The 130,298-nt window shown below is 41.0% G+C and overlaps 1 protein-coding gene and 2 long non-coding RNA genes across 3 annotated transcripts; 1 reads left to right on the top strand and 2 right to left on the bottom strand.

The window, feature by feature from the left end:
* The first annotated feature begins 8,963 nt into the window (after window positions 1-8,963).
* LOC138436837 (uncharacterized) lies at window positions 8,964-123,989 on the top strand. The gene is made up of 4 exons (XR_011255639.1): window positions 8,964-9,194; window positions 106,088-106,188; window positions 106,596-106,892; window positions 122,435-123,989. It is a non-coding gene; the product is annotated as an uncharacterized lncRNA (long non-coding RNA).
* TMEM17 (transmembrane protein 17) lies at window positions 47,929-56,199 on the bottom strand. The gene is made up of 4 exons (XM_069583071.1): window positions 55,899-56,199; window positions 50,761-50,864; window positions 50,516-50,629; window positions 47,929-49,290 (listed from the first exon to the last, which is right to left on the bottom strand). The coding sequence occupies exons 1-4, from the start codon at window positions 56,176-56,178 to the stop codon at window positions 49,012-49,014; spliced, it is 777 nt and encodes a 258-aa protein (XP_069439172.1). The 5' UTR covers window positions 56,179-56,199; the 3' UTR covers window positions 47,929-49,011.
* LOC138436838 (uncharacterized) lies at window positions 75,812-126,512 on the bottom strand. The gene is made up of 4 exons (XR_011255640.1): window positions 126,286-126,512; window positions 122,423-122,508; window positions 80,986-81,091; window positions 75,812-76,385 (listed from the first exon to the last, which is right to left on the bottom strand). It is a non-coding gene; the product is annotated as an uncharacterized lncRNA (long non-coding RNA).
* Between the last annotated feature and the right edge of the window lie 3,786 nt (window positions 126,513-130,298).

Genomic DNA, 130,298 nt, shown 5'->3' with positions numbered 1-130,298 from the left:
CCCTATGGCCCAGCTCCCTGCCCTCAGCTCTGGCCCTACATGTGTGCACATCTTCATAAACACCCACATCACACTCAACACTCTGAGACCTCAGGGCTCTTAGGCTCCTCCATCATGTGTTCCCTGCATCAGAAAGTGAACAAAGATGAATGTGCCCTGAAATCAGCATTGAAAGACTGAAGTTGCAGCCCTGTGCAGCCTTGAGCCCATCACCGCCCTTCTCTAGCCTATGGAGGATATCGCTCAGTGTTTATCACTTTGCCTTCTTATTCTGGCTTAGATCACCCCACCCATGACCTGGGAAGACACGACAGACAAAACCAGCGCCTGTTCAATGTGTCGTGGGGACCCCGATTTTTTGTTTTTGCTGCATTGGGTCTTTGTTTCGATGCACAAGCTCCCTAGTTGTGGTGTGCAGGCTCAATGTGGGTGTAGTTGCCTTTCGGCACGTGGGATCTTAGTTTCCCTACCAGTGATTGAAGCGACACCACCTGGATTGAAAGGCAGATTCTTAACCACTGGACCACCAGGAAGTCCCAGGGATCCCTGGTTTTGCCCACAGTTTTCTTCCCTGCAGTTAGCACACTGCTGCTGCTGCTAAGTCGCTTCAGTCATGTCTGACTCTCTGCGACCCCATAGATGGCAGCCCACCAGGCTCCCCTGTCCCTGCTGCCACATAAAGGTACTCAGTGAGTATTTGTTGAATTACAGATAAAGGTAAATGTAGAGGCATAGAGATGCTAGAAATCAGGGGGAGCCCTTGAGCTGAAAAGGGCTTCCCTGGTGGCACAGATGGTAAAGAACCTGCGATCCCTGGATGGGGAAGATCCCCTGGAGAAGGGAAAGGTAACCCACTCCAGTATTCTTGCCTGGAGAATTCCATGGATAGTGGAGCCTGGCAGGCAACAGTCCATGGGATCACTAAGAATCGGAAATGGCTGAGTGACCAACACTTGAGCTGAAAATGCCCCTCCAACTTCAGCTCCAGAAAGGCAGTAGGAAGTACCTATGTGAAAAAGGGGTGATGTCACCTAAGAAGTTCCTTCATTTCAGAAAGGTCCCCACTGCCTTGTGGAGCTGGTTAGTCATTGACAAAGGACAAAGGATTGGACAGGGAAGGAACCTTCTGAGGAGTTAGCCAGGAGTGTGGGCTGTAAAGGGGCTTCCCTGGTGGCTCAGAGGGTAAAGCGTCTGCCTGCAATGCAGGAGACCTGGGTTTGATCCCTGGGTCAGGAAGATCCCCTGGAGAAGGAAATGGCAACCCACTCCAGTACTCTTGCTTGGAGAATCCCATGGATGGAGGAGCCTCGTGGGCTATAGTCCATGGAGTCGCAAAGAGTTGGACACAACTGAGCGACTTCAAGAGAGCAAGAACACAGTTTAGGATCACACTGGGAGATGTTAGGGGTGGGAGCGGTGCTGCAGTTGGTGCTCTGAGCTGAGGGGATGGGGAAAGCAGGCCAAACATCTCTGGGGCCTCGGGAAGCTGAGCATCCTGTGTAGAAGCCGAAGCCTGTTTGCTCCTTCTTGGTCCCAGATGCTGAAAGGCAACAGAGAAAACAAGGATCCTAGGAAGCAGTCCAGGAACGTTCAGTGTCTGCTGGGAAGTCAACCCAAATGCCACAGGAATGTGACTTGTTGTGTTCTGAGAGTGGGGAGGCCCGACAGCATGTGGCCACATGAGGAGACTGTGAAAGAGGCTTGAGTTCAGGTTTGCTGTGTGGGTGAGAGGGAGTGTTCCTGCTAGGAGCTTCCTGATACACTTGGAGGGGCAGTTCACTCTCTCCCTGAGTTGTAGCTGAGCTCCCTCCCTGGAGGCCTTGGGGAGCTGCCCATTTGAGGGATCACTGAAGAGGGGATCCCATTTGAGGGGGCACAGACTGAACTGACTAGAGGACCTGAGTGAAGGCCTGACCGGGACCACCTGCTCTAAGTGCAGCTCCATCATTTCTGTCTGAGACAAAGGGCTCCTGAAGCATGAAGTTAAAGCACATGGGACCAGAGCGTGACTTGCTATATGGGGTGGAAGGTGTGGGTGGCTCAGCCACTCAGTTGCACGTGGGGACCACTCAGTGTCTAGCCCAGTGTTCTCAATCCTGGCTGCCCAGCAGAATCACCTGGTGACCCCTTTCTGAAAACCTCAGTGCCAGGGTCCCAGCCCCTTTTGTTGCTATTGTTCAGTTGTCAAGTCGTGTCTGACTCTCTGCGACCCCATGGACTGTAGCACACTAGACTTCCCTGTCTATCACCATCTCCAGAATTTCTTCAAGTTCATATCCATTGAATTGGTGATGCCATCCAACTATCTCATCCTTTGTTTCTCTCTTCTCCTTCTGCCCTCAGTCTTTCCCAGGATGAGGGTCTTTACCAATGAGTCGGCTCTTCACATCAGGTGGACAAAGTATTGGAGCTTCAGCTTCAGTATCACTCCTTCCAATGAATATTCAGGGTTGATTTCCTTTAGGATCGACTGATTTGATCTTCTTGCTGTCCAAGGGACTCTCAAGAGTCTTCTCCAGCACCACAGTTGGAAAGAATCAATTCTTCAGCACCCTCTCAGCCCCCATGTTCTTAGTTGCTCAGTCGTGTCTGACTCTTTGCAACCTGGCTGCAGCCAGCCAGGCTTCTCTGCCCATAATGATTCTCCAGGCAAGAATACTGGAGTGGTTTGCCCTAACTTCCTCCTCCAGGGGGTCTTCCCAACCCAGAGATCGAACCTAGGTCTCCCGAATTTGCAGGCGGATTCTTTGCAGTCTGAACCACCAGGGAAGGCCTCTCTAGACATTTCAATTTAATAGGTTCCAGGTGAGACCAAGGCACAGCTAGTTTTAGGGTATTAGTAGTTTTAGTTTTTTAACTTTTTATTCTGGAAAACAAAGTGAACAGAACAATGTTTCCTCTCCTCTTTGACACCTGCCCCCACCAACCCCGACCCATTTGCCCATCGCCCTGCTTAAACAATTTCCAATTCTTGGAGCCCCGTCTGAGGGCAGCAGTTCCTCCACCAACTCCCCCAGAACCTGCCCCCGGGTGACTTGGAAGCAGCAGGGCATCCCCAGGTGGTTCCCATGTGCAGACTGGGTTGGGGCCTGCAGATCTGGTCTAGTCTCTTCATACAGATATGCAAACTGTGGCCCAGAGAGGAGAAAGGCCTTGCAAAAATCCCACAAAATGTCCCTTCCTACTTTAACATTCTATAAACTTGTGAACTTGGAAGCACCATAGAGACTTTCAGAGAATCTTTGTCAAAGCACGTCTGAGACGCCTCACCCTGGTACCAAGCCCAGGCCTCCCAAGGGAGAGTGGGCCTCTGCCCCAGGTGCCAACAGAAGGTTTCTTTTCTTCTGGTTCCTGGCAGAGCTCCATCCGGCTTTGTTCTTCTTAGCCTCATAGCACTATGGCCCACTGGTGGCCCTTTGTGAATGCTCTCAAGCTCTCGGGTCCTTTGGTTGAAATTCAGTGTTTCTGTTTTGGGGACTGCAGGACCAGGTGGGGCTATGATGATGCAGGGCTGGGAGAGCTGGGAGTTGGTGGCCCGAGGGGCTCCTCCAAGCTCCAGAGGCACGGAGGCACGTGTTCACAGAGGTTCCTGCTCTCTGAGGGCTGGGTGGCAGACCCTGATGTGGGTGTCTGCGGTTGGCCTCTCACACACCACGTCTGTCTGCGTTTCTAATCAGAGTACACATCCTCTCTGTGAAACGGCCGTTATTGACTCAGGACCTCTTTAGGAGGAACTGAATCCTGATCAGGTGGGTCTGACTCCCCAAGGCCGGGGATCCCTAGTGGTTATAGCAGCCCCAGAGTTGAGGGGAGCTTCCAGGCTTGGAGTGGCTTTGGTCAATGTGTAGAGGCTGGAGTTGTTTCCTCTCCTGCTTTTCAGATTTCCTTCTGTGTCATCCCTCCAGCTGGGGTGGGCCCTGATCCTGGTGTTCTTCCATGCCATCCTTCAGAGGCAGCCAACACCACCTCCTTCCTGCTCTACTAGAGAGGCTGTTGTGGGGGCCAGGGCTATGTGTGGGTCAGGGAGGTGGGCGGCATGTCAGCACACTGCTTCACGGGTCCACACCCAAGAATTAAAGGATCAGGGACCCCACATCTTCACTTGACATTTAGCCTGAAGTCCCAGGGACACTCATATATTCATTACCTTAAAGCAGTAGCTTCCAGGAGAGTTAAAACTGGGGCCCTGACTCAAGCTCTTCCTGTGTTTGTCACCTACTGGTGAAATCTCCAGATTGCTGGATAGAACTGCTATGCATTTGAGTGTTGAGAAAGTGGGGTTGTCAGAGTAGAAACTGGGTCTCCATCACAGACACACCTCTGAAAAAAGGGAGGGGGGCAGAGTAAGATCCTTCACTGTCTAGCTAAAAGGCAGAGCAGGTACATGGGAGATCCCCAAAGATGCTTAGATTTCTGTATGCCGACAGGTCTGACCTCAAGGATATATATTCACTATCTCTGTTGGGGAGTTCAGGGGAGATTTGCTAGAGGTGGGGAGGAGAGCAACAGAGCTAAGTGGTGGTCTTGGAACAGGGAACGTAACTTATGAACACCACACCCCATCTCTGAATATGCACCGTGGAGTTGGCTCAGATCTAAGTCATGTCAAGCTCAGCCACCTCTTTTACCTTCTGTCAGGTCATCCTCAAAGGGCCAAGCTGAATACCACCTTTATTTTCCCAGAAAGGTACACATGCCCTTGTTATTTCAGGCACACATATAATTTTTATTTTGTGAAAATTTATATGCTATAGAGGCAACTCTTAGTATAATATATAAGAATGTATATACTTTCCGAAAATAGCTAGTTGCATAGTCCAGCCTCAGGTTACACCTGGTGGAGGTGATTGGGCGCAGCTCTTCCTTCTAAATGGGCCCAGGGTGGTACTGATGAAGTAAGCAAGGCTGGGAATTCACCGGGCCCTGTCACGTGTGATACAGGGGATATGCAAATTTTGCTAAGACTTTTATCTTCATTTTCAAACTTCATGGACTAATTCAGCTTCTTGCTATGATCGTTTTCAGTCAATTCTTGTTTTTTAAATTGAAGCTAGTTGATTTACAATGTTGTGTTAATTTCTGCTGTACAGCAAAGTGATTCAGTTACACATATATATACATTTAAAATATTCTCCATTGTGGTTTATCATAGGATATTGAATATAGTTCTTTGTGCTGTACAGTAGAACCTTGTTGTTTATCCATTCTTTGTGGATATGTATAATAGCTTACATCTGCAAACCTCAATATTTCACTCGACCCCTTCCCCCAGCCCCCTCCCCCTTGGCAACCTCAAGTCTGGTCTCTCTGTCTGTGAGTCTTCTGTTTCATAAATAGGTTTATTTGTGTCATGTATTAGAGTCCACAGATAAGTGATATCATATGGTATTTGACTTTCTCTTTCTGACTTCACTTAGTATAATAATCTTTAGTTATGTTCATGTTGCTGCAAATGGCATTATTTCATTTTTTTATGGCTGAGTAGTATTTCATTGTATGCACTAACCACATCTTCTTTACCCAGTCATCTGTGGACGGACATTTAGGCTGTTCCCGTGTCTTGACTATTGTGAATAGTGCTGCTGTTAACACTGGGGTGCATGTATCTTTTTGAATTGGAGTTTTGTCTGGATATATGCCTAGGAGTGGGATTGCTAGACCATATAGTAATTCTCTTTTTAGTTTTCCATAGTGGCTGTGCCAACTTATATTCCCACCAGTTGTAAGGGCATTCTCTTTCCTCCACATCCTGTCCAGCATTTGTTATTTATAATTTTTAATGATGGCTATTCTGACTGGGGTGAGGTGGAAACTTGTAATTTTGATTTGTACTTCTCTAACAATTATTGGGCTCCAAAATCACTGCAGATGGTGACTGCAGCCATGAAACTAAAAGATGCTTGCTTCTTGGAAGGAAAGTTATGACCAACCTAGACAGCATATTTAAAAGCAGAGACATTACTTTGCCAACAAAGTCCGTCTAGTCAAGGCTATGGTTTTTCCAGTGGTCATGTATGGATGTGAAAGTTGGACCATAAAGAAAGCTGAGTGCTAAAGAATTGATGCTTTTGCACTGCGGTGTTGGAGAAGACTCTTGAGAGTTCCTTGGACTGCAAGGAGATCCAAACAGTCCTTCCTAAAGGAGATCAGTCCTGAGTGTTCACTGGAAGGACTGATGTTGAAGCTGAAACTCCAATACTTTGGCCACCCGATGCAAAGAGCTGACTCATTTCAAAAGACCCTGATGCTGGGAAAGATTGAAGGCAGGAGGAGAAGGGGACAACAGAGGATGAGATGGTTGGATGGTTGGACTCAATGGACATGAGTTTGGGTAAACTCTGGGAGTTGGTGATGGACAGGGAGGCCTGGCGTGCTGTGGTCCATGGGGTCGCAAAGAGTCGGCCGTGACTGAGTGACTGAACTGAACTGAACAGTTATCAATGTTGAGCATCTTTTCATTCATATAAATTGCCAATAGGCCATTTTCTTGTCTGGAAAAATGTTTATTCTTCTGTCCATTTTTAAATTGGATTTGATTTTTTTGTTGTTGAGTTGTATGAGCTGTTTGGAAATTAAGCCCTTGTTGGTCATATTGTTTGCAAATATTTTCTCCCATTCTACAGATTGTCTTTTCATTTTATTTATGGTTTCCTTAGTTAATTCTTTTTATCTCACCCTGTTTTGTTTGTTTTCTAAATGAAAAGTCCAGAGATTTACCTGTTGGTCCAGTGGTTAAAACTACACTTCCACTGCAGGGGACGTGGGTCCTCGGTGGGGAAACTAAGATCCCACATACCTCACAGCATGCCCTCCCCACCACCCCAAGTCCAGAGATTGGTTTGCCCTGAAAAATGGAAACATTCAATGATGTTACCAAATTAGGATTTCTTCTCACTTTCAGAGTTCATTCTAAGAAATTTTATTTCAAGAAAACAGAAATGAAAATAATGGTAAGAGTTTCTCATTTTGCTTGTTACCTGTTGCCAGTGATGGCAGGCAAGTAGCATTTGGAAACTATCCGGCCGTTCTGCTGCATGTAAGCCAGTGAGGTCAGGGCAACAGAAGGAGGCGGCACATTCCTGGCTCCTGAGTAGGAAAGAGTATAAGGAGGCCCAGGTGGCTTTTCCGTTGGCTGGAGCTCTGTGGTCTATGGGAGAGGCTATGGCTGGTGCCCCAGAAGCAGGCTGTCTCTTGTCCTCACTGCCTGGCCGGCCTGGGTCCTACTAGCTGGCTGCCAGTTTGTCTCAGGTTGTCCAGTCTCTCTCCCTTCCCCTGCCTTTGAGGAAGCCCTTCCCTGCCCCAGCATCTCCACCTCTGTATCTTGATGTCCTCCTGGCCTTGAACACTCTTTCAGAGTTTGTCTTCTCTTTTCCCTGGCTTCCAAAGTAAGGTCACCTCTGAGGCCAGCAAGCTGCCTTCCTCCAGGTCTTCAAGCTCTAGGAAGATGGCCCTACAGTTCTCCTATTTTCCATTGGCATAAGCAGGCCTCACTAGTCATCATCCCACCGCACTGACCACCTGTGCCTGTGGGGTAAGGGGGCACCTTTGCTCTCTCTATTCTGAGCACTTCCCTCCCTGTTCCTCCACCCCTGGGGACTTCATTCCAAGGCCCCGAGGCTTCTCTCCCAACTCACTGGATACTGAAGCCAGCTCTGGAGAGAGAATTAAGTGGACATTTAAATTGATACAAAGAAAACAAGCAAATATTCAGTAAGGTTCTGACTTGATCTAAATGTTCCCATGCAAAGTCCTCACTTCCTGCTTCCCAAATTCCCCTGCCTGCTACTGCAGCCCTTAGAGAACAAACACCCGCAGGTGGAGCGGCCTGTGGCATTGACAGGTGCCTAGGAGAATGGAGGGCCTTTCAGACAAGGGACAGGCTGAGTCTGGCCACGGGGGCAGGAAAGGGGTACACATGGCGAGAAGAGGCCCATCTGCCTTGCTGTTTGTGACAGTTTCTGGACAGCAAAGTATTTAGTGTCTGGACTCTTCTCCAAGGGCTACTGACTGCAGTAAGGCTGTGGTGTTTCAGCCCATCTGGCAGAGGACTCTTGGCCCTATGAATATGCCTTTATCTTTACTGGAGCAGAGCAAAAACTCAAACACAGAGAGGCGGGCTCTGGCTGGAAGGAGGGGACTGGTCTGCAGCCCCAGGAGCAGCAGTGTTAAAGTAGGACTTGGCGGGGTTTCATCCTCTGCAGTGGGTAGCTGAGAGTGTGGGTGGGAATACTGATGTTTTGTTCAGAGAAGCAGGAGGAATTTATAGTTCTTTATGGAAAATAGGATAGGTTAGCTCACTTATTACTCAGCCAGTCTTTTCAAGAATAACACAGGCTTAATGCTAATCTAAAAGCATTTTCCAACAAAGGCCGTAAAATGCCAGAAGGACCCTAGAGACACCACAAACAGCTCCCTTTTCAGTAAAATAAGGGTGGCCATGGAGAAACCGCTGCAGAGCCGGGGCACTTTCCCTCCTGCCTGGAATTATGGCCCCTTCATCTTCTGTGTCTGTTTTATTACTGCAGACTTTAGGCTCAGCATTATTTCAGTGCACTGCTGAGGAAGTCAAACCGAGGGAGAGAGGATGTCTGTTTATTGGCTCTCGCTGGCATCTCCCCTGTCTGTCTCCCAGTAATGCTATTTGGGCTTACTCCAAGCTTCAGGGAGTGGACAGAGGCCAGGGCTCTAAGTCCTGTGAGTTATCACTCTATGATCCCAACTCACCAAATCCAAGGCAGTGTATTTGCAGATCTGCCTGTACCAGAGGTCCAAGGTCAAAGCGGGGTGGTCGGGGGGGTGGGGTGGTCGGGGGGGTGGGGTGGGGGTCCCTCCAGTGTTACTTCTGCTGTTATGGACATCAGGCAGTGAGAGCTGGACAATTGCTTTTGGTTCTCCCAAGTGCTGTTGTGTCACGCCACCAGTGCCTAGAACTATTTTAGGCATAGTTGGGAGATAAAGAAAATGCACACAACAGAATTGTTGTGCTTCCTTCAAGAAGCACACAGAGGTTTGAGAGATCAAGACAAACACCTTTGAAACAATCACAAATAGACTATATCAGGGTGGGAGTGAAAGACTGCCTTTTTGGAACCTGGCCCTGACTGGCCTCTCAGGGAGGCAAAGTGCAGCACTGAAGGAGACCCAGGAGTGGCCACAGAGGAAAGTTCCTAGAGAGACCAGAACTGCCTCAAATGGTAAGAACCAAACCCAGAGATGGGAAAAGTTCCGGGCACAGGACTGATACAGACCAGGTGGCCTCTCTCCCTTCTATTAAAAGAATGCTAAATAATACTAGCCAGCATTCCCTTTGTCTCAGACACTGTTCTAGTGTCTTTAACAAAAGTAGGTTACTTGATCCAATAATGCAGTGAGATCAGTACTGCTATTATCCCTATTTTATGGATGGGAAAACTAAGGTATGAGGAGGATCTAGCACACAACCAGAACCTGGGTAGCTGACTGTAGAGTTAGGTGCTTGATCATGTTCTCTGATGCTCCCTGTGGTGCTGAGTTGAGGATCTGGCCAAGATTTGGGAGCTGAGAACAAAATAGAACTGAAGCAGAGGTGCAGACAGCCTGTTCTGGAGGGACATCCAACACAGACTGACACCCAGGCCTCATGGCAGCAGAGCCAACATGACACTTTCCCTCTCTCCCTCACCCTCCAACTTTTTCTGACAATTCCTCATGGTGAGCAGGTGGGCAGACCATAGCCACCCAGGTTTTCACACAGTCCCAGGAATACCAGACTGAGATGGGTGGGCAGAGACCATATCAGCAAAGAATATGTTGGCAGAATGAATTACCTGATGACTTCTTGGAGGGATTACACGGGCTGGGCTGGGCAGTGTGATATGGACTCTGCTTTCTTTGGAAACTTGCAGAAGAGAGAGAGGCAGGTAGGACTTCCTGGAGGAGCCTAGGCTTGAGCTGACCATTGCAGAAGGAGAACAAGTAAGTGGGCAGGGTAGGGGCTGCCCAGACAGGTGCTGGGCAGGACCTTGGTCAGTCTCCGGGTTTGTGCAGGGAACCATCTGAGGATGGGAGGGGGCCAATGTGAGGGAGTGGGGAGGCCCTCATTGTCACGGCCTGCCTGTCGGGCTTTGATGGTCCTCCAAGAGTCCAAGCAGAGAGCTGCAATCTCCACAAATCCTCCTTCACTCTCTCCATGTAAAACTGAAGCAGAGGAGGAGAAAGAGAGAGAAACTTTTTATTCTCACTCTGTAAGAGACGAAACTTCTAAAATAGTTACTTTTTGCAATCCAGCTCCTTTGATAGGAATTGTGTGCATAGGGATATTTAAATGAACTCTATATCTGTGGTGAGAATAGCTCCATTTCTCTTCGATGTTTGCAGCCATGGTGTTCTGTGTCCACAGGCTTGCAAATACTCTCCCAAAGCTCAGCCTTCAGCCTGCTTACCCACCCACTCTAAAGCTGCTTCTCTCTCTAGAACAAGTAATGCTATGTCTTTCTCGAAGCCAGGAAAGCACGGTAACATTCCTACACAAAATATCACCAGCTAGGGACCTTAGTTGAATTAAACAGGAGGCAGCAAATTTGGGAACTGGATAATGAGCACCTACAGCATGGCAGATATGGAGAAATACAACCATGAATAATTCCATCCCTTTCTTCAAGAGGCTTAGGGCTCGGGGAACCCACATGGTAAAAGACAGCCCATGGCACCCTCAGAGCTAGTGGAGGGGGCACTGACTTTTCCAGTTTTAACACCGAGTCCTAGATCTCAGGAACACTTCCCCAAACCCACGCCCCAATTCCTGTCAAGTAGGGACTGTTGTTCACCCCAGTAGGAGGCTGTGACTGTTGGAACTGACTTACTCCTCATCTCATTCCTTGCCTCCATCCTCACCTCTACAAACAGCCTTTTGAAATAAGCTCGCATTGCTCTTAAAATAATAATAGTTGGTAATGAAAACAGCAACAGTAATTTATTCTTTACCAGTAGTTCTTAAAGGGGATCAGAATATGCCCCCTCCAAATATGCCATTTTGGAATATGGATAATTTTAAGTTGAAGGCAATTGAGAAGCAAAAATTGCAGGAAGAGTTCTCTGCCCTCCCCTTATCCACCTAAAAGCAAGGCATAAATTTCTCTTTTGAAGACATACCCATTCCCACACCAGCAAGAGGAGAGCGACTCTTATCACCAAGAGTCAGCACCAAGATGAGTCTGCATAAGCAAACCTTACTAAAATTATCCTTATCTTCCACTGGTTTTCCACATATATTTCATTGTCACTTGCCCATAATTTATTGTCCCTTGGAGCCAAAGCCCTCTCTCCTTTGCTAAGGGCATATCTTTTTTGTGAATTCTGTGCATGTAAAATATTAATAAGTTTGTATGCCTTTTCTCCTGTTGATCTGTATTTGTCATTAAATCTGAAGTCCCTCAGTACTGAATCTAAGAGGGTGAAGGAAAATTTTCCTACCCCTGACATTCTCCACTTTGGCTACTGATTAGAATCCCTTGAGCAGCTTTTAAATCACGTCAGCATGCAGGACCCTCCCCAGAGTAATAGGTCAGGCTCTCCCCAGGTGCTGTACAGCTGGGGTGAGAAACACTGCCCAGGGTTCAGGATGCCAGGGGGAAGCAGTGCACAGGGGTTTATTTAAATAAAGCAAATAAGCCAAAGCCTGGTTTATTTCCTGGAGTGGTTTCAGCTTCAGACCCAGATCAGAAATCACTCATGGATGATGGGGACAGACTCCAAAGGTAATAATGCAGATCCACAGGGACTTTACAGTTTCTGTCATGGGCCACTTTGTTGGGAAGTAGATAGAATGCGGGGCTTCTCGGGTGGTGCTAGTGGTAAAGAACCTGCCTGCCAATGCAGGGGATGTAGAGACGTGGTTTGATCCCCGGATCAGGAAGATCCCCTGGAGGAGGGCATGGCAACCCTCTCCAGTATTCTTGCCTGGAGAATCCCATGGACAGAGGAGCCTGGCAGGCGACAGTCCATAGGGTCACAGAGTCAGACGCGACTGAGTGACTTAGCATGCACAGACAGAATGCAGGAGAAGCACGCCCACATGGTGAGGCTCACTGTGTCTTTTTGGAGGGACAGCTAAGCGCATGAGGTCCTCTCTGTTGGGCCAGGGAACCCAAGATAGTCCTCCCCCTGACCCACAGCCTCCTGCTTTGCTTCAGGAAGTTGTTCCGAGGCTGTTTTCCAGGCTGCCACTCCCTGGCGTTCTGGTTTTTCCATTTGTCACCTCTGTGAGAGAAATTAACAGTTTTGCCAGACCCCGTATAAACAGGAAGGCAAGCTGTTAACAAGAGCCGCCTGCCCCCACTGCCAAGCCCAGCACTCACGTTTCCTTCCTCAGAGCCTGTCAATTGTGGGGAGGAGAAAGGCGAAGAATGGACCCTCTCCGGGCACTGTGTGGGTTCTCTTGTGGCCACTTGAATGCCAGTGTAGGGGCTTGCTGACAGCTGGGTCTGCAGCTGGCTGGTTTTGTCTGCTTTTTGAGGGACAGCCAGGGACAGCCACTGATTAAACTGGGAACAAAGCGAGGCTGCAGGCGTGGCTGCTCACACCAGTGCTGCTGAACAGCAGAGAACAATTAATTGCCGTGTTGTGGAATGTATGGATGGGGGCAGGGAGGCGGTGGGAAATGTAAGAATGTGCAGGAAAATGTCAAGCCGTGCTCTTGTTCATTAGAAGCCGAGAGAGGGCCAGCTCTCCACGTGTTCTCAGGACCCACCACAGCGTGGGGGCCCTGGTTCCTCACCTTCCCAACTAGGGTGGTCTGACACACTGGTGTGTCCAAATGGGGATGCTCTGCCAAGCAAGATGGGGAGCTCCTTGGCCCTTGGGATGGCAGTTTTAGCTATTGTGTCTATGGTACAAAATGCCCCTTTCCCTGTATGCCATGACAGTAAAACGGTCATCTCCCTGCAGGTTTGCTGTAGGGACTATGCAAGCCAGGCTCTGTGTTTGTGCCCTAGAAGCTTGCAGTCTAACTTTTATCCCAGAACCAAAGGAGGAGGACATTGGGAAGAAGCCAGAGTCCCCCATTCTGCCACCACCACTGAAGAAGATTGCTGCTGGCTCTTCAGGGAAGCTGAAATCAGGAGGCCATTGCTAACTACATTCATGCAATAAAGGAATGGAAAAGAAGAACAGTAAGAATGGTATCTAAAGGGGTCTGAAGTAGCTGGAAGATGGTTTGGGACACAGACACAGGGAATTTAGAAAGTGCTGGCTCCTCTTTGATGCATCTTTATAGATACTGAAGGTTCAGATTCCTTTGTATGACACCATTATTGTTTGCCGGACTTCCTGCCAAGACTGAGCCTCAAGGGGCGCTGGGATTTATTGAGGTTACACAGGAATATTATGTTTCCTATTCTGGGTCCACCCTCTAGAAGGCTGAGCCCAACCTAAAAGTATGTGTGCGGGTAGTTGATATGGAAGGTGACTTCAGGGAGCAGAAGCAAGGCATGGGGAAAAGGGGGAGGGAGGGGAAAGAAAGCCAATATAGACATCTTCCCTGGTGGCTCAGATGGTAAAGAATCTGCCTGCAATGCAGGAGACCTGGGTTCAATCCTGGGGTTGGGAAGATTCCCTGGAGAAGGCAATGGCTACCCACTCCAGTTATTCCATGGGCAGTAAAGCCTGGCTGGCTATACTCCATGGGGTTGCAGAGTTGGACACAACTGAGCGACTAACACTACACCACCACACATCAAGGTCATAGCTCTGTAAATGGAGCTTAATCCCACCCGGGCTCGGCTCCCAGGCTGGTCTGCCTGATGATCAGCTGGAGACATATATCAGCTTCTGTTGCCCATTGAGGGTTCTGTGGGAGGCATTAACTCTGCTGCATGTCAGGGCTGTGCATGTGTAAATTCAAGGGGGCTCCCACTAGTGTCTACAGCATCACAGACATTTTCAAGTGGAGGATGCAAGAGACACAGGCCTGCTCTTGAGACAAGCTGCTATCAGGGTGAGGCTAGCTGGCATAGGTTGAGGTTGGAATCAGAGATGAGACCAAGGATTGGGGTCAGGAAGCCAGATGGAGCTGACCTACCATCACAGAGGATGCCCCTGACGTGACCCATGAAAGGACTGAGAGACAAGGCAGGAAGGATATGTGATCTCAGGCCAGGCTGTAGCTGAGGGAAGCTCAGGGCCTTTCTATATCCCTTAATGTGCCTTCTCCCACCTTGAGGGGGCCCCTGACTGACAGCCCCGCCTGTCACCAGAGCAACACAAGGCACTCATGTCATGGCAGCTCCTGAAACTCCCACTCATCACTGCCTCTCTCAGAGCACCCTTGTACTACTGCCTGGACCCTATACCCTTGCCCCTAGAGCCCCACCAGCTGCCATTAAACCTCTTGCTCCTTACTAGAAGTGTCTCTAATTACTGTTACAAGGCAAAAAGATGATTCATATGGTTGTAACTTGGGTCCACAATAAACTAGTGATAAATTTCAGGTGGGCACATCTAAGCAAGAGAAACTTGAAGACAGAACTGGGAGGGAGGGTCAAGAAGTCAGTGAGCCTCCCTGTCCTGAGAGAAGTCTTGATGGAGCTCCAAAGTGAAATCACTTTTTCCTAAATCCACTTTGGGGGTTCATGTGACGGGATGGGAATACTTCCTTTCTTAGCCAGCATTGCCTGTTACAATTTCCCTACAGAGCAGAGAATGGAGCAGTATGTACTGCTTTGCTGTTTCCTGAATAGACAGGGGAGGGATGAGGAAGTCCAGAGAACACTGTCCTGGGCAGCTGCCACTGGGGACCCAGCCAAGCTTCCAAGTGCAGAAAGGAACATGGGCATGAAATTCCCATGGGGTGTGTGTGTGTGTGTGTGTGTGTGTGTGTGTGTGTGATAGATACTCTTGTTCACCGGCTCTAGGCTTATGTGTAATTGGACATAAAAGAATCCCTGCTCAATTTAAGTAACTGAACTTATCCCTTTGGCCCAAACATTTAATTGCCTCTTGTATGGGCTTTGCTACAATGTTGGGCAAGTACAAGCCAATGCAGGATCAATAATTAAGGGTACTGGTCCCATTTATTTCATTTACTGTGCATCTGGGTTGGGGGGTGGTTAGAATGTGGTGAGTGCCATGGTGTTTTGTGGTTTTTTTCCCTAGCTTTCTTTGTTTTTAAAAAATTATTATTTTGCAGCTTACACCTTGTCAGCTCTAGTTTTATTCCAGTTTTTGCTTCTCTTGAAACAATTTCCAAAGAGTCTTCTTTCCTTAAAGCTGAAAAGGGAGGTTGGGGTGAGTTTAGAAAAAATAAGTTCTGGTCAAGATCCAATGAGAGAGGTAAAATGACCTAAGAGATGTGTGTGTCTGTGTTAGAGAGAGAGAGAGAGAGAGAGAGAGAGAGAGAGAGAGAGAGAGAGAGAGAGAGAGAGAGAGAGAGAGAGAGAGAGAGAGAGAGAGAGAGAGAGAGAGAGAGAGAGAGAGAGAGACAGAACCACAAAGAGATTTGACCTTATACAGTTACAGGAGCTGAAAGACAGGGAGGCCTGGCATGCTGCAGTCCATGGGGTCACAAAGAGTTGGACATGACTTAGCTACTTAGCTACTGAATTATGGGAGCTGGTTAAAGAGTCGCTATAAGGCTATTTTCTTTCATGCCTAATGCTTGGGTTTGAACTCTTCAGAGAATGTATTTGGGAAGGGAAGATAGGTATAAAGTAGAGAACAAGAACAAGCAGGAACCCACAAGAATGAGGTGAAGCCCAAGGAGGATTGAAACCCATGTCAGTCCTCACTGCCTCTGACTTGATGACATGAGTGTCCTGTGGGAGAAGATGGTGCCCTCAGAACTAATTAGCCCACAGAACTAATCACACACCTGAAGTCAGAGAAGCTGAAGAAGGTTCTAGGGGAAGGTGGAACTGTTGTAGGCTTGACTGCTACCCCCACACCAACAGAGTGAGCCAGCAGATTAAGTCACAGTGTATGTGAGCTACAACATGGCTGCTGCCTCAAAATGGCTGCTGCCTCAAAATGGCTGCTGCCTCAAAATGGCTGCTGCCTCAACATGGCTGCTGCCTCAACATGGCTGCTGCCTCAACATGGCTGCTGCCTCAACATGGCTGCTGCCTCCTTTCTACCTCTAAGGGACTCTCTCTTACAGTTCAGTCTAACCAGAAACACACAGGAAAGGGAATTCTGGAAGATATAACTCAGCCTGGCCAAGTTGTCAGTTTACAAAGACACTGAGTGTTCTAAACAAAATAATAGTAAATTATTGTTTGGCAAAAATATTAGCTACTATCTTTTGAGCAATATGCCAAATGCATAAGTTACTTCATTTAATCTCATGATAGTCTTATGAGAAAAGTATTCTATCCCCACTTTACAGATGAGGAAACCAAGTCTGAGAAGTTGCAGTGAGCACATTGTTATGGACCATACAGTACACAAGACTCTTCTTTCCTGTGAGGAGTTCATCCTGTGCAGTTTGGGTTTGGGTTTACAGTCTACCCTTGGGCAAAGGGAAGAACATGTGACCCAGACCTGACCAATCAGAGCACCCCATCCTCTTGGTCAGTGACTAACCCATAAATGGACATTGACCCAGAATGGGCCAATCAGAACCTTTCCTGGGAATTTTCTATCAGGGAAAATATGATCTTCGTGTCTTGGGGGCTTGTCAGGTTAAGTGTGGGGCTTGGTTTCTTGTACTAATATTACTCACCATATAGAACAAACTTATCTGAGCATGGAGAGAAAGATATCATATGGGTTCCTAGATTCAACCATGTCTAAAGTTTGCTGTATTCTCAAATCACCCAGCCTGCCTGAGTCTATACATTCCTTATTTACATCATATAGTTTGGGTTGGGGTTTTGTCAGTTGTCACCAGAAGAGACTAGTAAACAAAACTGGTGAAAAAAGAGTATTGTAAGTGAAAGATCCCACAATGTAGATTTCTTATACAAGGGGAACAAACATGTGGGTTTCTTGGGTATATAAACCAATACATTTTCAATTATTTAAAAAAATAAAATGTTGCTTGTAATGAAGAGAGTATGTCTAATACAAAGGTTAAAAGACTGGCCCAGGGTTGCCCAGCCAGTAAGAGAAAATGGCTAGAACTTGAATCCAGGGTTGTCTGGTTCCAAAGCCTAGGCCCTTAACTTTGGTCCACACTATGCTGCTGCTGCTGCTGCTTCTGCTGCGTCGCTTCAGTTGTGTCTGACTCTGTGTGACCCCTTAGATGGCAGCCCACCAAGCTTCCCCGTCCCTGGGATTCTCCAGGCAAGAACACTGGAGTGGGTTGCCACTTCCTTCTCCAATGCATGAAAGTGAAAAGCGAAAGTGAAGTCGCTCAGTCGTGTCCGACTCTTCACGGACCACATGGACTGCAGCCCATCGGGCTCCTCCATCCATGGGATTTTCCAGGCAAGAGTACTGGAGTGGAGTGCCATTGCCTTCTCTGGCCCACACTATAGCCACACTCATTTAGTTAGTGCCTCTGAGGTCAGTCACCATAGGCTCTGTCTCTAGCATGTCAAAGAAGATTCAATGGTTTGCTTAAAGGAACACCTGATGTGAGCTTTCCTAATTTGCTTTGGAGACAAAGGGGTGAAGAAGAAGTAGCCAGGTTGTACCACATAGAATTTTAGTTCCCTGCCAGGGATGGAACCTGCAGCTCCTGCAGTGGAAGCATGGAGTCCTAACCACTGGACTGCCAGGGAGGTCCCTAAAAGTAACCAGATTTGAGATCAAGATCTAAGGCTGTGATTTGGGATTCATGCAGCCAACCTCCACTGTGCCTGTCACTTGAGTATTCTATGTCCTGAACTCAAACTGACCAAATCGGTGATTGAGGCAAAGTTCATGCTAGTCAGTTCAGATGTCATATTGCTACTCTATTTTTAAATCTTTCCCAGGATGCAAATTTGACAGTGTTCCTTCCTATTCTCATCCAGTGTCCAGTCACCTCACAATGAGAAGTTCTTTATGACTAACTTGCAAACTTCCTGTTGGAGCTCTTCAAACAAGTGGAAAACATCTGGTCTTTGCTCAGCAGTTAACATAGTTTTAAAGCCCAAATTAACTCCTTACCTTCTTCTTTTCAAAGTTTAAGAAACTTAGTTTAGTCTTAATGCCTCTTTCAAAGGTTCTATTTTCCAATGATATTGGTGCTACATGTCCAGACTATTTCTAGGGCTCCTCTATCTCTAGGGAAGCAGCATCCTATGGGAATGTTCTAGATCTGTGTTGTTCAGTACAGTATCCACTGGCCATGTGTGCCTATTGAGTACTTGAAATATGACTGGGCTGACTGATGAATTTGAATTTGTATTTAATTTTAATTTATTTAAATTTAAATAGCCACATGCAGCTAACTCCTCCCATTGTATATAACACATACATATTTTGATCTTGTTTCTGACCTCCCAAGTATTATCTTTGTCCTTTAAAGACCTGCTGACTTTTGTTTAGTTAGTGGTTCACTAGGACCCTCTACTCTGTGTGACATTTTTAGTTTCCAGCTTCTATTTGAGTACTTTGATATTTCTTTCATGTCACCAAGTCTGTATTTATCTCTACTGGAATTCTATTTCTACCCCTGTTTCTCATATTGTTTAGAATAGTTTGGCTTTGACCGAAAAGGGTGGTCATACTGTAAGGTCAGCTGGTGGATAATTACATAAGAATTCCTCAGATAGAGCAATAAGAGAAGAGCAGTCATGACTTTCCCGAGTCATGATTTCTTTGGTGGGGCTGTCTATTGCTGCAAAAAAGAGGGAAAATTTAATATTGATTTCACGCTTTCCTGCTTCTTCCCCTGAAAACCTTGCCTGATCTTTTTGCTTTCTACATGTGTGATTTTACCCCAGTGTTTGGAAATACTATGTCAAATTGATCTCGCTGATTCTCAGAGCGGAGAGATTACAAAACTTCAAGAAAAATATTCATGACATGCAAGTGGCTCTAAGGGTCTGAGAGTGAGTGTATTGGCCACCACCACTTTCTTCTCTTCATTGTCCTTTTAGTTTTTCACTGACCTGTGCTTTTGACCTCGCATTATTCAAGGAAGAGTGGTACAAGGGGTTTTTTAAATGTAGGATATGTGTTCTAAGATCCAAGAGATTGGGGAGGGTATCTTTAATTCGGTTAATCCATTGTGTCCTTTTAACAGTTCCTATGCACAGTTCTATTTTGCAGTTAGCACAGAGCTAAAGCCTGCTGAAAGTTGACTTTAGGAGATGGCAACAGAAGATGACTAGCTATTGACTCTTGTTTTCTGGCACTGCTGAGTTATATTTGTCTGCATGCTCAGCATCTGCCCGAATCAAATGACGATTCTCCTGAGCAGCCGCAAGAGCCCCAGGCCCTCAACTCCCTGCATGGAGTCAGTGCTACTACTCTCTGCCACTTCAAGCAGACTTGCACAGAATTAGCCTTACACAGTTAATGTTTAATTTTAAAAGCTGCATTTTTTGTGTGTGTATTTCCAATTTGGTGAGCAGACCAGATGCTCTGCCAAATTTACCCTCAGCTAATTGCGTAGTTCAGTGTCCTGAAATGTGCCCTTGTTTGCTTAAAACCTGCTGATTTGCAAAAGAAACGGTTCCAGGAATGTGGGTCAGAGTGGACACTCCTGTGGAAGCTAAACTGATCAAGAAAGAGCCTCAGAGTCCTGGCTGGGGTGCTGGGTGTGTGTAAATCTGGTAGGAATAGAGAACTCTCCAGGGCAGGATTGTCATTTTAATGATAAAGCTGCTGGGGTGGGGTCGGGGGAGGGCTGGAGATATGGACAAAAATCAGTTTGGCTCCAATCCATCCTTGGAACCCCCTCAAGCTTTTCATTTCGAGCAGGCTTTGGGGCAAGATTGGAATAAAATATTAATGCACAGCTGGAGGAAAATAATTTTCAAATCTGACATTTGCTGTGCCTCTGTCCCTGGAGGCCCTCTGATGAGATGTATGTGAATCAGGAGTGATCATCTAATAAGAATAGAGTGAAGATGAAGTTGCTCAGTTACTCTGCCCTGTTCCTCAACCTGGAACCTGATGGCAGAGGTGTCCCTAGGGACTTGGCTCAAAGCAGATCACAGTGTTCTGACCCCTGCTGCCTGGGAAGTGAGCTGAGAGCAGTCCAGAGGGGATTAAAAAGCAGAGTGGGGAACTGAAAGAGAGACCAAAGTGGAGGCAGCTCCAGCGGAGGGACAACAGACAAGGGGACGATCCCCTGCCCATCTTGGTGGTAGCAGGGGGGTGGGGGAAGGGTGTTCCCACCTATCAGTGGGGCAGGATATCAACCTCATCATTTTTAGCACATGCTCCTACTCAGGGTGTCCTGGGGGCAGCTCCCCTCCGGGCTTTTCACTCCCTTGTTGAGTGTGTGTTCCTGCCAGTCTTGTTGCTGTCTTTCTCTTAAGAGTTGTTTGGGGGGCTAAAAGGCAGGCTAAAAGGGAACAGTTCCACTGGATTTCATTCAACTCTTGTAATCCTTCAAGAATTTATTTCAGTCCGTGGATGTTCAATTGTTTTAATAATTGCATTAGTTTCCTATGGCTACATATCAGATTACCACAAATTCAGTTGCTTGAAACAGCACAAATGGATCTCACTGGGCTGACACTGAGGTATAAGCAGGGCTGTGTTCCTTTCTGGAACAATCCTAGGAGACAGTCTGTTTCCTTACCTTTTGCGTCTTCTAGAGGCTGCCTGCATTGCTTGATTTATGCCTCCTTCCAACTTCAAAGCCAATAATGGCCGGGTGAGTCTTTCTCATATTCCTTCCCTTTGACACTCTTCTGCTTTCCTCTTCTGCATTTAAGAACCCCGTGATCACACTGGACCCACCAGAATAAACCAGGATCATTTCCCTCTGTCAAAACCAACTGCCTAGCAACCTGAATTCCATCTGCAAACTTACCTCCCACCACCTTTGCCATGTAAGCTAATATGTTCGTGTGTCCTAGGGGTTAGGATGTGGATGTCTTTGGGGGACCATTGTTCTGCTCATTTTAATCATAAACCCTTGCCTTTCTCCAAGCCCTTTTATAGACCTTATTTGTGTCTAAAATGCTTCTGAGATAGGGGAGTGGGTGGGATTAATGTTTTTTAATAATAAGAAAGCTGAAGTAAAAGTAAAAAAAGTAAGCAAATAAAACTTGCACAGATCTCACCCTGAGTTTACTTTTTGTTTAAAAAAGAATTACTTATTTATTTGTATTTTTGGCTGTGCTGGATCTTCCTTTCTGCGTGGGCTTTTCTCTAGTTGTGACCAGGTGGCTATCCTCTAGATGCAGTGCGTGGGCTTCTAGTTGCGATGGCTTCTCTTGTTGCAGAGCACAGACTAGGGCATGTGGACTTCAGTAGTTGCAGCTCCCATGCTCTGGAGCACAGGCTCAATAACTGTGGCACTTGGGGCATGTGGGATCTTTCCAGATCAGGGATTAAAACTATGTCTCCTGCATTGGCACAGTGATTCTTTACCACTGAGCCACCAGGGACCCCCTGAGTTTACTTTGAAAGAGAAAATTGTTAAGATACAGGTCATGATGTTCAATTCATTTCCAGGCTATAACTCTAGGTATAACTCTAGGTAATAATCTCAGAAAGAAGAATGTAGGGCAAGTGTGGCCTTGTAGGACCAATGGTCAGAGCTGGATCCAAGTTTTGTGTTCACATGAACTTGAGCTTGCTCTGTCATTTCCTCTTCCTGAGTCTGTGAGTCCTTGTTTTTGCCTTTCCAAGTAGCTTTGAAAGTGACCAAGATGATAGCTTAAACACAGATCCTTACTGTAGGAAGTTATGACCCAAATGCAAAGCTGTTTATATTTATTAAGATGAATGCCATTAAAAGATGCTGCATGGAGAATAAAAGCCATGGCCTTGGTACTGACCTTGTTGAATTTTCCATGAAGAAGGAATAGACTATCTGTAACAAGCAATCAAGATATGAACAAAATTTTTTTTTTAATAACAAATGAGCTTTTTCATAAAATAGTTAGAATTATATTTACGGCAATCCTAAAAAAAACAAACTGTTTCCAAATATGAAACGGAGTACGTCAAGGCTGTATATTGTCACCCTGCTTATTTAACTTATATGCAGAGTATATCATGAGAAACGCTGGGCTGGGAGAAGCACAGCTGGAATCAAGAATGCTGGGAGAAATATCAATAACCTCAGATGTGCAGATGACACCACCCTTATGGCACAAAGTGAAGAAGAACTAAAGAGCCTCTTGATGAAAGTGAAAGAGGAGAGTGAAAAAGTTGGCCTATAGCTCAACATTCAGAAAACTAAGATCATGGCATCTGGTCCCATCAGTTCATGGGAAATAGATGGGGAAACAGCAGAAACAGTGTCAGACTTTATTTTTGGGGGCTCCAAAATCACTGCAGATGGTGATTGCAGCCATGAAATTAAAAGTCACTTACTCCTTGGAAGGAAAGTTATAACCAACCTAGATAGCATATTCAAAAGCAGAGACATTACTTTGCCAACAAAGGTCTGTCTAGTCAAGGCTATGGTATTTCCAGTGGTCATGTATGCATGTGAGAGTTGGACTATGAAGAAAGCTGAGTGCTGAAGAATTGATGGTTTTGAACTGTGGTGTTGGAGAAGACTCAAGAGTCCCTTGGAGTGCAAGGAGATCCAACCAGTCCATCCTAAAGGAGATCAGTCCTGGGTGTTCATTGTAAGGACTGATGCTAAAGCTGAAACTCCAATACTCTGGCCACCTCATGTGAAGAGTTGACTCATTGGAAAAGACCCTGATGCTGGGAGGGATTGGGGGCAGGAGGAGAAGGGAACGATAGAGGATGAGATGGCTGGATGGCAGCACTGACTCAATGGACATGAGTTTGAGTAAACTCTGGGAGTTGGTGATGGACAGGGAGGCCTGGTGTGGTGCGATTCATGGGGTCGCAAAGAGTCGGACACGACTGAGCGACTGAACTGAACTGAAAAGCAACTAGCGAGGAGCAACTCTGCCTGCCTTTCCGTGATTGCCACTCAGATACACAGGACTCAATTATGCAGTTCTCCTAAAAGCTACATTTCCTTTGCAATTTGACTGGGAATCCTGAATCTAGGGAAATCAATGAAGAAAGAAACAGGAAGTCCCTAACCTATTAACAGGTTGGATTTAAAAGGCTAATACTGAGCCCCTTCTTGCTGACACTCTTTCTCTGTTTTATTCTGTTCCTTTTGGAGAGTGGAATTAAAGACTTCCCTAATCTTAGCACAGTGTCTTTGCTCAGGGGCCTGATTTAAAAGTAATACACACACACACACACACACACACACACACACAAACCCTCTTGGGGTATTTGGTTATCTTTTCATCAATAATAAAGGAGCTTATTACTATTAAGGCAGGACTTAAACTTGAAAACAACATGCCTTCCTCAAATGGACACCTTTACCAGGTGATTGAGTTTGGCAGTGTATACTGCATGGACACCCTGAGGCTTGGAAAGGCTAACTGTATTATGAGCAACCTGCATCTCAGAAAGCAATTATAGTAAAACACTCCTAGGGCAGGTTTGCCCAAAGGCTAAGTTGTGACTGATTCTTCCTCTTCTAGCTCTGGAGCTTGGCTATCTCAAAAATAGTTAAATTGAAAAGGGAAGGAATGTTTTCATTGGAGAGTCCTGACACAGTTTCCAGCATATTTTCCATTTGCTTGACTTTACTCTTGGCCCTGAATGAAGTAGAAGGTGGAAGTTTCTCTACTGGAATCATGAAAACCTGGCATGTGTGCTCATATCTGCTCTTGATATTGCTCATGCTGTTAACTACAGCTGCGTTTGCTCTAAGTGAATTGCTTTTGTCTTCGGTGAGGATCACATTGCCTTGTGATTGCCCTGTGATTGGAGTGGGCATTTTCATGAGAGGCTTGGTTGTTCTTGTATTTTTGTTGTGTCTTTTTCAGTTTTCAATCCATGTGCTGATGTGGGCTTGTTTGCAAAGGGAAGAGGTATTTGGCTATTCCATTTCACACAGTAAAGGTAGCAGCTTACTGGGGGCTGTTTTTATAACCTAGAAGACTGAAGTTTTTGAAAGAAATTTGGCAAGCCATAGGTGTTATTAAGATTTTATGTGATACGGAGCCGCACAATAACACCCTGCACATGGGCCTCTCTTTTAACTCTATTTTAAGTTTTAAAAGCAAAACAAAACAAAACCTCCCATCAAAATGTTATTAGGTAAGTTTGGACATTTAAGCTCGACAGTGTTTACATCTATGAAATCCAGAATCATTCCATTTTGTTTCTGTAGGACCATAAATCGGAGAAGGCAATGGCACCCCGCTCCAGTACTCTTGCCTGGAAAATCCCATGGATGGAGGAGTCTGGTAGGCTGCAGTCCAAGGGGTCGCTGAGGGTCAGACATGACTGAGCCGCTTCACTTTCACTTTTCACTTTCATGCATTGGAGAAGGAAATAGCAACCCACTCCAGTGTTCTTGCCTGGAGAATCCCAGGGACAGGGGAACCTGGTGGGCTGCTATCTATGGGGTCACACAGAGTTGGACACGACTGAAGTGACTTAGCAGCAGCAGCAGCAGGATCAAAAATGGATTTCAGAAAATATTTAACTCTGATATAAAAAAAAAACACAAAACCTTACATAAATGCTGAGATATAAATACTGAGAAAGATCAGGCAACTTTTCATTAAAGTTTAGAAACACTCCGAGTTATAGATTAATAGGATGCAGGAAGTTATGCATTTGTGGAAAGGTTTTTATATTTTAAAATTTTAATACCAGGCCCTTTACCAAGAGAAACAGAAAAGCATGGTATATTAACTGGCATGGAACCCCTAAGGGTTTAAATTGCCTCTCAGAATCCTTCTCTGACTACCTCATATGACTGTGCACTATTCTCTTTTGTCAGCTTCTGTGTGAACTCTCAGTTTGTACTTCATTAATTTGTATCTGCAGAAATTTTGTATTATAAAATGTGGCCTTGGGTTTTGTTCTAGGAGAAGGAAACATGAGTGCATGCATGCCAAGTTGCTTTAAAGCACTACTGTTTCCTGCCTCCAACAGTGGGTTGATGCTCGGAAAGCCTTGGCTATTTGAAGTGGGACAGAATGCCAGCCAGTGGGGCCTAGAGTTCTTCCCAGCACACCTTTATTACTCTCTGACACCCCAAGTTTTGAGAGGTGTACTGGACTGTAGGTCTCTTGAACAGTATTTTAACTCATCTTATTATAGAATCCCATGTGCCCAGCAAACAATAGCACCTCCATTCATCTGTAGAACTGAACTGTGAGGTTAAGCTTTGGAATTGGACATACCTCAGTTTGAATCCCATTTGTGCCAGTTTTGGGCTATGTGATCTTGATAACTTACTAGAGCTCTGTTACTCAGGTTTTCTCATTTGTAAAATGGAAAATGACATTATTATAATGATTATAGATGTCCCTGAGTTACAGTGGTTTTACTTACAACTTTTGGACTTTGGTGCAAAAGTCATGCATTCAGTAGAAACCATACTTCAGATTTTGAATTTGGACCCGTTCTTGGTCTGGCAGTATGTTGCATGATGCTCTCACATGCTGCTGGGCAGGGCAGCTGTGGATCCCCGTCAGCCACACGACCATGAGGGGAAACAACTGATACACCAAAACCACCCTGGACCCACACAACCATTCTGCTTTTCACTTTCAGTACAGAATCTAATACATTTTCATGAGATAGTCAATCCTCTATTATAAAAGAGGCTTTGTGTTGGGTGATTTTGCCCAACTGTAGGCTAATGGAAGTGTTCTGAGCATGTTTAAGATAGGCGAGGCTAAGCTATGATGTTTGGTGGGCTAGTTGTATGAAATGCATTTTCAATGTATGATATTTTCAACTTATCATGGATTTATTGGGACATAACCATATTGTAAGCTGATGATGTTAATGTAATGTATTATATTAATATAATCTAATAATAATACAATTATTAGAATTCCTTGGAAGAGTAAATAAGATAGTGCATGAAAAAATTTAGCTTTTCACAAGGAACTGCCTCAGAAAACAACAGTCCTTTTAATTAGTTTGTTAAAAGCCTTCCTCATTTAAAAAATTAATCAAATGTATATCTCTTTAACTGTCAGTCAACTTGGGTGAACTTGAAGTGACCAAGGTCAATGCTATGAGTTAGTGTAATTCCAACCAAAAGCAAAAGACTCAGATTTTTAGTTTGCTAAAACTTACTCAGCCTTTCCATAGGTAAACATATTCTATTTTTAAAAAAGCAATGAAAATAGCTTGTGTATGCTATGCTCCGAGCCCGTATCTCCGAACCGACCGAGAGAGCAAGTCCACCACAGTATTGCAAACGCAAGAAGGGAGTTTGTTTATTCCTAGTGCGCTAGGGCCCAAGTCTCATCCCACACAAGGGAATCTGACAAGAGCCCCGAACAAAGGAGTATGGCGGCTTATACACAGGCAGTTCTTTGGCTCAGTTACAGGAGTAGCTGGTGTTACATGATTGGCCAGGCAGGATGAGTGCATATCCTGTCTCTTTCTGGTAAACATGACTCAGGTCCTAGAGCCTGTCGTTTGGTCTCTAACATTCCCCCCTGTCCTTAGATCATATAGAGGAATCTTTCTCTCGGTCTTGAGACACAGTTTGATATTGTTGTCGAAGCACAAATAGCTGTACTGTATTTATGCGTTTTTTTTTTTTACAAAGGCTACAAGTCTATTGATAATACATGGGCCAAAGGTAAGCATTAGTAAAAGTATTAGCAGGGGTCCCAGCAAGGTGGAGATTAGGGTGGTCAACCAAGGGGATTGTTGAAACCAAGACTCAAACCATCTTTGTTGAGCCTCACGTTCTCGTTTACATTGGGCTAGTCCCTCTCTTATTTTGGCCATAGATTTTTAAACTATTTTTGTGTGATCAGCATAAAAACAACACTCTTTTTTTAGGGCAGCACAGAGTCCCCCCTGTATCTCCCCACAGATCTTTTAGTTATGCCTGGGCGCACCTGGACATGCCCAGAATGCATGATTTCGGAGCTTGCCCCTCTTTCAGGGTATATTTACCACCGGCTTAAGGTCAAAGTATAAGTCTGGCCACCAAGTATTTGGTGGATGTATTGCAGTGGTGGAGTTAAGCATCTCACGTGTTAGTCTATTTTGCAGTTTTTAGGTGATTTTGATGGGTTGATGCGGGTTTACACTGGCAACTCCGGAGCAGAGTAACTGGGTCATCCACAAGACGGCCGAGCCGAGTTGTCCTGGTCCTGTTGGCGCCTTCGAAGCTTTAGCCTCAGGGGGTTGGACGGGTGCAGAGATGCTTTCCATTCTTTCTTAGTGTCTTCTTGCTCTGCTGAAGCAGCTGGGCGTACGTGGTTGCAATGCACCCAAGGCCCGATACCGTCGACCTGGCCTTACCTCGGTGAAATCTATTTCCCAGTGTTGCCCTGGTCCTTCTCCCCGATACCTCAGTCCTGCATGTTGTCCTTTTCCTGGCCTCATCTGTTGACACGCCTTACAAGCATGCACTATGTTCTTTACAGTTGTCTGGTGCTGGGGAAATCGCAGGCGCGCAGTTTGAAAGAGCATCAGAGTCTTTTTTTTTCCCAGATGAGTAGACAAGTGCAAATGCTCACATAGTTGCCGTCCCAACTGAGCAGGGAGTATCAAGTAGCCGTCTGAGTCTCGGTACCATCCATCTTCATCTTTTTGAAGGTTGGTGTGTTTTTGGATCCAAGCAAGGTCTGTGGATGAATACTCAGGGGTTGGAGGCAGAGTTCCCATACCTGGAGGTGGAAGTCCGATCGCCAACACAGGGGTGATGAAATCTTCATCAGCTACTTTTTGAGCTGCCAGGTCTGCGAAATGATTCCCTCGTGCTGTGGGGCTGTCACCCTTCTGATGTCCAGGTACGTGTACTATTGACACAGCCCGAGGCATCTGTACAGCCTCTAAAAGTCTACGGATTTCAGGCAGGTTTTTAATTTCTTTTCCTTCAGCTGTCAAAAACCCCCGTTCCCGATATATCGGGCCCTGGATGTGTACCGTGCCAAAAGCATAGTGACTGTCAGTGAAAATAGTTATTTTTTTTCTTTTGGCTCTCTCTAATGCTTGAATCAGGGCAATTAACTCTGCCTTTTGTGCTGAGGTATCCGGGGGAAGGGCCTCTGCCCATATCGTCTGTCCAGAGTCATCTACTACTGCGGCTCCCGCCCGTCTCTGTCCATCTTTTATATAACTGCTGCCATCTGTGAACCATTTTAGCTCACTGTTATCCAGTGGAGTATCGGTTAAGTCTTTTCGCATTGCTGTTACCCTGGCCAGTATCTCATCACAATCATGGAGGGGGCTATTTTCCTCCAAATTGGGCAAAAGAGTGGCCAGATTTAGAATGCAGGGCATTTGGAAATGAATCCGTGGGGTGTCAAGTAGCAAGGCCTGGTAGTGCATCAAGCGGGCATTAGAAATCCATTTACCTGGGGGTTGCTTTAAAACTCTCTCTATGGCATGAGGAGTGTAGACCAAGAGTCTCTGTCCATAAGTCAGTTTATCAGCATCGTGGACTAAGAGCGCGGTGGCTGCGATGATACGGAGGCAAGGTGGCCATCCGGCTGCCACTGGGTCCAGTCTCTTGGAAAGGTAAGCTACAAGTCGCTTCCATGGTCCCCATCTCTGTGTTAGTACCCCTTCTTTTATCCCCCGCTTTTCATCTACAGATAATTGGAAAGGCTTAGATGGATCAGGGAGGGCAAGGGCAGGAGCTTCTAGCAAGGCTCGCCTGAGCTCTTGGAAGGCCTCTTTTATTGGCTCAGTCCATTCCCAGTCCTTGTTTTCTTTGGTCCCTTCATATAGGGGCCTGGCCTTTTTTGCAAACCCCAAGATCCATAACCGGCAATATCCCACAGTTCCCAGAAATTCTCTCACTTGTCTAGGGTTAGCCAGCTCAGGGATCTGGAGGATGGTTTCTTTTATAGCCTGTGTTAGCCACCTCTGGCCCTGTTTTATCTTATAACCGAGGTATGTAACCTCTTGCTTGGCAATCTGGGCCTTTTTGCCACTGGCCCTGTAACCTAACGTCCCCAAGGTTTGGAGAAGGTCACCTGTTGCCTCTTGGCACTCTTTCTCTGTAGCCGCTGCCAGCATAAGGTCATCAACATATTGTAATAAAACAATGGTAGGGTGTTCAACCTGATGCTCACAGAGGTCTTCGTCCAAGGCCTCATTAAATAATGTGGGCGAGTTTTTGAAACCCTGTGGTAAGTGAGTCCATGTCAGCTGCACAGGGGTCTGACTACCGTCTTCCTGCCATTCGAAGGCAAAGATCTCTTGGCTTGCGGGGGCAAGAGGCAAACTGAAAAAGGCATCTTTTAAATCTAAAACAGTGTACCAAATGTAGTTTGGAGGCAAGTTGCTTAGCAATGTATAAGGGTTAGGAACCATAGGATGAATATCATTCACCCGTTTGTTGACTTCTCGTAGATCTTGAACCGGTCTAAAATCAGTTCCCCCAGGCTTTTTCACAGGCAACAGGGGAGTGTTCCATGGGGACTGGCACCTTTTTAGGACCCCAGCATCTATGAGGCATTGTATATGAGGAGTAATTTCTTGTCGAGCCTCTTGACTCATGGGACACTGCCGTACCCTCACCGGGGAAGCACTGGCTTTCAGTTCCACAGTGATAGGGGGCCTCTGTTTGGCCAGTCCCATTCCTGCTGTTTCAGCCCAGGCCTGAGGGTATCTTTGAACCCATGGTTGTACTTCAGGGCTTATTGTCGCTGGGGCCTCTGGCAAGTAGAGTCTGTATTCATCTTTTAATGCCAGACACAGGACCTGAAGAGGATGCCCGGTCCCATCTAAAACCGACACTTGTCTGTGGTCGAAATGAATTTGGGCGTTTACTTTAGACAGTAAATCTCTTCTCAACAAGGGTGCTGGACACTCAGGTATCACCAGAAAAGAATGGGTTACCTGGTGGGCCCCCAAGTTTACATGCCGTTTTGTAGTCCATCCATATTGTTTAGTCCCAGTTGCTCCCTGCACCCAGCTACTTTTCTTAGACATGGGTCCATCTTTTTGGTTTAAGACTGAGTATTGGGCTCCCGTGTCCACCATGAAGCCAACCAGTTTTCCCTCCACATTTATAGTTACCCAGGACTCGGGGAGGGGCTTCGAGCCCTGACCCCCCTAGTCACTATCTTCACCTGCGTAGAGGATATGACTGTCTGGAGAGGGAGTCTCGTTCTTCGGGTTCTTGGGCCCCTCTTTAGATTTTTCTTGGGGCATTTATCTTTTTAATGTCCAAACTCTTTACAAAACGCACATTGGTTTTTCTCAAGCTTACGCCTTGTCGTTTTTTTTTTTCAGTTTTTGAGTCCAATTCTTTTCCTTTCTGGTTCAACTCCAGCAAAAAATATCTGGGCCAGCTCTTTTTGATTTTTACGGTTTTCTTCAGCTCTAAATTCTCTTTCTTCTCTTCTAATGCAGTCCTCTCTCTCTTCTGGGGTCTCTCTATGATTAAAAACTCTCTCGGCTGCCCTCACTAGATCTTGCAAGGATTGTTCATTTAACCTCTCTATCTTTTGTAACTTTTTTCTAATATCGGGGGCTGCTTGATTTACAAATGCTAACATAACTGCCGCTCGTGACTCATCTGCCTGTGGGTCCATAGGGGTATACTGTCGAAAAGCTTCCATTATCCTTTCCAGGAAGGCTGCTGGGCTCTCATTTGGCTCTTGTCTCACTGAATTTATTTGGGCCAAATTAGTTGGCTTTTTGGCAGCTGCTGTAAGGCCAGCCATGAGAGTCTGATGGTACACTCAGAGACGCTCCTTACCTTCAGTGCGTTCGAAGTCCCAGTTGGGTCGCACCAAGGGGAATCCCTCCTCAATGAGGTTAGGCTGTATTGTGGGCCTCCCATCCACCCCTGGCACATTTTACTGGGCTTCTGACAGGATCCATTCACGCTCCTCTGTAGTAAAAAGTACCTGTAACAGTTGCTGACAATCATCCCAAGTGGGATTGTGAGTAAACAGGATAGACTCTAAAAGATCAATAAGACCCTGAGGTTTTTCAGAGAAGGAGGGAGTCTGGGTTTTTCAATTGTACAAATCACTAGTGGAGAAGGGCCAATACTGACATGTCCGTTCTCCACCCTCTCTGGCTGGCCCCGCCTAGACCGGAAACACATGAATGGTGGAGGAGGGAACCTCCGGGTCTTCTTCCGCTACCCCGGCCATTTTTTTCTTTTTTTTTGCCTTTCCCCGAGTTTCCTAGGTGGGGCCCCTTTTTCTGGGAGGAGCTGAAGGCTTGGTTTTCTTTCTGGCTTCTCCCGATGAAACCTGTGGAACCTGTAGAAGCAAGGGCGGGGAAGAGGGAAGGGAAGTGAGGGGCTGAAAAACAAAAGGTTTTAGCCAGGCCAGGGGGTTTTCCACCAGGTCCTGTCAGATCAAAATGTATGGAGTTTGGTCTGGCTGGGTGTCCCGAAGGGTAGGGGGCGAGCACCTTCTCTCTGACCGCTCGAATAGTAGGCAGGCTGAAGGTGCCTTCTTGTGGCCAGCTGACATCAAAAGCAGGCCACTCGGCAGAACAAAAGGTTACTAACTTGCTTTTCTTCACCAGCAATGATAGATTCTGTGCTCTAGACTTGAAATCAGAGAAGTGGTTAATCATAAGAGATAAAGGAGTAGAAGTTGTTTGTTCCATGATCACAGAAAAGTACACTGGGAGCCAACAGAGCTCACAAAGAGCAACGCAGACACCACGAATAGACAAACAGATAACAAACGCAAGGTGGCCACTGACAATGCACTCAATCTTACCTGCAGGATGTTCACAGAGCCAGCTGCCTCCCCAGCACGAAACTGGGCCCCGGCCTTAAGCTGGACTTAATCCAGTAACCAGAGCCAGCTGCCTCCCCAGCACGAAACTAGGCCCCAGCCTTATGCTGACTTAATCCAGTAACTAGAGGCAGCTGCCTCCCCAGCACGAAACCAGGCCCCGGCCTTATGCTGGACTTAATCCAGTAACCAGAGCCAGCTGCCTCCCCAGCACGAAACCAGGCCCCAGCCTTACGCTGACTTGCCTCTGCACTTTATAGCCAGATGCCTCCCCAGTACGATACCGGGCCCCGGACTTAATCTGGGCTTCTGCAACGTTAGCACCGGTGCTCAGAGCTCTTATCTCCTAACGAGGTTACTCCCTTCTACCAGGAGAGTTGTCCTCCCTGGAGGGACGGAGATCCCGGACGAGCCCCCAGATGTTATGCTCCGAGCCTGTATCTCCGAATCAACCGAGAGAGCAAGTCCACCACAGTATTGCAAATGCAAGAAGGGAGTTTGTTTATTCCTAGCACGCTAGGGCCCAAGTCTCATCCCACACAAGGGAATCTGACAAGAGCCCCGAACAAAGGAGTATGGCAGCTTAAATACAGGCAGTTCTTTGTCTCAGTTAAAGGAGTAGCTGGCGTTACTCCTCCTGGCCTGATTGGCCAGGCAGGATGAGCGCATATCCTGTCTCTTTCTGGCAAACATGACTCAGGTCCTAGAGCCCGTCGTTTGGTCTCTAACAGTGTACCCCATTTTTACTGTTTTTCTTGACCTCTAGAGGTTTGGGGTCCAAAGAGGAGAAATAGCATCACTGTTCTTCCTTTGGCTTCCAGATTGGACAGGTCTAAATCAACCCCTAAATACATTTTTGGAACATATATTTGGGGACAAGTGAAAAACCGTGGTCATTAGGGCCAAACAGACTTAAGTTTAAATCTTGTTGCTATTTACTTGTGTGACTCTGGAGAAGTTCTTTAACCTCTCCCAAATCCCAGTTTTCAGTTCAGTTCAGTTGCTCAGTCGTGTCCGACTCTTTGCGACCCCATGAATCGCAGCACGCCAGGCCTCCCTGTCCATCATCAATTCCCGGAGTTCACTCAGACTCACGTCCATCGAGTCAGTGATGCCATCCAGCCATCTTATCCTCTGTTGTCCCCTTCTTCTCCTGCCTCCAATCCCTCCCAGCATCAGAGTCTTTTCCAATGAGTCAACTCTTCGCATGAGGTGGCCAAAGTACTGGAGTTTCAGCTTTAGCATCAGTCCTTCCAAAGAACACCCAGGACTGATTTTCTTTAGGATGGACTGGTTGGATCTCCTTGCAGTCCAAGGGACTCTCAAGAGTCTTCTCCAACACCACAGTTCAAAAGCATCAATTCTTCGGTGCTCAGCCTTCTTCACAGTCCAACTCTCACACCCATACATGACCACTGGAAAAACCATAGCCTTGACTAGACGGACCTTAGTCGGCAAAGTAATTTCTCTGCTTTTGAATATACTATCTAGGTTGGTCATAACTTTTCTTCCAAGGAGTAGGCATCTTTTAATTTCATGGCTGCAGTCACCATCTGCAGTGATTCCCCAAAAAAAGAAGTCTGACACTGTTTCCACAGTGTCTATTTCCCATGAAGTGATGGGACCAGATGCCATGGTCTTCGTTTTCTGAATGTTGAGCTTTAAGCCAACTTTTTCACTTTCCTCTTTCACTTTCATCAGGAGGCTTTTTAGCTCCTCTTCACTTTCTGCCATAAGGGTGGTGTCATCTCCATGTCTGAGGTTATTGATATTTCTCCCAGCAATCTTGATTCCAGCTTGTGTTTCTTCCAGTCCAGCGTTTCTCATGATGTACTCTGCATAGAAGTTAAATAAGCAGGGTGATAATATACAGCCTTGACGTCCTCCTTTTCCTATTTGGAACCAGTCTATTGTTCCGTGTCCAGTTCTAACTGTTGCTTACTGACCTGCATACAGATTTCTCAAGAGGCAGGTTAGGTGGTCTGGTATTCCCATCTCTTTCAGAATTTTCCACAGTTTCTTGTGATCCGCACAGTCAAAGGCTTTGGCATAGTCAATAAAGCAGAAATTGATGTTTTTCTGGAACTCTCTTGCTTTTTCCATGATCCAGCAGATGTTGGCAATTTGATCTCTGGATCCTCTGCCTTTTCTAAAACCAGCTTGAACGTCAGGGAGTTCACGGTTCACATATTGCTGAAGCCTGACTTGGAGAATTTTGAGCATTACTTTTCTAGCATGTGAGATGAGTGCAATTGTGCGGTAGTTTGAGCATTCTTTGGCATTGCCTTTCTTTGGAATTGGAATGAAAACTGACCTTTTCCAGTCCTGTGGCCACTGCTGAGTTTTCCAAATTTGCTGGCATATTGAGTGCAGCCCTTTCACAGCATCATCTTTCAGGATTTGAAACAGCTCAACTGGATTTCATCACCTCCACTAGCTTTGTTCGTAGTGATGCTTTCTAAGGCCCCCTTGACTTCACATTCCAAGATGTCTGGCTCTAGATTAGTGATCACATTATCATGATTATCTGGGAGGTGAAGATCTTTTTTGTACAGTTCTTCTGTGTATTCTTGCCACCTCTTCTTAATGTCTTCTGCTTCTGTTAGGTCCATACCATTTCTGTCCTTTATTGAGCCCATCTTTGCATGAAATGTTCCCTTGGTATCTCTAATTTTCTTGAAAAGATCTCTAGTCTTTCCCATTCTGTTGTTTTCCTCTATTTCTTTGCATTGATCGCTGAAGAAGGCTTTCTTACCTCTTCTTGCTATTCTCTGGAACTCTGCCTTCAGATGCTTATATCTTTCCTTTTCTCCTTGGCTTTTTACTTCTCTTCTTTTCACAGCTATTTGTAAGGCCTCTCCAGACAGCTTTTTTTCTTTTTTGCATTTCTTTTCCATGGGGATGGTCTTGATCCTTGTCTCCTGTACAATGTCACGAACCTCATTCCATAGTTCATCAGGCACTCTATCTATTAGATCTAAGCCCTTAAATCTATTTCTCACTTCCACTGTATAATCATAAGGGATTTGATTTAGGTCATACCTGAATGGTCTAGCGGTTTTCCCTATTTTCTTCAATTTGAGTCTGAATTTGGTAATAAGGAGTTCATGATCTGAGCCACAGTTAGCTCCTGGTCTTGTTTTTGTTGACTGTATAGAGCTTCTCCATTTTTGGCTGCAAAGAATATAATCAATCTGATTTCGGTGTTGACCATCTGGTGATGTCCATGTGTAGAATCTTCTCTTGTGTTGTGGAAGAGGGTGTTTGCTATGACCAGTGCATTTTCTTGGCAAAACTCTATTAGTCTTTGCCCTGCTTCATTCTACATTCCAAGGGCAAATTTGCCTGTTACTCCAGGTGTTTCTTGACTTCCTACTTTTGCATTCCAGTCCCCTATAATGAAAAGGACATCTTTTTTGGGTGTTAGTTGTAAAAGGTCTTGTAGGTCTTCATAAAACTGTTCAACTTCAGTTTCTTCAGCATTACTGGTTGGGGCATAGACTTGGATAACTGTGATATTGAATGGTTTGCCTTGGAGATGAACAGAGATCATTCTGTCGTTTTTGAGACTGCATCCAAGTACTGCATTTTGGACTCTTTTGTTGACCATGATGGCTACTCCATTTTTTCTGAGGGATTCCTGCCCATAGTGGTAGATACAATGGTCATATGAGTTAAATTCACCCATTCCAGTCCATTTTAGTTCGCTGATTCCTAGGATGTGGACATTCACTCTTGCCATCTCCTGTTTGACCACTTCCAATTTGCCTTGATTCATGGACCTGACATTCCAGGTTCCTATGCAATATTGCTCTTTACAGCATCGGACCTTGCTTCTATCACCAGTCACATCCACAACTGGGTATTGCTTTTGCTTTTGCTCCATCCCTTCATTCTTTCTGGAGTTATTTCTCCACTGATCTCCAGTAGCATATTGGGCACCTAATGACCTGGGCAGTTCCTCTTTTGGTATCCTATCATTTTGCCTTTTCCTACTGTTCATGGGGTTCTCAAGGCAAGAATACTGAAGTGGCTTGCCATTCCCTTCTCCAGTGGACCGCATTCTGTCAGATCTCTCCACCATGACCCACCCGTCTTGAGTTGCCCCGCAGGCGTGGCTTGGTTTCATTGAGTTAGACAAGGCTGTGGTCCTAGTGTGATTAGATTGACTAGTTTTCTGTGAGTATGGTTTCAGTGTGTCTGCCCTCTGATGCCCTCTTGCAACACCTAACATCTTACTTGGGTTTCTCTTGCCTTGGGCATGGGGTATCTCTTCACAGCTGCTCCAGCAAAGCACAGCCGCTGCTCCTTACCTTGGACGAGGGGTATCTCCTTACGGCCACAGTTCCTGACCTTCAGTTAAAATCCCAGTTTTAATTTCTGTAAAATGGAAATAATTCCTGCCTTATAGAATTGTCATGTAAATCTAATGAGATAAGGATAAAGCCCTAGTACAGCATCTGATACATGACTGACTTTCAGTTAAATAGTGGTGGCTGTTACTTGTTTTGGGAGTCTTGTCAAATTTAAAATTTTACTCTTAATGTAAGAGTGGTTATTGGCACAGGTGCTATTGGATATAAAAATTAATAATGACATATTCCTTGCCCTGAAGAAATTTGCAATCACCAGGATAATACATAAACAGTGATTGAACTGAAAATTGTATAATAATCAAAAGCAATGTACAAAAACAATAAAGGAATCAGTAGAATTTGGTAAAGTTAAAAAAAGAGTGGTTATTGGTTTTAAATTTAGGATTATTTTTTTGTGGCGAAAAGATTTTGATATGAATAAATGTGGTATTCTACTGTTAGGGAGCTTATCTATTAGAGAAATTACTGTGTATTAAGAACAGAAGCCCTGAGCTCTAACATGGCTTGTTTATTTATTCATGTGGGCTTACCAGTTGACACTAGTGGTAAAGAACCCACCTGCCAATGCAGGAGACATAAGAGACTCAGATTTGATCCCTGGGCCAGGAATATCCCCTGGAGGAGGGCTTGGCAACCTATTCCAGTATTCTTGCCTGGAGAATCCCATGGACAGAGGAGCCTGGCAGGCTACGGTCCATAGGGTCGCAAAGAGTCAGACACGACTGATGCAACTTAGCATGCATGCACATTTTAGACAGCATTCTTAAATGCTTGCTATGTGTCGAGCATGGTTTTAGGTACTTGGTATACACTGAAAGCCCAACATTCAGAAAACTAAGATCATGGCATCTGATCCCATCACTTCATGGCAAATAGATGGGGAAACAGTAGAAACAGTGTCAGACTTTATTTTTCTGGGCTCCAGAATCACTGCAGATGGTGATTGCAGCCATGAAATTAAGATGCTTACTCCTTGGAAGGAAAGTTATGACCAACCTAGATAGTATATTCAAAAGCAGAGACATTACTTTGCCAACAAAGGTCCATCTAGTCAAGGCTATGGTTTTTCCAGTGGTCATGTATGGATGTGAGAGTTGGACTGTGAAGAAGGCTGAGCACCAAAGAATTGATGCTTTTGAACTGTGGTGTTGGAGAAGACTCTTGAGAGTCCCTTGGACTGCAAGGAGATCCAACCAGTCCATCCTAAAGAAAATCAGTCCTGGGTGTTCTTTGGAAGGACTGATGCTAAAGCTGAAACTCCAGTACTTTGGCCACCTCATGCGAAGAGTTGACTCATTGGAAAAGACTCTGATGCTGGGAGGGGTTGGGGGCAGGAGGAGAAGGGGACGACAGAGGATGAGATGGCTGGATGGCATCACTGACTCGATGGACATGAGTCTGAGTGAACTCCGAGAGTTGATGATGGACAGGGAGGCCTGGAGTGCTGCGATTCATGGGATTGCAAAGTGTTGGACATGACTGAGCAACTGAACTGAACTGAATACATTGAATAAGACCTGGTCCCTGTGCTCAGGATGCTCACTGATTATAGGGGAGACAGACACTCAAACTTGCCTTCTACCTCACAAAGACTTCTGCCCTGCCCTTTTCTGATTGTCTTTCAGGATTTCATTTAGTAGAAGCCCCAGGGTTCATTCCTTTTGCCACTGTAAACAATCCCTGATAACCTTCTTACTGTTGTCTTTCCACTGCATTTGCTCAGTTGCTTCCTATACTCCTAACTCTGGATCAACTTAACCAACTACCTTCTATCCAAGAGTACCCAAATAGCTCTAGGTAATGACTCAATTGCATTGATTGAAATAGCTGCACACATCTATGGTTTCTACACCCAGCTGAGCTCTCAATACCACTTAATTCTTTGCCCTGCCCTGGTCACTCCTTCTAGCATTTCCTACATTCCATGATCTGGTCTCATGTACCTCTTCAGCCTGATCAGTCTGCTTTCTTCCTCTCAGCTCACCCTTTGAACATTACACATACTGAATGGGATTCCCTACACACAACATGAAATGAAATTTCTGCCTTCCCTGACTTTGTTGGTGGCATCCCCCAGTCCTGGAGAGAGGGAGCCCTGATCCGCATGGATTTAAGTAGTCAGTTCCTTGGCAGACACATCTCTGCAGTGAGATGAGTGCCTCAAGTTATAGCTGGATGACATGAACATCCATTTCTTTGATCTCACAGATAACAAGCAAATTTAATGATTATAATTTGGCTTTTAAAATAGATTTCTTATAGAAAAAATATACTGGAAGTTGTATTTTGCATTATACACGAATGAATTTGTACCCTGGTTTGTACATCAGTCTTTTATGAGTTTAGTTACTGTAGTCACTCCTTTTGAGCCTGTTTAGTTTGGGATATACTAACAAAATTGAGTTTCTGGATGGAAAAGTCAAGGATCAAACTGCTAACCCCACACAGACCACACCAAAATAATTAGCTGTCTGTCTGTGATAATGTATCTATCTTACCTCTCTGTATCAACAGTGACTTCTAAAGACCTTTTCGACTCCAAGATCATACTCCCTCAAGAGAAAGGCAAAACAACAAGAACAAAAAACCTTGGATGTGACCTATTCTAGTGGAAATGTCCCCAGTGGATATACCCTAGCTTGTTAAAAACATCCTTGTAACAGTATCTGATTTCCTTCTTTTAAAGCAAACTCTGCAGTTGTAACTTGATCTCCCAAGTGGACCTGGCCCTTCAGGGAGTGTAAGCATTATGCCTATTTTTGGTGTGCGGGGGACTCAGAGTAGATATAGCTCCTATTATACATTATCAGTAAGTCTCTTATTAGTTTAGATCCATGAAGTTGCTCAGTCGTGTCCGACTCTTTGTGACCCCATGGACTGTAGCCCACCAGGCTCCTCCATCCATGGGATTTTTTAGGCAAGAATACTGGAGTGGGTTGCCATTTCCTTCTCCACGGTATCTTCCCGACCCGGGGATTGAACCCGGGTCTCCCGCATTGCGGGCAGACGTTTTACCGTCTGAGCCGCCAGGGAATCCCTGAATTAGATTAGACGGAGGTAATCAAAACCTCTGCCTGATCAAGTCTGAGGGTCAAGTTTCTGGGTCCATAAAGCAAAAGAGAGTTTAAAGACCAAGAAGGGTTTAAATTGCCCAGGAAATTCAGAATATAAAATCATAATAAGGATATTTACCATATATAAATGCTCATAGGGCTTCCCAAGTGGCACTAGTGGTAAATGCAGGAGATACAAGAGATATGGGTTCCATCCTTGGGTCAGGAAGATCCCCTGGAGGCAGGCACAGCAACCCACTCCAGTATTCTTGCTTGGAGAATCCCATGGACAGAGGAACCTGGCAGGCTATGGTTCACAGGGTCGAACAAAGTTGAACATAACTGAAGCAGTTCAGCACCCATGAATGCTTATTCTATTTATCTCACTTAATTCTTGCAAAAGCCCTGTGAGCACTCATTTTAAAGATGAATAAACTAAGTATTGAAAAAAAGTGAAAATGAAAGTGTTAGTTGCTTAGTCATGTCCGACTCTTTGTGATCCCATGGACTATTGCCTGCCAGGCTCCTCTGTCCATGGAATTCTCCAGGCAAAAGTACTGGAGTGGGTAACCATTGCCTTCTCCAGGGAATCTTCCCTACCCAGGGATCAAACCCAGGTCACTTGCATTGCAGGCAAATTCTTTACCATCTGAGCCACCTGTTAAGTTTAATACCTCAACCAAGCTGATAAATGGAGCAAAGACTTGTGCATAGATCTATCTGCCTCCAAAGCCTGTGCTTTTAACCACAGTGTAACACTGACTCCCCTTAATAAGTCCATTCATTTGTTTATTCACTGTCATGAGGAGGAAATTTTCTTTCAGGCTGGGTCTAAGAATTAAATTGACATGAGACATGTTTAACAGGAGAAATTCAAACAAAAGTTTAATAACACATGTATGTGGGAGAGACCCAGGAGAACTGTGTGACTTGCCAAAATAGCTGGAACCCTCACCTTGAATACCATTTTCAGCTAAAGACAAAAGAAGATGTTGCCAGTTAGCGGTTTGGGACTTCATTAGGGGAGGAAGGCAATTAACATGAAGATGGAAAAGCAAATGTTTGGTAAATGTTTGCTGGGCTATGCAGAGAAAATGGGACATAGAGTGGACTCTGGTCTCTGAGAGTTTCCCTCACCACACCCAGCCCATATTCATTGCAGGTAAGTATCTCTGGTGATGCTTACCTGTTCCACTGATATCTGTTCCACTCTGGGAACAGGCCCTCCTAAATTCTTTTTAGGCATTTGGGGGAAGGTCAAAGTTTCTTCCTGAGGCTTTGGGGCCTTGATTGTTTTCAGTTTGAAATTATCTACATGCCAGAGACGTTTTGGGGTGGCAAATTTTGCTCCCCAGTATCACTATATATTTATCAAACACTTACAAAATTTAAGCACTGGAAATACAAGGATGACTAGGACACTTACCATGAAGACTTTACAATTAAGTACTGTTGTTATTGTTTATTGGCTAAGTTGTATCCGATTCTTTGCGACCCTGTGGATGGTAGCCTACCAGGGTCCTCTGTCCATGGGATTTCCCAGCCAAGAATACCAGAGTGGGTTGCCATTCCCTTTTCCAGGGGATCTTCCCAACCTAGGGATCAAACCTAGGTCTGCTGCATTGCAGCCATTTTCTTTACCTTCTGAGCCACTAGTGCATGCTAAGTCACTTCAGTCATGTCCAACTCTGAGACCCCATGGACTGTAGCCCAGCAGGCTTCTCTGTCCATGGGATTCTCCAGGCAAGAATACTGGAGTGGGTTGCCATCCCCTTCTCCAGGGGATCTTCCTGACCCAGGGATCAAAACTGTATCTCCTGGAGCTCCTGCATTGCAGGCAGATTCTTTACTGCTGAGCCAGTGGAGAACCCCCAATTAAGTACTGTGGCTGCTGCTAAGTCACTTCAGTCATGTGTGACTCATAGCAACCCCATGGACTGCAGCCTACCAGGCTCCTCCATCCATGGGATTCTCCAGGCAAGAGTACTGGAATGGGGTGCCATTGCCTTCTCCAAATTAAGTACTAGTAGAGGTCTAATATGGGCTTCCCTGATAGCTCAGTTGGTAAAGAATCCACTTGCAATGCAGGAGACCCCGGTTTGATTCCTGGGTCAGGAAGATCTGCTGGAGAAGGGATAGGCTACCCACTCCAGTATTCTTGGGCTTCCCTTGTGGCTCAGCTGGTAAAGAATCCACCTGCAATGCAGGAGACCTGGGTTCGATTCCTGGGTTGGGATGCCCTGGAGAAGGGGAAGACTACTCACTCTAGTATTCTGGCCTAGAGAATTTCATGAACTGTATAGTTCATGGAGTCGCAAGAGTCGGACATGACTGAGTGGCTTTCACTTCACTTCAGAGGTCTAATATATAAAAATACATGTAATTAATCATTTTAGATGCAGTCATAAAATATGAGGAGCAGTGAGACAAAGAAGAGAACCCAAGTGTTTCCTGGAAATGGGTAGGGGAAAAGGGGACATTCCATGGAGGACATGATGGTTGAGCCAGGCATTGTAAGATAAGCAGACTTTCAGCATGTGGATAAATTTACTTCAGGCTGAGAGAAGAATGGAGGGAAAAGTCTGGAGGCAAAATCAAGAATGGTGTCCTGGAGGAGCTGCAGGTGTAGCATTGGAGGGGTGGCAAGATGAGCCAAATGGTGGGAAAGAGGCTAAGGTTCATGGGTGTTCTGCTGCAGGAAGTAGAGAGTCTAGTGGAATTTTAAGGGGAGTAGTAGTGTGATTAGATTTAGTTTTAGATTTCTTAATACATGTAACTGCAGGCAAGTTTACAATAAATGAGACATTTATTACTGCGACATGGGAAAGAACAGTGAGATTGTCCCTTTCCGTCATCTGGTCATTCAGTTCAGTCGCTCAGTCATGTCTGACTCTTTGCAACCCCTGGACCACAGTACACCAGGCCTCCCTGTACATCACCAACTCCTGGAGTCTAGTCATTATACTCCTGTTGACTACCTATTTTCCTTTGAAAAATAGCACATAATGAACTCCTTAATTATTAGTGAGATGATTTGAGAGGCTTATGTTGGAGGATGTGTGTCTCTGTGGGCGTGTGTAGAAAATGTATTTGTACCAGCATTTCAACCATTATGAGATTCCTTTGAAATGTGATTGTTATCATCTACCAAATTACCTCTATCAGCTTTCTATCATTTTCAAATTTGGTAGCAATGTCTTCTATTTCTGTTTCAATATAGATAACACCATTCATTGCCTACAGTATACAGTTCAAACTCTTTATTGAAAGACTGAGAACATTCCGATGCCAGTCTTTCCAGCTCATCTCAGGCCCTTCTCTACATACTTTATATTTTAGTCACATCAAACTACTTTTAGTTTTGTTCAGGCCTCATAATTTCAAATGTCTATACCTTTACTCATGCTGTTCCATCTGTCTGAAAGGCTATCTTGCCCCCTAGTCAGGATTCCTCACTTATCTTCATATTTTATGTAGTTCTATTACAAACATTATCATAAGCCATGATGATCACCTAAAATTTGTCTCCTCCGCTAGACCATGGCTGGAAGGGCAGGGACTCAATCCAATTTATCTTTTTGTCCTGGAGTATCAAGACATAGTGGATGGCATATTGTTGGAGCTAAGTAAATTAAGTTTACTTTGCAGAACAAAATCATAGCATACTACAAATAAAAAGCATGAACATATCCGTTGCTGTTCTGCTTCGTAAATTACCAATAAACAGTGAACTGTTCTCCTGCCTTCCTTAGCTGTGGCTTATTGGCAATCAGGAGCTCTAGTTTTCAGAAGAGCAAAAAATTTGACTTTCAATAGCTTTCATGCTTTCCAGAAAAGCTACTGAAGCAAAGTCCAAAACTTCCACTCTCTTTAGTGATCATTTTACTACTTCTAGGTACTAATGAGTTAGGCACTTATAAAACAGTTATTAAGTGTGCATATGAAACATTTTTTGAATTTGAATATCAGACATTTTTCTCTTTTGAGCTATAACATTGAGCAGGATCTTCAATGTGTTTTTGATTAGAATATAAATAACTCAAGATCAGGAACTAAAAGCCTTTTGAGATGAATCGATTATACCACTTTCCTATCAGCCAAATATAGTGCTATTAGAGTTCTGAAAAATTAAAAGAGAAAGCCATTCTTGGTTATTATTGTTTTTAAAATCTACATTTTTAATGTACCCAAGTGCTAAACACAGGCCTGAGGAACAATGAAGGACAAATAAATAGCAGTGATATATACACTGTGATTGTAAAGACCTCTTTGGGTTAGGAAACCCTTTCCAAGGGTGTGGCTGTGGAGCTTGTTTAGATGACAAGCTAAATTTCCAAGTGTCTTTAATTTTTCATAGAATATACATTGTATCTATCTTCTGGCCTGTGTCTTGTTTTTTGAGTTCTGTTCTTTCTTGACTTTTGTTAAAATGATTACACGCCTGATCCCTAGTCTCATTTGCAGAAAGATGGGCATCTGTGTAAGCACCAGGATAAATCTAAACATTGTGGTCAAACCTGAATTTACACAGATTTTTCTAGGGCCTGAATATTTTTAAATGCTTAACACTGTGGTAGGGTGAAGGGTGGGGGGAATACAGAGGGTGGGGGATTGTTAGAATGATTCTTAGAATAAGTTTTAGAATGATGAACTATTTAGTTTTTGTTATTGACTAAAAACCCTCAGATTAACAGTATTCAAACTAGAATAAAACGTATACCCATAACAAATTAGTATTAATTGCACTTAAAAAATACATCATTAAAGCTTGCTGACAAACCTTTTCTAGGACCAAAAAGCTAATGTTTCACATCATAACAAATTTACAGGATAAACCATTCTACTAGCCTCATTGTTTTCTGCCTCTATGCCTATTTTGTTATGCAAAAGCTTTATGTCAATTTACTTTTTGAGCCGTTTAAGACCAAACCAAATTATTCCTTCAGCACATTTTAAACAATCCCTTAAAGACCCTCTTTTTCTTGGCTATGTTTCCAATCTTGGCTTATCACTGTAATATTTCATGCTCCATGCTTCTGAAAAAATTCAATATTCAAGAACAAAGTAATCCAGAGCTTTACTTCATTTCAGTCTTTTTATGTCCTAGGGCTGTCCCAACTCAATGACCCAGTTTGTATTGTGCCACATCTGTCTGTTGCTGACTGCAACCAGCTCGCCTAAGCCGTTGCCTGCCCCTTACCAGTTTTCCCTTAATTCAAAACTCTTTTTTTTTCTAATTCTTTGCACTTCTCCTTTCACAGCTTTTAGTTTTTTTTCCTCCACAGGAGACTCTGTTCCTGTGATAGCTACTCAGAAACACAAAGATGAATAGGTCTCTAAGGTCTCTAAGTCTGTTCCTATCAAAATTTTCGTTGTAATATCTTTTGAATTACAGAGAGTGGATAATATAATTCAGCAGTATGCATCAAGAATCCTCAAAATGTTCATACCCTATGATCCAGCAGTTTCACTTCTGAGACTCTAGCTTACTAATTAAAGAACAGAGTCATCTAAGATATGGGAAAAGATGTATACATGAGATGTTTGTTACAATGTTGTCTTGTTGGGAAGTTCTTTTGGATGGCCTAATAATTAAACTGATGCAGATTAATAGAAAAACCCAATTTAATTCATATAAACAGAGATCTATAGAAATGGTATCTCCGAAGTGACCAAAGCAGGCTGTTTACATATCATTTTTAGACAAAGAAACAATTTGTGAAGATTTAACAAAGGGGCTTGTGCTTGGGGTAGCAGGCTAATGAAGAGGTAACAAAGTTTGTCTACAGAGTTTTCTCAGCCTTGAATTTCCTAACTCTGGTAATAAGGATGCTTTCTATCCTCTTGGTATAAGGAGGATACTTTCACATGGAGATTATTTCCTTCTTTTAAGGGGAAAGAGGGGGTCAGAGTGTTTTTCTATATCAGTTTTTCCTCCACTGGCTGTTTCTCAAGTAAGTTAAATTCAAAATAATCAATGTTATTGTAGCGTATCTTGAATGAGCCTGCTCTGAGGCTCAACAATATAAATGCAAAAGAAGAAAACAATACAAATATCCAACAATAGGAGACAAGTTAAATAAATTAATCATTTAAGATGATGGTTGCGTGACTATGTAAAAAGATGGGTAAAATTTTATGTTTTCAGAAAAGCAAGGTGCAAAGTTTCAAGTGCTAGTGGTCACAACTATGTTTTAAAAAGCATTTACAACAGGAAAACTGCAAGGAAAGAGGACATTTTGCTTATACTTGCTACTTTAGGGTGTGGAATTATAGATGATTTTTCTCTTAAAATCTTGACTCAATTTCTTTCAAAATTTAAGTTTTTGAAAAGTATAATCTTCACTGCTGCTGCTGCTGCTAAGTCGCTTCAGTCGTGTCCAACTCTGTGCGACCCCATAGACGGCAGCCCACCAGGCTCCCCCGTCCCTGGGATTCTCCAGGCAAGAACACTGGAGTGGGTTGCCATTTCCTTTTCCAATGCATGAAAGTGAAAAGTGACAGTGAAGTCGCTCAGTCATGTCCAACTCTCAGTGACCCCAATGGACTGCAGCCTACCAGGCTCCTCCGTCCATGGGATTTTCCAGGCAAGAGTACCGGAGTGGGGTGCCATTGCCTTCTCCAATAATCTTCACAAGTACAAGTTAAGAACTATTTAGGCATGTCTTGTAAAATAAAATTTATAAAAGACTATTTCAGACAGAGGATTATTTAAGCCTAGTAATAATCTAACGACGGCCAGGGGAGGTGGGGCAGATAAGACAGCGAGCATGTCATTTTGTTTACCATTGTGTGTAATCTTTAGACAGAAAAATGGGAAAAATTTTTCAATACCTATTTTAAAATATAATTTTAAAAAATCTTCATAGGTTCTACTCAAGTTAATTTTACCACCACTGACTTTATCTAGGACAGTTCTCCCCGAAGTTGTTCATCAAGTTCTACCTTTAGCCCACCATTTGCAGTACATTTTCCAGTTTTCAGATAAATTTTTCTGAAACCTAAATATGTGTGATATTCTACCATTTAAACTATTCAGAGTATTAGTCTTTAGCTTACTAGCGCCTTGGGAGGTTCTCTCTTATTCTGTGGCCTTTGTTTTCACGCACCCTTCCCACCAGTTTTATCGAACTATATGTAATACTTGAAACAGTACTCAGATCACTATTAGATGTCTCTTAATACTGAAACTAACACTGTATATCTGCTCAGTCTTCTAATCTCAAAGTGTTAATTTTATTTGGAAGGCTTCCCAGATTCCTCATCTTTTATGCCTTCTCTTTGATCCTACAGTGCTCTCTCTGACCTGCTCATCTGCTTTTTGGACCAGACAGTAAACATGTTGTTATTGTGTACACAGGCAAGTGCGAGTGTGCACATGTGAGTAGAGTATACTTTATAGCAACCCCTGCCCTCCTCCCTGTTCTGACAGTGAGAGGAATAGTGAAAGCTAAATGATGTTGATGAAAGGCCAGTGTGCTAACCCTGGACACTAAGTGCTGGGAACAAAGAGCGGAGATGCCCTGCATGCCAAGGGCTGTTTGCTGTCAGGTACGTATTAGGCAGAAACTCATTCCATGCACCTCCCTGACGAAGTGAGACTTTACCTGCAACACTGTACCCCTGAGAACAGGGAGCTCAGTTATTTGTGAACTCTCCACTATTCCTTGTACATAGTAGGCATTCAAACATATGTTGATTAAAATCCAATTTTTAAAAGTCATTCCAATGTACAAAAATGTACATCTACTTTGTAGTTAGAAAAAAACACCCGAAAGAAAAAAATATGTGAAAGACAAAGTATTTGTGAAGCTCAATATCTCCTAACTGAAAAACTTCAGAACAGTGTTGTGAACCTTGGAGAGGAAATGCAATAGTAAGTAAGGATGAATAAATTTATAAAATAAAAATACAGATTGCCTAAACTCCAAATGTGCTGACATGGAAATGTCTTTCCTATCTCAATTTTCCTATGCATACATAGAGCACCATGTATATACACCAAATAGAAAATGTTGGTTCAGACTAACACAAAATCATGGTTCTATTGTTTTATGAAAAACCAATGACTTGATCATGTTCTCAATTGATTTTCTTAGTTTCTTTTTTCTTACCCTCATTATATCTACATTTTAAGCAATAATTATTGGAACAAAAACTTTTAAAATTTTTATAAATATATATTCCCCCATTTAACCATTAAACTTTTTTATTGTTATTCTTTATACTTTTAGTGATTTACCTTAAAGTTTAAATGTATCAAGAGGCTTTGCTATTTAAAATAAAACTCTGGAAATGATTGTTAAATAGAAAAGTCTTTCTTGATCATCACCTTAATTTATCTGTTATGTAGATTTAGTGTTCTTATTTTATATTTTCTTATAAACTCACCTATCTGGAAAAAAATGTGAACAAATACATTTTATTAAACTATTCAAACAGAATTCTATTTTGAATTTCAAAGTATTGGAATATACCTAGTGACAGCTTTGGTATAGGGCAAAGGTTAATTAGTTAGTGTACAGGGGAAGAAAACTTTGACTGAACATTATATATAATAATAAAAAGCAGAAATAATAAAAAGAGCATAAACAGAATAGTAAGGTGTGATTAACAGTGGGAAGTGAAAACATTTTCAAAATTAAGCAATATAAAAATGAATAAGGCATAATGTGGAAATCCTAAGATAAGCATGAATCACAAAACAGGAAGGATAGAAAAAATGATTTTTAATGTAGCTACAACTATCTCTCAATAAAATACTTTAGGAAAGAAAATATTGTATCTCTTAAGACAACCCCATTATCACTTAAAATTAATGGTTCAGATATACCCAAGCAAGCTTTGTTCTTAACAGAATTTCCTTAAATAGGTTTCTCCTATTAGCAAGGGAATATGCTCATTTATGATCATGAGTCCCTTGGGCCATCCAAACTCTATATATTAACAGGCACCCTGATTATCAGATCAATCTTCATGTGAATTTACTGGGTATGAGCAGTTCTTCAGTGAATAATGACTTAATAGATAAGATCATAAGGGTTAATGTACCCAGGACAGTGGCAAATTACATAGAAGGCTCTCAAATACATGTACTTTTCTCTTTTAACTTTACAATAAAAATAAACCCACAGCCCAAAAGAACTGTAAAAGGCAAGAATGATTTCTAAAGATAGTTCAACATAAATATTTTATAACTTATTGTGAAGACATTTTGCACACCACCACCATAAATACTGAACATGGCTGTATGAAAATAACAATTTTAGGATAAAAACATTTCCTAAATATCATCACAATCTACCTGCTTTCTTCTTAACCTCAGTATAATAGCTAAGACCCTAGCAGACATGAAAATTTGGTGTCTGTTTACAAATGTAGTCTAATACATCAGAATACTGACCAGCATCTCCACATACTTCATACATACTGCCAAGACATGGATAGGCCAACAATAGTGAAAGAAATATACACATTTCTAGTTACAGGTACTAACTGGAGATATTACAGTAAAGATGTAATGCCACCAATATAGATCTCTACACACCTGAAAACACTGACAACAACAAAAAATTTAAGATATTTGACATCAGGTAGACAACATGCAGGCTTTAGGGTTGATTTACTGCTTTCATGTGCTGTACAGTCTTATCATTGTGTCCAGCCTTGGAATTTCAGAGCCAGGGAGGATACAGTTCAAAACACTTGCTTTGTCCCTTTTATTGTGTTAGCCCTCTGGTGTTTTCCTGCAGTCTTCTAGAATGATCCTCCAGATGCTTATTCAACAGCACTGGGTCAAATCTCTTCTATACAGGACCTCACTCTTCTCATGTCTCCTCGGCTCGCAGACAGCCGGTCAAAGTCTTGGAGGTGGAAACGAGTTGCCAGCTGATTTACCATTTTCCTCAAGGTAAGAAATGCTGAAACAACTTGGAAAGTAAGGAATATAGTGAAGATGATATGTACTGCTTTCTCCAAGGGCAGATTTGTTAGGCCCTCATTGAAGAGCAAGAAAAGAATTAAAGGCAACTGCAACAGAAGGCTCAAAAGCCAGAAGCCAGCCAACTCAGGAACCTGCAATGATACACACGACAAACATCAGACCAGTGAAGTACCATCTTCTGCTTGTGTTGAAGCAAGTGATACTACTGTGAACCTACATTTTGAGCTCTGTAATTCAAAATAAGTATAGTGTGGTCCTTATCCTCAGGGAACTTACAGTCTAGACTGAAAGAGGAAACTACCTTATGTGACAGTCCTACATTACTACACTTAAGTGAATAATGAAACGTACGTACCACTTAGAGTAATAGACTAAATGCTCTAATAGAGTAAACAGGGTAGGTAAAAGAAATAATTCAAGGAGGTAGGCTTTTAAAGTTAGATAGAATGAGGAAGCGGAGAAGGCAATGGCACCCCACTCCAGTTCTCTTGCCTGGAAAACTCCACGGACAAAGGAGCCTGGAAGGCTGAAGTCCATGGGGTCACTGAGGGTCGGACATGACTGAGCGACTTCACTTTCACTTTTCACTTTCATGCATTGGAGAAGGAAATGGCAACCCACTCCAGTGTTCTTGCCTGGAGAATCCCAGGGACGGGGGAGCCTGGTGGGCTGCCATCTATGGGGCTGCACAGAGTTGGACACGACTGAAGTGACTTAGCAGCAGTAGCAGCAGCAGAATGAGGAAAAGGCAAGAACTTAAATAAGCAAAAATGTGGAAAGACTATGACTGGGAAACAACACATCAGCCTGGAATGGATGTCTGTGTTAGGAAAAAGCACAAAATACAGTGGGATAGGCTGGGTGGGGCTTAATTATGAAGGGCCTGGAAGAACACTGAAATCTTTAGGCATTATCACTCAGTTCTGGTAACTGTAAATGCTTAGGCAGCATGATGACTCAGAAAACATCTGCCTTGCATAGGAGATGAGTTTGTCATTTTCCCCAATTTTCTTATTCAGAATCCAAATCATCATGTTTAATGACCAAGTATGTTCAAGACTACTGGGAAGAGGGAAAATGCTCATTAATCAAGAGTTTACTATGTTCAGGTGCTTTATATAAATTGTTTAATATAATCCTAACAAATCTGTGAAGTGAATATTCCCCCGATTTTATATGTGAAGGAACCAAGGTTCAAGAGAGTAAGCAAACACACCACAGTGACAGCCGTGGTGAAGCTGGAGCTAGGCCTTACCTACAGGCCTTTGCTCCTTCCACATCTCACTGCCTTTTCTTGTTGGCAAAGTCTTAACTGCATTTATGTATAGCACTGAGAGAAAGGAAAGAAGAGCCTACCTTCTCCTGCAGGTTCCCCATGTAGCCCAGATACAACCTGATAGCTTCAATTAAAGTTATTAGAATGATAATGGTGACCACAATGAACTTGTAGTAATCAGGCAAGATGGAATACTGAAAAAACAAAAATAAATAAAAATCTCACATATTGTAAGACTGACCTGAGATTTTGAAAAATATGAAGAACTTTGAGTGTTACTGACGAGGTAACAACGCCAGGGAGAAGTAGTAAAGCACGTATTTACCTTCATCTGAAGCATCATAATGCTGCTCACCCACCAAAGTGGGAAAAAGTAAGTGTTAAAATAAAGCGACATCTGCAGTGCCAAACTGGAAACCATTTCATTATCTACAGAAGAAAACAGAAAGCAAACTCTTACTCCTGCTCTATGCCCTGTACATCCTTTAGTTCCTTAGAATTAATAGCTATAGTTTCAGCTCAACAAAACTCAAAATTGTAAGCCTATTTACAATCACTGACCCCTGGAGAAGGAAACGGCAACACACTCCAGCATTCTTGCCTGGAAAGTCCCATGGACAGAGAGGCCTGGTGGACTACGGCCCATGGGGGTCACAAAAGAGTCGGACACAGTAACAATAATCATTGACAGTGAAAGAAAATAGCCATAATACTACTAATATTTCGTTCCAATATTTGCTACTTGGGGGCATGTTTCATATTTTTCTATCACCACCTTCGGTTACTGTCTGATGACGTTTTTGCATACTACTGGTATAAATGTAGGACATCAATATGAATACTATTGAATAGATAGCAATAATAATCTTTACCTCCTTTGTTAAGAGTTCTATGTAAGTGGTGCTTGTGCTCAGTTGTGTCTGACTCTTTCCGACCTCATGGACTGTAGCCCACCAGGCTCTGTCAATGGGATTTCCCAGACAAGAATACTGGAGTGGGTTGCCATTTCCTTCTCCAGGGGATCATCCCAATCCAGGGATCGAACCTGAGTTTCCTGCATTGGCAGGTGGATTCTTTTACCACTGAGCCACCTGTAAAGAGCCTATGAAATAAACATATAAAATACATAACAAGACTGCAGCCATGAAATTAAAAGATGCTTGCTCCTTGGAAGAAAAGCTATGACTAACCTAGACAGCATATTAAAAAGAAGAGATGTTACTTTGCCAACAAGGCTCCATCTAGTCAAAGCTATAGTTTTTCCAGTAGTCATATATAGATGTGAAAGTTGGACCATAAAGAAAGCTGAGTGCCGAAGAACTGATGCCTTTGAACTGTGGTGTTGGAGAAGACCCTTGAGAGTTCCTTGGACAGTAAGGAGATCAGGCCAGTCCATCCTAAAGGAAATTAGTCCTGAATATTCATTGGAAGGACTAATGCTGAAGCTGAAACACCAATACTTTGGCCACCTGATGCAAAGAACTGACTCATTGGAAAAGACCCTGTTGCTGGGAAAGATTAAAGGCAGGAGGAGAAGGGGATGACAGAGGATGAGATGGTTGGATGGCATCACCAACTGGATGGACCTAATTTGAGCAAGCTCTGGAAGTTGGCGATGGACAGGGAATCCTGGCATGCTGTAGTCCATGGGGTTGCAAAGAGTCAGACACAACTGAGCGACCGAACTGAACTGAATCTCTCAGGTATAAACTAATCATGCAAAACCAACCCCTCCCCCATCTCTTTCAGCATACCCTAATACCACCTGTTCATTCACACCCAATTCAAAGCCACTTTTTCCATACGTCCTTTCTTGATCACATTCCCCACTCCAGCAGAAATCTCCTTCCCCTCTAGGTACTTATCACGCTAACCTGTGTGTAAGAAGTGTTAGCAAAGAACCACATTCCCTTCACTTGAGACATAGTCTAATCATGACTTTTGGAGTCCAGATAAACCCAGAGCTCCCCAAACTCCCTCAGAACTCTGGATGCCAGACTTAGGATAAATTATTTAACCTCTTTGAGCCTTAATTTCTTTATCTGTAAAATGGTAACATTAAAATTACCTCACAGATTGCTTGAGAATTAAAGGTAATATAAATTACTTCACCCGAGCACTATGCCTGGCACTGAGTAGGCACTCGACAAATATCAGTCCCTTTCCTTCTCTTTTATTTATACAGAGGCTGACTGTAAGCACAGATCACATTCTACCCAAATTTAAGACCCTCACAGAACCTAGCATGTTGCTTTACAAATGGTAAATACCAAATATGAATAAGCAGAAAGAGTGAATTAATGAAAACATATTCTTACAAGGACATTGCCAGTGTAGCCCTTTGTGACACATGAATTTCATTTCTCTAAGGCTGAACTGCCTCCTGAGAAATCTGTATTCAGGTCAAGAAGCAACAGTTACAACTGGGCATGGAATAACACACAGGCTCCAAATCGGGAAAGGAGTATGTCAAAGCTGTGTATTGTCACTCTGCTTATTTAACTTCTATGCAGAGTACATCATGTGAAATGCCGGGCTGGATGAAGCACAAGCTGGACTCAAGATTGCTGGGAGAAATATCAATAATCTCAGATATGCAGATGATACCACGCTAAAGGCAGAAAGAGAATAAGAATTAAAGAGCCTCTTGATGAAAGTGAAAGAGGAGAGTGAAAATTTATCTTTAAGCTCAACATTCAGAATACTAAGATCATGGTATCCAGTCCCATCACTTCATGGCAAATAGATGGGGAAACAATGGAAACGGTGACAGACTATTTTTTTGGGCTCCAAAATCACTGCTGATGGTGACTGCAGCTATGAAATTAAAAGATGCTTGCTCCTTTGAAGAAAAGCTATGACCAACCTAGATAGCATATTAAAAAGCAGAGACATTGCTTTGCCAACAAAGTTCCATCTAGTCAAAGCTATGGTTTTTCCAATAGTCATGTATGGATGTGACAGCTGGACTATAAGGAAAGCTGAACGCCAAAGAATTGATGCTTTTGGACTGTGGTGTTGGAGAAGACTCTTGAGAGTCCCGTGGACTACAAGGAGATCCAACCTGTCAATCCTAAAGGAAATCAATCCTGAATATTCATTGGAAGGACTGATGCTGAAGCTGAAACTCCAATACTTTGGCCACTTGATGCGAAGAGCTGACTCACTGGAAAAGACCCTGACGCTGGGAAAGATTGAAGGCGTGAGGAGAAGCGGATGACAGAGGATGAGATAGTTGGATGGCATCACCTACTTGATGGACATGAGTTTAAGTAGGCTCCAGGAGTTGGTGATGGACAGGGAAGCCTGCTATACTGTAGCCCATGTGGTCACAAAAAGTTGGACACAAATGAGCAACTGAACTGAACTGAACAGAAGGCTGATTACATAGTACCTTTTGCTTTCATGTAAGAGAGAAAAGTTCTAAATTAAGAATTTGATTTTTAAAACTGACCCCTACAAATGCATCCTAAATATGACTAAATTATAACAATTTAAGAGTAGATAAGTATTTTGAAATCTACTGCTTGAAATGAAAGAATATACAAAGGCTCTGAGATAAATTTCTTAAAAACAGATTATTTTTCTCCATAGCTGAGTATATCTATCATTTAACAATTTTAAAATATAAAATTATTATGGTCTCTCACAGCAAGGGTTTTCCTTTAGTTCCAAGAAAATCCCTGATTATGATGATATACTTTTGCTTGCACCTATTTATTAAATTACCACTGATAAAGGAATGCATTCTTAAAATCTGAAGGTAACTCACTCCCCTAGGATTTTTTCACGACAACAGTAAAACTCTTGGTCAGCTGTGAACATGGTCAGAATATACCCTTGTAATTACAGTACAAACAATCAAATGTACTTCAGATCCACAAAGAAAAGGTGGATAAATAATAAATTGAAATTTTAATACCTTCAGAGCAAGCACTGTAGTAAAATTTTGCAAATAAGCTTTTATGTTAAGAATTCTGTACACAAGCATCTAAAGAGTTATGCTATGTCTATATTTCAGCAGATCAAACTTATAATCATTCAGCTGAAAATCAAGTTAATATGTAAATGAACCTTGAAAGCTCAAGACATGAAGTTATTAAATTTTGCAAAAGTACAAGCTGAGTTCTGTAAATGGAATTCAAATTAAAACACTATGTAATATAAATCAGGAGTAGGCAAACTAGCAGCCAACTTTTTGTACAGCAAGTGAGCTAAAAACGGCTTTTTTAGATTTTTAAATGGTTGGGGGAAATATCAGTAGTATTTTGTGACACTGAAAATCATGCAATTTCAACTTTAGTGTCCATAAATAAAGTTTTATTGGAACTCTGCCATGTCTATTCCATTACCATTATCTATAACTGCCACAGAGACCTATGGCCTGCACGGTATTAAGTATTTACTATCCGGCCCTTTACAGAAACTCCTGATACTTTACATCATCAGATTTTAGTGCTAGAAACCAGAAACGTAATAACCTAATTTTTCACATTATGTTTTTCTCTGTACATCCTAAATCATGACCAGCCCTCAACTGGGAGGACAGGCAAGTGATTAGGGTGAAAAATTGAAACGGTGGGAAATGACTTTTCTCTGCTCCCTTTGAAAAATCCCTGAACCATGCAAGAGGAAAAGATTTCTATTTCCCAGCACAGTTCAGTGATAAAAGCTACCTGGGTGTGGTTGACAGTATGTTGTCTATCATCATGATTTAAGAGGGTTAAACTGTTTTGCAGAAAACTGCGTTGTCACTTGTCATATCAAATGTGGCATCGTGGTATTGTGTTACTTGATTTAGGTCAAGAGTTATAAATATATAGGGGAGGAGAAGGAGAAAGTGGGGAGAGGGCGAGTTTTGTTAAAGGCGATGCTAGTGAGGCAGCTGCCATTCCGGACTGGAGAACGTTTAAAATAACTCATTAAAAAAAACCTTCTATGTCTTCTGCCAGAAAATGGACTTGTGCAAGTACCTGTTCTGCTAGGAAAGAAGAAAAGGAAAAGATATTTTACTGGGACGCGGCGGGGAGGGGGAAGTGGAAGAGGAGATTGCTCTTTTCACTCCATTCAGGGCAGAAAAGCCAGGGCGGAGGCCGCAGAGGAAAAGCAAAGAAATCGGCCTTCTCGGCCTTCTCGGACGCAAGGCACCGGAGGCGGCTTGCGAGGGTGGCTTTAAATTTTTTATATTTTGAGGAATGCCAGCGCCACCTCAGCCGCCCCTTTTGCAACTGGCCGGTTAGGCCGTAGCATGATCAGCCCGGGACCAGCTGGGTATCAGAGTTCGGGTATCTGGTCCCCGTCCCAGCCAGCGGCCCGGCCCCTCCTCCAGGGCGTTTCCCGCACTGCGGAGAACCAGCTGAAGACCAAACCGCCATCTTAGGTCCGGGCAAAATCTGGCCGTTCCAAACCCCGCGCCAGGTCCTCCGCTCGCCAGACACCCTGCGCTGGGCCTCGGCCACTCACCCGGACCCTCGTTATACTCCGGCCCGGTCCGGTTGGAGTCGCTGAACACGGTCCGGCTGAAATTTCCCAGCCGCTGGCGGACTGGATCCGGCAGCTCCATGCCCGGACCTCGGTACCACTCACAGCTAGGTCTTCGGGTGCCGCAGTACTCAGCTGTTCCCACGGCAACCGAGCGGTGGGAGGTGCTGCGGAATCTGGCGCACGCGCGGATGCACTTCGGAGCTGAGGCGCGGGGACCCCTCGAACTGAGAGGAGAGGGACTCATACCTGTGGGGCGCATCAGATGGGTGCAACTCGCAGATTCCTTAGTCTTAAGTTCCACCCTTTTAACAATAAGCAACAATAATAATAAGCAACCTGGGGTTGGATTTGATATAGGAGCTCTAACGACTTGTCAATCCAACCTTTTTGGAAGGAAATACAGAATGAATGCAGAACTTAGAGAATATTCATGACCCACTAGCTTATCTGTATCTGTATATACACGTACTCTTTTCTAGGAATATCTGTTGTTATGTACTAGGGATATTTTATATATACACATGCCATGCTAAGTCACTTCAGTCGTGTCCGACTCTGTGCGACCCCAGAGGGCAGCCCACCAGGCTCCCCAATCCCTGGGATTCTCCAAGCAAGAACACTGGAGTGGGTTGCCATTTCATTCTCCAATGCAGGAAAGTGAAAAGTGAAAGTGAAGTCGCTCAGTCGTGCCCGACCCTCAGCGACCCCATGGACTGCAGCCTTCCAGGCTCCTCTGATCATGGGATTTTCCAGGCAAGAGTACTGGAGGGGGGTGCCATTGCCTTCTCTGACACATGCCACACATATATATATACACACACACATATATATATGTATATGCACTTATGCAATATATATATATATATATATACACTTATATATTCACACATACTGTCTTCTCAGTTCAGTTCACTCGCTCAGTTGTGTCTGACTCTTTGCCACCCCACGAATCGCAGCATGCCAGGCCTCCCTGTCCATCACCAACTCCCGGAGTTCACTCAAACTTGCGTCCATCGAGTCAGTGATGCCATCCAGCCATCTCATCCTCTGTCGTCCCCTTCTCCTCCTGCCCCCAATCCCTCCCAGCATCAGAGTCTTTTCCAATGAGTCAACTCTTCGCATGAGGTAGCCAAAGTACTGGAGTTTCAGCTTTAGCATCAGTCCTTCCAAAGAACACCCAGGGCTGATCTCCTTCAGAATGGACTGGTTGGATCTCCTTGCAGTCCAAGGACTCTCAAGAGTCTTCTCCAACACCACAGTTCAAAAGCATCAATTCTTCGGCACTCAGCTTTCTTCACAATCCAACTCTCACATCCATACATGACCACTGGAAAAACCATAGCCTTGATTAAACGGACCTTTGTTGGCAAAGTAATGTCTCTGCTTTTCAATATGCTATCTAGGTCTTCTAGGAATATATTATATATTAGGAATATTTTATATATACACACCATGAAAGTGAAAGTCGCTCAGTCATGTCCGACTCTCTGTGACCCCACACAGTCCATGGAATTCTCTAGGCCAGAATACTGGAGTGGGTAGCCTTTCCCTTTTTTAGGGGATCTTCCCAACCCAGGGATCGAACCCAGGTCTCCTGCATTGCAGGCAGATTCTTTACCAGCTGAGCCACCATACACACCATATATATATTTATATTTGATGGACTACATTGCAACAGTTTAACAACATGCTTGCAACGAATGTTTGATTATCCGGATTAACTTTCAGTAAAAATTTAAAAATTAGATGTAGAACAAAGTGCGAGTGAATCTAATTTAATAAAATGTGTGTGTGTGTAAATATGTGGGGAGCAAAGAGTGGGAGGAGATGGCACAGGCACTGTGGCTTCAGAAAAAGACTAGAAGGAAATAATCAAAATGTTAATAGTAATTTGTAGGTAGCAGATTGTGGGTGGTTTGAAAATTTTAAAACATGTGTTTTTCAGCTTTCTCTCAATAAGATGTATTTTTTAAAGAAAAACTATTTAGGTATAATACATATACAGAAAAGGGCATAAGCTGAATATAGGTAACCAGAACCAGATTAAGAAACAGAACCTTACCCACACCCAAGGAGCTCCCCTTGCCTATTCCATCATACTTACTAACCCTCTACTACTTACTGACCTTTCCTGACTTCTTGAGCATAGATTTTTGCCTATTTTTATTCTTTACATAAAACTAATCATACAATAAGTGCTTTAAAAAAAACTCTTTGCCTTAAAAATTATTCTTATGAAATTCCTTCATATTGTGAAGTATAGATTCTTTTTCCTTGTGATATGACCATACCACAATAAGTTTACCCCTTCTACAGCTGATGAGCATCTCTGTGTTTTCTAGATTGGAGATTTTATGAATAGGACAGCTTTTGGTGAAAATATTCCTTTTAGTGAACATAGGGATGCATTTGTGTTGAACTTACTCCTAAGAATGAAATTGTTGGCTTAAGAGGTACCACCCAGCTTTATTTCTCTCTGTCTCTCTTAAATGTGGACTCCTTTGTTAATTCTTTTCTCATTTAAGATGTTACATAATATTTAGCAGAGTTCCCTGTGCCATACAGTAGATCCTTGTTGGGTTATCCATTTTAAATATAGCAATGTGTACATGTTATGCCCTCCAGTAGGAGAACTTCCCAGTATTCTTGCCTCGAGAATCCCATGGACAGAGGGGCCTGGCAGGCTATAGTCCATAGGATCGCACAGAACTGGACAGGACTGAAGCAACTTAGCATGCAGACAGGCACGTGTGCATGCACATACGTGTCAATCTCAAACTCTCTAAATGTCCCTTCCCTGCTCCTCTGATAACTGTAAGTTCATACTCTAAGTCTGTGAGTTTGTTTCTATTTTGTAAATAAGTTCATTTGTATAATATTTTTTAGATTCTATATATAACCAATATCAGATGATATTTGTCATTCCCTGTGTTATTACTTACTTTACTCAGTATGACGATCTCTAGGTCCATCCATGAACCAGCACCTCTTTTTTTTTTTTTTTTTTTAGTGATTCTTCTCTCATTCTCCTTTTTTTGGCTGCTCTGGGTAGGCTTTCTCTACTTGAGGCATGGACTTTCTCAAGTTGCAGTGTATGTGGCCTTCTCCTGTTGCATTGTGGAGCACAGGTTCGAGAGCATGTGGGCTCAGTGGTTGTGAGCATGCAGTTAGTTGCCCCATGGCATGTGAGATCCCAGTTCCCCAACCAGGGATCAAACTGGTATGCCCTGCGCTGCAAGGCAGATCACTGGACTAACAGTGAAATCCCCACATGCCCAGCTTTAGTAGATACTGCCAACAGTTTTCCAAGGTGTCTGTACCAATTTCTACTACCTCCAGTAATGTATGATCATTTCAGTGGCTCCAAATCTGTCACCAACTCTTATCATTTTCCATGCTTTCTTTTAGCCACTCTGAAGGGTATGTGGTGAACAGTATTATTTTTACATATAAAGGAAAATCACACATATTTATATAAATGTCAACAGGAAGGTATGAGAGGAAATACCTACATGGGTAGAATTTCAAAATAACTCAACAAATGTTAACTGCATTCTCACTACTTTTGGGGAACTGTCCTAGGCTAATTAGGGACATAGTCCCTCCCCATCAGGAAGATCAGCCAAGTGAGAGACATGGAAACAAATAAATACACTACACTTCAGTAAAGGAACTGATTAATTCTGGTTGGAAAGGTCAGGAAAAAGCTGGCTAACTTCTGCTTCTCTTCAAAGTGGAGCTCTGGCCTCAGCATCTCCAAAAAGGCTTCCAGGACCTCCCGGAAGCCGGTTTAAGTGCCCTCCTCTGTGTCTCTCAAAGCATTTCCCTCTGTGTTACTTTGGTCACAGTGCCAGTCAGTCTATACTGTAGTCTATTTATGCCTGTTTCTCTTGCTAGTTCACAAGCTCTTTGAGGTCAGGGATGGGCTTTCATCTTTATGTCCTGAACACTAGCGCAACGCCTGACCCAGAATAGGAACTAGATAACCACTGAATGAATAAAGCGAAAAGTCTAAAGACCATTCCTCTATTTTCCCACTTCTAGTTCAAAAATTTAGCCAGCCATCATGTCAGTTTCACTCTGTAGAATGGAGAATAGAGGTATTAAAACACAGGGAATTATAGCAATCAGAACAATTTTAAACTTTGCCACAAAGAATCAGTTTTCATCTATTAAATTAACCAAGATTTTTATAAAGGGAACAGTGGAGCAGGAAGTCTCATTCTCCACAGATTGAATTATAACTTGAATAATCTCACTGAGGAAAGCGATCAACAATATGTACAAATTGCTTTAAAATATTCCTGCCTTTAAAACACCTATCCAAATTTTAAACTCTATTTTGGGAAGATAATCATAAAACAAAGTTTTATACACTAGGATATGACCTCTTTAATATTATTGATATTAAATAGGTTGCTTCCCTGGTGGCTCAGATGGTAAAGCATCTGCCTACAGTGTGGGAGATCTGGGTTCAATCCCTGGGTCAGGAAGATCTCCTGGAGAAGGAAACGGCAACCCACTCCAGTATTCTTGCCTAATATTATTGATATTAAATAACAATGCCAGTATTATTATTGATATTGTGAGGTGTTGGGCTGTGGTAGAAAGGATGCCTTTTGAAGCAGAGAGAACAGGGTTAAAATCCCTCAGATTCTCACATTACCACCTAAATACTCTGCCTTTGGACCTTTGTTTTGTAAAGTGAGACTAGTGCTAATTTACTACTATAGTTGGTATAAAGATTATATCATTAAATGTTATTGTTGTTGTTGCTTAGTTGCTCAGTCAAATCCCACTCTTTGTGACCCCATGAACTGTAGCCTCCCAGGCTTCTCTGTCCATGGGATTTCCCAGGCAAGAATACTGGAGTGAGTTGCCATTCTTTCTACAGGTAATCTTCCTGATAAGGCTTTCTATAAGGAATAGTTATCATTGACACATCTATTAAAATGATTTCCCTGGTGATCCAGTGGCTAAGACTCAAGTGACCCAGGTTCAATTCCTAGTCAGGGAACTAGATCCCACATACTGCAACTAAGAGTTTGCATGGTATAACTAAAGATCCTGCACGCTGAAATTAAGAACCAGTACAGTCAAATATTTAAATTTTTTTCAAAAATATATATTTGTGGAGAAGAAAGTCCTACAATGAAGTGAAATAAAAATTCTAGAGTTTAATTTTCTGAAACCAACTGCTGTTCAATTGTTGTTCACTCATTCAGTCATGTCCGACTCTTTGTGACAACATGGACTGCAGCATGCCAGGCCTCCCTGTCCTTTGCTACCTCCTGGAGTTTGGTCAATCTCATGTCCATTGAGTTGATGATGCCATTCAGCCATCTCATCCGCTGTTGCACCCTTCTCCTTCTGCCCTGAATCCTTTCCAGTATCAGGGTCTTTTCCAATGAGTCAGCTCTTTGCATCCGGTGGCCAAATATTGGAACTTCAGCTTTAGCCTCAGGCCTTCCAATGAATGTTCAGGACTGATTTCCTTTAGGATTGACTGCTTTGATCTCCTTGTTGTCCAAGGGACTCCCAAGAGTCTTCTCTAGCACCATAGTTTGAAAGCATCAATTCTTTGGTACTCAGCCTTCTTTAGGCTCCAAATCTCACATCCATACTTGACTACTGGAAAACCATAGCTTTGACCATACAAGCATTTGTTCCCAAAGTGATGTCTCTGCTTTTTAATACACCGTCTAGATTTTTCATTGCTTTTCTTCCAAAGAGCAAGAATCTTTTAATTTCATAGCTGCAGTCACCATCCACAGTGATTTTGGAGCCCCCAAAAAGAAAATCTATCACTGTTTCCATTTTCCCCCCATCTATTTGCCATGAGAGGATGGGACCAGATGCCATGATCTTAGTTTTTTGATTGTGGAGCTTTAAGCCAACTTTTTCACTTTCCTCTTTCACCTTCACTGAGAGGTTCTTTAGTTCTTCTTCTCTTTCTGCCATTAGGGTGGTGTCATCTGCATATTTGAGGTTATTGATATTTCTCCCAGCAATCTTGATTCCAGCTTGTGCTTCATCCAGCCTGACATTTTGCATGAGGTACTCTGCATAGACTTTAAATAAGCAGAGTGACAATACACAGCCTCAACATACTCCTTTCCCAATTTTGAACCAGTCTAGTATTCCATGTTCAGTTCTAACTGTTGCTTCTTGACCTGCATACAGGTTTCTCAGGAGGCAGGTAAGGTGGTCTGATATTCTTATCTCTTTAAGAATTTTCCACAGTTTGTTGTGATCCACACAGTCATAGGCTTTAGCATAGTCAATGGAGCAGAAGTAGATGTTTTTCTGGAATTCTCTTGCTTTTTTCATGATCCAACAAATGATGGCAATTTGATCTCTGATTCCTCTGCCTTTTCTAAATCTAGTTTGTACATATGGAATAAAAATAAAAAAATTTTCAAAAACTTCTGGAGGAATTATGGGTATTTTTCCTTTAATTTTATTTGTTATTCAAATTTCCTACAGTAAGCATGCGTTTCATAGTTTGAAACAGATCTTATTAAAAATATATAGGAAGAGAGAGTGATGGTACAAAAATAGAGAATTTTGAGAGGAAAAGCATGTGGTTTGGAAAAAAATCCTACCATTAGTGATGTAAGTGGTCCAAAAGACAAAAGCTTTCCAAATATGACTTCATTAATTGATTTTCACAATATTCATAAATAATTGCATTGGTGAAATACTGAAGAGCAGAGAAGGAAATCCACTTTTGTAGAATCAAGAAACTGGTAGAATTTGGGTTTTCCAGGTTACTTAGGATCTAAAGAGGGAAGTATGGAGTCTCCATTCTCAAAATCACAGGTATCAAGATGAATAAGTTACCCTATAAAGTTAAACTGTTTACTTCTTATACCAATGTTGATGGTCAGAGTTATAGCTACTTCTCCAGTAATTAATGTGTTTCATTAGGATTTAATTATACCTATGGTTTACTTTTCTAAATATTTATTTTCACAAAACTTTTGAGACTTGTGCAATGATTTAGTTCTCTTTAATAAGAGGCAAAGTTGTCTGGTAATAACATATAATACTCTGTGACAAGAAACTGATTTGGGGAGTCATTTAATAATTGAAGATAATCCCTTACCATAATAAAGGTAAAAATTATTTCCACTTTATACTAATAAAGAGTTTAGAAACAATATTTTAAATATGTTTTAAACGTTATATTAAAGTGAACATGTTGATTTATTGCTTTAAAATGAACTCTGAGACATTTATAAGAATTTAGATAAATTTAAAGATAAATTATATATGGGCACATTCACAGCATCATCTTTTAGGATTTGAAATAACTCAACTGGAATTCCATCACCTCCACAGCTTTGTTTGTAGTGATGCTTCCTAAGTAAGGCCCACTTGACTTTGCTGTGAATATGCTGCACTCAGTATGTCAGCAAATTTGGAGAACTCAGCAGTGACCAGAGGACTGGAAAAGGTCAGTTTTCATTCCAATCCCAAAGAAAAGCAATGCCAAAGAATGTTCAAATTACTGCACAATTGTACTCATCTCACACGCTAGTAAAGTAATGCTCAAAATCCTCCAACCCAGCTTCAACAGATGTGAACCTTGAACTTTCAGATGTTCAAGCTGGATTTAAAAAAGGCAGAGGAACCAGAGATCAAATTGCCAACATCCACTGGATCATGGAAAAAGCAAGAGAGTTCCAGAAAAACATCTATTTCTGCTTTATTGACTACGCCAAAGCCTTTGACTGTGTGGATCACAAGAAACTGTGGAAAATTCTGAAAGAGATGGGAATACCAGATCACCTTACCTGCTTCCTGAGAAATCTGTATGCAGATCAAGAAGCAACAGAATTGGACAAGGAATAACAGACTGGTTCCAAATAGGGAAAGGAGTACATCAAGGCTGTATATTATCACCCTGCTTATTTAACTTATATGCAGATTACATCATGCAAAATGTCGGACTGGATGAAGTACAAGCTGGAATCAAGATTGCTGGGAGAAATATCAATAACTTCAGATTATTGACACCACCCTTGGGCAGAAAGTGAAGAAGAACTAAAGAGCCTCTTGATGAAAGTCAAAGAGGAGAGTAAAAAGTTGACTTAAAACTCCACATTCAGCAAACTAAGATCATGGCATCTGGTCCTATCAGTTCATGGCAAATAGATGGGGAAACAATGTAAACAGTGACAGACTATTTTGGGGGGCTCCAAAATCACTGCTGATGCTGACTGCAGCTATGAAATTAAAAGATGCTTGCTCCTTGGAAGAAAAGCTATGACCAACCTGCTGCTACTGCTGCTGCTGCTGCTAAGTCACTTCAATCGTGTCCCACTCTGTGTGACCCCATGGATGGCAGCCCACCAGGCTCCCCCGTCCCTGGGATTCTGCAGGCAAGAACACTGGAGTGGGTTGCCATTTCCTTCTCCAATGCATGAAAGTAAAAGTGAAAGTGAAGTCGTTCAGTTGTGTCTGACTCTTAGCGACCCCATGGACTGCAGCCTACCAGGCTCCTCTGTCCGTGGGATTTTCCAGGCAAGAGTACTGGAGTGAGGTGCCATTGCCTTCTCCAATGATCAAACTAGACAGCATATACTATCATGTGAATTGAATCGCCAGTCTATGTCTGACGCAGGATGCAGCATGCTTGGGGCTGGTGCATGGGGATGACCCAGAAAGATGTTATGGGGAGGGAGGTGGGAGGGGGGTTCATGTTTGGGAATGCATGTAAGAATTAAAGATTTTAAAATTTAAAAAATAAAAAACTAAAAATAAAAAAAATAAAAATAAAAAAAAATAAAAAACAGAGACATTGTTTTGCCAACAAAGGTCCGTCTAGTCAAGGCTATGGTTTTTCCAGTGGTCATGTATGGATGTGAGAGTTGGACTATAAAGAAAGCTGAGGGCTAAAGAATTGATGCTTTTGAATTGTGGTGTTGGAGAAGACTCTTGAGAGTCCCTTGGACTGCGAGGAGATCCAACCAGTCCATTTTAAAGGAAATCAGTTCTGAATATTCATTGAAAGGACTAATGGTGAAGCTGAAGCTCCAATACCTTGGCCACCTCATGTGAAGAGCTGACTCATTTGAAAAGACCTGTTGCTGGGAAAGATTCAAGGTAGGAGGAGAAGGGGATGACAGAGGATGAGATGGTTGGATGGCATCACCAACGCGATGGACATGAGTTTGAGTAAGCTCTGAGAGTTGGTGATGGACAGGGAATCCTGACGTGCTATAGTCCGTGTGGTCACAAAAAGTCGAACACGACTGAGTAACTGAACTGGTATATGGACACAATATCTTTCATGACTGAGTAACTGAACAGATATATGGACACAATATCTTTAGATATGATTCCACATCAGCATCCACATTTAAAAAATCTTATACTACACAAACAGCTTATACAATTCAACATCAAAAAATAAATAATCCAATCAAATAATGTCAAAAGACTAAATAGCCATTTTTCAAAAGAAAACATAGAGATGGTCAACAGGCACATGAAAAGATATTCATCACTAATTACTAGAGAAATACAAATGAAAGCTGCAGTGAGGTATCACCTCATCCTCATCAGAATGGCCATCACCAAAAAGTCTACAAATAATGAATGCTGGAGACAGTGTGGAGAAAAGGGAACCTTCCTACATTGTTGGTGGGAATATAAGTTGGTGCAGCCACTATGGAAAACAGTATGGAATTTCATCAAAAAACTAAAAATAAAGCTACCATATTATCCAGCAATCCCACTCCTGGGCATATATCTGGAAAAGATGAAAACTGTAATTTAAAAAGATGCATACACCACAATGTTCATAGAAGCACTATTTGTAGTAGCAAAGACATGGAAAAATCTGTGTCCATCGACAGGTGAATGGATAAAGAAGATATGGGAATATATATATATGTGTGTGTTTATATATATATATATATCAGCCATAAAAAAGGATGAAATATTGCCATTTGCGGCAACATGAGAGGACCTAGAGAATATCATACTAAGTGAAGTAAATCAGAGAAAGACAAATATTATTTATCACTTATTGTAGAATCTAAAAAATAATAGTAATGATTCTGTATACAGAACAGAAACAGACTCACAGACATAGAACACAAATTTATGGATATCAAAAGGAAAAAGGAGGGATGAATTAGGAGTATGTGATTAACTGATGCAAACTATTATACATAAAATAGATAAGCAACAAAGATTTAGTGTATAATGCAGGGAACTATATTCAATACCTTATAATAAGCTACAATGGAAAATAATCTGAAAAATATAATTGAATCATTTTGCTGTATATTTCAAACTAACACAATATTGTAAATCAACTATATTTCAGTTTTACAAAATCTTATTCTGAATTACCTCAAGTGTAATCTTATAATCCTCAAATTGTTAATGAATAATCAAAAGCTTTTGGAATCTCAAGTATAATATATTCTATTCACAGAATTTTTCAAAGGTTTGTAAGAAACAGGCTATGAATTACATAGAAAGTCAAACCTCATGAAAGGAATTTTTCTTATTGTATCAAGTGACATTTTAAGGCTGAGTTTAGTACTTTGTTTTCAAAGACATCCCCATTGAACATTTTTACTAGAAATTTCTTTCACTTTAAAACTACTGTTTATATTATAGTTTTTTGATTCAGTGGCATTTCTTTGTGTTTGATTACCATACTCCTCATAGCAAGCAGCTGTTCCATGTGTCAAACTACGTGGGAAATGAGAATGACAAACCCAGAAAAGATCAGTAAAGCAAAACCTTTAAGGAAACCTCAGATCTGTGAAGTGAATTGTGATACTGATTAGAAGCAAGTGGCTACTTTACTGAATAAGCAATAAATTCCACTTTTAGTGTGATAGTACTATTGTGCTAATAATACTTTTTATACCACACTGTGTAAAATGTATGTTATATCCCCCTTTCTAAAAGGAAATGAATCCTTAACTTTTATTGATTATAATAAAGCATTGTTCCCCCTCCACTAAGTATTGATACATCTCACTCCCTCTTCCTTGTTTTAAATTGTGGGGGTTTTTGTTTTTAAACAAGCAGGATACTTTGTCTTTAGTAACAGACTGTACATTGCTTACTACTGCTGCTGCTAAGTCGCTTCAGTCGTGTCCGACTCTATGCGACCCCATAGACGGCAGCCCACCAGGCTCCCCCATCCCTGGGATTCTCCAGGCAAGAACACTGGAGTGAGTTGCCATTTCCTTCTCCAATGAGTGAAAGTGAAAATTGAAAGTGAAGTCGCTCAGTCGTGTCCGACTCTTAGCGACCCCTACCAGGCTCCTCTGTCCATGGGATTTTCCAGGCAAGAGTACTGGAGTGGGGTGCCATTGCCTTCTATTGCTTAGTCATATTCAATTTTGATCCTCCATCACATCAAGGTTGTAGGAAAAGAACTCTTATAAATGGATAACTTAGTATTAAAAACACATAGGTAAAAGAGTTAAAATAAATTTGAATGATTTATTGTATTTATATAGACAAATAACACAGCTCTCCAGATTTTCTTGAAGGTAAACTTGTTTTGCAGAGTAGAAAATCATTGTGATTTTTTCCCTGTATCCCATTCTTTTTTCCTATTATATTTTTAGTTAATACAGAATTGTTCTCTTTTTTCCAACACGTGCTGTGGAGATTAACAAATTCCAGGTGGCTAGAGACAAGTGTAAGAGGATGTCCACAGGGATGTTCTCTGGGCCCCAGCTAGGTTCCAAAGCTGTGCACAGAAGGAGGTGAGCTCACGTATTCTAAGTTCAGGGACCACCTGTCGTTAGGCCAGCTTGCCAAGACATGCCAATACAGGGAAACAGCCCTAACATCAAACATACCCCAAATCACCCCATCCCTACTCCCTGAGGTATAAGGAAAGGGTGAATGGAGAGGAGGTTAGCTTTTTCTGAAGCAAAATATTCATGTTTTTGTTCAGTTGCTAAGTTGTGTTTGATTCTTTGTGCCCATAGAGTGCAGCATGCCAGGCTTCCCTGTCCTTCACTATCTCCTGGAGTTTGCTCTGATTCATGTCCATTGAGTCAGTGATACTATCTAACCATCTCATCCTCTGTCACCCTCTTCTTTTGCCTTCAGTCTTTCCCAGCATCAGGTTCTTTTCCAACGAGTCAGCTCTTTGCATCAGGTGGCCAAAGTATTGGAGCTTCAGCATCATACTTCCAGTGAGTATTCAGGGTTAATTTTCTTTAGGATTGGCTGGTTTGACCTCCTTACAATCCAAGGGACTTTCAGAATTCATAAGGATACTCTATTCCCTCTCTTAACTGCATTCTCACTGCTGTAGTAAAGGAGATTGAGCTATTTCTTCCTCTCAAAGTCTAGAGAAGAGCATTCAGGAGAATTGCATATAAAGTTTAGAGATGCCCAGCCTTCCCCGGTTGGAGACTGGTGATTATCTCTCACCTCTGGTCTCTCCAGGACCAGTAGAGTGCTTGATGTTCTAGGACAAGGAGAGGGGGCAGTAGAGCGATGACCTAGATGAGAGAAGGTGCACCATGGTGGTCCACATTGCCCCCTCCAAAAGAGGCTGTTCACTGGATCCCTGTGGAGGAGGTAAAGGAGGTGTAAGATATGCCTCAAGGAATGGGGCAACAGGGAGGCGCCCCAGGGAGCCTCACTGATGAGGGAGTCTGAACTTGGATTCGCTGAAGCATAGAGAACAATGAAAATCTGACAGGGTTAACTAGAGAAGCAGCAGCATCCAAAAGAGAGAGAATTACCATTTTTCTAGAAGAGCCACATTAGGTAGTCACTTCCTCACGTCTCCTCTTGCCTTGACCTTAGAAGTGAAGCACCAGAAAGAAGGAAGAGGGAGGGTGTACAGAATAGAGCACTCCTGCCTTCAGACTCCTCCCACCCCCAACACCCTTAGAGCCACTAGAAATAGACTTGCCTGTCTTTCTCTGGAAGGAAGGGAGGACAAATGGTTTTAATTCAGTTTGAAGCTTAATAGAAAATGAGCAGAAGTGAACTTTACTTGCCAGAATGAGATGATCCTAATAACTTGAAGAGACTGATAAATGGAATCAAGCGAAAGTGTGATGAAGTGAGTTGACATCCAGTAAAAAAAAAATGGCAGGGGCAGAGTACAATTAGTGGAGGAGATTATTGGAAAAATGAGCCATTTCATATTTGTAACCCAATGACTGTGAGTCCTCACGGAAGTAGTTACAAAATCAAACGTAGTTCTATTAATTTTTACAGGAGAGTGGTTTGATCAGTTTTGAGTAAGACAGGCTGGTGAGAATGATAGCAATTCAAGTAAAGAAATTACAATGGGTTTATTCTTTTCTCTTAATTGAGGTATAACACGCACACAAAAAAGCACACAAATCGTTAAGTGTAGAGCTCCCTGAATTTTGATGAAGTGTACCCATCTATATAACCAGCACCAAATCAGGAAATAGAACACTATCAACACCCAAAAACACCCCCGTATGTCCCCTCTCAGTCATTATCTTCCTCCTCCTAAAGTCACTGCTCTCTTGATTTCTATATATGCAGGTTAATTTTGTCTGATTTTATTTTTACATAAATGAAGTCCTATATTATGTACCTTCTGTGTTTGCTTCTTTCATTCAGTATCACATCTGTGAGATTTATCCATGTTGTTGTGTATAGAATAAATGGAAAGCATCCCTTTTCATTGCTGCTTAATACTTTGCTAGTTGAACATACCATGAATTTTATTCATCTAAATGGTAGTGCACATTGTTTTTTTTGTTTTTTTTTTTTTCCCCTCCAGTTTCGGGCTATTACAAAGAGTGCTGCTGGACTTTCTTGCTAAGTATTTTATCTAGGAGTTTCACATCTATGTTGCTGAGATTGACCTGTAATTTTCCTTTCTTGTGATGTTCTTGCCAGCTTTTGGTATCACAGTTATACTGACCTCATAAAATAATTGGAAATATTCCCTCTTTTTCTGTTTTCTGGATGATTTTCTGTAAGATTCATGGTTTTCCATTGTGTTTGGAAAAATTCACCAAAAAAGCCGTCTATGACTGAAATTTTCTTCATGGGAAGGTTTAAAATTATGAATTTAATTAAAAAAACATTTTATAATTGAAATATAGTTGATTTACAATGTGTTAATTTCTGTTGTACAGCAAAGTGATTCAGTTTTACATATATATGTGTGTATATATATATATGTTCTTTTTTGTATTCTTTTCCATATGGTTTATCATAAAATATTGAATATATTTCCCTGTGCTACACAGTAGGGCCTTGTTGTTTATCCATTCTATATGTAATAGTTTACATCTGCAAACCCCAAATTCCTACTCCATCCCTCACCCACCATGAATTTAATTTTTTGATAGATAGAACTCCTTATATTTGCTCTTTCCTTTTAGACCCTTCTGTTAAATTGTATATTTCTAGAAATTTTTCATTTCAACAGCATGCACTTGTTTAAAATTATCTCTTATTATATTCTTCTTAAAATATGAGTTGTAATTGACATGCAACATTATTTGTTTCAGATACACAGCATAATGATTTAATATTTGTATATATTACAAAATTAGCACCGCAAAAAGTCCCATTAATATTTACCACCATACATAGTATCAAACATTTTTACTTGTAATGAGAACTTTTAAGATTTACTCTTAGCAACCTTCAGAAACCCAGTACAGTATTATTAACAATAGTCACCATGCTGTACATTACATCTCCATGACTTATTCATTTTATAACTGAAAATTTGTACCTTTTGACTCCCTTCCCCCATTTCATCACCCCCTCACCCCTTGCCTCAGGTAGCCACCAACATATTCTTTATACCCACGGACCTGTTTTTGGTTTGTTTTTAAAAATTCCGTGTATAAATAAGGTCACACTTATTTGTCTTTTTCTCGCTGACTTATTTCACTTAGCATAATGCCATCAAGGTTCTTCTTTGTTGTCAGAAAAGGCAAGATTTCATTCTTCATTTTATGTCTGAATAATATTCCATTGTATGTATATACTGAATGTTCTTATTCATTCATCTAGCAATAGACACTTAGGTTGTTTCTGCGTCTTGGCTTTGTAAATAATGCTGCAATGAACATGGGGATCCATATATCTTTTTGAGTTAGTGTTTTTATTTTCTTGGATAAACACACAGAAAAGTAGAATTGCTGTATCAGATGATAGTTCTAATTTTAATTTTTTGAGGAACCTCCATTCTGGTTTCCATTGTGGCTGCACCAATTTACATTCCCACCAGCAGTCCACAAGAGTTCCCTTTTTTCCGCGTCCTCATCAACACTTGTTATTGCTTGTCTTTTTTATCACAGCCATTCTGACAGGTATGAATTGTATATTTTTAATGCTGATAGGATCTATACTGATGTCTCTACTTTTCTTCTTGGTATTGGTTATATGTAACTTAGCTTTTTTTCTTGATCAGTGTTTTCAAGGGTTTGCAATTGTATTAGTCTTTTCAAAGAACCAATATCTGGCATTTGACTTTCTCCATACTTTCTTGCTTCTTAATTTCTTTTCTAATCGTTACTGTTTCCTTACTTCTTTCTGTGGGTTTAATTTTCTTTGGATATGATTTTTTAGATAGATATGCAGATCACTGGTTTTCAGGTTTCTTATTTTTAATGTGCACTGTTGTTGTTGTTCAGTTGCTAAATCGTGTCTGACTATGACTCCATGAACTGCAGCACGCCAGGCTTGTCTATCTTTCACCATCTCCCTGAGTTTGCTCAAATTCATGTCCATTGAGTCAGTAATGCCGTCCCACCATCTCATCTTCTCTTGCCCACTTCTCTTGCCCTCAATCTTTCCCAGCAACAGGGTCTTTTCCAATGAGACAGCTATTCGAATCAGGTGGCCAAAGATTGGATCTTCAGCTACACAATTAGTCCTTCGAATGAATATTCAGGGTTGATTTCCTTTAGGATTGACTGGTTTGATCTCCTTGCTGTCCAAGGGAGTATTCTCCAGCACCATAGTTTGAAAGCATCAATTCTTCAGTACTCAGCCTTCTTTATGGTCCAACTCTCGCATCCATACATGACTACTGGAAAAACCATAGCTTTGACTAGATGGACCTTTGTCGGAAAGTAGTATCTCTACTTTGTAATACACTGTCTAGGTTTGTCATCACTATTCTTCCAAGGAGCAATCATCTTTTAATTTCATGGCTGCAGTCACCATCTACATTGATTTTGGAGCCCAAGAAAATGAAATCTGATGGTTTCCACATTTTCCCCCATCTATTTGCCATAAAGTGATAAGACTGGATGCCATCATGTTAGTTTTCTGAATGTCAAGTTTTGAGCCAACTTTTTCACTCTCTTCTTTCACCATCATCAACAGGCTCTTTAATTCCTCTTTGCTTGCTGCCATTAAAGTAGTATCATCTGCATATCTGAGGTTGTTTCTATTTCTCCCTGCAATCTTGATTCCAGCTTGTGCTTTATCCAGTCTGGCATTTTGCATGATGTACTCTGCATAGAAGTTAAATAAGCAAGGTGACAATATACAGCCTTGATGTACTTCTTTGCCAATTTTGAACTAGTCTGGTATTCCATGCCCAGTTCTGTTGCTTCCTGTCCTGCATACGGGTTTCTCAGAAGGCAGGTAAGGTGGTCTGGTATTACCATCTCATTAAGAGTATTCCACAGTTGTGATCCACACAATCAAGAGCTTTAGCATGGTCAATGAAGCAGAAGTAGATGTGTTTTTTAAATTCCCTTGCTTTTTCAAATTGCCAGAGTATATTGGCAATTTGATCTCTGGTTCCTCTACCTTTTCTAAATCCAGCTTGTACATCTGGAAGTTCTCAGTTCACATACTGCTGAAGCCTAGCTTGAAGGATTTTGAGCATAATTATGCTGGCATGTGAAATGAGGGCAGTAATTTGAACATTCTTTGGCATTACCTTTCTTTGGGATTGGAATGAAAAAAACTTCCTTTAAGTTTAGCTATTACTATACAAATTTTGATATGTAGTATTTTTCTTTTCATTTCATTGAAAATATGTTCTAATTTCCAATGAGATCTCTTCTTCAACCCATAGGATACATAGAAATATATTGTTTTTATTTCCAAACACTAGGGAACTTCTAGCTATCTTTTTGTAATTGATTTCTGGCTTTGTTCCACTATAGTCAGATAATTTAGTATTATTCTAATATTTTTATATTTGTTGAGACTCGCATTATTGCCCAGCATATGTGCAATTTTAATAACTATCTAGGTATACTTGAAAAGATTGTGTTTTCTTTAGTTGTTGAATGCAAAGTTTTGATGGTTAGTTTTATGTGTCAAACTGACAGCATGTTACTTAGGTAATACCTGGTTACACCTTATTTCTAGGTATGTCTGTGAGGGTATTTCTTGAAGAGATTAGCATTTGATTCAGAAGACTGAGAGAAGAAATCCCCCTCATCCATCCATTGGGGCGCAAATGGAACAAAAAGGGAAAGGAAGGGTGAATTCATTCTCTCTGTTCTTGGGCTGGAACATTCTTCTTTTCCTGTTCTCAGACATCAGAGCTCCTCGTTTTCAAGCCTTCAGGCTGAGACTAAATTATACCACTGGCTTTCATGATTTTCTTGGTTACAGACACCAGACTGGGACTTCTCTACCTCAATAACTCTGAGTGAGCCGATTCCTATCTTAAAAAACATGAATACATACATGTATGTATACACACACACACACACACACACATTTGGCCCTTGAACAATATGAGGGTTAGGGGTGCTGACTCTCCACAAAGTAAAAAATCCACTCATAACTTAGTTGGCCCTCCTTCTCTGCAGTTCCTTAGAGTCTCTCATTCCCCATTTTCAGATTTAACCAACCTCAGATCATGTGACTCTGTAATATTTCTAGTGAAAAAAATCCACATGTAAGTGGACCCATGAACTTCAAGCCCACATTATTCAAGGGTAAACCCTATCTATCTTCTATTATTATCGTTTTGTTTCTCTAGAGAACCCTGACTAGTAAAAACATTCTACCTAAGTCAGGTCGTGTTTATTAAATGTTATTTAACTATGCTATATTTTTATTTTTGTGTCTGTTCTATCAGTCACTGAAGAAGGTATGGTAAAAACCATTCTGATTGTGAATTTGTTGATTTCACCTTATTTCTTTAGATATTCTTTATGATACTTTGAAACTATTTTATCAGAAACTTAGAAATTTAGAATAGTTATGCCTTCCTGGTGAATTGACCTTTTTATCATTATGAAATGTGTTTTGTAACTCTAGAAATGTTTTTCCTTTACTTTATGATTTTCTATTTCTCTCTTTTATCTCCTTTCTTGCTTTCTTTGGCTTTATTTTAAATTATTTTATGGTTCCTTCGATTAGCTTGTTAGGTATGCATTCTTTATTGCTCCTTTTGTGGTTACTCTGGAGAAAAATGCATGCCTGAATCTAATACAAATTAATACTTTACCACCTCTCAGACAACTTAAGGACTTTAGAACAAACTACTTGCTCCTGTCCTGTCTTTTGTATTAATGTTTTCACATATTTTAATTCTGCACACAACCAAAACCCCACAGTATGTTATGATTGCTTTTTGTTAATTTTCATGTAGATCTACCCAATCATTTATTCTATTGTTCTTTCATTTATTCTATTGTTCTTTATTCCTTCTTGCACTTCTGTGCTTCTCTCTGGGATTGTATTTCTTCTTCCTTTCAATATTGGTTTTCTACCAATAAATCTGCTCAGAATTTGTTGGTCTGGAATGTCTTTATTTTGCTTTCATTTTTGAAGGCTACTCTGGGTGTAGAATTCTAGGTTGGCAGAATCTTTAAAGATGACAAACATACCATTGCCACCTTTTCCATTACTTCTGATGATAAAGTAACTATTAGTCTTATTCTTGTTCCCTTGTAGATATTATGCCTTTTTCTCTGGCATCTTTGAAAATTTTACTTTGTATTTGGTTTTTAGTGCTTGACTGTGATGTGTTTGGATATGAATTCCTAATTTTTAAAATTCATATCTCTTCAGGTTCATATCCCCTCTTGTGGCTGGTATATTTTGGATTTTTAGAAAATTATTGGGCCTTATTTATTTATTTTTATTTTTATTTTTTATTTTTATTATTTTTTAAATTTTAAAATCTTTAATTCTTACATGTGTTCCCAAACATGAACCCCCCTCCCACCTCCCTCCCCATAACATCTCTGTGGGTCATCCCCATGCACCAGCCCCAAGCATGCTGTATCCTGCATCAGACATAGACTGGCGATTCTATTCTTACATGATAGTATACATGTTACAATGCCATTCTCCCAAATCATCCCACCCTCTCCCTCTCCCTCTGAGTCCAAAAGTCCGTTATACACATCTGTGTCTTTTTTCCTGTCTTGCATACAGGGTCGTTGCCATCTTTCTAAATTCCATATATATGTGTTAGTATACTGTATTGGTGTTTTTCTTTCTGGCTTACTTCACTCTGTATGATCGGCTCCAGTTTCATCCATCTCATCAGAACTGATTCAAATGAATTCTTTTTAATGGCTGAGTAATACTCCATTGTGTATATGTACCACAGCTTTCTTATCCATTCATCTGCTGATGGACATCTAGGTTGTTTCCATGTGCTGGCTATTATAAACAGGGCTGCGATGAACATTGGGGTACATGTGTCTCTTTCAGTTCTGGTTTCCTCGGTGTGTATGCCCAGCAGTGGGATTGCTGGGTCATAAGATAGTTCTATTTGCAATTTTTTAAGGAATCTCCACACTGTTCTCCATAGTGGCTGTACTAGTTTGCATTCCCACCAACAGTGTAGGAGGGTTCCCTTTTCTCCACATCCTCTCCAGCATTTATTGCTTGCAGATTTTTGGATCGCCTTATCTGTTTAAATATTGCTTCTTCCCATTTTCTATATCTTTCTTTTCTCCCCATGCTTTGGTCTATAAGTATATATAAAAGTAAAATTTGTGATTATTAGAGAGAGTGTATTTATTATGAACATATCATGTCATTCTAACCTCACTTTTCTTCTTTGCTAGAATTAGCAAATTAGTAGTATCAGACACATCAGTCACAGTGCCTACCACAATGGTATTTAAGTTCTAGATGTAAAGAATTCACGCATAGCCTCCTGCTCGGCTAAGCAGTGTTAGACATCTCTTTGTACAATAATGGCTAATCAGATTAGCTTCTCTGTGATGCAGAGTATGGGACAATGTAGAAGAAACTGGTTAGTCAGTTTCAAAAGGAGTGGTTCAGTCACTCTCATGTCTGACTCTGCGACCACAGGGACTGCAGCATGCCAGCCTTCCCTGTCCTTCACTGTCTCCTGGAATTTGCTCAAACTCATGTCCATTGAGTCGGTGATGCCATCCAACCGTCTCATCCTGTGTCACCTGCTTCTTCTGCGTTCAGTCTTTCCCATCATCAAGGTCTTTTCCAGTGAGTTGGCTTTTTGCATCAGGTGGCCAAAGTACTGGAGCTTCATCACTCAAAAGGAGAGCAAAACAAATTGTGAAACAGAAGCCAGGACTTGAGGGAGGTACCATGTAGGTCAGAAAAAGGAGAATGGAAAGAGCATATTTTCTCCAAACTGCCTTGATACTTGGGATTTATTTAGTTTTGGAAATGGCAACCCACTCCAGTCCTCTTGCCTGGAAAATCCCACCCACGGAGGAGCCTGGTAGGCTACAGTCCATGGGGTCGCAAAGAGTCGGACATGACTGAGCGACTTCATTCACTTCACTTCACTTCACTTCACTAGATACGTAGTCTTATAAAAACCTTATTTCTTATACTGACCTAAATGAGTCTGTCTTCACTGCAACCAAGAGACTAAAATATTAGGGAAATGTAGCTGAATGTATATCTGAGCTTCAGCAAAGCACTTCATTAAGACATATAATACCTGATGGACAAGACTGAGAAATTTTCACTAAATGTGAGTGTAAATCAGTGAACTAGAAACTAACTTGCTTCAGCCTGGAGGGAGGTTTTTTGTTCTTATCTTTATTTTTGCTTTTGTTTTTGTTTTTACTGTAAAGTTCTCCTCTTGACCTTGTTCTAGCTAACATTTTTATCACTCTTTTTGTTGAGGAGATGCTTATCAAATTTACTAAGGAAATTTAGTGAGATCCTATAAGCTAGAACACAATGATCAAGTCCAAAAAGATAATATTAAAGTTTTTTTATTTTGAAAATAATACATGCACATTGCCAAATACTGAGAACATTATTCTCTTTTTTACATTCTGTTTTTTATGAAAAATGTAATTAGAACAATAACAATACTATTTTCTAAATACTTTAACACTTCAGAATCATAAGTATTTCCAAACTATTAAATATTATTTTCTAATATTGTTTTAAGAGATCATATTTATTTAACCAATCTCCTCTCAAAAAAATGCTGTAATATTGTTTTCTGAACTTTTTTGTTTTGCTTCAAAATCAATTTTTCAAATAATTAAATAATATTCTCTCAATTGCATGACTGTACTATTATTTACACAATTAGAATATGTCATTAAGATTCCCATGAATATTCTTATGGTAGGCATTATTTAAATGTTATAGTTATTTTTTTTCTGATAAACTCCTGGCAATGTATGAGAGTCTTGGCTCATTTCTATGTTGCTTCACCATTGCTATTATGATTTTCAAAATTCCTGCCAATTTTATAAGCACAAATTACAGTCTTGCTTTATTTTGCTTTCCTTTGAATACTGGTAAAGCCGAACATTGTTTCATGTATATTGGCTATTTACATTTCTTGTTTTGGAGCATCTATGTTCATGTCTTTTGTTCATTTTTTAACAACAGAGTGTATGTTAACATTTCTTAAGGGCTTTTTATAGATTGTGTTTGTGTGTTAGTTGCTCAGTTATGTCTGATTCTTTGTGACCCCATGGACTATAGCCCACCAGGCTCCTCTGTTCCTGGGATTCTCCAGGCAAGAATGCTGGAGTGGGTTGCCATTTCCTTCTCCAGGGGATCTTCCTGACCCAGGGATCAAACCTGGGTCTCCTGCACTGCAGGCAGATTCTTTACTATCTGAGCCACCAGGGAAACCCTTTTATAGATTATGCGTATTAATCCTTTCTGGAAATACATATCACAAATATTTCTTCCAAGTTTGTCATCTTTCTTTTCTAATGAAGCTTATTTTTTTACAAAAAGACTTTAACTTTTAAGAAGTTAAGTCAATAATCATTTAAATTGTTCTTTTATGTCCTACTAGAGAGTCTCATATAACTGTTTGCCTATATCTTCTATCATATAATATTTAATATGAATAGAGTAAAGACCAGCTTTTGGGTTCAGAATACCAATTATATAACCTCTGGTTGGGGGAGCTTTGAGGTTGCCAGCATCAGTGTACTTTGACTGCCAAAAATCTGTTGGACTTCATTAGTAAAAACTTAAGGTCCAGAACTAGGAAAACTATAGTCCTGTAACACTGACAAAGCTTCAGAGCATATTTGGTTTAAATGTGGTTGAGATTGTTTTATTGGCTAATATTTTAAGAATTGTTAAGGGATCTCTGTAATCAAAAACACTTCCTCATTCTTGAGATGAGGCAGACAGTTTTCATAGTGAAACAAGGTATACAAAGTACAGCTTCAATAGTTTGTTTTTGTTTCAAACTGTCTGATACTAGCATTACAGGCATTAACTTCTGTTAAAACTCAGAAAACTTCTATGCTTCTTGTAACCACATTTCAGTTCTGACAAAATTTGCTTGATATTGTGGGGCTTCCTTTTAAAATCAAGGAGACAGAGATACCTATCACTGCCCAGTCTATTTTCCACTCAACACTAAACCAGTCAAGAAAAAAGAAACAAAAGGTGTAAGGATTGGAAAGGGAAAAACAAAATTGCCACTATTCAGAATCAGAATTTAATATGCTTTTAATTTCATGGTCCTCACCTCAGCTATTTCATTAGCTCTGTGTATCACATTTTAAGACTATTGTGTGGACATAAGCCAAAAGAGATTTGTAGGGAAATTATCACGGTGGTGACAAAGAGGGGACTTTAAAAACATGGCATATAAGGAAAAGATTTGAAAATATTTTACATGGGGAAAGGACTCACAGAAGGGATGGTAAAGAATCTGCCTGCTATGCGGGAGACCTCGGTTCAATCCCTGGGTTAGGGAGATCCCCTGGAAGAGGGCATGGCAACTCATTCCAGTTTTCTTGCCAGGAGAATCCCTATGGCAGAGGAGCCTGGCAGGCTACAGTCCACGGGGTCAAAAAGAACCGGACATGACTAAGCGACCAAGCACAGCACAAACTATTTAAAGAAAAAATGATGATGTGTAACAGTGATTATTTTTTCTGACAGGCCCAAGGAAGTGTAATCAGGGTCACTAAGAGGCAAGAGGAAGAGAGACTGAAGCTCTGGCAGAACTTTTAAGAGTTTGTAATTCAAAATTGTTAGAGGGATGCCTTAGAAGGCAGAAGGAAATTTGTTATTAGAGGTTTTCAACCAAAGGCTGAGTGACCATGTGTTGGGGAAATGCTGTAGGCTTCCCTAAGGCATAGGGATGAAAAAGCTCACGTTTCTTGAGACCCACTGTGTCCGTGTACTGAGCCAGGCCCTATCTCATTTAATCATGGCAACACAATGAGGGACATTTTATTGTATTCCCATTTAACAAATGAAACAAGTGCAGAGAATGTAAAGGACTGCCTGGCATCACAGAGATGGTAAGTAGGAAAGCCCGAGAACAGACCTGGGCAGTCTGTTTCCAGAGTCTCAATTCTGAACCAGTGTACCACATTGTCTGGAAAGAGTGGTTGGCTTCCATAACTTTCAAGATTTCATCAAATCCTGAGATTGTATAATTGTGCAGAGAGAAAAGTCATGCCTGAAGGGATTTATATTAAAGATTAATTTTGTTGGCAGTGATGTGAGGTGGCTCCTGTTTTAGTACCTAATCTTTAAGTTAGGAATAAAATCAAAGTTGCTGAAAATCCACCCATCACTTCTAAATTAGAAGGCTGTTGGATATTCATATATCTACCAAGGTACAAGTAAGTTGGTAGACAATGGCTGGGATCCCAGACAGATGCTCTTGGGCTCTGGCAATAAGACTAAGACTATAAATATCAAATGTGTATAGTATGTCTTACAAAACCAAATATCAGCAGTTTTGAAGCATCGTGGTGTTTTGTGTGTGTGTGTGTGTGTGTGTGTGTGTTTTTCCTTCTAAGCAGATCCAGCAATTGATCTTGGGCTACTTTGATAGCATCTAAAACAAAATTGTTTTATTCGGCATTTTTGAGTGCTACATCACTGAGTTAGAGGTTATATCATATTGGTCACAGAATTTTATTTAAAATTTGCAGCTAGGTATATTCTCCAATATCTATATATAATTTCTTAAAATATAAGAAATATATCTGGCATAAGCCAGATCAAACATAAATAGAAGTAACGTGTGTGCAAGAGATAAGTACAGAGATTGGCCATTTGCCATTGTTATTAGGGAGAAAGGCCTGCACACTGAGAGTTTCAACAAATTACAAATGCCAAGAAGAAAATAATATGGCTATGTTTGAAAAGCTCATGCTATTTACTTGACAGGCTCTGCCAGGGCAAAGTTACAGCTGTGTCCCTGCTTTGCAGATCATTTAAACAGGCTTTTCTCTATGTCACTGACACTTCAGCCACATCCACAGAGCTTTGCGATCAGCAAATAATAATTATTATGTGGGGAAGATAGCCTACAAGCAGGCCCAGTGTCTATACCACAAATAAATCAATAGAAACAATTATTAATAAAATGATTTTAATTTATTTTTCCACTTTATTAACACAATCAGACCTGTTAGAAGAAAGGTAGATTATCATTTAACATTACAAACAGTGATATCTCCTTGATGCGTGCAAAAAAACAAATCAGGATTGTCTTTTTATGTGTTTTTTCCTAATCCTCTCACTTGAAATCTTTTCTGTATTCTATATAGTTGGAGATTTCTCATATTGTCATTTGTTATGTCCCACCATCTTTGTATTCATCTACCTAAAGGAAATGTGGGGTAGTAGGGAGAGTCAGATGGTCTGGATTTGAGCATCCTACCTGTGTCAGTTGAATTCACTGAGATTCAGTTTCTTCATCTACAGCAATACCGACCCAGCTGTTGTGCAGATGAGAGGAGATCATGAATACAGAGGTATTCTGTAAACTGTGAGACATTATACCAGGGTCAGATTCAAAGGTCCATTTCTCCCAGCTTAATCTTTGATGGGGGCTTCCCAGGTAGCTTAATGGTAAAGAATCTGCTGCCAATGCAGGGGATGCGGGTTCCATCCCTGGTTTGGGAAGATCCCCTGGAGAAGGAAATGGCAACCCACTCCAGTATGCTTGCCTGGGACATCTCACTTGCAGAGAGCCTGGCAGACCACAGTCCATGGGGTCACAGAGTCAGACATGACTTAGCAACTAAACAACAACAAATTTTTGATGGAGACTTAGAAGTTCTACAAACTATCTTTCAAATGACTAACATTGGAAATAAGCATGGAAATGAATCATTGTAGACATCAGAGCTTCCCTGGTGGCTCATCTGGTAAAGAATCTGCTTGCAATGTGGGAGACCTGAGTTCAATCCCTGGGTTAGGAATATCCCCCGGAGAAGGGACTGGCTACCCACTCCAGTAGTCTGGCCTGGAAAATTCCATGGACTGTATAGTCCATGGGGGTCACAAAGAGTTGGACATGACTGAGTAAATTTCACTTTCAGACTCCAGGGAAACATATTTCATGTAACTCTTTTCAATTTTTTCTTTTTTAGCTTTGATGGAGAATTACAAGGACTACTGATCATGCTTATTCTAGTGAAAGTTCCTGTGGTGGCTGTTATAGCTGTTGTTCTGGTGATGCAAGAAACACTAAATCATGGGCAGCTAAGAGAAAAGGAAAATGTGTGAAGGTGTGGTTGGGACTTAATCAATATTATTAAATTAATACATATGAAAGTAACCAACATCCCATGTTATGTTAATATCTAGAAATTTAAGACAGTCATGGCTGGTCAATTGCTTTGAGGCTTTGTTTCTCAGAGCCAATAGGGAACTCCAGCGCTACAGGGGTTATGTGGGACAGCAAAACCCAGATTGAATTTCTCATGCATTCTGCTGCCTGAAGCCTTCCCGAAAGTCACATAAGGCATTGATGGTGGGGCTATGGAGTGGGAGGAGGGGAGTCCTGTGGAAAAACAATCTTTTGACTTTTTCCAGAACGTGACTAGAATCTCAAATTGCTTTGTTTATAACAAGTTAGTTGGGTTATTCTTTTCTTCCATTTGTCCTTAGATAAAAGAAACACAGATCCTTTAAAAGCTTTGGTGAGGGACAAACTTTTTTACTTAACAGTCTGTCACTGAGGTGGAAGGCTGGTTCTGATCTCAATGGTACAGTGCTGTTTTGTGCTTTCATGGGTGTCTGTCAGAATTTTTCAAGCCGAAAACTCCAAGGCAAGAGACATCATTCCTGAATGGCACACAGTGAACCCCACAAACGGCCAGGGAGAGAGCCTCGGGGTGATGTATAGGGATGGAGGGGACCAGGAGGAGGCTGCAGGAAGAATGGCTCCTTTCCTAGTCACGAGTGAATTGTTCACTGGGTATTACTTTTCTGTGGTGACTCAAATCCTTCTTAAACTCAGTAAAAAGAAGCCCAGTGCTTTTTAGGGAAAGGAAATGCTTCAAATTCTAACTACACAGACCTGTATGAGCAACGCATTAGTGATATTTGGTTTGTGTGGTTTTGTGTGTATTATACAGGTTTGGATTACAATAATTCCTTCCACTTGTATAAGGTTTTACAGTTTTTAAAGCATTTTATGCTTAATCCTCACAATAAACACAGATAGAAGAGTACAGATGGATCTTGACTCACAATAGCTTCACTTTAGACCCCTGCTGTTACGACCTTTATTATCATAAATATGACTCTCCCAGTGTTGGTCAAATCTCACCATGCATCTTCCCAGAACTCTCATCATAAGTGACAGGAAAATTGAAGCTACTTTTATGTGAACTGGTGCCAGAAATAAAGTATATAGAACAACTTTTGATTTGATGGGTGCAGGTGAAGCAAATCCATATGCATCTGAATTAGGCAATGCTATTGCAAAAGCATCATCCATTTATGTTGAAAAGGAGCTACCCCAAGATGTCAAAGGGAGTTTTTACTGCACGTAAAAGTTGGTTGAATCACTTTCAGAAAATAGTCGGCAAAACATTTACTATTCAAGGAAGAAGCCACAAGAACCAATAGAATAGCATCTGATATCAATAATGTGCCCACAAAGTCTGCTAAAGATAAAGGCTACTATGTGTTCTGGGTGTTTAATGATGGTAAGATCAGACACAGAGATAGACTGAGGATTGCAGGAGGAGGAGAAGAGGAAGAGAACACAGCAATGAGGAAAACTTGAACATTCCAAGAATTTCTTCCCCACCAAATCTACTATGGTAGTTTTTAGACAGATGGCCCTAATTTTGATCACAGTTTGAATATCTTTAAGCACTGAAGCATTTACTTGCTTCAGGGAGACTTATCAGAAAAATAACATTTCTTTGGGACCTGTATTTTAAGAAGCCTCAGCCAGTTGATTAAAAAGAATTTCCCCAAAGGATCTAAACTTTTGACTTTTTCTTTACAAACCTAGAAAATCTTTGTAAAATCATGTAGTTGTCTTTCCACAATTCATTTTGGTATTTTAGAGCATAAATTGGGTCTTTAGGGACACCATTTTCATTTATAACTTCAAAGATATTAAAGGTTTAACTTATGGAAGTTCAGTTTGTGGCAAATATCAGGGAATAAATCAGATCATAAATGCCTATTATATGAGTCCCAGTTTATAAATGAGGAACAGACCACAAAGCAGCAAATGACTTGCTGACTTCCCCTAAAAAAGGCCTATGAGGTCACATAATGCTCCTAAAAAACACTGATGAGGTCACTAGATTAAAGTTTAATAATGCTTCCCTTTCTCTTCCTTACCAGAAGAACATGTTTTTCCCAGGCTGTCAGACAAAAATTCATGTAACATCTGAGGGACTACAATCTCAATATTATGGTAACATCAAATAAATTAGTTGATGGACCTATATGTATTTATTATCAAGTACTATCAATGGTTAAATTCAATGAAAATTTATTGGATAAAGACAATTAGTGCCACCATGCTTTGGAAATATACACCTGTGTCATCTGTGAAATAGGCAGAGAACTAGGTTAATTATTATTTCAATGGAAGACAAGTCCCTCACTCAGGCTTAATCAAGCTATCTACCTGAATTCATCTTTTATTTTCTTTTTCAGAAATTCATTATCTTCATTGTTCCTTACTTTCCCCTACCTTCAACCTTTTTTCTCTGCCAGTTTTCTTATGAGCTAAGCAGTTTGAACAGGCTCAAGTATCTCCCGTCTTAACACATGCACACATATACACATACACATGCTTACATATACACACACACCCTACCTCATTCAACCAGCTATATTGTCATTTTTCTCCTCTTCTTTAAAATCACACTTCCTAATAGTTCTCTGTACTCACTCTCTTCATATTCTCACATCTCCCACAAACACTCAATTTTTGATAACCTAGCTTCAGCCTCACCATGCTTTTAGAGTTGCTTTCCCACCGAGTCTCTAATGAACTCTATTTGCTAAATCTGATGGTTACTTATCTGTACCTTTGTTGTCTTCTCAGCAGCATTTAATACTCCCATTCACTCCTTTCTTGAATCTTCTTTTTCCATGGGTTTCCATGTCTGCTGACCTTCTTGGTCCTTCTCCTCTCTCCCTGGTCATTTCTTCATCAGTCTCCTGTCTCTTCTTCTGCCAGTGCCTAAAATGTTACTATTCCTCAGGTTTTCTTCATAAGTCCCTTTCTCTCCTCACTGGACGATTTCATCTACTTCTGTGTTTTCAGCCTCTCTTGCAAGAAAAACACAAACTTATGCTTTTACTCCTGATTTCTTCTTCTGAAAGTCTACAATGGGTCTTCACTTTGTAGTCTTCCAGAAATTTATCTTGGTTTGGACTTCCCTCCTTCAGAGGGAAGAACAAACTAGAGCATAGAACAAACTAGGGCTTAGATGCATGACGATTATTTGAGAAGCAGGAATGAGGGAGCAAGAATAGTAAGAGAAGGAGGAAAAGTCCTTAAACGATACATTGTTGAGCTATAATCATTGTGGTCACAGGCTGGCCATCACTGTCACTGAGACTCAGACTTGTCTCCCTAAAGGAGGGAGGCTGGGGCATTGCCTACCAGCTCCCAGCACACATTGGTTGAAGACTGCCTGCAGGAAATGGTAACTTGAGGCACTTCCAGGCCATACCTTTGCCAGACTGAATGAATTTTCCCAGCTCTGGAGCAAGCTCTATGGCAGAAAAGCATTGATAGGAAGCTATCAGGGTGCAGTGAGCCGTGCCCCACAGCTGCATGGAAATCAAGTGAGTCAATGGGATAGAAAGGAAAGTTGCTCATTCATGTCCAGCTCTTTGAGACCACATGGACTATATAGTCCATGGAATTCTCCAGGCCAGAACACTGGAAGGGGTAGCCTTTCCCTTCTCCAGGGGATCTTCCCAACCCAGGAATTGGATCCAGGTCTCCTGCATTGCAGGCGGATTCTTTACCAGCTGAACCACAAGGTAAGTCCAAGAATACTGCAGTGCATAGCCTATCCCTTCTCCAGGGGATCTTCCTGACTCAGGAATCAAACCGGGATCTCCTGCATTGCAGGTGGAATTTTTATCAACTGAGCTGTGAGAGAAACCCCAATGGGCTGGAAAGCATGTCACAAAAGTCTTGCTCCACAGCATTCTAAAACTGAACTTACCTGCCCAGTGGTGACCCTCTTTCTGTCTCCTTTTCTTAGGGACTGGCTCCATCATCTTCTCAGCAGCTCAAACCAGTCACCTGAGCAGCATCTTTGACTTTCTTTTTCATAATGTCTTTTTTCAAATCCATCTGACTGTGTTCATTCACACTGCTACAGATTAGTTATTTATGAACTCTCACTTGGCTTTCTGCACCAACCTCCTAATTGACATTTCTTGGCCTATTTACATCTGTTACTTTCACTGCAACCAGAATAATCCCTTAAAACATTCATTGGATTATGTCACTGGAATGGTTAAAACTCTTTAGTGGTTCTCCTTCACTCTTAGAATAAAGACCCAAGCTCTAAATATGGCCTCAGGGCCCTGCATGATCCGACTCCAGCTCATACCCTGCTTCATCTTTTGACATTCCCCTTTGTCTATGATCCAGCCTTGCTGACCTTTTCTCAGTTTGGCGGCTGCACTATGTTTTTCTCTATGTCTAGGTTTTCAAAAATGCTGTGTCTTACTTCATGTGGGTTGCTATAACAAAACCCCACAGACTGCTGATTTATAAACAGCAGAAATATATTGCTCACAGTTTTGGAGACTGAAGGTACAAGGTAATTGTACCAGCATGGTCAGGTAGGATCCCAGACTTCTCCTTGTATCCTCACATGGTAGCAAAGGGTAGGGAGCTCTGTGGGGTCTCTCATAAGATCACTAATCCTGTTCATGAGGGCTCCATCCTCAAGACCTAATCACCTCCTAAAGGCCCCACCTACTAATATTGTCGCCTTTGCTGGGTTAAGATTTCAAGACATGAATTTGAGGAAAGTGGGCAGGTGCAAACTTCCAGACCATAGAATGCTATCTTCATCATGGACCACTTTCTCTCTCTAATTGCCCTTTCCCTCATCAATTCTTACTCATAACTTAGTTTCACATTAGTTGTCATCTCTTGATAATCCTCCACATCTGAACTTGTTCCCCCTCCAGTCTATTCCTATGTCATCTTATGCTTTTACTACCAGAGTGCTTATATGGTATCATAACCGCCTGTTTACTAGGGGGCCTCCCTGGTGGCTCAGATAGTATAGAATCTGTCTGCAGTGTGGGAGACCCAGGTTCAATCTCTGGGGCAGGTAGATCCTCTGGAGAAGGGAATGACTACCCACTCCAGTATTTTTGCCTGGAAAGTTCCATGGACAGAAGAGCCTGGAAGACTCTGTAAAAGAAAGATCTATTCACATATTTTTCACCATTTTAGAGACCCACTGCTTTCCATGGTGTCCTTGATATATTTGACTCTCAGTAAATACTGTTAAATAATTGAATCAACACCTAAAGTGTTAATAGTAAAGTAATGCTCAAAATTCTCCAAGCCAGGATTCAGCAATACATGAACCTTGAAGTTCCTGATGTTCAAGCTGGTTTTAGAAAAGGCGGAGGAACCAGAGATCAAATTGCCAACATCCTCTGGATCATGAAAAAAGCAAGAGAGTGCCAAAAAAACATCTATTTCTGCTTTATTGACTATGCCAAAGCCTTTGACTGTGTGGATCACAAGAAACTGTGGAAAATTCTGAAAGAGATGGGAATACCAGACCACCTGACCTGCCTCTTGAGAAATCTGTATGCAGGCCAGGAAGCAACAGTTAGAACTGGACATGGAACAACAGATTGGTTCCAAATAGGAAAAGGAGTACATCAAGGCTGTATATTGTCACCCTGCTATGCAGAGTAAGTACATCATGAGAAACGCTGGATTGGAACCTCAGATATGCAGATGACACCACCTTTATGGCAGACAGTGAAGAGGAACTAAAAAGCCTCTTGATGAAAGTGAAAGAAGAGAGTGAAAAAGTTGGCTTAAAGCTCAACATTCAGAAAACGAAGTTCATGGCATCCGGTCCCAATCACTTCATGGCAAATAGATGGGGAAACAGTGGAAACAGTGTCAGACTTTTTTTGGGAGGGCTCCAAAATCACTGCAGATGGTTATCGCAGCCATGAAATTAAAAGACGCTTACTCCTTGGAAAAAAAGTTATGAGCAACCTAGATAGTATATTCAAAAGCAGAGACATTACTTTGCCGACTAAGGTCTGTCTAGTCAAGGCTATGGTTTTTCCTGTAGTCATGTAGGGATGTGAGAGTTGGACTGTGAAAAAGGCTGAGCGCCGAAGAATTGATGCTTTTGTGTGATACTGTGGTGTTGGAGAAGACTCTTGAGAGTCCCCTGGACTGCAAGGAGATCCAACCAGTCCATTCTGAAGGAGATCAGCCCTGGGATTTCTTTGGAAGGAATGATGCTAAAGCTGGAACTCCAGTACTTTGGCCACCTCATGCAAAGAGTTGACTCATTGGAAAAGACTCTGATGCTGGGAGGGATTGGGGGCAGGAGGAGAAGGGGACGACAGAGGATGAGATGGCTGGATGGCATCACCGACTCGATGGACATGAGTCTGAGTGAACTCCAGGGGCTGGTGATGGACAGGGAGGCCTGGCGTGCTGCAATTCATGCGGTCGCAAAGAGTCAGACATGACTGAGCAACTGAACTGAATCCTAACTGTGTAGTAGACTTCTACAATATGTGGAAAAATTAAGAATTCAACTGGTTCTTAAAGGATTGTAAAGACTTTTTTAGGTTGGTGATAGGGAAAGATTTTCCAGGCTATCAACCTCAATAAAAGAGGAAAGCATGGCAAGCTCAAATCATCAAAAATTCTGCCACTATTTGGAAATGGTAGAGGAATTAAAATTTGTGACAAACAAACTGTACCAATCTATAGGTGGTAAACTCCGTTGAGAGTTTAGGGCCCTATTTATGGTCAAAGAATTCAAAAGAACAAGAAATTTAACTAAAGTCCAAGCAGCAAGTTCTTTAGCTTGAGGATGGTGACAGGTTCTTGGCAGATGTTCATTGGTTGAGAGATAACTTTAAGTTTTCTGTAAATCAACGCATTTACTGGAAACCAGTCCCTCAATCCTTAGGTATCATTTTCCCAAGGGCCCATGTGTGAGATTCTCCAGTTCTGCTTTAGATTTAATTTCTTTCTTGAGGCAGCAGGAACAGAATATGTAAAGGTCCTGAGGCAGAAGCAGACTGGCTTGTTCAGGAAACAGGGTGTAGTTTGGGTGGCTAGAGCACAGTGGTTCTTGGCAGGGCATGGCAGCGGTGAAGCTGGCCTTACACATTGTGGCCAGATCACAAAGGGCCTTGAATGATTTGGATTTGAATGAGTAGACAAAGGCAGGACCATTAAAGAGATTTTAATAGGAGAGCAACATAGTCATTTGGGTTTTAGAAAATTAATTCAAGGAAACAGGGTAATTTTAGGTGGGAAAAAAGTAGAAGTAGGGAGTTCAGTTAGGTCACAATGACTGTGGACAACAAGGTCTGAAAAAAATGACAGTTGAAATAAGGAAAAGAACTGGATTTGAGAGAACTTTGAGAGGGAGACACAGGAGTTCAGTGACCAATTGCATGTAAAGAGTGAAGAAAAGCAGTGTACACCGACTTTAAGATTGAATTCTTGGGAAGATGGTGATGTCACTAGCTGAGCTGGTGAATTAAATTCAGTTTTACATAAAATGAATTTGAAGTGCCTAGGGGACATCTAATATATATTCAAAAGGAAACTGAAAATTTCGGTCTGGAGATCATGATTAGAAGTTGGGGAGGCTGAATAATGGTTCCCAATGATATCTAGATGCTACTCTTTGGAATCTGTGAATGTTACTCTATTAAAGCAAAAGTGGCTTTACAGATGTGATAAAATTAGGAATATTGAGATAGGGAGAGTATCTTGGAGTATCCAGGTGAACCTTATATGTAATCACAAGTGTTCTTATATGAAGGAAACTGAGGAAGACTTGACTAAAGAGGGAACAGGAGATGTAATGATGGAAGCAAGATGCTGGAGGGTACAAGGAAGGGTCATAATCCAAGGAATGCAGGAAGCCCCTGGAAGCTGGAAGAAGCAAGGAAAGATTTCTTTCCTATAGCCTCCAAGGGAAATTAGCCTTGGTGACATTTATTTATCTTTTTACCATACTGTGTGGCATGTGGGACCTTAGTCCCCCAACTATGGATTAAACCCACGTCCCCTGCAGTGGAAGCATGGAGTCTTAACCACTGGACCACCAGGAAAGTCCCAATGACATCTGGATTTTATCCTAGTGAATCTTATTTCAAATTTCTGGGGTCCAGAACTGTAAGAAAATAATCGTGTTCTTTTACACCAAATTCGTGGTCCAGTTGTTTCAGCAGTCATAGGAAAGTAATAAAGAGGTATAATTCAGGGAATAATTGGTAAGGAGCTCTAAGTAGTAGGAATGAATAAAATTATCTAGGGGAGAAGAGAATATATAGAATAAGGGGAGAGGAGGACCTAGGAAGGAACCCTTCAGATCAACTCTCAACATTCAGGCAGAGGCAGATGGACTTCCATTTCTGGCAATATGATGGACTAGATATTCAGAATAATCTCATTGAAGCAACTAAAAATAGTTGACAAAGTATTTTCTAATCTTTTGAAATGCATTCTATGCTTGCAGCAAAGTAAAAAAAAAAAAAAAAAAACAAACACTTGGAGGCCAAGAATGGAATGTAAGTACGAACCTAGGAAATAAGCAAAACCTAGAGTCTTTTGCTTGAGGACATTTGCCAAATGAGTGAATATGTTGGTTAAGGTGTGCACAAAGTGAGAAATCTATGTGTAGACTCAGCCACCACTGCTTAAAGCTGGGGCCTCAAAAGACTACCCCTTTTGTGTTAGGATGAACTGCAGGTAAATCTACTGCCTTTCCTCCACCCCCAAAAAATGGCAAGGAAAATTGCCTGTCTTGAGGATTGACTCTAAATGGATGGAGAGGAAAAAGAAATCCCTGAAGACTTGAAGCATAGTCAACACTCACACAGGCTTGAAGCTCAAATTCATGCTATACCTGGGAGGCAAAAAGGAAAAAATAAAACAACCTCAAGCCAGGAATTAAGTTTAAAGTAAACCTCAACATGTAGTTCCAAGACACCTCTCAGAAACAGATACAAATCTGTTCTGGGGGTACCCATCTTCAAAACAAGCCTTAAAGAATTCCCATCAGTAAGTGCTAAGAAATATGGACTAACGGTTTAAATCACAAAATACAAAAGGAAAGAATACACCATGAACAAGGGCCAGCAGAAATAATCAACAGTAGAATCAGACTGCAAAGCATTAGTTATTAAATTACCAGGCACAGCATATAAAATCAGTATGTTGCATGTATTTAAAGAAATAAGAAGGGGTTGAAAAAAACACATCAAACATGAGCCAACAGACTTGAAGAAGACTCAAAAAAACTACTAGAAATTTAAAATATAATATTTGAAATTAAAAACACAATGTATGGATTTAGTGGCAGAATTTAATGGCAGAAAGCTAGAGAAGATATTAAGAAAGATCCAAAAATTCATAATGTAGCCCAAGGAGTTGGAAACATAAAAGAGCAGTCATATGTCATGGAGATATTGTTAAACAGTATGGCAACTACCTAATCAGAATTCCAGGCAGACAGTAGGAGAAGGAACTGGTAATGAAAGCAATAATTGAAATAAGAACTGAGAATTTCCAAGAAATGACAAAGCACAGATTCAAAAACCTCAACAATCCCAAGAAGGATAAATAAGAGGGTATTTACACTTAGACACATTCCAGGAGAAATGCAGAATACTATAAACAAAGACAAAAATGTAAAAGCAGCCAAAGAAAGTAAAGGCAGATTACTTTCAACAGGACAACAATTGAACCTGACAACCACAGAAGCCACTGTATCCAAAGAAAATTATTGTCAAACTAAATTTATACATTATCTTTAAAGAAAAATGTAAGAAATATCTTAAAATAAGCAAACAAAAACTGAGAGTTTGCAACTATTTAAACCCTCAGAAGGAAATTCTCAAGGCTGTTTTCACATTCTTCCTGAAGAAAGTGAACACAGATGGAAGGTCAGAAATGAATGAAGGAATGAGGAGCAAGGAAAGTGCTAAATACGTGTTTAAGTGTAATAAATATGGGCTAAGAACAACAACAACAACAATTATCTCTTAAAAGATTTTCTTAAAGTAGCTAGAAATAAAATACACAGCATGAATAGCAGGTAAATTGGGAGAAGAATGATCAGACTTCAAGTATCTTGTGCTTTTTATTGTTTGGGAGAATGATAAAGATATTAGGTTTCCAAGTTAAAATTTCTAGAATAACCACCAAAAGGGTATATAATGTCTTAATTATAAAGGAAAAAAATGGGAAAGGGAAACAATTTAATATGAAAGTACATGAAAACAGAGAAAAAAAGAAATATTAAAGATTCAAGACACATTAGAAAGCAAAAAATAAGATGGTAGAAATAAATTTAAGTATTTCAGGTATTAAAATAAGCAAAAATAAACTGAGCACCCAAGATTTTAGGCAAGAATTTACAGGTGGGGTGTGTGTACATGTGTATGCGTGCGTGTGTGCTAAGTTGCTTCAGTTGTATCCCTGTGGACTTTGTGACCATGTGGACTGTAGCCCATCAGACTCCTCCATCCATGGGATTCTCCAGGCAAGAACACTGGAGTGGGTTGCCATTCCCTTCTCCAGGGGATCTTTCTGACCCAGGGATTGAACTTGAGTCGCTTGCAGCTCCTGCTTTGCAGGCGGATTCTTTACCGCTGAGCCAATGGGGAGGTTCGGAGTGTGTGTGTATACATATACATGCATATATTCTGTTTTTAAAAGTTCAGCTATATTCCATTTAAGTCATGTTTAAAACATAAGGATTTAGAAAAATTGAGAATGAGTGTGAAAAAAAAACTACACCATGCAGACAATAACCACAAGAAAGTTGGTGTTTCTGTATTAGTATCAGACTAAACAGTTCTTAAGACAGAAAATGTTAAGAACAAGCATTTCAAAAGGATAAAAGGTTCAATTCTCCAGGAAGATGTCAGAGTTCTCTAACCTTGTATTTAGAATCAAGCTGACAAAATCAGTAAAGAGAAGATCAGAACAACACAATTAATAAACTGTCTCTAATTGAGTAAACATTGATAATATCATGTGTAACAACTACAGGATTTACATTCTTTGCAACCAACATGGAGCATTTTTGAAAACTGACCACACGCTGATTTATAAAACAAATATCAACAATTTTCAAAAGACTGAAATCATACCTACCACAGTTTACGACCATAATACAATTAAGTTAGACATCAATAGCAAAAGGATAACTAGAAACCCATATGTGGAAAATTAAGATGTTCTGTTCTAAATAACCTGTGGGCCAAAAAGGAAATTATGATAGAAATTAGAAAATACTTAGACTATAATCAAGATGTATTCAATGTAGATAAAGTAAGATCTAGTGAAAAATTACATCCTTAAATGCTTTTATTAGTAAATATGAAAGGCTAACAATGAGTTGTTAGAAAAACAATAAAGAAATAATAAATAAACATGTGAAAGTAAAGATAACAGCAGAAATCAATGAAATAGAAAAAAAAATGTAAAAGAAGGTTAACAAGTCCCCAGATTCTTTCTTTGAAAAGCCTCTTACAGATAAATATTAGGACAAAAGAGATAATTACAGTCAGTGCAGACAAATAATTAATAAGGGGGATTATGAATTTTAAGGCTATGAACTGGAAAATTTAGAGAAATGGATAAATTCTTAGAAAAATATAACCTACTAAAACTTCTTCAAGAACAAACAGGAAACTATAGTCAAAAAGATTTAAAGAAAATAAATCAGTTGTTTAAAATTGTCCCATATGGAGAATGGAGGGAAGGGATAGTTAGGGAATTTGAGATGGACATGTACATACTGCTATATTTGAAATGGATAGCCAACTAGGACCTACTGTATAGCACATGGAACTCTGTTCATTGTTTTGTGGCAGCCTGGATGGGAAGGGGAGTTGGGGGGAAAATGGATACATGTATATGTACAGCTGAGTCTCTTCGCTGTTCACCTGAAACTTTCACAACCTGATGGGAAGCACTGACTCATAAGAAAAGACCCTGATGCTGGGAAAGATTGAAGGGAGGAGGAGAAGTGGACAACAGCAGATAAGATGGTTGGATGGCATCACCAACTTGATGGACATGAGTTTGAGAAAGCTCTGGGGGTTGGTGATGGACAGGAAAGCCTGGCATGCTGCAGTCCATGGGATTGCAGAGTCAGAGATGACTGAGTGACTGAACTGAAATGATCACAACATTGTTTCTTAATCAGCTATATCCCAATACAAAATAAAAAAGGCTTTTTAAAAAAGGAAAAGAATTGTCCCATAAAATAAAAGTCAAGAGCAGATAAATTTTTTGCTGTAGTTGATTTCCTTAAACAATTTTTTGTAATAATTTTCAATCATACAAAACAAAGTAGAGAATCATAAAACAAGCTCCTCTATATCTACCACTCAGCTTCAATGATTGTCTTCCTTTGCTTTTCATCAAACTCTTCCCTCTCCACTTAAAAAACTTTTTTTATTTTGAAATAATTGTAGCCTTACTAAATGTTCCAAAAATAGTACCAAAAGTTCTAATATGCTTTAACTCAGCTTCCCCTGTTGTTAACATTTTATATAATCTCAAGACAACTAGTCAAAGCTTAAGTCAACTTTGATGTGTATGTGTGTGTGTGTCCAGTTGCTTGGTCAACTTTGGTACAGTAGTAGTAACTAATTTTCAGACTAATTGAATATCAAAAGTTTTCCCATTAATGTCCTGTTTTTTTTTTTTAATCCAGGGTAAAATCAGGAGCCTCCTCCTCCTCTTCCTCTGCAGTAGTTCCTCAAGGTCAAGTAGTTTCACAGTTGAGGTCTAACAAATACTCAGGAGACAAGTAATTTCAATCTTTCACAAGCTCTTCCAAAGACAAAAAAGAGGAAACACTCCTTAGCTTGCTTTATGAAGTTAGAATAACTGATAATGAGGTCAGTCTCACTTATGAACAGTGATGCAAAATATCCAGACAAAATAATAGAAAATCATACATAAAGTGTATGGAAAGTTAATAAATCATGACCAGGATGAATTTACTCTAGAAATGCACAGTTGGATTACCATTAGATAATCAGTTAATGAAATAAATTAATATGTTAAAAGCAAAATCATATGATCACCTCAATAGATGCAAAAATGACAGAATTCCACATATATTCTTGCTAATTTTTTTCAAATTGAGATATAATTGACATACATTATGTTTCAGGTATATAGCATAATGATTTGATATTTGTCTATATTGCAAAATTATCATCAAATAAGTCTAATTAACCTCCATCACTATACACAGTTACACAATTTATTTTTCTTATGTTGAGAACTTTACTCTCTTAGCAACTTTCAGACATGCGATATAGTATTATCAACTGTAGTCACCATTCTCTACATTATATCCCCATGACCTATTTATTTCCTAACTGGAAGTTAGTACCTTTTGACTCCCTTCACCCATCTCTTTAGGTGCTGAGTAATCTCCTCATCTCATTGTTTTCCATGGTTAATCCAAACTTCAAGCTGCCTTCCCCTTCATTTGGCTAAAAGTAATTCCCTTTCTACCATCCCTTTATCCAACAGCAAATGCATTTTTCTACTACTTCACACACACACATGCACCCCTCAACTTCCTGATAAATCCCCGACTTGTAACGCCATCAAATTATCTTCTCTCACTCTTTCCTCTGTTTCACTGTAAGTAGTGTTCTTCATCCTTTCCAAGATCAAATACTCCAGTGTGTTCTGATTAACCCCCCTCCTACTTATTCAGAAACTATACATTCTCAACCATCCTCTTTCTCTCTCTCTTGTTACACACACATGTGCACACACATGACACCACAACTTCCTCCTCTATGATACCACTTTCCAACCTATATATAAATACACACACACACACACATATATATAACATCTATTTCTGCTTTATTGACTATGCCAAAGCCTTTGACTGTGTGGAGCACAATAAACTGTGGAAAATTCTGAAAGAGATGGGAATACCAGACCACCTGACCTGCCTCTTGAGAAACCTATATGCAGGTCAGGAAGCAACAGTTAGAACTGGACATGGAACAACAGACTGGTTCCAAATAGGAAAAGGAGTACGTCAAGGCTGTGTATTGTCACCCTGCGTATTTAACTTCTATGCAGAGTACATCATGAGAAACGCAGGGCTGGAAGAAGCACAAGCTGGAATCAAGATTGCCAGGAGAAATATCAATAACCTCAGATATGCAGATGACTCCAACTTTATGGCAGAAAGTAAAGGGGAACTAAAAAGCCTCTTGATGAAAGTGAAAGAAGAGAGTGAAAAAGTTCGCTTAAAGCTCAACATTCAGAAAACGAAGATCATGGCATCTGGTCCCATCACTTCATGGGAAATAGATGGGGAAACAGTGGAATCAGTGTCAGATTTTGTCTTTTTTGGGCTCCAAAATCACTGTAGATGTTGATTGCAGCCATGAAATTAAAAGATGCTTACTCCTTGGAATGAAAGTTATGACCAACCTAGGTAGCATATTCAAAAGCAGAGATATTACTTTGCCAACAAAGGTCCATCTAGTCAAGGTTATGGTTTTTCCAGTAGTCATGTATGGATGTAAGAGTTGGACTGTGAAGAAGGCTGAGTGCCGAAGAATTGATGCTTTTGAACTGTGGTGTTGGAGAAGACTCTTGAGAGTCCCTTGGACTACAAAGAGATCCAACCAGTCCATCCTAAAGGAGATCAGTCCTGGGTGTTCACTGGAAGGACTGATGCTGAAGCTGAAACTCCAGTACTTTGGCCACCTCATGAGAAGACTTGACTCATTGGAAAAGACCCTGATGCTGGGAGGGATTGGGGGCAGGAGGAGAAGGGGATGACAGAGGATGAGATGGCTGGATGGCATCACTGACTCGATGGACATGAGTTTGGGCAAACTCCAGGAGTTAGTGAAGGACAGGGAGGCCTGGTGCGCTGCAATTCATGGGGTCACAAAGAGTCGGACATGACTGAGCGACTGAACTGAACTGAACTGAACCAAAGAAACAAGCAATACTTCCTGAATCTAGAGTCCCTCTCAAAATAGGCTGCTACATCCTATCCTGAACTGGAGGTGCCCAGCAAGGAACGTTTACAAAATCAATGTGACCAGGTCTCCTGGGGTTGACTGTTACACAATCTGAACACTTATATGTAGTGATCCTCTTCAAATCGTCTCCTTCCCTTTATAGTTACCCTTTCTGGAAAAAAGCTGTAAGCTACACTTGCTGTTTCTTTTTCCTTGTCTTCTCTTCTAGCTTCAGCCCCCACTACCTCTCTATAATATGTGTTACTTAGACCAACAGTTTCTTATGACCAAATCTAATGAAATTTTTCTACCTTTATCTTGAAGTGAAGTGAAGTGGCAATCCACTCCAGTACTGTTGCCTGGAAAATCCCATGGACAGAGGAGCCTGGTAGGCTACAACCCATGGGGTCGTGAAGAGTCGGACACGACTGAGTGGCTTCACTTCACTTCACTTCAAGATAAAGGTAGAAAAATATTCATTAGATTTGGTCACAAGAAACTGTTGGTCTAAGTAACACATATTATAGAGAGGTAGTGGGGGCTGAAGCTAGAAGAGAAGACAAGGAAAAAGAAACAGCAAGTGTAGCTTACAGCTTTTTTTCCAGAAAGGGTAACTATAAAGGGAAGGGGACAATTTGAAGAGGGTCACTACATATAAGTGTTGAGATTGTGTAACAGTCAACCCCAGGAGACCTGGTCACCTTCATCTTACCCAGCAGTTATTTGAAGTTACAGACCATCCGTTTCTTGAACTTTCTTTAACATCCATCCTCTTCTGATTTTCCTTCCTCTTATCCTGCTGGCTAGCTCTCAGATTCCTTTAAGATCATTCATTGTCTGGGCCCTCCTTAAAGATCAGTGTTCTCTGAGGTTACATCCTAGACTCTGTCTTCCTCTCCGTTTTTCAGTTTGTTTGGGTGACATAGTTGAAATACTCAGCTTTATCTATAGTAGGATCACATTTTGAGACTTGGAGTTTGGGGGATGGAGATGAAGAGGGAAGGTTCTGAAGTCAAACATAAGGCATATAATTTAGACTCACTGCTGCTGCTAAGTCGCTTCAGTCGTGTCCGACTCTGTGCGACCCCATAGACGGCAGCCCACCAGGCTCTGCCGTCCCTGGGATCCTCCAGGCAAGAACACTGGAGTGGGTTGCCATTTCCTTCTCCAATGCATGAAAGTGAAGTTGCTCAGTCGTGTCCCACTCTTAGCGACCCCATGGACTGTAGCCCATCAGGCTCCTCCATCCATGGGATTTTCCAGGCAAGAGTACTGGAATGGGGTGCCATTGCCTTCTCTGAATTTAACCTTAGAGATCCTTTTAATAGTCTATGAACACAGTAGATCACCATCTGTCATAAGCCAGCATAGTTTTTCCTTTGGTGTTGGAAGAGATTATTGAATTTCATTTGAGCACCAGGTTATCTGTATTTGACTTGGGTTTAGGGCCATACATATAAAACAAAAAGTAGGTACAATACCTTTAAATACAAGACCAACTCTCAGACTAGGGGAATGTTTAGACTGGGGAAATGGAAACTTGCTAAGAGTATTTTATCTTTTCTCATGTTCATTGGGGAGGTAGGCTGTATTAGAGGAATGGTGGGGGAAATTATTGTATCATTATAACTATGGATTTTCTCTATCCCTTTTGTTCTTTCTTGTTTTACCAAAGCTGTGTAGTTGGATTTGGGCTTCCCTGGTGGCTCAGTGGTGAAGAATATGACTGCCAGTGCAGGCGATGCAGGTTTGATCCCTGGGTTCGGAAGATCCCCTGGAGAAAGAAATGGCAACCAACTCCAGTATTCTTGCCTGGGAAAATCCTGTGGACAGAGGAACCTGGTGGGCTACAGTCAATGGGATCAGAAAGGGTTGGACACGAATGACTAAACAACAATAGTTGGATTTGCATAAGTGAAATGCGCATGTGCATTCCACTACCTGTTTGCAAATAACTCTTCTGTATCTCCAGTTTGGTCTTCTGAGACCAGGTTCACATGCTAAAGATCCCCTTATAGGTGGATTCTCCCTTCATATTACACTCTCTAGACAGAACTCAACGTTTCTCCCCCATCCTTACACGACTGCCCCCCATCTACTTCCCTTCTCTAGTCCTGCCTAGAAGAGTGATACCTTTGTTCAGTCACCCAAGCCAAATGCCTAAGAATTATCCCTAGATCTTTTCTTTTCTTTAGCATTTCATTAACAGCCAAGGTATATTCACTCTATTCTCTTAAAATCACTCAAATATTTGCTCTAGCTCTCCATCTCACTGTTATTGCCTTAGTTTATGTTTGCCATCTTCTATCTTTTCTTAGAATTATTGCACTTGCTTTTAACTGGGTTTCTTTTTTTTTTTTTTCCCAAGCTTCTGCCTTATCCTCTCTTCCTCCTACTATTAAGAAAAAGTAAACAATGCTTGAAAATAAGGCCAAGGCAGTATGAGTAGATCCTTTCAATATGTTATTGAAAGAAATGGCAACTCATTCCAGTATTTGTAGCTGGGAAATCCCATGGACAGAGGAGCCTAGCATGCTTGTAGTCCATGGGGTCACAAAAGAGTTGGATACGACTTAGTGACTCACCAACAATGACAACCCAACAATTATTTCATTAGGGAACATACCACCATTGAAGTTTTTTTAAATGAAGATATGATGACTGAAGTTTATAAGATAAGTGTTCACATTCTATGCAGTTACACGTTGATTTGTAGATTTTTGCCTGGTAGAGATACAAACAGTTTTGTCCCTAGAAAAGTTAATCCAAAGATTTTATTACTGTAACACTAAACAAATCTGTGTCTAACTTAAAAGAATAAGAAACTCATATCTCATTTTGATTCCTCTCCTGATGGCCTATGTAAATACCTATTCTTCAAGTGTCTTGGAACCAGCTTACCTAAATTACTGGTTCTCTCATTATTAATGAGTTAAATAAAAACTGTCAACCAGTGTCCATTGTATATTAACAAGAGGCTCATTTTTTAACCTTTTTGAAAATTACACTTTGACAGCATGCTGCAACTAATAAATTCTTTCCAAATTGCTTATTTGATCATGTTATTTCTGTGTTTATTTCCCTTAATGGCTCCATGTAACCTGAACAGCTGATGTTGCTCCCTAGCTTGACACTTTCATGCCCTTCATGGTTTTGGTCCTGCCTATTTTTCTAGCCAAATCTCTTGCCATCCCCTCACAAACCCTTTATGTCCTAACCATGTGACACCACTAAACAAGCAACACTTTCTTCTGTTTGTACATGTCACTTTCTCATCTAGGACTCCCCATCTCACTTCCACTACCCTTTCCCCCTTTCCTTCCTTTCTAAGTTATTTCTGTTCAAGATGCAGTGCAGCTATCACCTCCTGTCAAAGTCCCACCCACCCTTCCTCCCACCCCAAGAACCTGTGCTGGGTTAGGGGGTTCCTCTCCTGTGTCCTCCCTTTGCTTATGGCTACTGCAACATTTGCCATACTCTGTAATTCTTTACTTACTTCCCCATTTGTGAGACTAAAACTGGATTGTAAGCTCTTGAGTCAAGAGCTGAATTGAACATCAATTAAGTAGTTATGTTTTGACTGTACTGTGAAGAAAATGACGTATTTGCTTCATTTAGCTCAGCAAAGAATATATTTTTCCAGTACAATTGTGTCAAATTTAGTGACTGTCAACAGTGTCTTATTTATTATTATTATTTTAAAATCTTGATTAATTTGGCTGTGCTAGGTCTTAGCTGCAACTCACAAGATCTTCAGTCTTCATTGCGGCACATGCAGTCTTTTAGTTTTAGCATGCAAACTTAGGTGCGGCATATGGGATCTATTTCCCTGACCAGGGATTGAACCCGAGCCCCCCTGCATTGGGAGCATGGAGTCTTAGCCACTGGGCCACCAGGAAGTACCAACAATATTTTAAAACATAAGCAAAGTTAGATGTAGCCTCCTTCCAATGGCCCCTACTCCTAAATTTATCTGTTATTATATAGAGCCTTTTTCTTGATTTCTTCTTAACATTATAGTCCATGAAAGAAAATAAACTTTTATTGTAGATTTGTCTAATAGAGTTTGTTCCACACTTCTTGATCATATAGTCATTAAGTTACTCAGATTTTTATTCATACTTCAAGTTTTGCCTACAAAGTACACAGCATTTATAGGCATAAAAGTGTTCCCATTTTCCCTCAGCCCAAGAAACTTAGAGGAAATTCTCTCTCGCTGGTTTTGAGGCTAAAGCTTACATTGGTACACTAGGTGTTCCTAGTCCTTGGATGGTAGGGAGGCCACAACCATCCCCAGTGTATTGTGTGATCCCTTGACTGGTCTTTCCTCTTAGCCATTTCCGACTGCGGCTCATCCGCCCAAGTGACATTTCATTGTGTGACTTCCTACTGAAAAATGTTCTTCTTGTGCTTTTCTAAATGCTGTTCTGTATGGAGCAAGTTGGTTTCCATTGGCAGAAAACACTGTGAGGACAGTTTCCTGATGAAAAGAATCCTAGACTTAGATGCTGAGTATCAGCAGCATAAGGAAAAGCATACCTGCATGAGGATCAGAACTTTATGGGTGTGATTGACCTCAGGCTCCAGCCAAAACAAAGACATCAGTGTAAATCCTCTGACACTTTCACTCACTCTGAACCACCCCCCAAATGTCACGGTTCTTGGTAAAGTGTGTTCAGTTTTTGTCCTTGGAGCCTCTGAATCTGTCAAAGAGCATTTTGCATTTTCATTCTGGGTTAGAAAAGGATCACTGGGAAAGCTGAAATAGTTTCTTGATGGTCTCATATTCGATTTCTCATTTCTTTAGGTAAACAAGCATCTTCTCATACTAGTGGATGCTTCTCAGATTTTAAAAACCAAAGTCTCAGGTGATATGAATCCTACTGCCTACTTGCAGTAGGATTGGTTAGATTACTGATTTTTAAACTAAGTTCTGAGTGTCCTCATGGGTCCCTTCCAGCCCAGTTTCAGTATACACAGCTCTATTTTTATCAATTTAATATAAACTGGGCTCTGACACATATTTCATTTGGAAAAAAAGGGTTCCACTGCTTAAAGATATGTTTAAAAAAAGAAAACAGAACTAGAATCCCCCCCTTTTTTTTTTTGATTCAGTAGTGGGCTTACACTGCATGCAAATAAGTAGGCTTAAGATACTGATATTGCTGTTAGTACAAAGCAGTGACACGTTTATTTTTTATTCATTTATTCTGCAAACATCTACTAAACTTCTCCTATATGCTAGGCACTGTGCTGGGTGCTGGAATATAACTAAAAATAGACAGGGTACCTGCCTTCATGGATCATGTAGTCTAGTGGAAAGATGGACAGTTAAATAATTTTCATTCACTGTTGATAACTAAGTATGTGTGTTGGGAGGAGGGAGTAAAGAAAGGCTTCTGAGTGTTAATGAAGTGGAAGTAGGGAAGTAGGAGTTCAGGAGATGGGACTTGGATTTGTGAGAGCCTGTCGGTAAGGGACATGATGACTCCCTGGAAGAACGGGAAAGAAAAGTGTTAACCCTGGAGTGTGGAATTCAAAATAGAGAAGGCTTGCAAGCTATCTTAAGGAGTATGGGCTTTATCTTAAGAGGCATGGGAAGCAACGGGGCAAAATGGTCAGATTTCTGCTTTTACAAGCTTACTCTGGCTGTAAAGTAGCGGAATGAAGAGGAACAGAGTAGGGAACCAGAGGAGACGCTGTTCAGTTCAGACGCTGTTAGAGTGTTCCAAACGAGAAATGGGGATTCCCTGGGTGGTTGTTCTTTAGTCACTAAGTTGTGTCCGACTCTTTTGTAACTCCATGGACTGTAGCTCAGCAGACTTCTCTGTTCATGGGACTCTCCAGGCAAGAATACTGGAGTGGGTTGCCATGTCTATCTCCAAGGGATGTTCCCAAACCAGGGATCAAACACACATCTCCTGCATTGGCAGGTAGATTCTTTACCACTGAGTCACCAGGAAAGCCCTCCCCAGGGCTTAAGTGAGAAAAAGTGCAAGAGGAGAGCTGTGGCCAGATTCCAGAGATGATGCAGGGTTAGATTCTGCTGAGTCTGATGATTGATGGGATGGGTGTTGAGTTTGGAAGGAAGGAGTATCAAGGATGCTCTTCAGTTTTCTGGTTCAGGCAACAAAGTGGATAGTGGAGGTATTTGTGGAGACAGGGGACTCAGGGGAGAGGGTCAAGCTTAGAGAGAAAGTGATGAGATTCATTTTGGACATGAGCTGGAGATCCCCGTGGGCCATCTAAGCATAGATGTTGAGTAGACAGTTGGATGTTTAGGTATGTAAGGTCAAGACACGGTCTGGGCTAGCGATACAGATGTGGAACTTATCAGGATTGAGATGACGATCAACAAACATCCTGAGAGTAGAGTGAATGACAGCTTCTAGGGAGGCTGAGTAGGCTGTGAAAAGAAGGATGGTTTAGAAAGGTGGCTAGAAAAAGAGGACAAAGAGAGGGAAAATAAGAGAATCTGGTGTCATAGAAATCAAGAGGATGATTCAAGGATGAATGAATGAGATTCAGTATTAAATGTTGCACAGGTCACAGTCTGAAAAGTGTCTCCCAAAGGCAGGCCTGCCTTCTGTCAGTGACAATATGCACAAGCTGTCTGGGATTATCTCTGTCTCGTCGACAAGTTTGCTGTGCTAATCCAGGAAAAAACCTCATGTATAACAGTACAAAAATAACCAGGAGACAGGGCTCCTTTAATTCTCAGTGGATTTCCATATCAATGTGTAATTTCTGTAAATATCCGAAGAAGTTTAAAATCCAAATAGCTAATGATTGAAAAATCCCTCCCCCCATATGTGTGAGCAAGTAGCTAAGACTGTCTCTAATGTGATTTCTCTGAAAATACAAAGCCCAAATCAAGAATTCCACAAGGCCTACTCTTTAATGTAGCATAATGTTAGCATTGTGTAAAATATAATAAATATAATTTGGAGATAAATGACTAGAGTAAGTGGAATCTACACACATACCCTGAAAAACCTTGAAAAGTCATGTTAACCCATGGCTATCTTTTGCTCAGACTTTCACCTCCCACCTTCCTTCCTTACATTCTGTCCCTTATTCCCCTTTCTGCCTATACTTTTGGGTTTAACTTTAACAGAGCTGCGATTGTGGGTAAATATGTTGAGTTTGAGATTTTTCACGGAATGGGAGGTAATGTTTCCCACAAGGGAAGTCATTCTTTGCAGAGTTCACAACTCTGTGAACCACATGGCTGGAAGGAAACCTGGGGATTATCTAGCCTACCTTCTTCTCTTTTTAGTCAATGAAATTAGGGTGGAAAGAAATGAGGTAATTGAGCAGAGACACATCAGGTGCTGAGAGGGCAGCTGAAGTAGGTTTACATATAGCCCACCCTGGATTATAAAAATAATGCATCCTAGAGAAGACAGAAAGAACTAAACTATGTTCTGTCCTATTCTATACTACAAGACTAAATCTGTTTATGTCAAGTAGCTTTTGCTGTTGTTCAGTCACTCAGTCATGTCCAGCTCTTTGTGACCCCATGGACTTCAGCATACCTGGCTTCCCTATCTTTCACTATCTCCCAGAGTTTGCTCAGACTCATGTCCATTGAGTTGATGATACCATCTCATCCCCTGTTGCTCTCTTCTCATTCAAATATAAAATAAAGAAAAAGATCTACTTTTGTATGTGTGAGATACATTGTGAGAAACAGTCCACAAATATGAATTCTCTTTTATTTCCTGTTTCGCTTCATTTTATGCAAATATTTGTTTCCAAAGAGATCAAAGATGGGGAGGTATGAATGGATTTATTCTGTGATAGTCTGTATAGCCTGCATTTTGGTCCAGGGTCCTTTCTAATACAGCACTCAAGTTCCTCCATCCTCCCTTTGCCAAGAATACCAAACTTTGGCCTTCCAATGCGATGTCAGGGATTAATGTGGCTGCTTGGATAGGACTGACAATGGATAGGGAGAAAATGGGCCAGGAGAGGTTAGTGAATCACATTGTTCCTGGGCCAGGTCAGTGTAAGAAGGGAAGTATTCCTGTGGACAGATGCACCCCTGAACTGCCAAGGACCTTGATGAGATGGTACAGAAGGTAGCTCTCTAAATATTTGGAAATCCAGAACAGAAGGTAGGTGATGGAATATAAGGAGAGACCTTGGACTATGGAGTAAATGGACTTGGCTTAGCAGCCTAACTGTGCTTCTGAGCAGCAATGAGAATTTACAGATTTATTTTAACTTCTCTAAGCCCTTAGTTTTCTTCGTCTGTAAAACCTGGCAATCAAGATTGCCAGGAGAAATATTAATAACCTCAGATATGCAGATGACACCACCCTTATGGCAAAAAGTGAAGAGGAATTAAAGAGCCTCTTGATGAAAGTGAAAGAGGTGAGTGAAAAAGCTGGCTTAAAACTCAACATTCAAGAAACTAAGATCATGGCATCCAGTCCCATCACTTCATGGTAAATAGATGGGGAAACAATGGAAACAGTGACAGAGTTTATTTTCTTGGACTCCAAAATCTCTGCAGATGGTGACTGCAGCCATGAAATTAAAAGACACTGAGTCCTTGGAAGAAAAGCTATGACCAACCTAGACAGCATATTAAAAAACAGAGATATTACTTTGCCAGCAAAGGTCCATCTAGTCAAAGCTATGGTTTTCTCAGTTGTCATGTATGGATGTGAGAGTTGGACCATAAAGAAATCTGAGCACCAAAGAATTGATGCCTTTGAACTGTGGTATTGGAGAAAACTCTTGTGAGTCCCTTGGACTGCAAGGAAATCAAACCAGTCAATAGTAAAGGAAATTAGTTCTGAATATTTATTGGAAGGACTGATGCTGAAGCTAAAGTTCCAATACTTTGGCCATCTGATGTGAAGAACTGACTCATTGGAAAAGACCCTGATGCTAGGAAAGATTAAAGGTAGGAGGAGAAGAGGACGAGAGACAGAGGATGGGACGGTTGGATGGCATCATTGACTCAATGGACATGAGTTTGAGCAAGCTCTGGGAGTTGGTGATGGACAGGGAAGCCTGGTGTGCTGCAGTCCATGGGTTGCAAAGAGTTGGACATGACTGAACGGCTGAACTGAACTGAACTGAAGCCCTTACTTTTCTTCATCTGTAAAATTTGGTTGTGAAGCTGCAATGAAATAAAGTATGTTAAGAACCCAGAACAATAGTTAATTTTAATTTCTCTTTTCTTCACTTTAAATTCCTTAGCTTTCTTCAATTTAAAGCCCTCTCTCTTCATGTTCCAGCTAACTGGCTCTGCTAAACAAAGACTCAAGTTTTTCTTGAGATACCTTTGAGGAAAACCTCCTTGAAACTTGGACCTATGTTTTCAGAAGGAATTAGAATGGTAAGTCAACACTATTGGTTTTTACTCCCAGTTCTATTGAGATATAATTGACATATATCATTGTATAAGCTTAAGGTATCAACATAATTATTTGACTTTTGTATATGTTGCAAAATTATCACCACAGTAAGATTAGTTAATATCCATCAGCTCCAAACAGTTATAATTTTTTCTTTGTGATGAGAATTTTTAAAGTCCACTCTCTTAGCAACTTTCAAATATATAATACAGTATTGTATATTACATTCCCAGAATTTATTTATCCTATAATTGGAAGTTTGTGCCTTTTGACCACCTTCACCTAATTCCATCATCCCCCTCAGTACAACCCCCTACTGGCTTCCTACCCTCTACCTCTGATAATTACAAATCTGATCTTTGTTTCTACGGGTTTGGTTTTTTTTCAGATTCCACCTATAGGTGAGATTCGGAGAAGGCAATGGCACCCACTCGAGTACTTTTGCCTGGAATATCCCATGGACAGAGGAGCCTGGAGGGCTGCAGTCCATGGGGTTGCTAAGAGTCAGACACGACTGAGCGACTTCACTTTCACTTTTCACTTTCATGTATTGGAGAAGGAAATGGCAACCCACTCCAGTGTTCTTGCCTGGAGAATCCCAGGGACGGGGGAGCCTGGTGGGCTGCCTTCTATGGGGTCGCACAGAGTCAGACATGACTGAAGTGACTTAGCAGCAGCAGCGTAGGTGAGTCTTTCTCTGTCTGTCTTATTTCACTTAGCATAATGCCCTCAATAGCAAGATTTCCTTCTTTCTTGTGGCTGAATAGTATTCTCTCATGTATATATACACCACAGTTTCCTTATTCAGTCATCTGTCAGTGGGCACTTAGGTTGTCTCCATGTCTTGTCTATTGTAAATAATGCTGCAGTGAACATCAGGTACAGATATTTCTTTGAGATACTGATTTTTTTTTTTTTTACCTTGGATATAACCCAGGAGTGGCATTGCTGGATCATATGGTAGTTCTATTTTTATTTTTTGAGGAAACTGCATATGTTTTCCATAATGGCTCTACCAACTTACATTTCTACCAACAGTGCTCAAGGATCCCTTTCTCCATGTTTTCACCACATTTTTATTTCTTGTCTTTTTGATAATACTCATTCTTTCAGGTATGAGGTAATATAATGGTTTTGAGTTGCCTTTTCCTTATAATTAGTGATGGCTGACACTATTTGTGACAGGGAAAAACTGCTTGCAGTTGGTAATACCCAACTGCTTCCAAAGGAATTTCTTTGCTGAACAGAGTGATGGGTATGAGGATGCAAGTGTAAGAAAGTTCACTAACTTTTTCTGCATTAGAAACTTTTTATTTATTTATTTTTTTGCAGGAGGTAAGGGGGAGAGCAGGACCAAGGGACAATGCAGTGAGATCCAGAGCCAGGGAAAACTGGAGCCTATGTGTAGTCAAGATTAAAGAGTGAAGAAGTAGCCTTAGGGGGACTTTCTGGGGAGAACTGAGATGTTGCTTAATAGGAATTTCCGTGGTTTGTCTTGCCTAATGCTTAATATGGCCCTTTCACGCCTCTCTCCATGGAATCTATGTTAAAACCTATGTTTCTTATAATGTCTCACGGGAGTTAAAGTTGTTCTTGTTGAGAAGTGTAGAAGTGCTGAATTCTACTTCAAAGCATCTGTGAACCTAAGACAAGGCTGCCTGTGAAGTCCAAACATATCTGGGTCATATTACTTAGATATCAGCATCCTCTTCTCTGGCCAAAGATATGCATTGTTTTAAAAAAGCAGAATAAAGAAATAAACACCTAGAAACCATCATTATTAGGCCCAGAAAAGTGAAAGTGAAGTCGTTCAGTTGTCTCCGATTCTTTGCGAGCCCATGGACTGTAGCCCACTAGGCTCCTCCATCCATGGGGTTCTCCAGGCAAGAATACTGGAGTGGGTTGCCATTTCCTTCTCCAGGGGATCTTCCCAACCCAGGGATTGAATCCAGGTCTCCTGCATTGCAGGCAGATGCTTTAACCTCTGAGCCACCAGGGAAGGCCTATTAGGCCCAGAACCACACATCAAATCTCTGAAGGATTAAGGGAGTTTATGGCAAACATACCCCAAATCCAGAAGATTTTGGCTTAACCTACAGACTTCCTTTGTACCTCTATAACATGGTTATAGAGCTTCCATTCCAAATCTTTCTGATCTGGACAATGTCACTCATGCAGAACATTTACCTGATGCTGTAAAATTTGTGTAAAAAGTCAAGGAATAAAACAGTATTCAGTAAATCCTAAGGCAAGGACTCTCAACTCACTGAGAAATTGTTCTATGCCCAGAAAACCAAAAGCAGCAGCCTTCCCAGTTCACTTGTTAGGTAATGGGGTAGGGGTGCAGGCGGGGGGAAATGGGGTAATTTTCAAAGCTTCCAGCAGAGCTGTGGTCACATTTAGCTCCATAGCTCTACCTCCCCATAATTTTCTTTGCTTTTTCACAGTGAAATTGGGTCTATTAGGAAGAAAGAAGTAGGTTTTAAGAAAAACGTTTCAGAAAAACACATACTTCATAAAAACTGATAGGAGTGGAAATTGCATATAATATAGATGACAGAGTCCAGGAAAGAATCCAGGAAGCTTTTAAGATTTGAGAGTGATGTATAGTGTACTGCTTTGGAACAAAGGCTACTCGAATGAATAAAGCTGCAGGAATTTGTTGTGGGAGATTAATTGCTTCAAGCCTTTGGTGCCACTTCCAGAACAGTTACTCTTTTAATTGAAAAACTGGTTTCTACAGAATGACTTACAGGTACAAATGGGTGGATGATGTTCTGCTGCAAAGATAACATAAAGATAGCTCTGAATTTTCTACCCTGAGCTGTCGCATAAGCCAGCTCTGAGAACTGAGCATCATGATGTAAAGGAAAGAGCCTAAGATTTAGAGTCAAACGACCAAGATGAAAACTCAAGCTCTAAATATTTGCTACCTGTCAAGTAGCCAGTCACTCAGTTCTTCTGAGATTCCTTTTATATCAAATGAGGTGTTACATGCCACATGATTGTCATGAGACTTGATGGATACAAATTATAGATGGAAGCACTTATAGGTATGACAAGATACTGAATATAGTTCCCTGTTGTTCTGATTTGTTGTTTAGTCGGTAAGTTGTGTCCTACTCTGAGACCCCATGAACTGTAGCCCACCAGTCCATGGGATTCTCCAGGCAAGAATACTGGAATGGTTTGCCATTTCCTTCTCCACGGGATCTTCCCAGCCCAGGCATTGAACCCCAGTCTCCTGCTTGACAGGCGGATTCTTTACCACTGAGCCACTGGGGAAATCCATAGTTCTCTGTGCTACACAATAAATCTTTTTTGCCGGTTGTATTTATTTATTTGTTATCCCCATACTGCTAATTTATCCCCTCCACTTCCCCCCTTTGGTAACTGTAAGTCTGGTTTCCATGTCTGTGAGTCTGTTTGTTTTGAATATAGGTTCACTTGTTTTTTAGATGCCACATGTAAGTGATATCATACTATATTTGTCTTTGTCTGATTTAACTCACTTACTACAATATTCTCTAAGTTCATCCATGTTGCTGCAAATGGAAACATTTCATTCTTTATGTCTGAGTAATATACCATTGTATATGTATACTACATCTTAAGGCAATCTGTTGATGGATACCTGGGTTGCTTCCATGGCTTAGCTATTGTAAATAGTGCTGCTGTGAATATGGGGGTGAATGTATCTTTTTTTATTCTGACAAAGTGTTTTTATATTTTATTTTTTAAATTTATTTTTATTGAAGTACTGTTGAATTACAATGTTGTTTTACTGCTATACAATGAAGAGACTCAGTTATACATATATATACACTCTTTTTCATATTCTTTTCCATTATAGTTTATCACAGGATATTGAATATAGTTCCCTGTGCCATATAGTAAGACTTGTTGTTTACCCATTCTATATATTGCATGTATCTTTTCAAATTAGAGTTTTCATCTTTTCTGGATATATGCCCAGGAGTGGGATTGGAGAATCATATGGTAGTTATATTTTTAGTTTTTTAAGTAAATTCCATACTGTTTTCCACAGTGTCTGCATCAATTTACATTCCCACCAACAGTGTAGGAGGGTTCCCTCTTCTCCACACCCCCTCCAGTTTTTATTTTTTGTAGACTTTTTTTTTTTTAAGACTTTTTGATGATAGTCATTCTGACTGGTGTGAGGTGATAGTCTCGTTGTGGTTTTGATCTACTTTTCTTTAGTAATCAGTGATGTTTTCATGTGCCTATTGGCCTAGATGGAAGCACTTAAAAATGTTTTTACAACATTAATACATGTTCAGTGCAAGAAACTTTGAAAACAGAAAAAGACAAAGGAAAATACTAAAGAAGTACCCATAATTTTATTAACCAAGGAGAACAGACAGTATTTCAGTGTCTTCAATCTTTTTTTAGAGCTTCTAGGCACATATACATACACAGACACCTTTCCTTTTAAACAAAAAATAACCTTTTAACTGTATACATTTTTGTAACCTGTGTTCTGCTTAGCAATATATTGCCAAATATTTCCTATGTCAATAGTCTTCAGTTACATGTTTAGGAAAGCACTTTTTTTTTTTGGTCATGCCTCTCGGCTTATAGGATCTTAGTTTCCTGACCAGGGATTGAACCCTGGCCCATGGCAGTGAAAATCCCAAGTTTTAACCACTAGATTGCCAGGGAATTTAAAACTGTCAAAAGCCATTCATATATCAGCAGTTATTATTAAAATATAAATGAATGAATGAATGAATATATTCATTTCTTCCCCAATATATACAAAACTCTATGCCTCCAAAAAGTTGTCCTGCATCATTCTATTGGCAATTCTCTAAATAAAACTTAAGGTGAGTGGAATCATTTTTGTCTATCATTTGTTATTTCTTTTCTAATCTTTCTAATAACTGAAAATATAAAAGCTACAGAATGAAATTATGTGCCAGTATATTTCATTTTAAATGCCTTTGATTTATTCTCTTCAAATTTGCTTTGAAATAATGCATGGATTCTATTGAGAAATGCTACATGTGCATCATGATGCTTTCAGTTCAGTTCATTTCAGTTGCTCAGTCATGTCCGACTCTTCGCAACCCCATGAATCGTAGCACGCCAGGCCTCCCTGTCCATCACCAACTCCCGGAGTTCACTCAGACTCATGTCCATCGAGTCAGTGATGCCATCCAGCCATCTCATCCTCTGTCATCCCCTTCTCCTCCTGCCCCCAATCCCTCCCAGCATCAGAGTCTTTTCCAATGAGTCAACTCTTCGCATGAGGTGGCCAAAGTACTGGAGTTTCAGCTTTAGCATCATTCCTTCCAAAGAAATCCCAGGGCTGATCTCCTTCAGAATGGACTGGTTGGATCTCCTTGCAGTCCAAGGGACTCTCAAGAGTCTACTCCAACACCACAGTTCAAAAGCATCAATTCTTTGGCACTCAGCCTTCTTCACAGTTACATCAACATAATTTAAAAATAATTACCTAGAAGTCTGGATCCATTCCCTCTTTGTTTTTCATGTTCAAGGTCTTTTATGCTCATGAAGAATATATATGCTTTTTCTATGCACATAGCTAGAAAGTAAATTGCAGCTCTGATTTGGAAATGGTTAAAAGAAGATGAATGGGTAAGTTAATTTGGTGTGACATGCTTTGCCCACTTTCCCTACCTCATCTAATCTGGATTGAGATTTTGGAGGCATGGGTCCTCTCTTTGACTCTGTTACTATTCATGCATTGTAAGTAAGCCACTCACATTTCCTCAACCCTGGTTTTCTCATCTGTAAAATGTCCAGAGGAGATGGGATCAACTTTAAACTTCTGAGATTCTAAGGCTCTCATTTGGAGAGCCAGGTGAATATTTTGATGGCATACTAGAGATAATGTCAACACATATGCCCTGAAACAGCTCTAACCTGTTGATAACATAGTGAAATCTTTTGGATCACTCACTAAAATTACCCTGCTGGAGCTTCCAAGTAACCTCATGCTCCAAACCCACCCCTTTCAATGTCCCTGGCCCTTCCTCCTGGACCCTCAGTCATCTTCAAATTCCAGCAACTAAGAGGTCTCCAGCTGGCATCCATAACGGTTACTCAGTGCCTGACTCAATCCAGTTTTTAAATATTTTAAATATTACCCTTGGTTATAAGAAGCTGTTTGCATGCTCACTGCCCAACACATGTTGGCTCATGACAGAGGCCAGGTCATTATCCCTGTGACTGAATCTTCTGGAGTTCACAAAATTGGAGACTATATTTAGAATTGACCATTTGTACACATAGTGGGTGGAAATATAGTGAAAACTTTAACTGAACTTCGTGAGTTTTATTGACTTATATGTAATTTAAGGTAAAGTTGATACATTTCTTTCTGTTTGTGCTAAGTCGCTTCAGTCGTGTCCAACTCTTTGCAACCCTATGGATTGTAGTCTGCCAAACTCCTATGTTCATGGGATTCTCAAGGCAAGAATACTGGAGTGGGTTGCCATTTCCTTCTCCAGGGGAATCTTCCCAACCTAGGGATCAAGCCCACATCTCTTGCATCTCCTGCATTGGCAGGCCACTTTTTTTTACTACTAGTGCCACCTGGGAAGCCCCAGGTGTTCAGTTGTTTTCTGCATTCAGTTGTTTCTAATTGTTTAAAAAGTAAAGGGATTTTTTTTTTTTTTACAGTTTAGTTTTAGACTTCAAAATAAAAGAATATAGGAATGCATTCTTTTTAATTTTTCGACCCAGGGTGAGATGGCTGGATGGCATCACGGACTCGATGGACGTGAGTCTGAGTGAACTCCTGGAGTTCGTGATGGACAGGGAGGCCTGGCATGCTGTGATTCACGGGGTCGCAAAGAGTCGGACATGACTGAGCGACTGAACTGAACTGAACTGAACTGATATTGATGTTTAAGTTATATATGATGAAATCCACCCATTTAAAGTGTACAATTCAGTGGTTTGTAGCATATTCAACAGTTATGGAATCATCATTACAATATAACTTTATTGTAACTAAAAGCCCATCCTCAGCTACCACTCCCCACCCTCTTCCCTTAGTCACTGGAAACCACTAATCTTCCTTCTGTCTCCTATATATTTGCCTGTTCTTAGACATTTCATATAAAAGAAATCATATAGTGTGTGGTCTCTTATTAACTGGCTTCTTTCACTTAACATACGAGTATATGTATATACAAGGGTATGTTGCTCCTGCTGCTAAGTCGCTTCAGTTTTCAGTTCAGTTCAGTCACTCAGTCGTGTCCGACTCTTTGCGACCCCACGAACCATAGCACGCCAGGCCTCCCTGTCCATCACCAACTCCCAGAGTTCACCCAAACCCATGTCCATTGAGTCAGTGATGCCATCCAGCCATCTCATCCTCTGTCGTCCCCTTCTCCTCCTGCCCTCAATCTTTCCCAGCATCAGGGTATTTTCAAATGAGTCAGCTCTTCGCATGAAGTGGCCAAAGTATTCGAGTTTCAGCTTCTACATCAGCCCTTCTAATGAACACCCAGGAGTGGTTGTGTCTGACTCTGTACAACCCCATACACAGCACCCACCAGGCTCCCCCGTCCCTGGGATTCTCCAGGCAAGAACACTGGAGTGGGTTGCTTGCCATTTCCTTCTCCAATGCATGAAAGGGAAAAGTGAAAGTGAAGTCACTCAGTCGTGTCCTACTCTTAGCGACCCGATGGGCTGCAGCCTACCAGGCTCCTCCGGCCATGGGATTCTCCAGGCAAGAGTACTGGAATGGGTTGCTAGTGCCTTCTCCATACAAGGGTATGACTATATTTTAAATGTAGAATTAAGTTGTAACCAGAAGCAATCCTGAGCCAAAGTTGACACAATTCTGTTTGGTGTGGTGATTCAGCTCTCCAAACCCCAGGCCTTCCCTTCCTAAAAGCTTCCCAATTCTGGACTTATGTCCTCCCTCACAAACAAATGTTTTGTCAAATGCCTCAATCTGTGAAGATCTGTTTTATCTCAGATCTCACAAACTCAGGGGTGGGATGGGGGCGGTGAGAGGGAGGTTCAAAAAGGAGGGGGAATATATGCGTACATGCAGCTGATTCACTTTGTTTTACAGCAGAAACTAATATAACATTGCAAAGCAATTATACTCCAATAAAAAAAATGAGGAATTTTTACTGCACCTAAAAAAAAATATCACAAACTCATTGAAAGTAAGGAATCATGAGCAGTGGGTACTTAATATGCTACTCTCCCCAGTGGTAATTAATTTAAGAGATTATTCCCTAATAACATTAAAATTCTTCATTTTGGAGTTCTAACAAAGGGCTGGGCTCTGACTAAGCACATTTCTATACCTCATTGTAGGTAATTCTTACTAACCACTGAGGAGTATATTAATATATTAATTTTACAGAGGAGAAGATAGAGGGTCAAAGGAGTTACGTAATATCCCCAAAGCAAGACATCTATCAAATAGCAGAATCAGGATGTCCATCAAGATGTGTTTGATATTAAGATCCATGCTCTTAATTATTTCATAGAATTTCAGACTCACATTTTTCATATTTTCATGTCTCTGAAATTGGGATGCCTCTTACAACTGGAGATATCTTATTATAGTTGGCATTGGTTTTTCTTCCTTAGTGGCACGTAAAATAGCGGTGCATTTACAATTGGTTGGCACTTCCCTGGTAGCTAAGCTGGTAAAGAATCTGCCTGCAAGGCAGGAGACACTGGTGTAATTCCTGGGTCGGGAAGATCCCTGGAGAAGGGATAGGCTACAGACTCCAGTATTCTTGGGCTTCCCTAGTGGCTCAGCTGGTGAACAATCCTCTTGCAATGCGGGAGACCTGGGTTGGGAAGATCCCCTGGAGAAGGGAACAGCTACCCACTCCAGTATTTTGGCTTGGAGAATTCCATGGACTGTGTAGTCCATGGGGTGGCAAAGAGTTGAACGTGACTGAGTGACTTTCACTTTACAATTGGTTATATCTTTGTTTTGACAAAACCTGGTACAAACAATATTGCCTCCCTAAATGAATTAACCTTTAATAATGAAATCTGAGCATCAGTGACAAAGTTAGGAGCAGAGGAGAAGATGGGTTTTGAGGGGAAATTCCCCCCTCAACTTAGCAATGTATCTTGTAATACAAATGCCTATCTGCTTCTTCTGTGGATAAAAGGGATCTGATCAATGCTATCCTCATAATGCCTTAATCACAAACAATTATGTTTTCTGAATATATACTGAAATGAAAAATTTTGAAATCTTAAGTTTTTCCATTGAAGTATAGAGCAATGATGATCTTGCAATATCAGTCAAAGACATGTCAGAGCTATTCAAATTGATGTACTGCACTTAATTTTCAAAACATTATGAAACTTTTACAGGATAATGTTCCAACTCTTCAAAAGTTAAGGAATAATTGACCTACAGCAAATTGATATTAGGATATTAGGTACATATTTGCAATGCCTCATGTATTTTTGTATTTTATTCTCAGAACTGTCTCCCCATGGCACTTTTGAGAAGAAAATGAATATAAATGTTTTTGCACAAAAAAATTATCTCTCAATATATTTCTTTCTGTTTTCTAGTAGTGTTGGTGTTAGTCACTCAGTTGTGTCCGACTCTTTGAGATCCCATGGACTCTAGCCCACCAGGCTCCTCTGTCTGTGGGATTTTCCAGACAAGAATACTGGAGTGGGTTGCAGTTTCCTTCTCCCGGGGATCTTCCTGATCCAGGGAGTGAACCTGGGTCTCCTGCATTGCAGGCTGATTCTTACTGTCTGAGCAACCAGGGAGGCATTTTAAATGAAGTGTTCTTGATCTTTCCAGAGCAGAATGAGAATGAGGTAGAAGGAAGGAGGCAGGAGAAAGCTCATGAGTATTCCCTTGTGGTTTAGTTAGGTTACTGTTGACCTGTTCTTTTTCCTTTCTGGTATTTCTCTAGACTGAGTCATAGGGCTATAAGCTTTTCTGTCCTATATGGAGATTCACCAGCAAAGCTGGAGTAAGGACTTTCATTTTCTGGACCAGTCTCAAGCTAGAAACTTTCAAGGAGAGTGGCTAGACATGGAGAACAGTGGAGGGGAAGGGAACAAGAAAGCAGGGGCCAACATTATCAAATGGTGGGGGCTTTTTGTTTGTTTGTTTTAAGGGCTTCCTCTGGTTGCTGTGTGAGAACAGATTGGAGAATTGTTCTTAAAGATAAGGATAAGACATGGATTCTTGTCCCAGCTCTACCAGATGCCGAATGACTGAGGCAAGGCATTCCTTTTGGTTTCCTAGTGAGGTTAATTATGTCTGTCATATCTAGCTTATAAGCTGTGAGGAGATTCAGATAAAATGATGCATATAAAGTGTTTTGAAGGAGCTCAAAGGGAGACACAAATACAAAAATTAATTTACATGGCAAAGTGCTATATGGGAAAGCATCTGCGATAATTACAACAAAACAGCCTCCACTGATTAAGCACATATTTTCCATTTTGTCCTCACAGTGGCAATTATGAGAAAGATATTACTAGTCTTAATTTAGAGCTGAGCAACATTTAAAGAAGTTAAGCAACTTTCCCAGGGTCATAGTTGCTTAGTGGCAGAACCAGCATTCAAACTGACGTGTGGCTGACTCCTAAACCATGGCTTAAGTCATTCTGCTTCCAACTTCCATCTTCTATCTTTTTCTCTTTGCCACATTTATTGTGAGAACCACAGAAAATGTAAGTACCTAAAATAATAACTCATTTTTCCTACACATATTAATTATAAGCTTGCCTTTTTTTCTTTTGTATATAATTTTGATTTATAAAACTTTTTTTTCTGCCATAACTGTGTTATATGGACAGTTGGAATGATAGAAGATAAGAGTTGAATAAGTAATCAGGTCAGCCTTTTTTGCTAGACTTAGGAGTGATAGGATAATATTTTCTGGTTATGATCATTCTTTGTTTACTTTGTTGATACAAAGTAAGTTTACTGAATTATAGAAATTTTTTCTTTCTTTTTAAAATTGAAATATAATTGATAATAACATTGTGTAAGTTCGAGGTATATAAAATGTTGATTTGATACATTCATATATAGCAATGTGATTACTATCCTAGCATTAGCTTGCACCTCTATCACATCACATAATTATCATTTCTTTTTTGTGGTGGGAACAATTAAAGATCTATTCTCTTGGCAACTTTGAAGTTTATAATACATTATTGTTGGCTGTAATCACTATGCTGTGCATTAGACACCTCAGAACTTATTTATCTACTAGTTTTAAGTTTGTACCCATAAACAACATTCCTCTGCCCACCTACCTCCTGATAAACACCATTCTACTCTCTGTTTAAATGAGTTCAGGTTTTTATAATCCAACATACCATATAGTATTCCACATACCATAGAGTATTTGTCCTTCTCTGTTTGACTTTCCTCACTTAGCACAATGCCCTCAAGTTCCATCCGTGTTTCTCATGACTGAATAGCATTCCACTGTGTGTTTGCATGTGTATATTTGTGTGATATGTGATAACAGATCACATCTTCATTATCCTTTCATCTTTTGAACATTAGGAGGTTTCCGTATCTTGGTTGTTGCAAATAACGCTGAAGTGAACATCTTTTCAACATCCTGTTTTCATTTCCTTTGGATATACACCCAGAAGTGGGATTGCTGGATTACATGGTAGTTGTTTTTTTTTAATTTCTTGAGGAATCCCCATACTGTTTTCTATGAATTTGGCTGAACCAATTTTAATTTCTATTAACATTACACACAGGTTCCTTTTTGTCCATAACCTCACCAGCATTTGGTATTTTCTTCTTGGTGACAGCCATTCTAACAGGTTTGAGGTGGTATTTCACTGTGGTTTTATTTGCATTTCACTGATGATTAGTGATATCCTTTTGTGTATAGATACATCCTTTTGTGTATCTGTTGGCCATTTGCATTATTCTTTGGGAAAATGTCTATTCAGTTCCTATGCTGATTTTAAAATCAGACCATTTGTTTTCATTACTGAGATGTATAAATTCTTTATATATTTTGGCTATTAACCCCTTATCCAATATATGGTTTAGACCTATTTTCTTCCATTCATTTAGTTGCCTTTCCATTTGTTGATTGTTTTGATGTGCAGAAACTTTTTAGTTCAGTGTAGTCTCACTGACTTTTGCTTTTATTGCTTGATATTTTGGTGTCATATGTAAAAAAAATCATTGCAAAGACCAATGTCAAGGAGCTTTCTTCCCTACGTTTTCTTCTAGGGGAGTTTATAGAATCATGTCTTATGATTAACTCTTTAATTCGTTTCAAGTTAATTTTTGTGAGTGGTATGAAACATGGGTCCAGTTTCATTGTTTTGCATATGGTTGTCCAGTTTTCACAAGACCATTTGTTGAAAGGTCTACCTTTTCTCCACTGAGTGTTGGCTCCCTTGTCAAATATTAGCTGACCGTATATGCCAGAGTGTATTTTTGGGCTCTCCATTCTATTTCATTGGTCTTTGTGTCTATTTTTATGCCAGTACCATATTGTTTTAAGTACAGTAACTTTGTAGTATATTTTGAAACCAGGATATATGATGCTTCCATTTTTGTCCTTTCTCAGGATTGCTTTGGCTATTTGAGGTCTTATATGGTTCTACAGAAATTTTAGAATTATTTTTTCTTTTTCTGTGAAAAGTGTTCTTGGAATTTTGATATAGATTGTGTTGAATCTACAGAGTGGTTTGAGTATGGACATTTTAACAATATTATTCTTCTGATCCATGAACAAGGGATATCTTTCCATTTATTTGTGTCTTCTTCAATTTCTTTCACTGAATTCTTATAGTTTTCATTGTATAGCTCATTCACATTTTTGGTTAAATTATTCATAAATATTTTCTTGATTTGATGCTATTGTGAATGGGATAGGGTTTTTCCCCAGATATTTGTTGTGAGTGTACAGAAACACAACTGATTTCTATATGTTGATTTTATATCCTGCACATTTAATGAATTCATTTATCAGTTCCAACAATTTTTGGTTGAGTCTTTAGGATTTTCTATATATAAAATCATATCATCTCCAAATAATAACAGTTTTACTGCTTCCTTTCTGATTTAGATGCTCATTATTTCTTTGTCTTGCCTAATTGCTCTAGGACTTCCAGTACCATGATGATTAAGAGTGGTCAGAGTGGGCAACCTTGTCTTCTTCCTGATCTTAGAGAAAAACCTTTCAATCTTTCACTATTGAGTAGGATGATAACCATGAGTTGTATGTAGCTTTATTGTGTTGATATATTTTCCTTCTATGTCCAATTTTTGAGAGCTTTTATCATGAAAGGATGTTGTATTTTGTTAAATGCCTTTTCTGTGTCTGCTGAGATAATTACATGATTTTTATATTTTGTTCTATTAATATTGTATATTGCATTTATTGCTTTGTATATAGTGAAACATTCTTGCATCCCAGGGATAAATCTCACTTGGTCATTGTGTATGATCCTTTTAATGTGTTGTTAAATTGTTAATATTTTGTTGAGAAGTTTTACATCTATATTCATCAGGGATTTTGGTCTATAGTTTTATTTTCTTGTGATGTCCTTATCTGGTTTTGGTATCAGGTTAATGCTGGACTCTTAAAATGAATTTTTAATTGTTCTCTCCTCTTCAATTTTTTGGATGAGTTTGAGAAAGATCAGTGTTAATTCTTTAAATGTTGGGTAGAATTCATCAGTGAAGCCATATGGTACTGGGCTTTTCCATGTTAGAAGGTTTTTGATTATGGATTATATCTCCTTACTTATTATTGGTCTGCTCAGATTTTCTATTTCTTCCTGATTCAGCCTTGGTAGGTGGGATGTTTCTTAGAATTTATCAATTTCTTCTAGTTTATCTAATTTGTTAGCATATTTTGTTCATAGTGGTCTCTTGTATTTCTGTGATGTCAGTTGTAATGTCTCCTCTTTCATTTCTAATTTTAGTAATTTGAGTTCTTTTCATTTCTTAGTCAGTCTAGCTAAAGGCTTTTTGTTTATCTTTTCAAAAAAGACAGCTCCTAGTTTTATTAATATTTTCTATTGTTTTTTCTGATCTCTATTTCATTCATTTCTGCTCTGATCTTTGTAATTTCCATCCTTCTGCTAACTTTGAGCTTATTTTGTTCTTATTCTAGTTCCTAGAGATGTAAAGTTAGGTTTTTATTTGCGATCTTGCTATTTTCTTATTATATGTATTTATTGCTATAAATTCACTCTCAGAATTGTTTTTGCAACATCCGGAGGGTTTGATGTATTGTTTTTCCATTTTTATTTAAGTTTTGAAAATTTCTCTTTCAATTCGAGTCTGGTTGTTTCCACATGCTTGCAAGTTTTTGAATTTTCTTTATGTTATTGATTTCTAGTCTCATACCATCATCATAGGCAAAAATAATTTGTGTGATTTTAGTATTTTTAAATTTGCTAAGACTTGCTTTGTGGCCTATCACATAATGTATTCTAAAGAATGTCCCACATGCACTTGCAAAGAATGTGTATTCTACTACTGTTGAATGAAATGTTTTATAAATGTCTTTAAGGTTCATTTGGTCTACTGTATGACTGAAGTCCAACATTTCCTTGTAGCTTTTATCCAGATGATTTATCCATTGCTGAAAGTGGGGCTATTGAAGTCCTTTGCTATTATTGTACTGTTGTCAGTTTCTCCCTTCAGATCTGTTATTATTTTCTTAAAATATTTAGGTATTCCAATGTTGTATATATTTATAATTTTTATGCCTTCTTGACAAATGATCCCCCTCTTACCATTTTTGGCTTGAAGTCTATTTTGTCTGATATAAATATAGTTCACCTGCTTTCTTCTGGCTTCTACTTAAATGGAATATTTTCTTATATCCCCTTGAGCCTATGAATGTGCTTAAATCTGTATCTTGTAGGCAACATATAGTTGCATGAAACTTTTTTTCACAGCAAACAGAATAGGGCAGAGTCTATACTTTCTGTATACAATTATATATATCCACAATGGAATTGGGTCTACTGTCTGAGCTTTGAGCTATTAATGGGCTTAAATTTGTAGCAAAGGGTCAAATATAAGAAATTATAACTTATCATATGTTCCTGTTTCCTCAGTCCAAACTAAGCCAGTTTTGATGAAAAGAATTCTGTAATGTGAGTATTGATGAAAGAGCAAACAGACTTTTTTTTTTTTAATAACATGAGATTTAGGAATTAAATATAGCAGGCAGAAGATCCTGTAGGAATTTCAAGTAATATTTTACGATGGTTCACTACAGGATATTCTAAGCTGTGGTTTACATAGCATGCTACTTTATATAGTATTCTTTATTCTTGGGATCCCAGAAAGAGGAGATATTATATTGATATAGATAATCATCTCTGCTTCCTTCCTATCTGGCCAGGCAGGAAGGGAATAAACAAAAATAACATCTAGCTCATAGCAGAAGTAAGAAAGAAAGTTTAGAAGAGTAAAGGCCAACATAAAAAAGAAATGTGAAGGAGTAGACATTTTGAGTAGGATAAGCTCACATTATGTATCTCCTAAAAGATAAATACAACTTGAAAATAAGTTTAAATGTTTTAACTGAACTTTCTAAGAATTACTAATTTTATGGCCTTTGCACGGAGATATCTGTCACATCTTTCAAAATATCCAGGGGTGGTCTTATATTCACTTATCATTTACTCACCTTTTAATTTCATAATTATTAGTTAGTTATTCATTATGCAGTTATGAGGCAGGTGCCAGAGACTGAGCATTTAAAAACTACAGAAAGCAGAGTTCTTGTCTGTGGTCTGCTTAACATTCGGTTGGAGGGCCCAGATATATTTTAAAATAATAACAGGACTAAAGCAATACAGTGACAGTGTTCAGTTAGGAAGAAATAGCAGAGGTGTAGAGGAAAAAAACAACATATTTCTAATGCTGTTTTTTCAAGAAAACTACCTGCTAGAAAAGGTGGATTCTACTACGTGGGATACTTTAATGAGACGAGCACTAGGAAAGGATTGGCCTTGGGAGTTTGAGAGCAAGAGCTGGAAAAAGCTGAACTGCAATGCTTCATAGAGCAAAATACTTCAAGGTTCTTGGTTCTGTTGAGGGGTAGAGTAAGGAAGATGAAGAGTGGAAAGAGAGAAGAGAGGAGCCAGTGAGACAAAGAAGGGCTGCTGTTAGGCCACACAAGATGCTCACTGCGTCATTTTGAAATTGTTTGTAATCCTTGTGACTCAAAATCCTCTTTTTCTTACCTTCCTTCTCAGGATGCTATCTATAGTAAAGTTGACTCCTCAGGAATGCTGTGCGCATGCTGGTGACTCAGCAGTGAGGAATCCATCTGCAAAAGCAGGAGTTTCCAGTTCGATTCCTGGACTGGGAAGATGCCCTGGAGAAGGAAATGACAACCCGCTCCAGTATTCTTGCCTGGAAAATCCCTTGGACAGAGGAGCCTGGTGGGCCACAGTCTGAGGTCACAAAGAGTCAAACATGACTGAGCACACACACGCACACACACCGTACACTTAATTTGTAAATGACAATATTTTGAGTATGCTAGAGATTCACTGTTTTAACATTGTTTCTTCTTTTCTTTGAAGGAACCCATTTTCAATTCTTCTTCAAGTTGCTAATGGTTCAATAAGAAACAAGGCCCAGACCTGTGGTTTACAAACTTGTTTTTAATAACAAAATGTTACCTTCAAATAATATCTTATCCCAAAGTGCAACATGTAAAACAGAAAAAAACTCAGTTTCCCTGGTTAAGAGGGTGGCAATCTTTTCCTTTTGTGCTCCGCCTCACCCATCCTTTAGAATTCCTGGGGCTCCACAGAGCACAGCCTGAAAACTAACACCCTAGAACAAGAGAAATGAGACCGTATCATTGGTCTCCTTTCTTGATTAAATTATATTGACCTTGCTGGAAGAAATTCCATTTAGAAGTTTGTGCCAAAAAGTGAAAAATGTCGATATTATCTAGTGTTGGCAAGAGAACAGGGAAATGGGCACTCTCAAACACTATTGCTGAGAGTATAGATCAGTACAGTCTTTTTTAAGAAAATTGATCAAAATTTTAAATGTGATCCCTCAGTTCCACTTCTGTAAATCTTTCCACAGAAATACTCATGTTGTTATTCAGTATTCAGTCACTAAGTCATGTCTGATTCTTTTGTGACGCTGTGGACTGCAGCAAACCATGCTTCCTTGTCCTCCACTAATATTTATATATCCACACAAAAATCTATGTACAAGGATGCTCATTATTTATAAGACTAGAAAATAAAAATAAATTAATAGAGGAATGGTTGCATAAATTATGCTACTTTCATATAATGGAGTATTACTGACATTAAAATGAAAGAGATATATATAGATTATAGATACATATATAGATTTAGATATAGGTATGGATAAAGATGGATGTACCTCATACACTAAGTGAAAATGCAAGTTACAAAAGAACATAGTAAAAATGATATATATATATTGTTAAAGGAAGTGAACAAAACCCCCACATTCTATGAAAGCTATGTAAGTACTTCTGATTGCAAAATTAAAAACCATAAAACCTCTAGAAATAGATGGCTAGTCTCAGGGGTTAGGGTTTCCTTCTTGAGAAGGGTAATGGAAGTAAGGGGGCATACACTCACTATTGTATAGATGGGTGTGTTATTTGGATTGTTTACAAAAGACATGCACTAATTTGACAATTTAAAAAGACAAAGATAAAAATTAATGAAGACAAAGATAAAAACAACATAAAATAACTGCTTGTTTCAATAGTTGAAAGTTTCCTCTTTTATATTAAAAAAATTCAAAGAATGTAATCTGCTTGCCTTCTTTCTCTGTCTACCCGGAAATCCAGAGTAAACTTTGAAGCATGAACCCAGCAATGACATTGACCTTTAAACCCAGAATATTTACATTTCCTTTTTGCTTTGGCCTTGTTTTTCTATTTCCAGTTAACTATTTCCCAAAGCTTCCCCGGCTCATATTTCAAAACAGAATCCATCACTCTGAGCAGCCCACATTTCCTTGTTAGAAACACTCTAGGGCTGAGGAGTGAAGGATTTGATTTACTATTTATACTTGACACTCTGATTATTCTCACATAGGATCCGAGGACAAGAATTGGTACTCTTGCAGCTATTTAAAACACTTGGCTCCACTTTGGAGTTTCACTTTGTCTTTGCTCCAAACTTAAGAGCTGCAGGGACAGTCAGAAGGCTCTTGTGACAAGACTTGTCTTCGTCCTGTACATGGTGGGAAACCACTGAGGGCTTTTAAGCAAAGGAAAAACTGGATCTTAACCATGTTTGAAAAAAAAAAAAAATTTCTGGCAGAGGAAAGAGTAGATTGGCATGGGGAAAGGCAGAGATACTCATTAAGTATCTGTAGAGTGGTTGGATAATTGATAGTTACATGACCAAGGTAGTTTGAAAGTCTGTATTTATTGGAAGGGACTGTGCATCATTTGTCAGTAATGCCAGGTTGGATCATTTGGTCCAAACTCCGGCTAGTTAGGTCCACATCATAGGTCCAGTTAGATTTAAAAAAGAACAAAATTGAGCTTCACAGACTGCAGTCTATGATTGCAACCAAATAAGCTGTCTCAAAAGGGGGAAGGTGTAAATATCTCCGAGCAAAGACATTCTTGTGGTCAGAAAAGAAAGGAAGGCAATAGTTTTCCCAGGTACCTTGGCAAGATACAGGTACCCAGCATCTTTATTTGGAGAGGGGCTGTTTTTTCCACTATTGGTGAAGTATATCTGCCTCATTATTGAGGAGGGATTGCCACCCCAGCTAAGGACACTGTCTGGGGTCAGACCTAGTTCAGATCTTGATTCTGTCAATTATTAACTGTGTGACCTTGAGCAACCTCTCAGCACCAGTTACTTCCATTGTAAAAGTGGAAGTAAAACAACCATTTTAATGGGTAAAATGAGGGCAGGTGAGTTAATTTTAAGGACCAACTGTGATTTTTATTTTTTTAATCTTGTTTTTAAGTATTCCACTTTGTACCTCCCTACCCCACAGGACTGAGGGATGCAGTTGTTATTTATTAGTGCAAGCAGCCTGAGGTATCTGTTTTAGGCCTTGTACACTGAACAGTTTACAGAATGATTAGCTGGTCTGCCTGTTCTCCCTTTAGATCTGGGGACAAGGGTCATGCCCAGGGACAATAACCATCTGCCCTTCCACCCCTTTGACTCCCACCTCGCAAGGAGGGGGGCAGATGACCCTTCCCACCAATCCTGCCCAGAAGTCCAACTCAGCTCCTGACCCCAGGAGGCATCTAACTTACCTTAACCTACCCTCAAAGCCCTCTAACCTAGCCTCAAAGGCTTCTGAGGGGTGCCAGTCTGCCCCACTCTGCGGGTGCATGTGCTTCCATGCTAAGTCCCTGCAGTCATATCCGACTCTTTGTGACCCTATGGATTGTAGCCCCTGCCAGGCTCCTCTGTCCATGAGATTCTCCAGGCAAGAATAACTGGAGTGGGTTGCCATGCTCTCCTCCAAGGGATCTTCTCCATCCAGGGGTCGACCCGCTCCTCTTATGTGTCCTGCATCGGCCGGTTCTTTACCACTAGCACCACCTGGAAAGCACAGTTTGCAGTAATTCCAGGTCGCTTGGTTAGGGATGGTCCCACCCCCTGCAGCAGGTCCACTAGCCTTACAGGTCCTATCCATCGTGGAGCAGCTTGGCAAAGAAATCACTGACTCAAAGAACGTTACTAAATTAATATCAGTGTTTTGTGGGGGTTGTATTTCAAATGCACTGGGGTCTGGGACTTTCTGGTTTAAAATAAAGCCCATATTAAACTTCCCTCCATCATGTCTGACAAATATGAGGGGGTCTCAGCTACTTTTCTGTCCCTGCTCACTCCTAGACAAGACACCCCTAGACTGGGCATGGCAGGACCCTTCTCACCGAGGAGGAAGAAAATCATCCAGATTCTAGTGCAAATTCTTGTCCCGGCGCTTGGGACTTATATGACTGCCTTCTCTCAGTTCTCCAGAAAGGCGGGGTTCACCCTGCCCTCTTGCCTCTCCCATCCTATGTGGGAGCTGCCCTGCCGGGAGGCACCGCCCATGCCTTGTGAGGGTCCCCTGAGACCTGAGATTTCTGCTGCGTGGCTCTCTCTGCTCTGCTCGTCTCTCTGCCTCTGCTCATCTCTGTGCGTCTGCTGCTGCCGCTTTCCTGGCACACCGGAGCAGGAACGGCTGGAGGGCACGCTGCCCTGCACTTTCACCCTGTCGCCACCACTGACTCCACTCCACGTGTCCTGCTAACATCCAGCCCTCCGCCAGCCCAGTGCTTCTTGCCAGACTCTACTTGAAAGCAGGTGGTGTGGGGAGCTGAGGAGGGGAAGGACCAGAGTGAAGTCAAAGTGCTTATGTAGGTCAGAGTTCATTATTTCAGAGGGTGCAGAGACTACCCCAGTGTGGAGTTGTGTTGAGTACAAATACACACGTGAGTTTTCTGGGGAAAAGTGTCAAAGGGATCAAGTGACTCAAAAAGTGTTACCAAACTAATATTGGTATTATGTCTGTATTTTTTTTTTAATGCATTGGGATCAGGGGCTTGGTGGTTAATATTATAAACACGCTGAGGAAAAAAAAAAAAGTCCAGGTTAAACCTCCCTCTACCATGCCTGACAAATACAGGTCTTATTAGTTACTTTTCCCTTTTCAAATATAAATCTGTAAGGAGTCCCCTTCTCAAAGATTCCCCTCTGGTGAATCTTTTTTGCCTTTGCTGATGTTTCCTCCTTTAATACTCTTGGGAATATTTAGTATATAGAACAAGCTCTAATATTTTAGTGCCCTTGGTAGCAGATGAGAAAAACAGGAAAGAATGTATAACACATTTATAGAGCACAACCACATGCCAGGCCCCCTTTAAACTATCTCTTTCAAAATCCCCATGCCTTTAATCCTTGTTTCTCATGTGAAGAAACTGAGGCAAGAGAGATCAAACAATTTGCCCAGGTCACAGTATGTGAATATAGGTTTCAAAACTGTTTGGATCCAAAGTCATACCTTTTCTACTTCACTAAGAGTTTCCCAAGGGAAAATTTTTTTAATCACTGGTGAAATTTGCGTTTTGATATTAAAACACTTTTAAACCCTACTTCCCTTGTGGGAAAAAAACTGTGCTGTCTCCTAAATCATCAGCATTATAGAAGATGAGAGCTCTGAACTCCCACTTGCTCCTAACTAATCCCCTCTCTTCTGGAGTTTCATTTCTTCACTGGGATCCTGTTCCATGCTGGAGGTATGGCGTTATGTGAGGATGTGCAGGAGGAAGGGGCTTTGAATCGCAATGGTGGAAAGCAAAGAAATTTAACTTCTCACAGTGCTCAGATTAACCTCATTTTAGTATGTCCCTTTGTGTATATGTTTGAGTTGCTTCATAAAAGGCCCCCTCTGTCACCTTAGCCTTGATGTATATCAGGTCTCTGGAAGGGACTGCTAGAAAAGCCAAATTGTTTCTGTTAAGTATTTCTGAAGGAGTCTATGGATATGAAACAATGGATATAGTGGGAAGAGATTTCCTAGCTTTAATCTAAACTTAAAAGCTAGAATTTAGATGTCTGATGAACAGGTTGGATTGAGTATCTATTCTTATGTGGGGAGAGAGAATCCTGAGGAACCCTCTAAGAGATAATAGATCTTGAAGAAAGAATGATGCAGGTAAACCTGACCTATAACAAAACCTGGGTAGTAGGAGAGGAGGAATTTATTTCTTAGAACTTGCCACCAATGATGTTTTCTTTGGCTGATATCCAAGAATCCCAGAGAAGAGAGTCATTGGCCCAACTTGGGTAATGGCTTTCCTTAAGTCAATTAACTCTAGTGTTCATGTGAGATCATATGAGAATATGTCTGTTCCTGAGGTGGTGGAGCTGGGGGGCTACTGGAGAAGAGAAACAATTACTGAGCAGAAAATCCTATGGCTGTTTCCCACATCAAGCCACCAGCAGAAGCTCTGCTTAGATTTTTTAAAATGTTATTTGTTTGTTTTTGGCTGCACTGTGTGGCTTTGCTTGGGTTTTCTCTAACTGTTGTGAGCACAGGGGCTACTCTTGCAGTGCTCTAGCTTCTCATTACAGTGACTTCTCTTGTTGCAGAGCACGGGCTCTAGGCATATGGGCTTCAGTAATTGTAGTGCACATGCTCAGTTGCTCTGTGGCATATGGAATCTTCCAGGACCAGGGATCAACACATGTCCCCTGCATTGGCAAGTGGATTTTCATCCACTGCACCAGGGAAGTTGCATGCTTAGGTCTGAAGATAGCTGTCAATGCCATGCTAATGCGCCAGCTCCATCATCAGTACAACTGAGTCAGTAAAAACAAGTGACAGCAAGTTCTTTAAAGACTGCTTAAAGAAAGCTTGTGGTGTTCTGAGCTTAGACGGTGGGTTGAATGCCTACATACACTCATACTGAGCATCAGCAGGGGATTGGACTGGACTCCTGTGGACACTAAAACCCTCAGATGCTCAAATTCCTTATATAAAATGGTGTAATATTTGCATATAAGCTGCACAATTCTCCTGTATACAGTAAGTCCCCTACATATGTACGAGTTCTGTTCCGAGAGCACATTCGTAAGTCCAGTTTGTTCGTTAAGTCCAACAAAGTTAGCCTAGGTACCCAACTAACACAATCGGCTTCATAGTACTGTGCTGTAATAGGTTTATAATACTTTTCATACAAATAATACACACACACACACACAAAACATTTAAAATCTTACAATATGGCACATTGAAAGGTGCAATAGTATAACAGCTGACATACTGGCCAGCATCAAGTGAACAGGCAAGAAGAATTACTGACTGGAGGAGGGAGAGGTGAGAGATGGTAGAGCTGAAGGATCCTCAGCAATAGAAGACGGATGGCAAGCTGTAATTTCATTCACACCTGATGTTGATGGAATGCACATTTGCATCTTTGAAAGTACACAACTTGAAGGTTCATATGTAGGGCACTTCCTGTATTTTATTCTTAAACTAGGCTAGGTGATGAATACATAGGTATTGGTTTTTTATTCTTCTTTAAACTGTGTCTGTATTTTAATAGATTCTTCTGAATGCATGATACAGCAAAAAATAAAACAGTGAATGTTAGTGCCATTATCATAGGATAAATTTAATCAATGCCACATTTGGCCCTTGAGCTATACCGTACACCATTCAGTCCAACCTCCTTTTTGTTTGTCACCATTATTATTGAATAACTTGCAATATAAAATTATAGGCTCATGTTTCAGACATTTGGTGAGTTATTACACTTCCTACTGGTGTTTCCTCCTCTCCTTCATCTGAGTCCTTTATCCTTCTTAAGGGTATGCTCAAGATTTTTTTCACTGGCCTTGATAATTTCATTTTGCTTAGATGTATGGGGTGAGATGATGGATGGGAAGACTGAAAGAGCATATTCTGGTTTTTTTTTTAACCATCAAACTCTTCTGCCTTTACTTCTCCCCTAGTACATATTCACTTGAGGTTTACTCATTTCAATGTAAAGATCCTAGAGACCTGGGATCTTTTTTGCCAAACTGAGCTTGACTCACTGACACATTTCTCAAGTGATCCATTGGTCCAGTGAGTAACATCCTGGAAGAAGCATGAGCTATTGTTAGTCATAATTATTCCTTCACCTTTCCTGGAATGCCTTTGAAGGCATCAGACATCAATAATATCTGTCATCAAAAGCTCTTCTGTCTGCAGTTTCTGTGATTGCATTCAGCTTGTTCATGGCAGAGAAAGAGTTTTTCTTCCTAAGATGATGGTTTTCCTTTCATAAAGGTATCCACTATCCAGCCCACCTGTAGAAAGGAAGTTGGCACAGGTTCTGAAGAGCCAGTCAATTCCTTAACTGTTCTTCTTGAACAAGCAACCCTTTCTTGATCGCTCTAGAATTTTACTCTAATTGCAGAAGTTGAGCAACTTGTCAGCTGGTCATTTGTAACCAATAAAACTGAAGAGATTGCCCACCATTATTCAAATTTTGGATCAATAAACAAGACCCATAGTTTGGAAGTTGTGTCTTAAGGATTGGCTGCTATGGATTATATCTGGACAAGACTAAATGCTGTAGTTCTTGGCATTTCTGGCATG

Source organism: Ovis canadensis, chromosome 3 (assembly GCF_042477335.2).
Source record: "Ovis canadensis isolate MfBH-ARS-UI-01 breed Bighorn chromosome 3, ARS-UI_OviCan_v2, whole genome shotgun sequence".
NCBI classification, from domain to species: Eukaryota; Metazoa; Chordata; class Mammalia; order Artiodactyla; family Bovidae; genus Ovis; species Ovis canadensis.
This window is presented reverse-complemented; position numbering and strand designations above follow the sequence as displayed.

What these genes read in the sequence shown, in the direction of transcription:
- TMEM17 (XM_069583071.1), bottom strand. Translation starts at nt 56,178, where the DNA reads ATGCGCCCCACAGGTATGAGTCCCTCTCCTCTCAGTTCGAGGGGTCCC. An exon ending in TTATGATGCTTCAGATGAAG is followed by an intron (nt 50,630 to 50,760) that starts GTAAATACGTGC and finishes TTGTTTTTTCAG; the next exon opens with TATTCCATCTTGCCTGATTA. An exon ending in TGGGGAACCTGCAGGAGAAG is followed by an intron (nt 49,291 to 50,515) that starts GTAGGCTCTTCT and finishes GTATCATTGCAG; the next exon opens with GTTCCTGAGTTGGCTGGCTT.